Raw genomic sequence first — 131,081 nt, forward strand, 5'->3', positions numbered from 1 at the left:
AAGTTCTGCTGTAGCAAAATGTGTCTGACTCAGAATGATCACATTCCTTAACTATTTTGAGTACTTGGGAGTTTTTGAACAGGGTGACAAAAGAATAACCTTGACAATTACAGCTCAATTTCATTCCAAGTGAAAAGAAAGCCAGAAGTTTAGAAAACTGATACTTGGCAACACTGTGAAGAATGCATTAGAGAAAAGCAATACTCTTTCCTTAGCTAACTGCCAGTGAAATGGGAAAGTGCTAGCATTGAAATGCCCAGAAGTTATTTATGGTTATTCTGAGTTTGCTTCCCAAATATGCATTGAAAATCTTCAGATCTGCTTTCTAAACAAACTAAAAGCAGAAGCTGGGTCTCTTTCACCATGAATACTGCATTAAAATGTTTTCTCATAGTGACTGACACATACAGGACTACGATCCTTCCCTAGGAGTGACGACTAAAAGGCAAAGTTATTGCATGAAGAATATTTTAGAACAAATCAATAGAAACTGGAACACAGAAATCTTTTCAGTTACCTGGTCGTTTTTCCTTTGGGTCCTCCAATGGAACGGGTTTCTTGGACACAGCATCTTTTACAGCTTGCCTTAGTTTCCTCTGCTCTTTACGGTACTTCTTGAGAGTGCTTTGTTGTTTAAACTGTTTGTTTTTTAGCTTGTTTTCAAGTTTGACTTTACTAGTTTTCAACAACTTCCGAAAGCTTGGAACCTGTTTTTTATTTCTTCTCTAGAAAACAACAACAGAAGGGGCACTGAATACCCAGAAAAATAAATGACTCTTTTTTTAAAATCAGGTTAAAAAGAATTGATTATTTCATTAGGCCAATTCCACAGTTTTAATGTCTCACAGTCACGGGTCTTGCATATAAGAGCTAAAACCACACTATGGCATTAATCCTACAGAACACCACCAGATCAGTTGTTGTTCAACAGGAGGTTCTCACAGTGAGCAGAAATCACAGCAGTTCAAAAGGGTCTAAGACTCAAAAAAATGTGAAAAACCATTGAGTTACTGGTAAATGGTTATTCAAGGCTAGCTTAACACTTGTAGTTTGGCATACTAAGATTAAAATGTTGGCTGTCTTTAGCAATAACAAGTGACATTTACAGATCGCTTAACTGTTTACAAAGTGCTCTAACATATTACCGCCAACAGTCTAGAAGTAGTGAACGCTGTTATATTACTGATGAAGCTACAGCTTAAACAGATCAAGACAAAGACCCTTAAAAGTAAGGAAAACAAAACTGAACTCGCATGTGGATTACAATTTGCTTTTCTATATCCTTACCTTTAGGAAGAAAAAAAAAAAAAAAAAGACATATCTCAGGTCCCAAGACTCATAAACTTATTGAAAGCAGGACTGTTTCTCATCTGTAAAATAACGGGTTCAAAAGATGGTCTTGAAGAACTCTTCAAGTCTGACACCTTATGGACTCAAGGCTTCGTGCTAGTGTCCTTGTGGCCCGCTGAAGCCAAGCGTGCACAGTGGGTGAAAAAGGAGGAGCCAGGTCTAAGGGAGAGGAAGCTGACAGCGCGGAGAGCCAGGAGGGAGCCCTGCTGCTGCTGCTGCTGCTGCTGCTAAGTCGCTTCAGTCGTGTCCGACTCTGTGCGACCCCACAGACGGCAGCCCACCAGGCTCCCCCGTCCCTGGGATTTTCCAGGCAAGAGGACTGGAGTGGGATGCCACTGCCTTCTCCAAGGAGGAAGCCCAGGGAAGCCCTAATCTAGGCCACTGCCGCCGCCCCCCATACAACGGCAGCGACTCTGTGACCCAAAAGGGTCCTAAGCCGCGGGGACCAGGCTTCTGAGGACACTTACGGCCTTCATCCTTAAGTGTGCAGGGTACACCGGCCGGACGAATTCACCAGTGACAGCGGTAATCCAGGAATCCCGAACCCGCAGCACACGTGCGAAACCAGCAACCCTGAACCAGCCGGAAACTGCCACTAGTCCCTCCCCATCCTCCGCCGCCGGAAATAGGGGCGGGATTTCCGTAGACAGGGGCTATCGTGCGCCCTCTCGCGGCCCTAGGCCGACGGCGCCCGGGCTTGTATGCGCACGGCCGCGCACGGCACTGTGAATCACCAAAGGTGGGTAATCAGCGGCCTCTCCAGGGTCTCTGAATCTTTGACTCCTGCCCAATTTCCTTGCAGTTCTTCAGGAAATCGGGCTTTTCTTCTCAGAACGAGAGGATCTGAGTTTTTCAGTCATCCTGTAGTTTTCAATCATCCTGTATTTTGTACCTCTCTTCATGTTTAGCTTGTTATAGGATATAGCTCGTCTTTTTTTTTTTTTTATAAATACTGATTTTTGTGGGACAGAGAAGAGCTTATTTCATTTGTGAAATACCTGCCCCTTGACAGCTTCTCTGGGCGAGTTTGTGGAATGGCTAATGATTTCTCATGAGTTCCAACACTCAAAAGTCTATGATTCTTAATGTTTTATTTTGAAACCCTTTTTGCCTTAATTTAACCACTGCTTGATAAACAGTTATATCAGTGAGATTCATCTGCATTTCAGTTTTTTATAACTATAGCTTTTCTGTAAATTCTACTGTCTCCTTAGTAATTCCTCCGAAGTCATTAGTTTTAACAGGAAGATTTATGCATTGCAAGAATAACTATGTTTTTCAAAATGATTGTCTTTAAAGATTTTTTTTTTCATGAATAAATTTAAGAATTCTGCTTTAGTTTTTTTTCTTGTTTTTGTTTTTAAAGTCTGCGATTCTGAGAACATCCTGACAGTCTGGCCTAGCAGTCCTGAGCTAGAGAGGAAAGGCCAATAGAACCTCCAAAGAATCTGAGCTCCCTTGTAGGTGCTGGTCTTATAGAGACTGAGAAGAAACCTTTCAGTTTCTGGATCCCACTTTAGAGACCAAGAATCCCATTCTATCCAGAACTCTTCTTTCCCTCTCTTCCAACTTCCTCAATTTCCCGACTGCTCTCCTTTACACACATTCTCAGAGACGGCAGAACCTGTCCCACTGGAGTATTGCTTCATCAAACAAATTGAAAACATTGGCCTGTCCTCTTCCCAAGAGTCTGAATTCCTCAAACATAATAATTTATCTGTGGTCACTCCCGTCCTTTCAGCCTCTTGTTCAGTCTCTCCAAGGATGAGGCATCTCCATTGCCGTTTGAAACGAACTTCTCCCAGCTTCATCACATTCCATGTATCACTAACTATCCCTGCTCTCTATTTCCCTCCCTAGCACATTTTTCCCCTTGGCTGATTAATATATGCAAATATCTTCCATCCTTCATTTTTTTTCCCTAATGACTTCTCCTTTTAATTGCTGTTTTATTTTCCTCATTCTCTGGTTGTCTTTACTTCGAAAGAAAAAGAAAAAAACTATATTTCTCTTGGTATCTCCACTTCATTTTCTCTATTATCACAGCCCAAGCCTGTGCTAGCTTTTTTAAGAATTAGGTCATACTCTTGGCCCATTTTAAGTTTATAATCAACTAAAAATCTTTGGATCATTTTTAAGCACTTGTTGCCAAGCTAATCTTTCCCATCTTGATTTTGAGTAATCTTTCATTTAAACACAAACTTAACAAATGGAAGTTTACGTGATTCCTACTAATATAATCTGGTTTCTCAGTTACATCGTCGCCAGCTTCGTGTCATTTCCCATTCACTCAATCCACACTAAGATTGGGATCAGTTTGGGCTAGATCCTCTTGGATTTTCCATAGCTTTCCTGAATACCTGGACTAAGAGGGCTCACTGGGCTACCCCATACTAACTTCACAGGGATGGTACCCAGAGGTTCCTGTGAACCCTTTTGAGGTCCTGCCCATAATATTCCACTGTAACTGCTCTCAATAAGATCACCAAGAACCTTCAAGTAATGTGAATTTTTTTAAGTGTGCACTGAATTACAGTATTTCTTTTTTTTTTTTTAACCTCATTAGATCTCTCTGCTGCAATTTTCCTTTCTCACATTAGAATTTTGACTCTCTTGGCTCCCTTAACAGCCTCTTGACCAGCTTCTCCTCCTATCTTCATTCCTTCGTCCTCCTGCCTCTTCAGTGTAGGTTACTCTCAGGGTCCCACTCCTGACCCACCTTTCCACTTCTCTTTTTGTTCTGCTTGCTCTTCTGGTGTGATCTCATCCATCTACCTAATGCAAAGAGATTCCTAAACGTTATGTCTGTGACACCTATATGAAAAGATAATGATTGGACTCCTGTGTACAGCAGGTAAAGTGAAACGTCTGCCTCTCAAGAGATGTTTCTTTATGACTCCACTTAATAGATTCTATATGGGCTGAATGTACCTGCGTACATATGTGGTATATAAAACTTTACTGAAGATTATTTTTATCATTAAAAACATTGTTTACTCTTCTTAAAACTTTTTTTTCTAAGCAAGGTCACACAGAGCAAATAATTTATATTGTGGGTCATCAGGAAATTAGGCTAAAATAGCTAATAATAATAATAATTATAACTAATGATTAATTACTCAGTTTAAAATTGTTAACCCCAAAATCTAAATAACAAAAAATAATAGTGTAGCAGATACTGTCATCCCACTGACATGCTCTCAGCACTTTCCATCCAATACCTGCAACTTTTAACCTGAGGAGTTTTTCTCAACCCCTACAGGGCAGTCAAGAAGCACCAAAGACCCCGAGAGCAGTCTTCAACCAATGACAGTTGAAAGCTGAAGGATAAATACATATGCCAAGTGTGGTCGGCTGAAGAATATCCTCTGAAGATATCAGGTTCTGAAACTGGTGAATTTTATGTTTTGGAGCCAAAGGTATGATTAAGGATCTTGAGATAGGGAGATGATTCTGGACTGTCCAGCTAGGCCCTAGATGCAATCACATGTGTTCTTAGGGGAGCTAGGCAGAGGGAGGTTTCACGCAGATGGAAGAGGAGGAGACTTTGTGACCACAGAAATGGAGAGTGCAGCGATGTAACCGCAAGTCAAAGAGCGCCAGCAGCCACCAGAAGCAGGAAGAGGCAAGGAGCGGACGCTCCCGTGGAGCCTCCAGAGGCAGGATGGCCCTGCTGACTGCATGATTCCAAGGATACTGATTTCGGACTTCTGGCCTCTAGACCTGTGAGAGAATAGGTTTTCATTGTTTTCAGCTCCCAAATGTGTGGTGATTGTGACAGGACCACAGAAGACTAATAGACTGATATTTATACCCACACGTACACCAAGGTCCCCACTTCTCAGAAGCAGAACAACTCTGAGGCATCTTCTGTTGTCTCCAGGAGTCTGCAGAAGAGTTGAGCCCTACCTGCAGGGCTACCCACCCATCAGCCTACTCTATTACTCACTTTCTCTTCTCGGTCTTGCTTGCTTATTCTTCCATCAGAGGTTCCAGGTCTCTCCTTCAATATAAACCACATACTCTCAAATCCTATAATAGTTTCCTGGAGTTGCTATAACAAAGTACCATAAACTGTGTGGCTTAAAACAAAAAAATTTATTCTCTCACAGTTCTGGAGGCCATAAGTTGGAAATACAATAAAGGTGTTGATTCAGTTGGTTCCTCTTCAGGGCTCTGAGGGGAAGTCTGTTTCATGCTCCTCTCCTAGCTTCTGGTGATGGCTGGCAATTCGTGGCATTCTCTGGTTTGTAAATGCATCTCTCCTTTCTCTGCCTCCACCTTTACATAGCATTCTCCCCCGTCCCTGTGTCTTCATGTGGCCATCTTCCCCTCATATAAGAACACTAGTTATATTGGATCAAGGACCCAGTTTCATGACTTTGTCACAACTTGGTAACATCTGTAAAGATCCTATGCCCAAATAAAGTCACATTTCTACCTACTGGGGATAAGAATTATAACATCTTTTGTAAGGCACATACTTCAACTCACAACACCTTGACTCAGTGTCAAATTTGGGGACCCCTAACCTAAGATAATTATCACTTAATAAGCATTTTTATTTCCTAAGCATGAGCATTTTTATTTCCCTAAATATAATTATTTTTCCTCAGTAATCTTATGATTGTATCCATTTCAAAGTTAATAAATCTGAGGATTAGATATTATAGTGTAGTCAAGTCTTTGTTTTACCACGCAGGAAATGTAATAAGATGCCAGTTCTACCAGTGGGAATGGTTTTCAGCAAAAGAGATCAAATACCTTAAGCTTTTTCTTTTTTCCCCCCCCTCATCTGCAATATTATGGATCAGGAAACAAAGAGGGATTTTCCTAGGGTTGTGATAATCTTTTCTATTTGAGGTTTTGTTGATAAATTTAATTTCTAAGACCTGACATTTCCCCTTTCTTTTACTTGCATTGTCTGTTCAGAGCCACTCTTGTTTATTCATTGCTTTCCAGAATCTTTGGGGAAGGGGGAGTAGATTCCACACACAAAGTCAAGTCCAGTTTCTGATAATCCCTTTGGCAGCAATAGTTGCTCACTCTCTCTCTGTACCAGACTCTGCTAGGAGCTGTCTGTGAAAGAGTGTTCTATAAAACAAGGACACATTGTCTCTGCCTCTATTCTAAAGCTGCTGGTAAGTACCCTGCACAGGGAAGAGACCATAAAATGAAACATCTTAGGTACCTTGTATATCACAATGTGCTCGGGCTTATTCTAATATTCTCTACTTCATCTTTCACCAAAGGCCAAGTCCTTCCTCTGGTTACAAGTCTGGAAATACTTCCATTTATGAGCTTATCCGCATCTAGTCCTAAAAGCTGCTTAGGTGGCATTTATGCTTCTGATTGCTTCCCTTCATTTTATAAGCTGATACTGCTGATTATTATTTTTTTAATTGTTTATTTATTTGGCTGTACCCAGTCTTATGGGCTTCCCAGGTGGTACTACTGGTAAAGAATCTGCCTGCCAGTGCCTGAGATTCAAGAGACCTGCATTCTATTCCTGGGTCAGGAAGATCCCCTCGAGAAGGAAATGGCAACCCACTCTAGTATTCTTGCCTAGAAAATTCCGTGGACAGAAGATCCTGGTGGGCTATAGTCCATGGTGTTGTGAAGAGTCGGACACGGCTGAGTGCACACACACATTCTACATACCCAGTCTTAGTTGCCGCAGGTGGCAGCTTCTATCTTCATTGCAGCATGTGGGATCTTTAGTTGATTGGTTGTGACAATCAAACTCTTAGTTGTGACATATTGGGATCTAGTTCCCTGACCAGGGATCAAACTCAGGCCCCCTACATTGAAAGCATGGAGTCTTAGCTGCTGAACCACCAGGGAAGTCTGTGTTGCTAATAATTAAAATCCTCTCAGGTGAATAAATGGATGCATAAGTGAAATAAGATATTTGTGAATAAATTGATGAGAGATCTTGATGATCCAAAATGTCTCCTCCAACATCTGTCACACCTGAAAGAAGATAAAGTCTGTCCCTAAGGAATCCCTCTCTTGGGCTCATTAGGAGCAAAAGGACTTTTTAATATCCAGAAATTACGGGAATGAGTGGCTTCTGGAGGTGGCAAAGATGGGAAGTGGAGGAAGAGTAGAAGGTAAGTCAAAGAGGTGCCAGAACAGCTAGGTTTTAAACATCAGATGCATGTATGCCATAACATCATGATAATTTCAGTAAGCATATGAGTTATCCATTTCTGCTTAACAAATTACTCTTAAAAGCTGTCAAAGCAATAATAAACATTTATTATTTCACATAGTCTCTGTGCATCTCGAGATTAGGAGTGGTTTAGCAGGATGGTTCTGCTTCTAAAAGTTGCAGTCTTAACTGTTGGTCAAGGCTACAGTCATCCGAAGACTTTACGGAGGCTCAAGGATTAATTTTTTTTTTTCTTTTTTAAAATTTATTTTTTATCAGAGGATAAAGGCTTTACAATATTATGCTGGCTTCTGCCATACAACTGCGAATCAGCCATAAGTTTACATGTGTCCTCTCCCTCCCCCGAAAGGATTAACTTTTAAGATGGCTCACTCATATGGCTCTTGGCAGGACGTATCATTCCTTACTTACTGGCTTTTGGCAGGAAGCTTCAGTTTCTCACTACATGAACTTCTCCATAGGGCTGCTTGAGTGTCTTCATGATACAGCAGTTGGCTTTCCCCAGACCAAGTTATCCAAGAGAGAGCAAGGGGAAAACTCTAATGCCTCTTAAAGATCTTAGTCATGGAAGTCATCACTCCCACTATTCAGTTTGTTAAAAATGAGTCACTTTATTTCAGACCACTCCCAATGATAGGGGAATTAAAATATACTTTTTTGAAGAGAAAATATCGAGAATTTGTGGACATATTTTAAAAACATCAGTTTTGGATTCAGTGAACATTTATTGAGCATCTTTACTGGGACGTGAGTAGGCACTGGATTTCAAACACAGATTATTTTCCTATTACCCAAGGCTAAAGAAATCAGAATTTTATATAGATAGACGAGATGATTTTAGAATACGGGACGTTACATGACTATGATAGGTTTAAAGTTGAATGGATGTGTAGGTGAGATTTAAATCATGGACAGCATGAGAGACTGATTTTCTACTGAGAAGATAAGAAAGATTATTTTGTAACCGGTGTGACTGCCCATTCATTAAACCTTGTAGGTCCTGAACTGAGAACTAATACCAAAGTACAGGAGTCTTAACTAATTCCATCTTTTAACCTGAGACACCTGGGTCATTACTCTGTATTTATAAACAATAAATATTTACTGTTTTTTGGATTATATTTAACTGATGAATTGAAGTGAATCCTAGGTATAAGTTTATGTACCCCCCTTGCTTGTTGTAGACTTTGATTATTCTGGGTGTTTTGTTACTTATTTATTTGACATGGTCAGCTCTTTGGGATTTAGAACAGTCATAGGGGCACAGACTTGAGGCTTATGGCCAGATTCTGCCAGAGGAATAGTTTTGTTTGGTGAAAATTGTGTGTGTGTAATACTTGTCATTGATTTTTTAATTACCTCTGAGTGGACCATACACTCACTCAATATTTAGTCTCTAGTTCCCCCACCAACCCCAGTACTTCCTGTTGTCTGTTATCCATCAGCCTTATTGGTCCCTAAAGACGCTTGAGTATGAGACATGCCTCTTGTTTTTAAATCTCAGGATTGCATGGCATAATATTAGTTCAGCCTATTCTTATTCATCATCCCAAAGGTGAACTGTTTTCAATAGATCAATCACTTTAGGTCAAAAGTTCTGTTTAAAAAAAAAAAAAGTACTGTTTTGGTGGTTGTTGTTTAGTCACTAAGTTGTGTCCAACTCTTTGTGACCCCCTAAACTGTAGCCCACCAGACTCCCCTGTCCATGGGATTTCCCAGGCAAGAATACTGGAGTGGGTTGGTAGCTATCTCCTTTTTAGCTTAGTCAGTATCCACTTGCATTCTGCTAAACCCTTGTTTTCTCTCCAGGCCTTTTTTCCTTTCCCTTCTATTCATCATTCTTGGTGAATATTACCCCTCTTCCAGTTTCTCTCAATTGTCACATCCCAAATGGTATATGGAAAAAAGCTTGAGGATGACAGCGCCTATTAGTGAATGAGATGGTATACAGCACCTGGCTGCCAAAGGTGTGGTAAACTTAAGAAGAAGTCCCTCCTTTCTGGCAAATAATTTCAAGGCCTTCTGTGAGGCTCTTTTCATAGCTCTTCCACTTTGGTTCTCTTTTCCAATCTTTATTGTCAGTTCATTAGTTTATCCTTTTATTAATTCACCCACGTAACAAATATTAGCTAACCACTTAACTATCAGCCAGTGTCCGGGCATGAGAACGAGAATGGTTCCATCCCTGCGCTTGTAGGGTTTGGTCTACTGATTGGAAGCAGATGTTATTCAAACACACCACCCAGATAGATGTAAAGTTTTCTAATTCTAAAACGTTTGGTGTAATTAGTGGCGAAAAAGAGAGAATATGGTGTTAAGACCTATTATGATAAGGGACAATGGCCTTATCAGAGAGGTCATACGAGGCTTTAAAGAACTGATGACTGAGCTGAGATCTAAAGGAAAGAGGAGTTAACTGTGTATGTGTGTGTGGTGGCAGGGGCGGTGGTGATGGTCATCACTGTCTCAGAATTTTTAGCAAGTGGAACAACATGCAAAGCCCTGTGATCAAAGGGAACAGAGGCTGATTGCCCATCACTTTGCTGCTCTCTTGCTTTTTCTTTCTTAACTTCCATCCTTTCTTTTCCTTACTTCCTCCCCTTGTTTCTTTCTTCTTCCTTGAATGCAGAGTTAACAGCTTCCTCAGTTCTTGACACATTAGCATTATTTATCCATGCAGAGACTCTGTTACATTCTTCAGTTCAGTTCAGTCGCTCAGTTGTGTCCGACTCTTTGCGACCCCATGAATCGCAGCACGCCAGGCCTCCCTGTCCAACACCATCTCCCGGAGTTCACCCAGACTCACGTCCATCGAGTCCATGATGCCACCCAGCCATCTCATCCTCTGTCGTCCCCTTCTCCTCCTGCCCTCAATCCCTCCCAGCATCAGAGTCTTTTCCAATGAGTCAGCTCTTCTCATGAGGTGGCCAAAGTACTGGAGTTTCAGCTTTAGCATCATTCCTTCCAAAGAAATCCCAGGGCTGATCTCCTTCAGAATGGACTGGTTGGATCTCCTTGCAGTCCAAGGGACTCTCAAGAGTCTTCTCCAGCACCACAGTTCAAAAGCATCAATTCTTCGGTGCTCAGCCTTCTTCAGAGTCCAACTCTCACATCCATACATGACCACAGGAAAAACCATAGCCTTGACTAGATGGACCTTTGTTGGCAAAGTAATGTCTCTGCTTTTTAATATGCTGTCTAGGTTGGTCATAACTTTCCTTCCAAGGAGTAAGTGTCTTTTGATTTCATGGCTGCAATCACCATCTACAGTGATTTTGGAGCCCCCAAAAATAAAGTCTGACACTGTTTCCACTGTTCCCCCATCTATTTGCCATGAAGTGATGGGACCGGATGCCATGATCTTAGTTTTCTGAATGTTGAGCTTTAAGCCAACTTTTTCGCTCTCCTCTTTCACTTTCATCAAGAGGCTTTTTAGCTCCTCTTCACTTTCTGCCATAAGGGTGGTGTTATCTGCATATCTGAGGTTACATTCTTATTTACCAGTATACTCAGTTTTATCCCTTTTTAGCAATTCCTTTCTCTCTCTTCCATATTCAGCTGTTGTTTATATAGATTTTTAAAATTTATTGATGTTCTTGAGAAAAGGCATATTTATTTTGTATGTATGTATTATTCATCTATGTAAATGATTTTGTTTTATTTTATTATTCTCATTTCTTTTTTTCACTTGGCAGTGGTTTTAATATAGTTATTCTGTGTATATCTGTGTATCCTAACCTCGCTCTGTATATATCTGATCTGTTACTGCTAATTGTTCCATAGTTCTTCATCTTGTTTATTACATATTTATGTCAATTCAGGATTGTCTCAAATTCTTTTCCACTTCACACAAGAACAACAACAACACGCCTTAATGCACACTTTAATGAGCATCCTCTCGTATTCCTCTTAAGGACCTGTGAGAAATTTCCTTTGAAGGATATAATCAGGAGAGGAATTGCTGGGTCACAGATTATGCATGTACTTAATTTGACTAAGTCATGCCAGCTGGATCACCAGAATAACTCAGCTATCACAGTTTTTCTGTTATGTGGTTACTTCATCCCCACTGCCCTCCAACAGAGCACCCTAGAATCTTCTATTCAATTTTTTTTCCTCCTGTATTCTGTTTATCCTTCACATATCCATTGTGAGCAAGCCACAGGGATTCTCTTCTCTCCCCAGTGGCCTAAATCCAGAGTCAGTTTATCATAGCCCCTTCAGGAATTTACAATGCACAGTTGTATACTAAAGATAATCACCATCTCCTAAAGGAGGTTTCTGTTGTCCATTTTGTTAAACATTTGAAACCACATGAGATGGCCTATAATTTGTATACTTCTCCGTGGTGCCCTTTCAGCTCACAAATATTTATTAGGATTATCTCATCACTGAGGTGGACTAGAAGCAAGTTGGACCAAAGAAATTTTTTACTTAATCTCTAAAGAAGAAATGTAAATGACTTAAGTAATATGGTTGTGGGGTTGGCTGGGATGGAGAAGGAGGTAGGTCCACCTTCATTAGCAGTACTTTTCAAAGAAAAGTATAATAGTTTGAAATAATTAAAGGAAGTCCTCTTGTAAAGTTGGAAAATTTTTTTTTAAGAGATAGGATCTAGCTTGGTGAGGGTTTAGGATGATGGGCACTTTCACACACTGCTGGTAGGAAATGTAAAATTGTACAACCTTTTCACAAAGCAATTTGAAAATGTGTGTCAGAGGACAAAACAGTGGCTTGACAGTGCTGAAAACTGGAAGGCATCATCTTGACTAAGTTATTAAAGTTAGTGTTACAAGTATTGGGAATAAACTAGCATTCTGCACCTCCTGCTACTAGGCATGAGAACACAACATCACTTCAGTGGTATTCTTACCAAAAATTCACAACCTGGATTGAATTATGAAGAAACAATTAAGCCAAACCTAAACTGAGGGATCTTATAAAACAGCCAGCCAATCTTTTTCAAAACTGTCAAGGTCATTCAGAATCAACTACGTAATTTACAGAGCCCTGATCAAATTAAACTGTGAAAATTTCAAAATTTCCTTAAAAATGATGAAGAATTTCAAGACAACAATGACAGAGCATTAAATCAGATGGGCAGGGCAGGACGCTGGGCAACTGGACAGATAACCCAGAGGTCATGAAAGACAAAGACAGAAACTGTCCTGCATCGCAGGGGTAGAAGGAGACATGAAAACTAAAAGGAAGGCTTGATCCTGCACCAGATCAGTCACATTAGCAGGACAAGCTGAACAATTTAAATAAGGTCTGTTTCTTAGTTCAGTTGAGTCGCTCAGTTGTGTCCGCCTCTTGGCAACCCCACGGACTGCAGCACACCAGGCCTCCCTGTCCATCACCAAGCCCCGGAGCCTACTCAAACTCATGTCCATCGCGTCAGTGATGCCATCCAACCATCTCATCCTCTGTCGTCCCTTTCTCCTCCTGCCTTCAATCTTTCCCAGCATCAGGGTCTTTTCCAATGAGTCAGTTCTTTGCATCATGTGGCCAAAGTATTGGAGTTTCAGCTTCAGCATCAGTCCTTCCAATGAATATTCAGGACTGATTTCCTTTAGGATGGACTGGTTGGATCTCCTTGCAGTCCAAGGGACTCTCTTATTTGCTTCTTCACAGTTCATAGTTATGATATGCGTTTGGAAATGCATTTCAGACTATTCTTTTAAAGAATTGCTATTTAATCCATTTTAAAATATCATAAAGGGGCTTCCCTGGTGGCTCAGTGGTAAAGAGTCCGCCTGCCAGTGCAGGAAACACTATCCCTGGTCTAGGAAGGTCCCACATGCCGAGGAGCAACTAATCCTGTGCACCACAACTACTGAGCCCATACGCCGCAACTAGTGAAGTCTGTGTTCCCTAGAGTCTCTGTGCCACAACAAGAGAAGGCACCACAATGAGCAGCCAGGACACTGCTACTAGAGAGCAGCCCCTGCTCGCCACAACCGGAGGAAGGCCCGCACAACGCTGAAGACGCAGCACAGGCAATGAGTAAGTGCACAGATAAATAGAAATATTTTAAAAATAAAATATCATGAAAAGGAAAAGTATAAAAATCCAAAAAACTCTCCATCATTCTCTTTTCATGTCTATCCTTTTTGATCTTTATCAAACTGGAGATGCTGATTTTTATACATCATCATAATTATGATATACAATTATGTTTCTCTACCTTTTATCTAATATTGTTTTGCAAAATGTCCCCATATTTCTACATTTTATCATTTTAATCCACTTTGTAATATTTCATAGATAAACCTAGTTTTTGTACACTTCCTATATTAATTTAATACAGTTTAAATTTAAGTGATTTCTCACTTTTAACTATTAAACATTTTGTTACAGGCCTTTTCGTGTAGCTTTTATTTTATTATTTTGAATTATGTCCTTATGACACAGTCCCAGGAGTAGGATGGCGGTGCCTCTTGATATGTGGCATCAGTATGCCTTTCTAGAGCATCTTACCTCTCTCGGTTTGTGGCTGTCCTGCTGTGGTTTACCAAACAGCAGTTGCTTTGTGATCTGACCATCATTCATCTCCCACAAGGGTGTCTCACCCTTGTGGTTAATCTGCAATACACATCTTCTCAATGCTTGTATTCTAACTACAATCCGTAACCTTAGTCCTAGTCACCTTCTCTTCCTAGCTAAGGCTTTACCAGGCATGCACGGAATTTAAATCATTGGTGGAAATTGAGGATGATTCAAGGAAGAGGAACTTAGAAGAGTACTTTGAAGAAACAGCCAGAATGTAGGAGGAAGAAAATGGAGACAATAGAGAAATGAAACCTAAGGAAAAAGTGTTTCTTTTAAACAGCTGAAAGGTTGATATGAAAGTGACTAAAAGAGCAAGGCAGTGATCAGATATGGGTTTATTAGAAAGTGCTTTGGTCACAGCATGGGGAAATGTTTGAATGTGGCCCCAAGTGAATGTGGAGAAACTGGTTGGAGGTTACTGCTGTCACCCAGGGAAAAGATGGTGGTGACTTAGTCTAGATGGGTAGATATTGTGAAGTGAGTACATTTAGAGGATATTTACATTAGATCCTTAGACTTTATCCATCTTATAGCTGAAAGTTTGTAAGAATCTCAGCTATCTAGTTTCAGAGGATCTAATGTAAAACATGGTGAACTACAGTTAATAACATTGTATTATATAATCAAAAAAAAAAAACATATTCAGGCGGGTAAAACAAACAGACCTTAGTGACTACTTGGTATTGTTGTTGTAGTTGCTCAGTGTTGTCCACGACCCCATGGACTGTAGCCTGCCAGGGTCCTCTGTCCATGGTATTTTCCAGGCAAGAATACTGGAGTGGTTTGCCACTCCTTCCTTCAGGGGATCTTCCCAACCCAGGGACCGAACCCTTGGCTCCTGCATTGGCAGGTGGATTCTTTTACCACCTAGCTACCTGGGGAGCCCAGACTAGGTATATTAGCCTCCTAAGGCTGTGATAACTAATTACCACAGATTTAGTGCTTCAAAACAACAGGAATTTATTCTCACAATTCTGGAGACCAGAAGTCTGAAATCAAGATGCTGGCAAGGGGACTACTCTGGTGGCTGGGGTGAAGAATCCACCTGCCTGCCAGTGCAGGAAACACGGGTTTCGATCCCAGGTCCAGGGATGATCCCACATGCTGCAGAGCAACTAAGCCCATGTGCTGCAGCTATTGAGCTGATGCTCTAGAACCGGGAACTACAACTGCTGAGCCCACGCTCTACAGCTACTGTAGCCTGCATGCCCTAAAGCCTGTGTTCTGCAACAGAAGCCACTGCAGTGAGACACCTGTGCACTGCAACTAGAGACTAGCCCCTGCTAGCCGCAACTAGAGAAAGCCCACGGGCAGCAACAAAGACCCAGAACAGTAAAAAAATAATAAATAAATAAAATTAAAAAAAAATTATGTTGGCAGAGTTGGTTTCTTCTGAAGCCTCTGAGAGAGAATGCACTTCGTGCCTCTCTCCTAACTGACGGTGTTGCCGGCAGTCCTTTGTGTTCCTTTGGCCTATAGACGCATCATTCAAATCTCTGCCTCCATCTTCACAGGGTCTTCTTCCCAGAGTCTCCATGTGCCTTCTCCTCTTTTGTTGCCACTCATTACTATTTGAATTTTTTAATTTAACTTTTATATTGGCATATAGGTGATTAACAGTGTTTTATTAGTCTCAGGTATATAGCTAAGTGATTTAGATATACATACATACATATATATATGTGTGTGTGTTTATACATATATATATTCTTTCTTTTTCAGATTCTTTTCCCATATAGGTTATTACACCTACTGAGTAGAGTTTCCTGTGCTATACAGTAGGTCCTGTGATTATCTGTATTATATATAGTAGTGTGTATATGTTAATCCTAAACTGTTAACTTATTCCCCTCCAGATAGGAATACTTCGTGAATTTGTGGGTCATCCTTGCACCGGGACCATGCTAATCTTCTCTGTATCATTCCAGTTTTAGTATATGTGCTACAAAAGCAAGCCTTTCTCTTTTTTCTTTCATAAGGACACCCATCGCAGCTACTTACTAGCTCTGTGAGGAATGGAGTATGTCTAATCCAGGATTATCTCATTTTGGGAAGCTTATCTTAATTATATCTGCAAAGACTCTTTTCTAATAAAGTCACATTCATAAGTCCTTGGAGTTAGGACTTGGACATATCTTTTCCAGAGATAAATTCAACCCACTACACTTAGCTAATTGGATAAGAAAGAGGGTGGTATAGAAAGAAAATGACTCTTGGGTTTTAGGTGTGAGCAACTAAAATATTGTCATTTGGTGAGATATGGAATATTATAATAGGAGCAGATTTGGAGAAGGCAATTATGAGTTTAAACTTAGAGGTAGTGGGATGGAGGTGACTTTAAGACCACCAGGCAGAGATACTGGGTATACAGTTGGCATATAGGATCTGGAGAAACTGAGTGGATGGTGGTGGTATGTGTTAAGATGGAGAATGCTGGAAGAAAACTAGGAGAGGCTCATTTAATCATATTTATTATGTCTGTTACTATTGTTCAGACACTAATTCGTGTCTGACTCTTTGCAACCCCGTGGACTGCAGCATGCCAGTCTTCTCTGTCCTTCACTATCTCTCAAAGTTTGCTCAAATTCATGTCCATTGAGTTGGTGATGCTATCTAACCGTCTCTTCCTTTGCCATCTTCTCCTGCCTTCAATCTTTCCCAGCATCACAGTCTTTTCCAATGAGTTGTCTCTTTACATCAGGTGGCCAAAGTATTGGAGCTTCAGCATCAGTCCTTCCAGTGAATATTCAGGGTTGATTTCCTTTAGGATGGATGGTTTGATCTCCTTGCAGTCCATGGGACTCTCAGGAGTCTTCTCTATCAAAGCAGTTCAAAAGCATCAATTCTTCAGTGTTTAGCCACTGTTGTGGTCCAACTCACAATTCCATACGTTACTAAAAATATCTATATGTAAATATCAAGAAGGCATTCGGATGATAATGTTGGAGCTGTTGATACGAATTCTAGAGTCTTCAGTTGATGCTCATCTAAATACTCAGACTACCTGGGTTAAAGAGGGTTGAATAAGAAGAAAAGAGGGTTCACAACTATTCCTTTAGGAAATTTCAGTTAAGAGGGAAGAAGTTTTTCTTGCCTTGAGGAAATTAAGAAGTAGTAGCCATAGAGGTAGGGGGAAAACGGAGAGAGTATGGCAACAATGGAGTAATGAAAACAGAGGAGCAAAAGTGTTTCAAGCTTGAAAGTCAGATGAATGAGTGTTTCAAAATGGAGGAGTGCTCAACAGAATGAATGCTGTTGAGAGATTAAGCAAGATGGAGACTGGAATTTCTCTCTTAAATTAGGGACAGGGAAGTCATTAATGAGAGTGGACACAAGCTAGAATAGAGTAAATTGGAGGGCAGAGAGGAGTGAGAAAATAGAGACTAGAGACATTGTTAAAATGTTATTCTTTGGAAATAAACTTACAAAAAGTTACAAACATAAAAAATAGTACAAGACATACTCATATCATTCCCAGATTTGCCTAGTGTTACATTAAAAAAAATTTTTTTTGAAGTATGGTTTACAATATCTTGTTAATTTCTGCTATATAGCAAAGTGATTCATACACACACAGACACATATTCTTTTCTGGTTTAGTTTATTGCAGGGCCTTAAACATAGGTACCTGTGCTATGCAATAGGACCTTGTGTATCCCTATTTGCTTTGCTTTTTAAACATTTTATCCTATTTGCTTTATCCCTTGTTCTGTGTGCATGTGTATTTTTTTGTCATTTGAGGGTAAATTACATATATCATGGCCTTTTATCCTAAATACTCCAGAGTATGTTTCCTAAGAATAGAAATTTTTTCTTATAGAATATAGCAATTGTTAATTATAAATATCAAAATTTTTATAATGACACCTTTATTTAATCCACTACGCTTAAGACGGTTGTGTTGGCTGATTTAATACAGTCCTTCATAGAGTATTTTCTTTTCCTCTACCTAATACAAAGTCCAATTTAGGGGCAGGTATTACGTGTAACTGTCATATTGTTTTAACATGTTCATAGCTTTTCTTTGCCTTTTATGATTTTGCCTTTTTTAAAAAAAATTTTTGAAGACTAGAGTACCCCCACCACCACCACCATCACCATTACATTTTTTAAAAGAGAATTTTCCTCATTTGATGGTATTGTGTGATTAGACTGAGGTTGTACATCCTCGGACACATTGTATCCTTCTCAGGATATCACCTCTAGAGGTGCACAATGTGTGAATATCCTTTTAAAGAAGCTCTAGCTTAGGGAAGCAGAGTGATAAGTTTGTAGCTACTAAGGCAGTATTCCTCAGCCTTGGAGGTAGATTCACTCAAGTGGCTTTTGATACCAGTGTAAGGGCTCCACCTTCAGAGATATTGACTTAATTCTTCTTGGGTGTGGTCCAGTTATCAGGGTTTAAGAAAAAAGAAAATTCCCTAAATGTTGCTGCTAAAGCCTGGTGGGCTGCAGTCCATGGGGTCGCTAAGAGTCGGACACGACTGAGCGACTTCACTTTCACTTTTCACTTTAATGCATTGGAGAAGGAAATGGCAACCCACTCCAATGTTCTTACCTGGAGAATCCCAGGGACGGGGAAGCCTGGTGGGCTGCCGTCTATGGGGTGGCACAGAGTCAGACACGACTGAAGCGACTTAGCAGCAGCAGCAGCAATGTGCAGCTAAGTGAGAAACATCACTTAATTGATAGGTGTGGTGATGGTGGTGATTTAACATGAAAGAAGGTAAACCTGTTTGAATGCTGTTTGGAAATTCAGTATAACAAAAAAAATCGATGATTAAAGAAAGATACGAGGAGTTTTGAGGCCTTTTTTGGAGGCCTTTGTACTCTCCTTGAGTACAGTTGTAGCAAAATAATAATAAAAATGGTACCATACTTCACCCTTCAATAATTAAGACTGGGTCACACATAGAATATAACTAATTATATACTTTGAAAATTTCTGTGAAAGTCACATCTTCCTAGAAATGTAAGAATCCAAGTATATCAGTAGTTTTTCATATTTTGTTTTCATGATGTTTAGTCACCCAGTCACGTCCAGTTCTTTGCAACCCCATGGACTACAGCACACCAGGCCTCCCTGGCCCTCATCATCTCTTGGAGTTTGCCCAAGTTCACATCAACTGCATCAGTGATACCATCCAGCCTTCTCTTCCTCTGTCGCCCTCTTCTCCTTCTGCCTTCCATCCTTCCCATAATTAGGGTCTTTTCCAATGAGGTGGCTGTTCGCATCAGGTGACCAAAGTATTGGAGCTTCATATTTTAACTAGGTAATATTTTATGGCAGAGATTGAGAATATCCTTTCTCATCATAATGATTTCATCAGATTTATAGGAATGTTCCAGGATATATTATTTATGCCTAGAGTGGTAGTAATATAGTAAGTGGTGTCAAAAGTTCTATGTCAAACACTTAATGACCACAGAAAGGATATGCTGCACCTTGAAAGCAGACTTTGTTTTTCTTTGTAACATAGGCTATGGTATTACTTATCAGATAAGACAGAAAATTTTATTGTTGAAAGTGGGAAGTATAACCACTAATCACTAACAAGAATCACTAACATTATTAATTATGCAGTACTGTTATTGTAGACAAAGTTACAAAATATAAACGTGTGTCAATTTTGAAGTCTGCACTGAGAAAACAGAAGGGTTGTATGGGCCATTATGGTTCGTAAAACCTTCTTCTATTGACCATGGGGAAGGAAGGAAATGAGCTAAATTAACAACTTGGAGAAACTTGATTTTAAAAATAGTATGATATTCATAGAGGGAGAAGTAGAGTGGTTGCTAGAAAAAAATAACAAGTTACAGAGGTTTGACAGCAGGAAGAAAATTGCAGAGATAAATTCTCTAGGAAGAGAGGAAAAAAGATGAAAAGAGAAAAGATTGAAATGAAATTCTCTTACCTACCCTCATCTTTAACATTTTACTGTACAAATATACTTATGTATAGATATCTCCTACATTAACTTTTTTATTGCGGTGAAATTCACATAAAATAAAGCCGTTTTAAAATATGCAATTCAGTAGCATTTAGTACATTCACAATGTCGTGCAACCATCACCTGTATCTGGTTCCACAACATGTTCATCACCCCCAAAAGAAAACCCTTTATCTGTAAGACATTCCTGCCCTATTTTTCTCCTGCCCCAGCCATTGACAATCACCAATCTGCTTTCTTTATGAATTTACCTGTTCTGGACAGTTCATATAAATGGAATTACACAACATGTAATCTTTTGTGTCAGGCTTCTTTCACTTAGCTTAATATTTTTTTGATATTCATCTACTTTGTAGTATTATCAATACTTAATTCCTTTTTATGGCTGTGTGTATATGTCACATTCTGTTTACCAACTCCTCTACTCATGGACATTTGGGTTCCTTCAGTCTTTTGGTTTTCATGAATAGTGCAGCTCTAAACATTCACCTACAAGTTTTTGTTTGAACATCTGTTTTCAGTTCTTTTGGGTATATACCTAGGAGTAGAATTGCTTAGTGGTAAAGAATTGCTTAGTGGTAAAGAACCTGTCTGCCAACGCAGGAGACATAAGAGACTTGGGTTTGATCCTTGGGTCAGGAAGATCCCCTGGAAGAAGCATGGCAACCCACTCCAGTATTCTTGCCTGGAGAATCCCAATGGACAGAGGAGCCTGGCAGGCTAAAATCCATGGAGTCACAGAGTTGGACCTGACTGAGTGACCCAGCACAGCACAGCACAGCACAGTGGGTGTGATTGCTATCTTTGAGGTTTTGATTTGCATATCTCTAGAGATATGTTCGGAGAAGGCAATGGCACCCCACTCCAGTACTCTTGTCTGGAAAATCCCATGGACTGAGGGGCCTGGTAGGCTGCAGTCCATGGGGTCGCTAGGAGTCAGACACGACTGAGCGACTTCACGTTCACTTTTCACTTTCATGCATTGGAGAAGGAAATGGCAACCCACTCCAGTGTTCTTGCCTGGAGAATCCCAGGGACGGGGGAGCCTGGTGGGCTGCCGTCTCTGAGGTCGCACAGTCGGGCATGACTGAAGTGACTTAGCAGCAGCAGCAGCAGCAGAGCTTATGTTGAACATCATTTTATATGCTTATTAACAGCTATTAGCATATCTTCTTTCAGAGAAATACCTATTCAACTCCTTAACTCATTTGTAAATTAAGTTGTCTTCTTGTAGTTCAGTTCTTCAAGTATTCTGGATACTGGCCTTTATCAGATATATGAATTACAAATATTTTCTGTCTTCCTATATTAACTTTTCCACCTGTATCTTGGAGGTCATTTCTTCTTCTGAAAAATCTTGATAATAAGTGTATTGCCAGGGACTTCCCTTGTAGTCCAGTGGTTAAGACTCCCATGTTTCCACTGCAGGGGGTAAGGATTCAATCCCTGGTCAAGGAACTAAGATCCTGCACTAAGATTTGGACTCTCAGCCAACAAAGGAAAAAAAAATGTATTGCCAACTATGCCCTTGGCCCTTTAGTTAAGACCTTGAGAAATGCTCATTATGAAAGACATGATGTTTCTTAAACTGGATGCTAGGCACATGGATGTCCATTTATGCATTTTATTATTTATATATAGGTTTTATATATATATATTTTTTTAAAGGCTTGACAATGCTGCTTCCTCTAACTCTCCATTCTCCTACTGCTATCCTTTCATTGACATACTTCTAGAATGAGTGGTCTATATTTGCCACTTCATTTTATCCACAACTAGTGCCTCTCTTTTGGAGAAGGCAATGGCAACCCGCTCCAGTACTCTTGCCTGGAAAATCTTATGGACAGAGGAGCCTGGTAGGCTGCAGTCCATGGGATCTCGAGGAGTGGGACACGACTGAGCGACTTCACTTTTACTTTTCACTTTCATGCTTTGGAGAAGGAAATGGCAACCCACTTCAGTGTTCTTGCCTGGAGAATCCCAGGGACAGGGGAGCCTGGTGGGCTGCCGTCTATGGGGTCACACAGAGTCAGACACGACTGAAGCGACTTAGCAGCAGCAGCAGCAGTGCCTCTTTAGTTCCTTGCAATATGATTTCTTTGTCCATCTTTAAATAACGACACCTTTGAGTCTCTGCCCCACCCTCATCTTTAGTCTTTCTTCCCAGGTGTTACCGGTGACTCACCTAGTTGTATTATGCAATGCCTTTTCAATTTGCCTCTTTAAACTGAAGCCCTAACCAAAGTTTTAGAACTCTAAATGCTGGATACTTTACTTTCCCAGCTATATTTCCCCTATTAATCAAGTTATTTCCAATCGACATCTATTTTTTCAAACCACATCAGCTTCATTCTCAAGAGTTTTGTAGTGATTGGCTGGTTCCTCTTGTAACAGAGTACAGTGAGCTCAGCTTTTAGCACAGCAGCCTCAGATATGCAGATGACACCACCCTTATGGCAGAAAGTAAAGAAGAACTAAAGAGCCTCTTGATGATAGTGGAGAGTGAAAAAGTTGGCTTAAAGCTCAACATTCAGAAAACTAAGATCATGGCATCCAGTCCCATCACTTCATGGCAAATAGATGGGGAAACAGTGGGAACAGTGGCTGACTTTATTTTTCTGGGCTCCAAGATTGCTGCAGATGGTGATTGTAGCCATGAAATTAAAAGACGCTTACTCCTTGGAAGAAAAGTTATGACCAACCTAGACAGCATATTAAAAAGCAGAGATATTACTTTGTCAACAAAGGTCCATCTAGTCAAGGCTATGGTTATTCCAGTGATCATGTATGGATGTGAGAGTTGGACTATAAAAAAAGCTGAGCACCGAAGAATTGATGCTTTTGACCTGTGGTGTTGGAGAAGACTCTTGAGAGTCCCTTGAACTGCAAGGAGAGTCAACCAGTCCATCCTAAAGGAGATCAGTCCTGGATGTTCATTGGAAGGACTGATGTTGAAGCTGAAACTCCAATACTTTGGCTACCTGATGCGAAGAGCTGACTTATTGGAAAAGACCCTGATGCTGGGAAAGATTGAGGGCAAGAGGAGAAGGGGATGACAGAGGATGAGATGGTTGGATGGCATCACTGACTCAATGGACATGGGTTTGGGTGGACTCCGGGAGTTGGTGATGGACAGGGAGGCCTGGCATGCTGCAGTTCATGGGGTTGCCAAGAGTTGGACATGACTGAGCGACTGAACTGAATTGCTGTGTGCCCTTACTCTGCACCCTGTTACCAGGAAATGGGTCCTGCTCAGCCATTGGTCGGTGTGTCAGAGGTCCCCACCCACTGGCAACCAATTGTCAATGAGCAACCCCGATGACCCTGCTCAGACATTGGACAGCTCAGCAGTGGGCCCCACCCACAAGCAACCAACTATTAAGAAGGGACAGTTAGTGAAGGGATTCAGCCAACAGTGGCATGGTGGTCCTCAGGTGAAGTGAGGTAAAAGATGGATCATGGCCTTCTGTCTGGGGCCTTCCAGTTCATCTGGCCTTTGGTCAGTGAGAGAGCTTGGGCACTAAGAGAACAGGCTTGGGGCTATGTTTTGTAGGACTTCAGAGCCCTTATCAAGGCCCTCCACTAGCCTTGGCCCAGGCCTTGAGGCAGCGGTGAACCTCTCCCCCATCCTTGTTTCTGGGACCTAATAGTAGCAGTGGTCTGCCTGGGTCACAGTATGTGGGATGTGGTTTCCCGCTTTGTTTGGCCTGAGAAGCCTGAGGGCCAGATGAGTTGGGTGCCTGGCTCCCTCAGTGATGACAGTTGGGTCAGGGTCTGGGGAACCTGACCCTGAGGGAACTGCCAGCTGAGCTCTGCTTCCTGTTAGCCAGGACTTGGACCTTGGAGGTTAAAAGTTGTACCTTGGGACCTTGCCCTTTCTTTTCGGGACAAAGAATAACATTCGTTTGGTAGAGGTTTACAGGAACATTGTTACCTACCATGACCTGACTTTAAGAACAAAGGCTCTGACACCAAGAAGTTGCAACTAACCATAACCATCCCCCTCAACCTTTTACTTTTAAAAGCGCTTTGATGAAAGCTTTCAGTAACTTTGGGGTTAAGGTATGAGCCACTCATCTCCTTGCATGGTCCTGTAATAAACCTTTCTCTGTTCCAGACTCCAGTGTTTTAGCATTGTTTGGGCCTGTGTCGGGCACACAGACTTGGTGATGTTAGGTAACACTCCCGCTTCAGTCCTTCTATCTGAACAGTTACCACATCTTGGGATTTCTACCTTAAATACACTTCATTTCCATTCATTGATTATCACCCCATTTTAATCCATTTTCATGGGGTGCTGGAATTACTTCAACATCCCTCTCTGCCTGACTCTACATCTTCTATCTCCTCAAGTGATAATGGAAATCTTTAAGAGGGATGTGATGAAACGTTGTCCTAGATGGGAAACATAACTTTGGTAATACTGGGAAAGATGAAGTGGAGAAGGAAGCGTGTTCACTTGAGAACAGCCCTGAATACTGGCAATGGAGCAGTGGATATAAACTAGAGGTGGAGGGACTTACATCTAAATCCTGTATTCTATTCCCATAAATTGTGTTAGTCGCTCATTGGTGTCCAACTCTTTGCGACTCCATGGACTGTCCCCTGACCGTTTCCTCTGTCCATGGAATTCTCCAGGCAAGAATACTGGAGAGGATTGCCATTTCCTTCTCCAGAGAATCTTCCTGACTCAGGGATAGAACCCAGGTCTTCTGTATTGGCAGGTGGATTCTTTACCATCTGAGCCACCAGGGAAACCCGATATAAGTATATCAAGTGGATTTTTGCTAAGGGACCCATATCCGTGCTTCCCTAATGGCCGTCCTCTTCGGAGTGGGCCAACCAGCCTCCACTGTCCAGAGGGCTGATCCCAGATTGCCGGTCGCTGTGTCACGGAGCGGGTCTCTCTAGCTACCGTCTCTATGGTTCGCGGAATCTCCAGGTCGGAGCTTGACCGGTCTGGCTTTTGCGCGTGCGCGAGCCCAGGCGCGTGCCCGCCCTCCTGCAACTGCCCGAATTCTCGGGAGGGAGGGGAGGGTCTGGGAACGTTGCGGCGGTGGCCGCCGCGGCCCCAGCACTCAGGGCTCTTCCCCGGCCAAGCCTGCGCTGGGGAGCTTCCGTTGCCTCCTCCGGCGGCGCTCACCCGGCCCCAGATGGTGGGTCCGGAGGATGCCGGAGGCTGCTCGGCAAGAAACCCCAAGTTGCTCCCTTTGCCGGCGCCCGATTCCGCGGGCCTGGACGGGAAAATGATTCGGGCCACAGGCGGCTTTGGCGGAGGTGTCGGCGCTGTGGAGCCTCCCGAAGAAGAGGAGGAGGAGGAGGAGACGCCGCCGCCTCAGCAGCTCCTTCGGCGTTACCTCGCGGCGGCCGGGGGACAGCTGGAGCCCGGGCTGTGCTACTGTCCGCTCCCCGCCGGCCACTCCTGTGCTCCGCCGCCCTCGGCAGCCCCGCGCTCGGACGCCTGCCAGCCGGACGCCGGCTCCAAGCACCGCGACGCGGAGGCGGCGGATGCTGGCTCGGCGCGACACGGAGGCATGACCAACGGGGACTCGGGCTTTCTGCTGGGCCAGGACTGTCGCGACCTGGCCCGCGCCGGCAGCCGGGAGCCGCGCCACCGCCGCCTCCGTCCGGACGGGCCTGGCGACGAGGGCGCGGACGGCGCGGGCATCCTGTCTGACTGGGCCGCGCCGCTCGAGGACCCACTGCGGAGCTGCTGCCTGGAGGCGGCGGACGCCGAGGAGCCCGAGGGCGCGGGCAGCGGCGCGAGGGACAGTTCGGCCAGTGACGGCAGCGGCAGCGAGGACTTGGAGCGGCTGGGAGCCGGAGCCGGGGGTTCCGAGGAGGGCGCGTCGCCCATCACCTCGGCGGAGAGGACTAGTGGGGGCGCCGGCGCCGAGCCGCGCGTCGGCTTCTCCGACGTTCGCTTGAACTCTCGGAATACGTTCGAGGTGAGCCGCTGCCAGAGCGCCCGCGACCACCTGCCGCCGGCGAGAGCGCCGGTGTCCTTGCCGGCCGCGGAGCAGGGCCCTGCCGGGACTTCAGCTCGGGCTCGACGGAGCGGCGGCTTCGCCGACTTCTTCGCCAGGTACAGACAGCGCAGGCTACGCCGGGGATCGGAGCGGGCTTGGGGCCGGGAGCGGCCGGAGAGCGACGTGGGGGCAGCCTCAGCGTGGCTCTCGCTGGCGTTAGGATTGAGCTTTGATTTGTCACAGGAGGAGGCAGGAACTAGGTCTGCATTCTGTTGTACGTCTGGATCGGAGAAGTCGTGAGCGCGGGGAGCCAGTCCTGGCGTCTCGCTGAGCTGGACGCTGTACCTGCCATTCACATCTTGTTTCTGTGAATTTAGGCCAGCGTGCTAGTGCCGAATCTGCAGTTTTGCCTCTACCGGAGAAATCGCCTTCTTCGTCCGTGTGTACTATACTGTTAGGATTTAGGGGCGGGTGGCGGTGCGGGGGGTGTGTGTACAGGTGCGGTTGTGAAAGAGAAAGGGAAGTCATTTTCAGAGCTGTCTCTGCGTGAAGTCTAAACCCATTCAAGTAGTTTGGGAATTATTGAAATTAGAGGTGGTTGAGTTTCATAGCGTTTAACAGCCTGTTTCAGTGGCCTTTATTAAAATACCGTCAGTTTAGTGTTTAAAATTTGATCCAGCCTTTAAAACCAAATTACTATGGCGCTTTATCTAGAAAAATCCCTTTTCCTCACTTTTGCTAGATAGACCTATACTTTTTTCCGGCAACTTCTGTTAATTTTTTATGGTGTCGTATATGTGATTTGACCTGCTAGTCTTGAAGTTAAATTGTGGTGCTGGACATTGCAGGTTTCTCAGTGGGACGTTGATAGGGATAAATATATCGTTAGAAAATACTCGTCTTAATGCACCTTAGTAACAAAGCAGTTTCCTGTGAGTCAGATTTGACACGCTTTTTTTTTTTTAAGTCTCTAGACAAATAGGAAAATATTCCCTCTTGGAAAACCCTCCCTTTCAAAGTTCTTTCTCCTTTCTTCTGTGTTTTTGTTCCCTTTTCAGGGATCATGACAAAAAACAGAAATAAAGAAACAAGTAATAAGTCTCAGATTTGAGAGGATTATACAATTAGTGTGCATATAGACTCACAGAGTTTTCTGATTGAAATTAGTGTTTCTTATTCCCTTGTCTACAACATTAACTGTTGTTTAAATCAAGATTGGGGAAATCCTAATTATGTTTTAGTCATGTGTGTGCTTAGTTGCTCAGTCGTGTCCAACTCTTTGTGACCGCAGACTGTAGCCGGCCAGGCTCCTCTGTCCATGGGGATTCTCCAGGCAAGAATACTGGACTGGGTTACCAGTGCCCTCCTCCAGGGGATCTTCCCAACCCAGGCATCAAACCCAGGTCTCCTGCATTGCAGGCAGAGTCTTTACCCGCTGAGCTACCAGAGAAGCCCTGTTTTACTCATAGGACAACATATATAGTAGTGAAATGTGCATTTGTGCCTCAAATTATGCAAAGATCTGTGCAAAGAGACATACTTAAAGCTAGTAGTGGCAATATTTTTAAAGCTCTTAAGGTGTGTGAAGCCTGTAGGTATTTCCTTTTTTTGTGTGGAACTTGTGGGTATTTATTGGTCATGTTTTGATGTCAGGTATCAGGCAGTTTTAGATTTGAACAGGGCTTTGGAGAGCATAGCTAGTTGACATTCATATGGCTTAGTTGATGTTCATATGATATACTTTTCATGTGTATCAGAGCACTGAGTGTAAAGTCAGTAAACTTAGGTCCCCTGATGTTAATTTCTTTAAGCTTCATTTTTGAGATATGGATGTCACGATTCTAAGCATCATTGCTTCCTTCATATAACATTCTTGGAAAAGGACAGAATCAGACATTAGGACTATTTTTCTGTTAGCCTTTAGTCAAAACCTTAACTAGATGCTGAACACTTTCAAGGCAAAAACTATGACCTTCATTTCTGAATCTAAAATATCTAGCGTTATAAGAAGAATCCCATTCAGATTGTGTTGAAGTGACAACTTTCATGGACTCTCCCTCTTTTACTGTTCTCTAGGTAGTGTAATTTTGAACAAATCTTCTATTTCCAAAAAGGATAATCAGAAATTTCTCTTCTCCCTACAACCTAGGAGTGTTTTTCTTCCCATAAACAGTTGTCAGCTAATGGCAGAGCCAGGTTAGAAACCAGGGTTCCTGATTTTCATTCCAGGAATTCAGTCATAACTTCTGTTTACCTGTGACTCTTTTCTTTCCCACCTGATTATCTAAATCTTTCCCTTCTCCTTTCCATTTCCTCTCTTTCTCTTAACTGGGTCAAAAAATCTATAACAAGAAATACTTTAAAAGACTAGTTTCATATTTGTTTTAACCTTTTACAGGTAAAGAGAGTAGACCATTTTATGGCTCTGTTTATCTCTTACTACAAAAATTTGTTCAGTCAAGGCACATCATTTACAGAAGCCTCACTGAGTAGGGTAGAAATCATGGAGGAGAAAAAGGAATTTGGTTCAAGATGGGACAGTTCTCATTATCTCTTTCCTGCTTGCCCTCCCTTCTAGATGAAGTGAGTTCTATTTCAGACTGTTGGGAGCTTGCCTCAGCTGCACCTGGGCATCTGTGTTGATAGTAACTTGATTACGGGAGCCCTAGAAGTAACATTCAGGAGAAGGAAGTGGCAACCCACTCCAGTATTCTTGCCTGGAGAATCCTGTGGACAGGGAAGCCTGGTGGGCTGCTGTCCATGGGGTCTCACAGAGTCGGACACAACTGAAGTGACTTAGCAGTAGCAGCAGCAGCAGCATGCATTGGAGAAGGAAATGGCAACCCACTCCAGTATTCTTGCCTGGAGAATCCCAGGGACGGGGAGCCTGGTGGGCTGCCATCTGTGGGGTCGCACGGAATTGACCATGACTGAAGCAACTTAGCAGCAGCAGCAGCAGCAGAAGTACCATTCCCTCCGGTCCTCGGCCTTTTCCTGTCTCTCACAGTTTTGAAGTGCGAGGTGCATACCACTGCTGCCACTCTCACCAACTTAGCAGTGAGAAGGTGAAAGCTAAAAGACAAATCTCTTGTGTTTGTAGGCTAGCCTTTGTTTCTCAAGGGTATGTTTATTATTCTGTTCTGAAAGTGAAGTAACTTTAAACCATTTTTATGGGTCCTTTAAGCTAATCCAAGTCTTGTTTTTTAAACTAGAGTGGTTTGTTTTTTAAGTTATACACTCCTTTTTGTTTTTTATGTATGCTCTTAATAGGTGTATTTTAAAAGCCATTTAATACTTTTGAGTATTAATACCCAAATTGAATACTTTTGTTCTGATTGCACTGACAAAGTCACTGTTGTTTAGAAGCACACAAGTATGTATCTGTGTCTCCTGATAGTGTTAATATATATATATATTTTTTTAATCTGCATGATAAATCACAAGAATTTAGTAACTTAAAAGGGCATGACTAAGGTAGGGAAAAAATACTAAAGATTTTTTTTCCTTCTATTTGAAAGATAAACTTTATAGATTCTGGAATTTATATAAATCTTTATAGATTGATTTTATAGATTCTGGAACATAGAGATTCATGCAGCTTACCCTGTAGTTACCAACTCTGAAACTTCCTAAACGTTGCACAAAATAATTTTTGTGGATCTCTTTTTATTATGGGTAGCTGAATAGGGAAGACTAGCAATGGTAGGCTCATTTAGTGGTTTCTTTTCACGTATTGGGCGTCCCTTGTGGCTCAGCTGGTAAAGAACCCGCCTGCAATGTGGGAGACCTGGGTTCGATCCCTGGCCTGGGATGATCTGCTGGAGAAGGGAAAGGCTACCCACTCCAGTATTCTGGCCTGGAGAATTCCATGGACTGTATAGTCCATGGGGTTGCAGAGTCAGACACGACTGAGCGACTTTCACTTTCATATATAAGCAGTCTCCAGTCTCCCCACTATGAAAATTGTTGAGAATATATATTCTTTTTGTTATGACATTGAGAATTTTAAAAATTTCTGTTATAATTTTTCTTAAGATTCTCAGAAACGACAAAATCAACCATATTTTCACTACTACTCAAAATTTAGTTGATGTACACTGCTGCTGCTGCTGCTAAGTCGCATTAATTAAGACAGCAGCCCACCAAGCTCCGCCGTCCCTGGGATTCTCCAGGCAAGAACACTGAAGTGGGTTGCCATTTCCTTCTCCAATGAATGAAAGTGAAAAGTGAAAGTGAAGTCGCTCAGTCGTGTCTGACTCTTCGAGACCCTGTGGACTGCAGCCCACCAGGCTCCTCTGTCCATGGGATTTTCCAGGCAAGAGTACTGGACTGGGTTGCCATTGCCTTCTCCGTGATGTACACTAGTTGATGAAATAAATCATTATTCACCTGACTGAGCCATCATTGACCTTCGTCAGATAGGGCTCCCTTATTTGTCCTACAGTGTGTATTCTTCCCAGTCAACTAAAATAAAAGCCACAGTTTCAGGATCAGTTTCTCAAAACAAAAAAAATCCCTTCTTTAACATTTCAGTAAAGAAAAGGTAAAATATCAACCTCTGCTAAGTTTTAAAAGATTTTTATAGCTCCCCAAAGCAAACAGTTCTTTATAACAGGTGTGGTATGATTATTTAAAAGGATAATTAAGAAATATCTTGCTCTAAACATTAATTTTTTATAATTACAATACTATAAAAATATTCATCAATGTGCCACTAAGGAAATTTCATTGGACATTACTTTTATATTAATATAATTAAAATGTGTAAAATTTTAGAAAAACTGAAAAGAATGTGTAATTAGTTGCTCTAGAATAAAAATGAGTCTTTTAAGATTTTAGAGTGTTGTGAAGCTACCTGTTATAATATTAGATTGGGGAGCTAATGGCTGAAGAGTCTTTGTTTCCTTTTCTTATGCCTAGCCCTTTCCTCTGCTCAGATCCAATTATTTCTTAAAAAAAGCAACCAACTGCAAAACACTAGTTATCTATACCAAACCATTAGAAATCCAACAGTGATTCAAGGACTTCATAGTTAGAGATGTAATCATCTGAATATAAATTCAGTAGAAAGTATTGGGAAACTCTAATTTTTGTGGGACTTAGTTAATTTTAATCACTCAAACATTATTTCGAAGTGCTAAACTAAACTAACGTTTTAACACTAAGCCCCAGTTAACAAAGCAGACTCTAATACTAACTTGGAATTGAGACTTCCCTGGTGGTCCATTGGTTAAGAATCCAGGCTTCCATGGTAAGACACAGAGATTTACTTTTTATTTTATTTTATTTTTTGAGATTTACTTTTATTTTTTAAGATACTTTTTTAAGAATAGGTTTATGTTTATAGGAAAGTTGCAAAGGTACTATAGAAAGTTCTGGTATATCACTCATCTAGTTCTCCTGTTGATAGCATTACATAACTGTGGTACATTTGCCACAACTAAGAATCCATCGTTCGTACATTATTACAGTTAAACTTCACATTTTGTTTGGCATAGAGTTATTGACTAAAAGAGCCTTCCCAGGTGGTTCAGTGGTGAAGAATCTGCCTGCCGGTGCAGGAGACACAGGGGACTCGGGTTCAGTCCCTGGGTTGGGAAGATCCACTGGGGAAGGAAGTAGCAACCTGCTCCAGTATTCTTGCTTGGAAGATTCCATGGACAGAGGAGCCTGATGCCTACAGTCCATGGGGTCACAGAGAGTCGAACACAACTGAGCACGTGTGCACCACACCTTTATTGTTGGCTGTAAGACTTTTATTTGGGAAACTGTTGTGTTTTACTGTAAAATCAGAGCTGTTTAAAGTAGAAGGAATTTTAGGAATCACTTTATTCATTCTTTAATACACTATGGAAAATCAGGGTTAGCTTCTATTTGCTAGCCATCACTTAGTAAGATGGTATTAATTTAGTATTGGAAATGAACTAGACATGGTAATGAGTTTAAGTGATCTAAAGCAATGTTTTTTAAAGCTTTTCAGTTCAGATTATTTGGATTTTTTTTTAAATTTATTAATTAATTTATTATTTATTTTACTTTACAATTCTGTATTGGTTTTGCCATACAGATTATTTGAATTTAACAACCAGTACCCATTTGCCTCTGGAAAAAAATGTCAAGTATATGTCAAGTATATTTTAATTTTACATAATTTCATATTTTTACAAAATTATTTTAATATATCTTTCCTTTATAATTTTTTTGAATCCTGAATTATTCCTGTGACCTAAGAAAGGTAGGGTTTATTTTTATTTTATAGCTATTTGCCCAGAGACAGAGAGTTAATTAAAAAAAAAAAATCAGAATTAGGCATAGGTATGATTCCTGGGGTTTGAAGCTAATGCATTGGTTTCTGTGAATTATAAGAATTTTATGAATGAAAATATAGTTTTTAATGTAGTGAAAATACTATTGTCTTGAGAAATAAGAAACTTGACTTTTGTCCTGGGTAGTTTCTTTTCTTGTATCATTAAACAATTTATGTGATCTTGGGCAAATCACTAAATTTCTTCACTTCACTTGCCTCATCTATGAAATTTAGAGATTCAGAGTACCTTTCAGCTCCAATACACTATGATGTTGTGTGATTCACTTGCATTCACTGTTGTAAACCTCAAATATTTGTTGGCTAAATACTACAAATGTGAATTGAATTGAATTAAAGAGAATGCTTTTTAAAAAACAGCATGTTTTTTCATCTGTAAAATGAAAAAGTTGCCAGGGATAGAAATACCCCTTCAACTCTAAATTCTACCTTGAACATTTTTTTGATAAAGGCCTAACTCTGCCTGAGAGTAATCATGCTAAACATCAGTCTAAACATCAATGATCTTTATTTAGTGTCTCATAAGCAGTCTCATAAACAGACCAGCAGCTCTTTTTTTTTTTTCTTTAGCGATTCTAGATTTTTTTTTCTTTATGATTTCTTTGGGGTAGGAAAGAGAGTAAGATAATAAGTAAATTCTAGTTAATCAGTGAATTGGAGTTTGATACTTTAACTTCCAGATCATGATTTTTTTCTCAAAGTTTGCCAGTGTGCCACTTTGGGGAACTGATAGCTTAGTACAGTAGTCCCTAGCCTTATTATACTGCAAATTAACCTAAAAGCACATTAAAAAAATTAGATGTTTCATAATCCACAACCCTTAGGTGGATTCAGGGGACTTGCCTTTGGCAGGTGGAATCTTTTAAGCTATAGGATGGATGTAGAAGTGAAGTCAAGTGAAGTGAAAGTTGCTCAGTCGTGTCTGACTCTTTGCGATCCCATGGACTATACAGTCCATGGAATTCTCCAGGCTAGAATACTGGAGAGGGTAGCCTTTCCCTTCTCCAAGGTATCTTCCCAACCCAGAGATTGAACCCAGGTCTTCCGCATGGCAGATGGTTTCTTTACCAGCTGAGCCACAAGGGAAGCCCTGGATGGTTATAGTGTACTGCTTAAAGATGCTGATTGTGGAGTTAGACAGCGTGGGTTTGAATTAGCTTGTTGTTGTTTTATAGTCACTACATTGTGTCTGACTCTTTGTGACCCCATGCACTGCAGCACACCAGGCTCCTTTGTCCTCCACCATCTCCCAGAGTTTGTTCAAATTCATGTCCATTTATTCGATGATGCTATCTAACCATCTCATGACAACCTACTCCAGTGTTCTTGCCTGGAGAATCCCATGGACAGAGGAGCCTGGCAGGCTACAGTCCATGGGGTCGCAGAGTCTGACATGACTGAAGTGACCAAGCACAGGCACAGCACATGCCCGTTGAGTCAGTGGTGCTGTCTAACCATCTCATCCTCTGCCTCCCTCTTCTCCTTTTGCCTTCAATCTTTCGTAGCATCAGAGTCTTTTCCAACGAGTTGGCACTTCCCATCAGGTGGCCAAACTATTAGAGCTTCAGCTTCAGCATCAGTCCTTCCAATGAGTATTTATGGTTGATTTCCTTTAGGATTGACTGGTTTGATCTCCTTGCAGTTCAAGGAACTCTCCGGAGTCTTCTCTAGCACCGCAGTTCAAAAGTATCAATTCTTGGGCACTCAGCCTTCTTTGTGGTCCAACTCTCACATCCGTACATGACTACTGGAAACACCATTGCTTTGACTATACAGACCTTTGTCAGCAAAGTGATGTCTTTGCTTTTTAATATACTGTATAGGTTTGTCATAGTTTTCCTTATAAGAAACAAGTGTCTTTTAATTTCATGGCTGTAGTCACCATCTGCAGTGATTTTTGGAGCCCAAGAAAAGAAAATCTGTCACTGATTCAACTTTTTCCCCAAATGTTTGCCAGGAAGTGATGGGACCAGATGCCATGATCTGTTTTTTTAATATTGAGTTTCAAGCTAGCTTTTTCACTATCCTATTTTACCCTTATCAAGAGGCTCTTTATTTCCTCTTCACATTCTGCCATTAGAGTGGTATCATCTGCATATATGAAGTTGTTGATATTTCTCCTGGCAGTCGTGATTCTAGCTGGTGATTCATTCAGCCGGGCATTTTGTATGATGTACTCTGCATGTAAGTTAAATAAGCTGGGTGAAAATATACAGCCTTATCATACTCCTTTCTCAATTTTGAACCAGTGAGTTGTTCTGCATCTGGTTCTAACTGTTTCTTCTTGACCCACATACCAGTTTCTCAGGAGACAGGTAAGGTGATCTAGTATTCTCATCTCTTTAAGAATTTTCCACAGTTTGTTATGATCCACACAGGCAAAGGTTTTCTTGTGATCCACACAGGCAAAGGTTTTCTTGTAGTCAATGAAACAGAACTAAATGTTTTTCTGAATTCCCTTGCTTTCTCCATGTTGGCAGTTTGATCTCTGGTTCCTGCCTCTTCTATACAGAGTTTTTACATTTGAAAGTTGTTCACGTACTGTTGAAACCTAGCTTGAAGACCTTTGAGCATAACCCTGCTAGCATGTGAAATGAGCTCAATTGTATGATAGTTTGAACATCTTTGGCATTGGCCTTCTTTGGGATTGGAATGAAAATTAGCTTACTAGCTGTGTACTTACGGATAGGTAACTTGACCTCTCTGGACCTTAGACAACTCATCCGTAAAATGTGGGTCATAACGATAGCTATCTCATGGGATTGTCATGAGCGTTAAATGAGATAATACGGCAAATGCCTTGTATTTATTATGTGATGTATAGTGACGACCCACATCTTATTATTCAGACTACAGGAGACTGCCACAGTCCCTTTCCCACCGAAATCACTGGTTTAAAAAAAAGGAGAGCCCGGGATGAATTTTTTGTGTACTCACTAAAGAAGCATTGTACAATTTGTGTAGTAGATTTTATTTTTTTAATTTATTTATTTTAGTTGGAGGATAATTACTTTACAGTATTGTAGTGGTTTTTGCCATACATTGATATGAATCAGCCATGGGTTTACATGTGTTCCCCATCCTGAACCCCTCTCCCACCTCCCTCCCCATCCCATCCCTCTGGGTCATCCCCATGAGCACTCTGTTTCATGCATCGAACCTGGACTGGCGATCTGTTTCATATATGATAATATACATGTTTCAATGCTATTCTCTCAGATCTTCCCACCCTCGCCTTCTCCCACAGAGTCCAAAAGACTATTCTATACATCTGTGTCTCTTTTTTCTGTCTCACATATAGGGTTATCATTACCATCTTTCTAAATTCCATATATATGCATTAGTATACTATATTGGTGTTTTTCTTTCTGGCTTACTTCACTCTGTATAATAGGCTCCAGTTTCATCCACCTCATTAGAACTGTTTAAATGTATTCTTTTTAATGGCTGAATAATATTCCCATTGTGTATATGTACCACAGCTTTCTTATCCATTCATCTGCTGATGGACATCTAGGTTGCTTCCATGTCCTGGCTATTATAAACAGTGCTGTGATGAATATTGGGGTGCACGTGTCTCTTTCAATTCTGGTTTCCTCGGTATGTGTGCCCAGCAGTGGGATTGCTGGGTCATATGGCAGTTCTATTTACAGTTTTTTAAGGAATCTCCATGTGTAGTAGATTTTAAAACAGTTTGTATTGGATGGGTGTTAAAATGGGCTCTGGTGTAATGATACAGCATTTCTAGAAGTCTAGAAGCTTTGCCTAAAAAGCAAGTCTGAGAAGGAACTGAAAGGAGAGAATTTTGAGAAAGATTAAAATATTTGTATCTTTTGTTGTTTTAAGGACCTTATATAGACAGGGAAAGACACTTTTTAAGTTTAAATTCATGAGCCGTTTAACTTGGCTTACTCATATATTTTATACTTAGTATGTTGTGGTAGGAAAGTTATGGGGAAATGTGGAAACATTGGCAGATTTTGAAGTGATACATTTGTTACCCATCTCCAAATGTATTATTCAGAAAGGGAAAGCCAAACCTTTTTGAGGTGACTTATTCCTATTCCTAGGAACCCTATTGTCTACATTAAAAGTTGTCCCCAGGGAGTTCTGACTGCTCGTTGCTTAGACCCTACTACAGTAGTTATTAAACATTAGTGTTTAAAACTGGGCTTTCCAGGTGTCTCCAGTGGTAAAGAACCCGCCTGCCAGTGCAGGAGACATCAGATACCCAGGTTTGATCCCTCGGTCAGGAATATCCCCTAGAGGAGGCATGGCAGTCCACTCCAGTATTCTTGCCTGGAGAATCCCATGGACAGAGACGTCTGGTGGGCTGTTGTCTATAGGGTCACAGAGTTGGACACAACTGAAGTGACTTAACAGTAGCAGCAGCAGCAGTGTTTAAAATTACCTGTGGTGGGGGATGGGGTGGGATGTGAAGAATGCAAATTCCTTGAGCACTCTTTTTGATTCTGCAGATCTTGGGTGGGGTCCAGTAGGAATCCAAATGTTGAACAGAATTTCTCAAGTGATTGTGATGAAAGTGGTTACCACACTGTAATTCGTGAAATACAGTTGACTGTTTTCAAACAGGAGTTTGAACTGCCCAGGTCCACTTACATGTGGATTTTTTTCAATAATAAATACTACAGTCCTACACCATCCTCTGTTGATTGAATTCCTGGGTGCAGAGGAGAAGGGGATGACAGAGGATGAGATGGTTGGATGGCATCACCGACTTGATGGACGTGAGTTTAAGCAAGCTTCGGGAGTTGGTGATAGGGAAGCCTGGTGTGCTGCAGTCCATGGGGTTGCAAAGAGTCGGACATGACTGAGCGACTAAACTGAACTGAACTACAGATAAGAAGGGCGGACTGTGAGATTATACTGGGATTTTTGACTATGTTAGGTTCCCTTAGTCCTCGAGTTGTTCAGGTGTCAGCTGAAATTATTGATAGGCAGAGCTCTCTAGGTAGTAACTAAAAGAAGGTACAACATACATTTAAAGCTTAGATTGCTTTATTGACTTAAAATTGGGTCATATTGAGGTATTATGTAATTGATGAGTATAAATAGAGATATAGGAGAGAACAGATATAAGTACAAATATAGAAGTATTTTACTGACTTTCACTAGATTGAGAAGCTGTCTCTGTATAATTAAAATCCTGTTTTCCTTTTTATTAGTGGGAAAGTTCTTTTACTTTCACTTTATGTGGTTTTAGATAGCCATACTTACAAGTTCTGTGAAACACTTTAACTCAAAAAACTTTACTCAGGTCTCTTTAACATGGAGTCAGAACTTTACTTATTTATAGTTTATCGAAAAGGGCATTAATTTCCCTTCCTTCTGCTGAGTAGTTGTAATTCTTTTCCATGCCTTTAAGAAAAAATTCTGCATGTTGCACATGGCTTATTCCCCTCCAGAATTTGCTGCTTCAGCCTTTCTTGCACTTCTTATTTCTGTAGCCAAAACAAGAAGGAGAGGGAAACGCATGTGACTGTCTGGCTTTTCAGCAGGCTCTTTCCTGCGATTAAGAGAAGTTTACCTAGGAAATCAAGCTACAAGTTACATTCTTACTTAGGGCTAGTTTAAGAGTTAACTTGGTAATGTGTTTAATTTTTAATTTACCTTTGAATTTGCTTTTCCGTTTCTTTTTAATTTAAATTTGATTTTGGGTTTCATTTCTTGTTTTAAAAAAATACTTCCTTCTGTCTCTCTCTAACCTCACACAGATGAAAACATTTTAAGTTTGAAAATGAACATGATAGTTTTGAAATCAAATTCTGTGCTGTGTTCTCATATTTTCCCCAATACTGTAATATACAACTACATTATTTAGAATTTCCAAATGTGGTTTTCATCTAGACTGTTTGTAGTCATTTTCTAGTCAAGTAGGCAAAATGCTTTTTTTTTGCTGTCCTAGGAAAAAGTTCTTCAAAGACCACAACACTGTATTGGTTTTTGTTGTTGTTGTTAGAAAAACATAAAATACTCATTTACCTCCTTTCTAAAAACAGCACAGGGAGTACAGAATACACTAAAGATAAATCCTTTGTTTTTACACATTCCACTTCAGGTAGTAAGAAAGGAGACAAAATTGGGAAGGTGTGGGGGTTTCATTAGAGACAAGAGAAACTGTTAGAGAATGAATTTGAAGAGGTTTGTGCAGAAAAAGTTGCTGGAGAGAATAAGTGTTAGCTGGAAGTTAGCTCTGTACTTTGGTCTGTGGGCTTCAGAGTATTACCACAGGTTATTTACATATTTATTTTTCTGTTCTGCTTATATCAATGCCCCTGGATGCTTCTGACAACTTCTTAAAGATAGTTGCTGTGCCTCTTCCTCTTAACTTCCCTAATATCCCCATCCTGGGGCTTCCCAGGTGGCTCAGTGGTAAAGAATCCACCTGCCGATGCAGGAGCCACAGGAGATGCAGGTTCAGACCCTGCATTGCCCACCAGAGGAAACTGCAATTCACTCCAGTGTTCTTGCCTAAAATTCCATCAACAGAGGAGCCTGGTGGGTTACAGTCCATAGGGTCACAGTCAGACACAACTGAACAACTAAGAACCTTCATGGCTTCTTAACAGGTTATGTCTTGCAAAAGAAATATTTTTTAATGACAGATTTTATCAGTTCAGTTCAGTTCAGTTCAGTTGCTCAGTCGTGTCCAACTCTTTGCAACCCCATGGACTGCAGCACGCCAGATCTCCCAGTCCATCATCAACTCCTGGAGTTTACTCACACTCATATCCATTGTCAGTGATGCCATCCAACCTTCTCATCCTCTATCGTCCCCTTCTCTTCCCGTCTTCCATCTTTCCCAGCATCAGGGTCTTTTCAGACGAGTCAGCTCTTTGCGTGAGGTGGCCAAAGTATTGGAGTTTCAGCTTCAGCATCAGTCCTTCCAGTGAATATTCAGGAATGATTTCATTTAGGATGGACTGGTTGGATCTCCTTGTAGTCCAAGGGACTCTCAAGAGTCTTCTCCAACACCACACACAGTTCAAAAGCACTAATTCTTCGGCGTTCAGCTTTCTTTCTAGTCCAATTGTCACATCCATACATGACTACTGGAAAAAGCATAGCCTTGACGAGGCAGACCTTTGTTGGTAAAGTAATGTCTCTGCTTTTTAATATGCTATCTAGGTTGGTCATAACTTTTCTTCCAAGGAGTAAGCGTCTTTTATTTTATTTAATTAATTTATTTATTTATTTAGCGTCTTTTAATTTCATGGCTGCAATCACCATCTACAGTGATTTTGGAGCCCCCCAAAATAAAGTCTGCCACTGTTTCCACTGTTTCCCCTTCTATTTGCCATGAAGTGTTGGGACCAGATGCCATGATCTTGGTTTTCTGAATGTTGAGCTTTAAGCCAACTTTTTCACTCTTCTCTTTCAGTTTCATCAAGAGGCCCTTTCGTTCCTCTTCGCTTTCTGCCATAAGGATGGTGTCATTGCATATCTGAGGTTGTTGATATTTCTCCCAGCAATCTTGATTCCAGCTTGTGCTTCCTCCAGCCCAGTGTTTCTCATGATGTACTCTGCATAGAAGTTAAATAAGCAGGGTGACAATATACAGCCTTGGCGGACTCCTTTTCCTATTTGGAACCAGTCTGTTGTTCCATGTCCAGTTCTAACTGTTGCTTCCTGACCTGCATACAGGTTTCTCAGGAGGCAGGTCAGGTGGTCTGGTATTCCCATCTCTTGAAGAATTTTCCACAGTTTATTGTGATCCACACAGTCAAAGGCTTTGGCATAGTCAATAAAGCAGAAATAGATGTTTTTCTGAAACGTTCTTGCTTTTTCGATGATCCAACAGATGTTGGCAATTTAATCTCTGGTTCCTCTGCCTTTTTGAAAACCTATATATAAGGTTTAATTTAGACTTTAAAAGTTTAGGTTGTTAGTATGACAGATTCATATATTAAAAATTACATATATCAAAGTATAAGATAAATGCAATACACAGTTTTATACAATGTATTCTTACTTGAACTCCAGTGCTAAAAGGTAAGTTTCTCCTACAAGGACCATGGTAAAATTAGCAAACAATTGGAATCTGTCACCCATAAGAAAGTTATTCATTATCAGGAAGATATATTGTGTATAAATTTAAGTTTTGAAGTAAGTTATTGAAGTTTTGAATCGTTAAACGTCTTAATTGACTAAGTAGTTTCTGTGTTGTGAAGAGTGATAAAATTTGAGTTGCTTTTTTGGTTACATAGCCCTTTACACTCCTTACCTCACCCATGTTGAACTGACTTTTTAACTTTATCAGTTCACCAAGAGTTAAAGAGCTTGGGTGTTGTTTGGAAAACAAAAGATTTGTTGTAATTCATAATTGGGTGTTGAATACACAAAATTTGTTATCTAAAGACTAAAAAATATAGCTTTTGATAAAAATGATATGAGGTAACCAGCACAGTAATTGAACGTATAACCAGAGAGTGATGTCCATCTTTGTGAGAGACTTCCAGAAGCACAAGAATACCATACTGGGACAGTGATTACCTTTCAAAATAGGTTATACTATTAACATAAGTGAGAATTATATTGCGTGAAGAAAAAAAAATTAGTAGCTAACCACTATAAAATGTTCTTGATAATAGCTAGCTACATGTTGTAATGAAGAGATAAGATTGTTTTGCTATTGTGTGAGACCACCAAAATCTTTTGATTTTGATGGAAATGTCATAACATCAAGTGGAATAAAAGACAGTTGCCTTGGTCAGGAGAGATATTTCAATTATGCTGCTGGAAGACAGGTTCAATTCAGAAAGGTTCAATTCAGAAAGTGCTTCTAGGTCAGAGGAGCCAAGTGTCAACTAAACAACCCCAGAGCTAAGTGTCTGGCTCTCTATGGTGGGAGAGTTTAGGCACCTGATAGATGTGGTTTGGCCTCTGCTTGAATTCTTTCACTAACAAACAACTCTGTTTCCTCAATGCAGCCCATTGAGGGTATTAATTGTTAAAAGGTTCTTTATGTCAAAGCACAGTGTATCTCTTTGTAATGTTCCTGGTCCTCATTTACCCTTTAGAGCCACAAAGAACAAATGAGTTCTTTTACATAATTGCTGTTCAGAAATTTAAAGATTGCTACTGAATCTGTTTTTGACCCTCTTAGCTAAGCATATACAATTCTTGTGAATTAGCTTGAGATTTTCTTACCATGTATTCATTCAGCAAATGCTATTGAGCCCTATTATATATATGAGGCACTACGGAAATAAGAGAAAAAATATTCTATTAACAAACTTAAGATGAGAGAATCATATAAATCAGTACTTAGAATACAAACTTGATTAGTGTTATAAAAGAAAATACAAGGGTGCATCAGTGGCACTGAAGAAGGAGTGATTAACTTTGGTCATGAGACATTAGGGAACTTTTCATAGTAGGTGAAACATGGATGCATAATTTTTCTGTTTTGTTTTGTTTTTACTAATGAGGAGGGTTTGGATTGGAATGAGGCTGAAGCCAGTACAGGCACACAACAGCATATGCAGAATTATACATGAACTAGCATAGCACTTTCGAAACTGCAGACTTAGTAGTATGACCTCACCTTAGGACGCAGGGCTTCTTTGGGGGCTCAGTGTTAATAGAAACTCCGCCTGCCAGTGCAGGAGATGCAGCTTCAGTCCCTGGGTTGTGATGGTCCCTGGAGAAGGAAATGGCAACCCACTCCAGTATTCCTGCCTGGGAAATCTGATTTCCTGGACAGAGGAGCCTGGCAGGCTACACTCCACATGGTCACAAAAGAGTCAGATGTGACTTAGCAACTAAACAATAGCAACAATAGAACAACACCTTAGGGCAAGTGAGGTAAAGTGTCAACAATGGAGACAGAAAGGTTGGGGCTAAATTATCAATGAGTTTGTGTGACAGAACTACACAGTTTTAATTGATTCCTTGAGGGGTGGCAGCATACCAGACCTTTGATGGGTTTTCAAAACAAGGGCAACCTGCTTAAGATTGTGTTTTAGAGTAGTGACTCTGGTAGCAGTGTAGCAGATGATTTGGGACTTGAGGAACTGGGGCTTGGATACATTTGTGGTAGTTTATCTGTACTTGTCAGTCTCTTTATTAAAGTGTGATATCCAAGTCATTGATGTAAATTCAGCCTCTATCAGAAGAAGGTGAAGGTGAAATCGCTCAGTTGTGTCCGACTCTTTACGACCCTGTGGACTGTAGCTTACCAGGCTTCTCCGTCCATGGGATTCTCCAGGCAAGAATCCTGGAGTGGGTTACCATTTCCTTCTCCAGGGGATCTTCCCAACCCAGGGATCGAACCCAGGTCTCCCGTGTAGGAGGCAGATGCTTTAACCTCTGAGCCACCAGGGAAGCCCACATCTTCTATCAGAAGAGTTAACTAACAAATTCAGTGATTCATGCTTACCTTGGGCTTCCCCAGTGGCTCAGATGGTAAAGAATCTGCGTGGAATGCGAGAGACCCAAGTTTGATCCCTGGGTCCAGAACACGCCCTGGAGGAAGAAATGGCAATCCACTCTAGTATTGTTGCCTGGAGAATCCCATAGACAGAGGAGCCTGGCAGCCTGGGGTTGCAAAGAGTTGGGACACAACTGAGCAACTAACACACACATATACCTACACAGTAGCCATTTTGTGAAGCTTTAATGAAGGTAAACTTCGATTTTTGTTTTGAGGGAAGTGGGATGATATGAAATTGGAGAGTCATGTGAAAAATTATGTCTACCATGTTTTATAAGGAATTTGATGAGCAGGGGCAAAGAGCCAGGATAGTTACTAGGCCAGTTTTTTCCCCTCTAAATTCGACTACAGTTGATTTACAATATTATACTAATTACAGGTATATAATCTAGTGGTCTGATATTTTATAGGTTATACTCCATTTAAAGTTATTACAGGGATGTCCCTGGTGGTCCAGTGGCTGACACTCCATGCTCCCAATGCAGTGGGCCCAGATTTGATCCCTGGTCAGGGAGCTGGATTCTGCATGCCACAACTAAGGCCTGGTATGGCCAAACAAAAAGTAATTAAAAATAAATTAAAAAATAAAATTATTGTAAAGTTTTAGCTATATTCCCTGTACTATACATGACATCCTTGTCTCTTATTTATTTTATACCTAGTAGTTTGTAATTATTGTGGAACAGAAGGGAAATAATTCCAGAGGAAATCCTGTGAGAATAAAGTGGTAAAATCATGTCTTTATATCCAATGCACAAGGTTTGTATATTGCTTCATAAAAGTGGATGGTGGACATGTCCCCATCACCTGTTTTTGAGGATTGAATGAGGTAAAGACAAAGTATTAAGACTTTCATCATTACTTGTAGGTGTATGTTTCTCTTCCACTAAAATGAAAACTCCCTGCAGATATGAAACATGTCTTTTTTGTCTTTGTAAAGAGACATAGAGCCATGTATATATGAACACAAAGATTTATTGGATTAATAACTTTTTTAAAAGTACCAGAGCTCAATAGTTACATGATTGGAACTTTTGGAATAGTTACTCTGGGAGTAATAGTATCATTTCTCAAAGTATGTTTGATTCCTTTCTCTGGGAGATGTTTCTATAGGAGAGAAATCAGTTGGGCCCATGTAAGATAAGACTGAAGAATTGAACGTGGAGGAGAGTTATAGTTGAAATACATTAGGAAGCCAACTAAGCAAGTTCAGTTATATATTAACTATAGTAATTATTCTAATATTCTAGATACAATAAGTTCATCCCCAGGCAAATAGTAAGACACATAATAATATGTAAATGGTTGAGATTTATATAAGCAAGCATAAATGATTTTACCTCTGGTGGTGTTGGAGAAGACTCTGACTCTTGAGGGTCCCTTGGACTGCAAGGAGATCTAACCAGTCCATTCTGAAGGAGATCAGCCCTGGGATTTCTTTGGAAGGAATGATGCTAAAGCTGAAGCTCCAGTACTTTGGCCACCGCATGCGAAGAGTTGACTCATTGGAAAAGACTCTGATGCTGGGAGAGATTGGGGGCAGGAGGAGAAGGGGACGACAGAGGATGAGATGGCTGGATGGCATCACGGACTTGATGGACATGAGTCTGAGTGAACTCCGGGAGATGGTGATGGACAGGGAGGCCTGGCGTGCTGCAATTCATGGGGTCGCAGAGAGTCGGACACGACTGAGCGACTGAACTGAACTGAACTCTTCTTCCACTCCCCTCCGGTACTCTTCTGAAAGATTAAATAAATTCAGTGACTTGGGGGTCTGCCACCCTTGAATTTGGTCATCTTTGGATGGTTGGAGCTATATCAGTTTAATTTTGGTGAAGCCTACAACTTCTGTTAACAGGGTGTTTGATAAAATCCATAATACAGTATCTGTAACTGACACTGTTATAATGTAAAAGAAATACTGAACTTTATAAGTATTGCCTTTATGCTGTTGCCAGTTTTGAAGTATCCTTTATACTTTTCTACTTGTTAGGTAAATATTTTCTTTCACTTTTCTAATTAGCAAAACAAATTACATATTTTCTCCTGTTATATGGTTTGCCTTTATACTTTCTTGATAGTTTCATTTGATGTGCAAAAGTAGAAATGTTTTAAATTTGATATATTACAGTTCTAAGTAGGTGTAACGAACTTATTTTGTACTGTAAAAGGTAAGCTATTTATGTAGCTATCTAGAGTACAGAGGCAAGAAATTGGAGCATGTGTGAAAAAAAGTACAGTTAGAGTTATTTAGTTTTAAGGAATATAAGCCAACTTAAGCTACTTAAATGCAGGAGAGTTTATTGTAGGCTTGTAATAGGAATCTTGTGCATATTCTGAAGATAGAAAATAAAATATACCTGGGCTATAGGGTACCTGGAATAGTGGTTTTCGTTCTCCACGGGATGGTTGGCTTTTCTCTTCTCTTTTCTGCCTCTTGGTTGTTGAGTGCATGATTTTTACCTGCAGAAGCTGTTTCAACTGTACCTGATTTATCAGTTCAAGCATTTATTGTCATTTGACTCAGTCCCTAAGTCTTTTATTTAAAAATCCTGGATATCTCAGCCTGCATATGAATTTATCCCTGTTTTATCAGCAGTCCAACTTAATCAGTACTGACTGAGGGGCAAGACCATGAAACACAAATAGAGCCATTTTGGGCTACTGCTTCAGTCAGAGTTGGGACAAAGATACTGTCAAAGAAGTGGGAGTAGGTTGCAGGTATTCTAAAGTCACATATATTTCTCCTAGTTGTAAAAAGGGTAGTAGGAAATAATATTGGAAAAATAATTTGAGTCCAAATTGTAAAAAGTCTTTAATGCTCGGTTAAAAAAAATTAAAACTTCTTCATAGATAATAGAGAGGGTTGAGGATTTGGGGCAATAAATGAAATTCTCTATTCTTTTCTGCTTGTACTTTGAAGTTTATTCTAGCCACAATGAATTAATATGTTATTCTCTCCCTTTAATGTCTGTTTGTCTGAATCCTCCCTTGTTAATTTAGCAAACATATTGAGTACAGACTGTATCGCAGGAAAAGAAGTAGAATAAAACCTTTCTGGTAAAGCCAGTGATGATCACATTGCCAACAGAAATTGAAATGCTTATGACGTTGATAGTACCAGGGAGCGTGAGATGAGGGAAGCAGTATTAGTCCCCTAGCACTGAATCTGTCTTTTAAGTCCATCTTTGTGCTCATGTCAGTGCTTTACAGGGACTGGGAGGGGTAACTACAAAGAGGTGACATGATTGGATTTTTGGGGGATGATGCAAATGTTTGTCACCTCTACTGAGGTAGTAGTGACACAAATCTACGTGTGTGTGCTCAGTCGCTACTAAGCAGTTTTGACTGACTCTCTGTGACCGCATGAACTGTAGCCCATCAAACTATTCTGTCCATGAGATTTCCCAGACAACCCACTCATTGCTGTTTTCTTCAGGGGATCTTCCTCAGCCAGGAATCAAACCTGGATCTCCTGCACTGGCAGGTGGATTCTTTACCACTAAGCCACCTGGTGAACGAATCTTTACATGTGGTAAAACTTGTAGAACTGTATGCCAAAAGAAAGACAGTCAATTTTTATTCTGTGTTAGTTTTAAAAATGAAAATTTCCTGAGTGTTTAAATACCTTATGTGCAGGTTATTGTGGAAATAGCACAAGTCTACTTCTCAGTGCATTTAGAGTTTAAAAGTAGCATTCAGATTATTATATAAGATAGAAAGTAAAATAAGGAGGGAGTAATTTATAGAAGAAATGGCTCATGGGGAAAAAGTTTCATAGAAGTAATAGCTCCCCAGACTGGACCCCTCCGTTCGACTAGTGTTATAGACTGAATGTGTGCCTTCTAAAATTCGTATGTTGAAACCTAATCCCCATTGTGATATTGTTTGCTGGTGGGGCCTGTGACACATGGTTATATCATGAGTGGGCTTCCCTGATGGCTCCCATGGTAAAGTGTCTGCCTGCAATGCGGGAGACTTGGATTCGATTCCTGGGTCGGAAGGTCCGCTGGAGAAGGAAATGGCAATCCACTCCAGCACTCTTGCTTGGAAAATCTCATGGACGGAGAAGCCTGACAGGCTGCAGTCTGTGGGGTCGCAAAGAGTCGGACACGAGTGAGCAACTTCACTTTCACTTTCTAGATCATGAGTGTGGAGCCCTCATGAATGGGATGAGTGCCCTTACGAAAGAGGCCCGGAGAGCTCTCTTGTGCCTCTGCCTTGTGAGGACCCAGTGAAAAGACTGCGGTCTGTGAACCAGGAAGCCGACTCTCATCAGACACTGAATCTGCCAGTGCCTTGATCTTAAATCGCCCCAGCCTCCATAACTGGAGGGAAGAAGCGTCTTTTGTTTATAACCCACCAAGTCTTTGTTTCTGTTGTTGTTGTAGCAACTGTTAATGGATAAGACAGCTAATTTGAGAATAGCAGTTATTTTTTTCTCTGCAGCCTTCAGTTAGCAGACTGATTTATGTGTGCGAGCACAGCATTAGGGTACAATGGTTGGCATGGAACTCACAGTCTAATGAGGTGGCAACATCCATAAAGCTCACATTCTAATGCAAAAAGTGACAACTAATTGAATGTTCAAAATCATTTTGCCTGTTCTTCTCCCTTTGCCTTTCCACATCAATTTTAGAATCAGTTTATCTGTATTTACAGATAATCTTTGTTAATTAACGTGGGGAGACTTAACATCTTTACTATGTTGAATTTTCCATTCCTAGAACACAGTATATATCTTTGTTTATAATTTTGGTTTTATGAACTTTTTTATCAGAGTTTTGTAGCTTTCAGCATACACATTCTGCTTATGTTTTCTTCAGTTCAGTCACTCAGTCGTGTCCGACCCTTTGTGACCCCATGGTACTGCAGCATGCCAGGCTTTCCTGTCCATCACTAACTCTCGGAGCTTACTCAAACTCATGTCCAACAAGTCGCTGATGCCATCCAACCATCTCTTCCTCTATTGTTTCCTTTTCCTCCTGCCTTCAATCTTTCCCAGCATCAGGGTCAGTTCTTCATATCAGGTGGCCACAGTATTGGAGCTTCAGCATCAGTCCTTCCAATGAATATTCAGGACTGATTTCCTTTAAGATTGACTGGTTTGATCTCCTTGCAGTCCACGGGACTCTCAAGAGTCTTTTCTAACACACAGTTCAAAAGCATCATTTCTTCAGTGCTCAGCTTTCTTTAAGGTTCAACTCTCACCTCCACACATGACTACTGGAAAAGCCATAGCTTTGACTAGACGGACCTTTGTTGGTAAAGTAATGTCTCTGCTTTTTAATATGCTATCTATGTTGGTCATAACTTTTCTTCCAAGGAGCAAGCGTCTTTTAATTTCTTGGCTGGAGTCACCATCTGCAGTGATTTTGGAGCCCCCTAAAATAAAGTCAGCCACTGTTTCCATTTTTCCCCATCTATTTGCCATGAAGTGATGGGACCAGATGCCATGATCTTAGTTTTTTCAGTGTTGAGTTTTAAACCAGCTTTTTCACTCTCCTCTTTCACTTTCATCAAGAGGCTCTTCAGTTCCTCTTCACTTTCTGCCATAAGAGTGGAGTCATCTGCAAATCTGAGGTTATTGATATGTTTCCCGGCAGTCTTAATTCCAGCTTGTGCTTCATCCAACCTGGCATTTTGCATGATGTACTCTGCATATCAGTTAACTAAGCGGAGTGACAATATACAGCCTTGACATACTCCTTTCCTAATTTGGAACCAGTCCGTTCTTCCATGTCCAGTTCTAACTGCTGCTTCTTGACCTGCATACAGACTGCTCAGGAGGCAGGTCAGGTGGTCTGGTGTTCCCATCTCTTTATGAATTTTCAACAGTTTTTTGTGATCACACAGTCTAAGGCTTTGGTATAGTCAATAAAGCAGAAGTAGATGTTTTCCTGGAACTGTCTTGCTTTTTTGATGATCTAACAGATGTTGACAATTTGATCTCTGGTTCCTCTGCCTTTTCTAAATCCAGCTTGAACATCTGGAAGTCCTTGGTTCACGTACTGTTGAAGCCTGGCTTGGAGAATTTTGAGCATTACTTTGCTAGTATGTGAGATGAGTGCTATTGTGTAGTAGTTTGAATATGCTTTGGCATTGCCTTTCTTTGGGATTGTAATGAAAACTGACCTTTTCCAGCCCTGTGGCCACTGCTAAGTTTCCCAAATTTGCTGGCATATTGAGTGAAGCACTTCAACAACATCATCTTTTAGGACTTGAAATAGCTCAGCTAGAATTCCATCACCTCCACTATCTTTTCTTAGATTTATGTCAAATATTTAATATTTTTGAGCTATTATCAGTTCAGTTCAGTTGCTCAGTCGTGTCTGATTCTTTACAACCTCATGGACTTGAACTATTATAGATTATATATTTTTAACATTTCAGTTCCTAAATATTCACTGCTATATTATATAGAAATATGATTAATTTTCATTTGCTTTCTAGCCTATAATCCTGGTAAACTTATTAGCTCTAGAAGCTTTTCTGGGACACTTATTTTTCTTGCCTTAGTGTCCTGGAGAGGATTTTACATTTTTTTTGAGGGGAGTCACGAGAGTAGATAACCTTACCTTGTTACCAATCTCCAAAACATTTGGTCTTTTACATTGAAGGATGATGCTGTTGTTCAGTTGCTATGTCATGTCTGACTCTGCAACCCCATGGACTGCAGCATGCTAGGGTTCCCTGTCCTTTACTTTCTCCCTGAGTTTGCTCAAATTCATTTGCCTGCAACACAGGACATGCTGGAGTTGTGGGTTCAGTCCCTGAGTTGGCAAGATTCCTTGGAGGAGGGCATGGCAACTCACTCTAGTATTCTTCCCTGGAGAATCTCATGGACAGAGGAGCCTGGCAGTGCGTAGAGTGCAAAGAGTTGGACATGACTGGAGAGACCAAGCACGGCACAGCACATGCCCCCTGAGTTGGTGATGCCAGCCATCTCGTCCTCTGCCATCCTTTTCTCCTTTTGCCTTCAGTCTTTCCTGGCATCAGGGTCTTTTCCAGTGAATTGGCTCTTGCCATCCCGTGCCCAAAGGACTGGATCTTCTGTCAGTGTCAATCCTTCCAGTGAGTATTTAGGGTTGATTTCCATTAGGATTGATGGTTTCATCTTCTTGCAGTCCAAGGAACTCTCCAAAGTCTTCTCTAGCACCACAGTTGGAAAGCATCAGTTCTTGGGCACTCAGCCTTCTTTATTGTCCAACTCTCACATCTGTACATGACTATGTAAAAATCATTGCTTTGACTATACAGACCTTTGTCACCAAAGTGATGTCTTTGCTTTTTATTTTTTTTTGCTTTTTAATATATTGTATAGGTTTGTGATAGTTTTCCTTATAAGAAGCAAGCTTCTTCTAATCTCATGGCTACAGTCACCATCTGCAGTGATTTTGGAGCCCAAGAACATAAAATCTGTCACTGATTCGAATTTTTCCCCATCTATTTGCCATGAAGTGATTGGACCAGATGCCATGATGTTAGTTTTTTAATGTTGAGTTTCAGGCCAGCTCTCCACTCTCCTGCTTCACCCTTAAGAGGCTCTTTAGTTCCTCTTCACTTTCTGTCATTAGAGTGGTATCATCTGCATATATGAGGTTGTTGATATTTCTCCTGGCAATCTTGATTCCAGTTTGTGATTCATCCAGCCTGTCATTTTGCATGATGTACTCTGCATATCAGTTAAATAAGCAGGGTGACAATATATAGCCTTTTCATACACCTTTCCCAGTTTCAAACCTGTCAGTTGTTCTGTGTCTGGTTCTAACTGTTGCTTCTTGACCTGCATACAGGTTTCTCAGGAGACACGTAGGGTGATTTGTTACTCCCATCTCTTCAAAAATTTTCCAGTTTGTTGTGATCCACAGTCAAGGTTTTCTTGTAGTCAGTGAAGCAGAAATAGATGTTTTTCTGGAATTCTCTTGCTTTCTGTGATCCAGTGAATGTTGGCAATTTGATCTCTGGTTCCTCTGCCTTTTCTGAATCCAGTTTGTACATCTGAAAGTTCTCAGTTCAGATACCGCTAAAGCCTAGCCTGAAGGATTTTGAGGATAACTTTACTAGCATGTGAAATGAGTACAGTTCTGTGGTGGTTTGAACATTCTTTGGCATTGCCTTTCTTTGGAACTGGAATGAAAACTGACTTTCCAATCTGTGGCCACTGCTGAGTTTTCCAAATTTGCTGACATTGAGTGAAGCACTTTTAACAGCATCATCTTTTAGGATTCTAAATAGTTCAACTGGAATTGCATCAGCTCCACTAGCTTTGTTCGTAGCAATGCTTCCAAAGTACTTGACTTCACACTCCAGGATGTCTGGCTCCAGGTGAGTGACCACACCATTCTGGTTACCCCGATCTCTAAGACCTTTTTTGTGTAGTTCTTCTGTGTATTTTTGCCACCTCTCCTTAATCTCTTCTGCCTCTGTTAGGTCCTTAATGTATCTGTCCTTTATTGTGTCTGTTCTTGCATGAAATGTTCCCGTGCTATCTCCAGTTTTCTTCAATAGATCCCTAGTCTTTCCCATTCTGTTGTTTTCCTCTACATCTTTGCATTGTTCGTTGAAGAAGGCCTTCTTATCTCTCCTGGCTATTCTCTGGAACTCTGCGTTCAGTTGGGTATATCTTTCCCTTTCTCCCTTGTCTTTCACTTCTCTTCTTTCCTCAGCTATTTGTAAAGCCTCCTCAGACCAGGAGGAGGTAAACCAGGAGGTTTACCATCTTGTATTTCTTTTTTTTTTTCTGAGATGGTTTTGGTCACTGCCTCCAGTACAGTGTTGGGAACCTCCACCCACAGTTCTTCAGACACTGTCTATCAGATATCATCCCTTAAATCTATTTATTACCTCCACTGTATAATCATAAGGAATTTGATTTAGGTCATACCTGAATCGCCTAGTGGTTTTCCCTACTTTTTTCAATTTAAGCCTAAATTTTGCTATAAGGAGCTGACGATCTGAGCCACAGTCAGCTCCAGGTCTTGTTTTTGCTGACTATATAGGGCTTTTCCATCTTCAGCTGCAAAGAATATAATCAATCTGATTTTGGTATTGACAATTTGGTGATGCCCACCCATCTGTAGAGTCATCTCTTGTGTTGTTGGGAAAGGATGTTTCCTTGGACCAATGTGTTTTCTTGACAAAACTCTGTTAGCCTGTGCCCTGCTTTATTTTGTACTCCAAGGCCAAACTTGTCTGTTACTCTAGGTATCTCTTGACTTCCTACTTTTGCATTTCAGTCCCTTGTGATGAAAAGTATGTCTTGTTTTGGTGTTAGTTCTAGAAAGTCTTGTAGGTCTTCATAGAACTGGTCGACTTCAGTTTCTTTGGCATCAGAAATTAGGACATAGACTTGGATTATTGTGATGTTGAATGGTTTACTTTGGAAATGAACCGAGATCATTTTGTCATTTTTGAGATTATGCCCAAGTACTGCATTTTGGACTGTTTTGTTAACTGTGAGGCTACACCATTTCTTCTAAGGGATTCTTGCCCACAGCAATAGATATAATGGTCATCTGAATTAAATTTGCCCATTCCTGTTCATTATAATTCACTGATTCCCAAGATGTAGATGTTTACTCTTGCTATCTCCGGATTGACCATGTCTTATTTATCTTGATTCATGGGCCTAACATTCCAGGTTCCTATACAATATAGTTCTTTATATCATCGGTCTTTACTTTCACCACCAAACACATCCACAGCTGAGCGTCGTTTCTACTTTGGCTCAGCAGATTGATTCTTTCTGGAGCTGTTAGTAATTGCCCTCTGCTCTTCCCCAGTATCATATTGGACACCTTCCAACCTGGGGGCTCATCTTCTGGTGTCATATCTTTTTGCCTTTTCATACTGCTCATAGGGTTCTTAGAGCAAGAATACTGGAGTGGTTTGCCGTATCCTTCTCCAATGGACCACGTTTGTCAGAACTCTCCTCTGTGACCTGTCCATTTTGGGTAGCCCTGCATGATATGGCTTATAGCTTTATTGAGTTATAAAGCCCCTTCTCCAAGACAAGCCTGTGATCCATGATGAGGAGTGTGATGTTAGCTGTAGGTTATTTTTATAGATGCTCTTAACCATGCTAGGTAACTTCCGTTTTATTCATAGTTTTATGTTTATTTTTTTAAATCAAGACTAGATTCAGGATATTTTCAAATGCATAAATTGATATGGATCATCTTTTTTCTTCTTAGATTGTTAAGGTGGTAAATTACATTGATTGACTATTGACTACTGAATGAGTGTTGCATTCTTGGAATACATCCTACTTGGTCTTATTTTCTTTTTACCTGTTGTCACTTTTGATTTTTTTTTTAATGTAATAGTTTTATTGAGATATAATTCACATGCCATACAACTCATCCATTCAAAGTGTACTCAGCTCAGTGATATTTACTCAGTTCACAGTTGTGCTGTAATCACCATAGCTGTGTACTGATCATGAAGATTAAATATTAGTACATGAAAAGATGTTTTACTTTTATGGTAAACAACACTAGCCTAGTTTTATTTATGTAAGAGACATTAATGGATAAGTATTCACATGTGGTTAGTTTTATTCATCATTATCAGTCTTTATCTTGCCTTTCTCTCCCAACTTTCTCTTTTTTCCCTTTGGCTAAGCTGCGTGACTTGTGGGATTTTATTCTTCCAGCAGAGATTGAATCCAGGGCCCTGACAGTGAGAGTGCTGAATCCTAACCACTGGACCACCAGGGAAGTCCCCCCAAATTTCTCTTAGAGGTTAAAAGATATCTTACCTCCTGATGACTGAAATGTTTTTGCTCATATTTTACTAATGTTGTTCCTTGTTACTGCTCATGTTCTTCTCCTAAAAGTTCTTTCCTGTATCCTTCCTCTTTTCTCCTAGTGGTTTCTGTCTTTTCTCTGAATGTCTTAGGTACCACAGTAGGCTTAACGCAACAATTTCTCTTCATGAAACTTTGATACATGATGCAATTAGTATGTATCACAAAAGCAAGGATATTTTTATAATTATTTTTCCCTCCCTTAGTTGTATTCAATTGTGTTTTCTCCCTGCAAAGTGAAAGCTGCTCAGCCGTGTTCGACTCTCTGAGACCCCATGGGCTATACAGTCCATGGAATTCTCCAGGCCAGAATACTGGAGTGGGTAGCCTATCCCTTTTCCAGGGGATCTTCCCAACCAAGGAATCTAAGTGGGGTCTCCTGCATTGCAGGAGGATTATTTACCAACTGAGCTCTCAGGGAAGTAAAAGAATAAAATTATTTCCGTCAGTAAGATATTGCCAGAAACTTATATACTAAAAGAAATAACACATACCATAAGATGACTTGCTGACATGAAAACAAGAGAAAGAAGAAAATAATTTATGTGTTTGTATTGTTTAAATGAGTATCAGGAAGCATTTTGGCAATGTGTAGGATGAAAGCGAATAGGCATAGTTGGAAGCTCTTATGTTGTGATTGTTCTGTGGAGGATGTGAACAAGATGAGTGTGATTAGAAAAAAGAGGAATTGTGTGAGAGACCTGGCTCTGACATTTACTATTTATGCGACCTTGGGAAGTGGCTTGTGAACCTTTCTTGGGGGTGGTAGGGTGACACATTGAATACTTGGAGCATTTGATGAAAGCTATAGATAGCTGCCCAAGAAAAATGTTTATGAATACATCATTTACTTTAAATTGTATGTACAGTTTGAGGAGGCTCATAGACCTCCTCTAGTCTGTTCATGTAGGTGCACTGATTCTTGATCAAGAACTTTTGACCTGGTTTCTGGCTGAGGTCCCTAACAGCTCTGAAATACTTTAAAAAAAGAATTACAACCTTTACTTTCAGCATTGAAATTCTGTTTTTGTTTTTTTACGAAGAATAAATGATACTTAATTCTTTACTTTTCTGATAGTCCTGATCTGTGACAATATTTAGATTAGTTAAGCAGTGTGTAGTAAGTAAAATTCTCTATTATTTTTTGATTTTTAGGATTTGTAATAATGACAAAGACAAGATCCAGAAACGGGCTGAAAAAGAAAATTCTTGGAATTCAAAAAAGCCTAAGTTGTTTTGCAAAAAAAAAAAAAAACACAAAACACAAAAAACCTTTTTTTTTGCATCTAGTCAGCTGAAAGTCTTTTTCAAGTGAAAAATGATTGAGGTTTGGAAAGAATGTAAGTAATCTTCATGCCAGATCTTTAAGCCAAAATACTCAAGGGTAGCCAAAGAACTGTGTTTTAAAGAGACAGTACTTATACCTCTTCGAATTAATTATGTAGTCAACTGTAGCATTCCATGTTCACTAGATAATGTTTTCTTTTTGGCCTTCTATTATACTTTAGGGAAACTTAAGTACAAAGTCCAGGAAGTTGCTGTGTGTTCAGAAGTCCAACTTCTGCTGAGACAGAATTTGAAGATCAGGTCATGATTTCCAGTTTTTTAAGCTGATTTTTCTCTCTTGATTAAAGTTGAATTTTTTCCTGTTTTGAAAAGTATTCTAGCCCCTTTTTAATGTACAACTACATTTAAATGATGATTAGAATTTATTTAATGAATCTAAAAAGTTTTAAAAAGTCATAGTAGGCAAAAACAGTGTTGTTTTACTAGAGCTGATGATATTTCTGGTGGTAAGAAGGTTCAGGATTATGTAGTCACAGTTTTCCTGTAACTGTCGGATTCCATAGTCTGAGAAAATATGGAATTTATATGGTTTTTGCTCAGATATATAAGTGGGTTTGCCAATTCTTAAAGACCCAAGTACTGGAGATTCTACTTTAGAAATCATGAGCAGAGAACTGCATGGTATGAACAAGTTGTGGCCCTTTTTGGTTAGCTATATCCTTTAATAAGGAGTAGTAGGCAAATGATCTCTTTCATATCATCTTTAACTCTTTTAGTGTGGTAAAAGAAGTGGAGAAATCTTAGAAACATGAAACAGATATGTGAAGCAAGTATTAACAAATAAGAGCCATTCATCAACCTTTATTATAAAAACCACTTAAAAGAAAAAACTTGGCCTTTTAAAATTTTCTTCCTCTTCTTATCCCCACATCTGTTATTTTGTTGTTGGTGGTGGTGTGTCTCTTTTCTTTTTCTTTACATTTTCAGCGATATAGAAACATTGATCTGGTATTTCTTCAGTTGGTGCTGTTTTTTAACTGTTGCTACAGATTTTCTCAGTTTCTTTTTGTTACGAAGAGTGGACGTAAGTAGTGCAGAGAATAGAAGATGGTGTGTTTGTATCTCTGGTGTGTAGGTTGTTGTGTATGTGAACATAGTGGTGATGGGAGTGGAGAGTGATTTTAACGGAAAGATGAATTACTTCTGCCACTTCTTGTTCGCTATATACACTGACAAAATGTGTCATAGAATGAAAAGCAAACGTAAAAAAGCCCAAACTAGGAAACATCGTTTTAATGTTTCCAGTGTATCTGAAGCAATAAGATAGCCAACCTGTAAAGACAGCTGTTTATCAGCCCACCTGGGTTTGTTACTAGAATAGAGAAAGACATGGACACAGACAAATAGGACCTCACAACATCAGCTTTAATACTCATAAAATCTGGGTTGAAAGATATGCCTTTGTACCTCCTAACTCTAAATGTATTCAGCTAGCTAAAGATGGAGAAGCTCTATATGTTCAGCAAAAACAAGACCAGGAGCTGACTGTGTGTGGCTCCGATCATGAACTCCTTATTGCCAAATTCAGACTTAAATTGAAGAAAGTAGGGAAAACCACTAGACCATTCAGGTATGACCTAAATCAAATCCCTTATGATGATACAGTGGAAGTGACAAATAGATTTAAGGGACTAGATCTGATAGACAGAGTGCCTGATGAACTATGGACGGAGGTTCGTGACATTGTACAGGAGACAGGGATCAAGACCATCCTCATAAAAAGAAATGCAAAAAGCAAAATGGCTGTCTGAGGAGGCCTTACAAATAGCTGTGAAAAGAAGGGAAGCAAAAAGGAAAGGAGAAAAGGAAAGGTATAAGCATCTGAATGCAGAGTTCCAAAGAATAGCAAGGAAAGATAAGAAAGCCTTCCTCAGCAATCAATGCAAAGAAATATAGGAAAACAACAGAATGGGAAAGACTAGAGATCTCTTCAAGAAAATTAGAGATACCAAGGGAACATTTCATGCAAAGATGGGCTCGATAAAGGACAGAAATGGTATGGACCTACCAGAAGCAGAAGATATTAAGAAGAGGTGGCAAGAATACACAGAAGAACTGTAGAAAAAGGATCTTCATGACCCAGATAATCACGATGGTGTGATCACTCACCTAGAGCCAGACATCCTGGAATGTGAAGTTAGGTGGGCCTTAGAAAGCATCACTATGAACAAAGCTAGTGGAGGTGTTGGAATTCCAGTTGAGCTATTTCAAATCCTGAAAGATGGTGCTGTAAAAGTGCTGCACTCAATATGCCAGCAAATTTGGAAAACTCAGCAGTGGCCACAGGACTGGAAAAGGACAGTTTTCATTCCAATCCCAAAGAAAGGCAATGCCAAAGAATGCTCAAACTACTGCACAATTGCACTCATCTCACATGCTAGTAAAGTAATGCTTCAAATTCTCCAAGCCAGGCTTCAGCAGTACGTAAACCGTGGACTTCCAGATGTTCAAGCTGGTTTAGGAAAGGCAGAGGAACCAGAGATCAAATCGCCAACATCCGCTGGATCATGGAAAAAGCAAGAGAGTTCCAGAAAAAGATCTATTTCTGCTTTATTGACTATGCCAAAGCCTTTGACTGTGTGGATCACAATCAACTGTGGAAAATTCTGAAAAAGATGGGAATACCAGGCCACCTGACCTGCCTTTTGAGAAACCTATATGCAGGTCAGGAAGCAACAGGTAGAACTGAACATGGAACAACAGACTGGTTCCAAATAGGAAAAGGAGTAAGTCAAGGCTATATATTGTCACCCTGCTTATTTAACTTCTATGCAGAGTAAATCATGAGAAACGCCAGGCTGGAAGAAGCACAAGCTGGAATCAAGATTGCTGGGAGAAATATCAATAACCTCAAATATGCAGATGACACCACCCTTATGGCAGAAAGTGAAGAGGAACTAAAAAGCCTCTTGATGAAAGTGAAAGAGAAGAGTGAAGAAGTTGGCTTAAAGCTCAACATTCAGAAAACTAAGATCATGGCATCTGGTCCCATCACTTCATGCCAAATAGAAGGGAAAACAGTGGAAACAGTGTCAGACTTTATTTTTTTGGGCTCCAAAATCACTGCAGATGGTGACTGCAGCCATGAAATTAAAAGACGCTTACTCCTTGCAAGAAAAGTTATGACCAACCTAGATAGCATATTCAAAAGCAGAGACATTATTTTGCCAACAAAGGTCCATCTAGTCAAGGCTATTGTTTTTCCAGTGGTCATGTATGGATGTGAGAGTTGAACTGTGAAGAAGGCTGAGTGCCGAAGAATTGATGCTTTTGAACTGTGGTGTTGGAGAAGACTCTTGAGAGGACTGCAAGGAGATCCAATCAGTCCATTCTAAAGGAGATCAGTCCTGGGTGTTCATTGGAGGGACTGATGCTAAAGCTGAAACTCCAATACTTTGGCCACCTCATACGAAGAGTTGACTCATTGGAAAAGATCTTGATGCTGGGAGGGATTGGAGGCAGGAGGAGAAGGGGCAACAGAGGATGAGATGGCTGGATGGCATCACCAACTCTATGGACATGAGTTTGGGTGAACTGTGGGAGTTGGTGATGGACAGGGAGGCCTGGTGTCCAGCGATTCATGGGGTCGCAGAGTCGAATATGACTGAACGACTGAACTGAACTGAGTCAGTTCAGTGACTGTGAAAGGCTAGCACAGCAGGCCTTTCCTGTAGAGATGGGGGTAGAGGGGTGCAGAGAAAATAGCCTGCATATTAGAAAAGTAGAGCAAACAGTATCTTCTCTGCTGTTTGGTAACAATGTCTGTCAGCAAAATTTTATCTCCTCAGTTGGAGATGTATAAGGGAGAAAAGAGATGCTAGGAATGTCCCTCTGCCCTGCCACTCTCCTGAAACATGAAGCAGTCAAAATGAATGACTTCTGTCCCCCAACACTGATGTGTAAATCGCATTCATACAGTCAGGCTTTACCTCCAATTCAGAATGAACGAATTGTCCCTTTTTAAGTATGGGTGCTTGAACACATTTAGCAGTTTTGTTCTGCTAAGAAACCTTTAGTATTGCTTTAAAGTTAAGAACTTTGTCTTGGGAGGTGGGAAAAAGGCGAGGGGAAGAGACAGACAAAGACAGTTTGTCTTTGGTTTGAAAAGCTAATGAGGAGGAACTTATGCCCACATGTTTATTTGCATTGGGACCTCCACTTTCTCGGTCTCCTGATGGTGGATTGGGGCAGGTAGGGGGCAAAGGAATGGGCATGAGAAGAACAACAGAGTATGGGACATTTTTTAGTCTATTTTTGTAACTTTTCATTGTGTTTTCCCCTTCAGATTTGATAAACTGGTATTTTTCTTACTAGGCTAGCAAGTAGAAGCCCATTTAGTCTGTAATGTCATTTTAATATCATTCTATATATTTGTAACAATATTTTAAAATTATTTTTCATTGCAGATGTATGCCATTTAGCTACATTAATAGTTTTTTCATGGCAAGGAATAACCTGAAAACCCAATCCAAAACTTGTTAGTGGCATAAGAAATTATTGTGAAATATTATCTGATGTCTTTTCTTTGCAGTTGGATACCTGTGGGCTCATATTTATTTTATGACAATCTCAGAGTAACCAAATTTTAGTGGATATGTAAATATAAGATATTTGGCTTTGGTTTGTTTTTATGATTTAATGAGAATTTAAACTTCATTCTGGTCTTATTATAATATTGTACTATAATATATATTATAAGCAGACTTTTTATTGTCAGAGTTATCTATTTGTTGTTTGCTTTTTTTACCCTTTGTATACCTGCGAGTCATAGGAAGATTCTTCTGAAATTGTATCCATTGAAAGACCAACTGTTGTTTGGTTTAAAAAATTAGTATTCCTTGACTTTAATTTTGGAAGTTCAAAATATTCTTGTAAATTAATTTTTCACATAAACACACACACACACACATATATATATATATATATACATGCATAACATTTTTTAATGATTCAGAATAATTTCTAACAATATTTATTCAAAACTTTGTGTATATTTGGCATTTTGTCTGTGATTTGTAAAGGGTTCTGTTCGGTAATTTACAGAGATCTAATGTACAGTGTTGATATATATAGCCTCTAGTTTTTCACATGAGAATGTGTTTGGTTGTAATTACAGTATCTAATTGTAGGTAAAGGTTATAGAGACAACCACTCCCAAAAACTCCTTGTAAAACTCTGCACATGAGTTTTCTGATCTGTCATTATCACTGTTCTTTGGTATAATTGCATCTTACATTTGTGGTCTTCTCATTCTTTTGCTCTGTCTGTATTCTCAGCCAGGTGACATTCTTTGACGCTGTGCTTTACTGAGTTTGAAAAAATAATGGTTATGTTCTTTTACTTTATGATGCTTTAATTAATTATATATGTAACCCTGCAATTCTAGAGAATGAAAAGCTATTTTTTTCACTTTACAGGCACTGCCTTGTTCATGCATTGTTGTGAGGAGAAAAGCAATTTATAGATTTTTAGATCTGAAACTGTTAAAGTTGTAGTTAAAGATTTCATTCTTGTCAGTGATTGGAGTCAATAGTATCAATAGCTGTGAAAAACAAAACTGCTTGTTCATTGTAGATTCCACCCTCCCCGCACCTGCCCCCGCCACCGCCCTCCCCCCGGCCCCATACCTGCAAGAGCTAATTGTTAGTGTAAAGACTTCTGACTAAATAACTACCTCAGTGTGATGAAGACAAATTTGTATATGGATGTAAATTGACTCTAAGAGGAATGCTTACAGTCTGAAATGTTTATCAACTTTGGCCCTAAGAAGTGTGTCTAAGCTCGTGACAAAAGTGGACGCCTCAAGCTACAGGCAAAGGCCGACTTTATAGCTCCTTAGTGATAGATGAAGAATTTGAAATCTTTTAATTGGTTTAGTTAGTGCTCTCTAGTTACAAGGGAGTTCCAGTTGGTACATTAGGTTTATATAGCTTAATAAAAACTAGGGTTTTTTTTTTGACACATACAAAAAAATACATATGTAACAGATATGTGAATTATGATGCCTGGTATACATTGGTAAACCCTTTGTCCAATCTCAGAAACAGAACATTACCAACACTACTATTGAAAATATACTACCTTGTGAGTTTCTTTTTATCCTGCTCACCCCTAAGAGGTAGCAACTATCCTGAATTTCCTTGATGTTTTAAGGAATTATTTTTGCCCCATTTTTTAAATTATTTTTATCATTTTTGAGCTTTATAAAAATGATACACTGTGTGAACTCTGCATCTTGCCCTACCCCTTGCCTTTCTTTTTAAACTCAACATTGTTTTTAAGATTCATCCATGTTGATGAATGTATCTTTGGCTCATTCTCATGGTGGAATAATATTCCGTTTACTAATTAGCATAACTTAAGTTTTCTATTCTTCTGTCAGTGGATCTTTAAATTGTTAAAAGATTTCTGCTCTCTTGAACATGTTGCCTTGAATGTTCTTTGTATGTCTTCTAGTGCATATGTCCATAACATTCTCTGGAGTATGTAGCTAGAAGTATAATGCTCGACGGTAGTATAGTGTATGTAACTGGAACAAATGTGATTACACCAACATAAATTCCTCACAGTGTTCCTTTCCCTCTACATTTGATATTATCATATTTCTTAGTTTTTGCCAGTCCAATATAAAATATTATTCTAGTTTTAGATTCCAGAAAATCAAGCAAAAATTTAATAATATGTATACATGGGAAGGGCTTCCCTGGTGGCTCAGAGGGTAAAGCGTCTGAAAGACCTAGGAAAACTGAGTAACTCCGGACCTCTTCACTTTTTTAGAAGAATTTGAGAAAGATTGGTATTCTTCTTTAAATATTTGTTAGATTTTTCACCAGTGAAGTCATCTCTTCTTCAGCTCTTTGTTAGATTTTTGACTATTGAGTCAATCGCCTCAACAGATTTTCTGTTTCTTGAGTCCGTTTTGGTAGTGTGCATATTTCTAGGAATTTTTCTATTTCATTTAAGTTAGTTGATTTATTTGTGAACAGTTGTTCATAGTATTCATCTATACTCCTTATTGGTAGTAATAGCCCCCTTTCATTTCTGCTTTTCGTAATTTTAATCTTCTCCTTTTTCTTAGTCTAGCTAGGAAATTGTCAACTTTGTTGATCTTTCCACAGAACTTGCTTAAAATTTTTTTCTATTGTTTTTCAATTCTCTTTTTCATTTTATCCACTCTAATCTTTATTATTTCCTTCCTTCTGCTAGCTTTGGGTTTCGTTTGCTCTTTTTTTTCCTAGTTTTTTTTCAGGTGTGCAGTTATATTATTGATATTAGGTATGGTTCTTTTTAAATATAGGTGTTTACAACTATAAACTCTCCTCATAGCATTGCCTTTGCTGTATACCATGAGTTTTGATATGCTGTATTTCTGTTTCAGTTCAATTTATGTGTTTTCTAATTTATAATTTCTTGACTAATTTATTCACTTATTGGTTATTTAAAACTGTGTTGTTTAGTTTCCCTGTATTTGTGAATTATCCACTTTTCTTCCTGTTATTTTATATATATATATATATTTCCTTGACACATTTGTTTGTTTATTTGGTGGGCGCTGGGTCTCACTGCGGCACACAGGATCTCCGTCACGCCGTGTGGGATCTCTCACTGGGGTGCACAGGTTCTAGCTGTGGCACAGTGGCTCCAGAGCACGAGGGCTCAGTTGTGTGGTGCTCAGGCTCAGTTGCTCCATGGCATGTGGGATCTTACTTTCCCAACCAGGGACTGAACCTGTGTCCCCTGCGTTGCAAGATGGATTCTTAACCACTGTAACGGTAGAGAAGTTCCTCTTCCTGTTACTGATTTATAATTTCATTTTATTCTGGTTGGAAAAGATACTTTGTATGTTTCTAATTTTTTAAAACTTATTAAAGCATTTATGCATTAACATATTGTTCATTCTGGAAAATATTCCATGTACCCTTAAGAATGTGTAGCTTACTGTTGGTGAGTGGGATGCTCCGCATATGCCTATTAGGTCTAATTTCAGTTCAGTTCAGTTCAGTCGTTCAGTTGTGTCTGACTCTTTGCGACCCCATGAATTGCAGCACGCCAGGCCTCCCTGTCCATCACCAATTCCCGGAGTTCACTCAGACTCACGTCCATCGAGTCAGTGATGCCATCCAGCCATCTCATCCTCTGTCATCCTCTTCTCCTGCCCCCAATCCCCTCCAGCATCAGAGTCTTTTCCAATGAGTCAACTCTTTGCAAGAGGTGGCCAAAGTACTGGTGTTTCAGCTTCAGCATCATTCCCTCCAAAGAAATCCCAGGGCTGATCTTCAGAATGGACTGGTTTGATCTCCTTGCAGTCCAAGGGACTCTCAAGAGTCTTCTCCAGCACCACAGTTCAAAAGCATCAATTCTTCGGCACTCAGCCTTCTTCACAGTTCAACTCTCACATCCATACATGACCACTGGAAAAACCATAGCCTTGACTAGACGGACATTTGTTGGCAAAGTAATGTCTCTGCTTTTGAATATGCTATCTAGGTTGGTCATAACTTTTCATGCAAGGAGTAAGTGTCTTTTAATGTCATGGCTGCAGTCACCATCTGCAGTGATTTTGGAGCCCCCCAAAATAAAGTCTGACACTGTTTCCACTGTTTTCCCTTCTATTTGGCATGAGGTGATGGGACCAGATGCCATGATCTTAGTTTTCTGAATGTTGAGCTTTAAGCCAACTTCTTCACTCTCCTCTTTCACTTTCATCAAGAGGCTTTTTAGTTCCTCTTCACTTTCTGCCATAAGGGTGGTGTCATCTGCATATCTGAGGTTATTGATATTTCTCCCAGCAATCTTGATTCCAGCTGTACTTCTTCCAGCCCAGCATTTCTCATGATGTACTCTGCATAGAAGTTAAATAAGCAGGGTGACAATATACAGCCTTGACGTACACCTTTTCCTATTTGGAACCAGTCTGTTGTTCCATGTCCAGTTCTGATTGTTGCTTCCTGACCTGCATATTGGTTTCTCAAGAGGCAGATCTAACTTACTTAATGTTTAAGTCTTTGATTTCCTTTTGACCTGTCTGATTGTTTTTTTATTAAAACTATGGTACTGAAGTCTCCAGTTATTGTTCAGTTCAGTTCAGTTCAGTCGCTCAGTCGTGTCCGACTCTTTGCGACCCCATGAATTGCAGCACACCAGGCCTCCTTGTCCATCACCAACTCCCACAGGTCACTCAGACTCACGTCCATCAAGTCAGTGATGCCATCCAGCCATCTCATCCTCTGTCGTCCCCTTCTCTTCCTGCCCCCAATCCCTCCCAGCATCAGGGTCTTTTCCAATGAGTCAGTTCTTCACATGAGGTGTCCAAAGTACTAGAGTTTCAGCTTTAGCATCATTCCTTCCAAAGAAATCCCAGGGCTGATCTCCGTCAGAATGGAATGATTGGATCTCCTTGCAGTCCAAGGGACTCTCAAGAGTCTTCTCCAACACCACAGTTCAAAGCATCAATTTTTCGGCGCTCAGCCTTCTTCACAGTCCAACTCTCACATCCATACATGACCACTGGAAAAACCATAGCCTTGACTAGATGTACCTTTGTTGGCAAAATAATGTCTCTGCTTTTGAATATGCTATCTAGGTTGGTCATGACTTTTCTTGCAAGGAGTAAGTGTCTTTTAATGTCATGGCTGCAGTCACCATCTGCAGTGATTTTGGATCCAGTTATTGTAGAACTGCCTATTCCTTCAGTATTGTCAATTTTTCTTCATGTATTTTTCTTCTGTTGTTAGGTGTGTGTATGTTTATAATTGGGCTTCCCTGGTGACTCGTTAAAAGAATCCACCTGCTAATGCAAGAGATGTGGGTTTGATCCCTGTGAAGATCCCCTAGAGAAGGAAATGGCAACCCACTCAATTCTTGCCTGGGAAATCTCATGGACAGAGGAGCCTGGTGGGTTACAGTCTGTGGGGTTGCCAAAGGGTTGGGCACAACTTAGCTACTTAACAACAACAGAAATGTTTATAGTAGTTATATCTTCTTGCTGGATTAAACGTTTTTCCCCAACACATGATGTTCTCTTCTGCTTCTTGTAACCTTTTTGACTTAACATCTATTTTATGTGACGATAATATAATCACTGCCATTCTCTTTGATTACTATTTGCTTTCAATATAATTTTCCATCTTTTTACTTTTAACCTCTTTGTATCTTTTTATCTAAAGTGAATATTTTATAGACAACATGTGCCTGCTGTTAAGTCACTTCAGTTGTGTCTGACTCTTTGTGACTGAATGAACTGTAACCTACCAGGCTTCTCTGTCCATGGAATACTCAAATAAAATTAAAAAGAAAAAAAGAATACTGGAGTGGGTTACCATGCCCTCCTCCTGCGGATCTTCCCAACCCAGGGATCAAACCCTTGTCTCTTCTATCTACTGCATTGGCAGGCGGGTTCTTCACTACTGTGCCACCCAGGTAGACAACATACATAGTGTTTTTAATCCAGTCTGCCAGTCACTCTCCTTTTAATAAAAGAGTTTAATCAACTTCCCTGGAGAAGGAAATGGCAACGCACTCCAGTATTCTTGCCTGGAGAATCCCATGGATGGAGGAGCTTGGTGGGCTACAGTCCACTGATTGCAAAGAGTCGGATACGACTGAGCGACTTCACTTTCACTTTCACTTAATCAACTTATATTTAAATCCACTGTTGATGAGTAAGGATTTCTGTCATTTAGCTGTTTATTTTCTGTATGTCTTATATATTTTTTTGTTCCTCAGTTCCTCCTTACCACTTTTTGTATTTAGTTGAATTTTTAGTGTACCATTTTGATTCTCTTATATATATTTTAAAGTTATTTTCTAGTGGTAACTTTGGGGATTACAATTGACATCATAAACTTAAAGCAACCTGGTTTGAATTATACCAAATTAATTTCATTAGCATATAAACCAGTTTCATTAGTGCACTAATAATGTGCTAACTGTATACATCCCTGTACCTCCTCATTCATATTGCTACTGCCAGAGATTACATGTTTGTATGTTGTATGCCCAGTAACATAAATTTGTAAATATTATTTTATGCATTTACCTTTTAAATCACATAGGAAAAATGTGGAGTTATAAACAGAAAAGTACAGTAATACTGACTTTGACATTTACCTGTGTAAATAATTTTACCAGTGTTTTCTCATGGTTTTGAGCTACTTTTCACTTCATTCTGAAAAGTTCTTGACACTTCTTGTAGGGCAGGTCTGTTAGGAATGAGCACACTTAACTTGTTTATCTAGAAATATCTTCATTTATCCATTATTATTGAAGGATAGATTTTTGCTGCATATAGAATTCTCAGCTGATAGGTTTTTTTTTTTTCCCCCAGAACTTTAAATTATGTCAGCCTGACACTTTTGGCCCACAAGATGTCATATGAGAAATCAGGTGTTGATCTTATTGAAGATAGATTGTTTGTGATGGTTGCTTCTCTGTTGATGCTTGCAAAATTCTCTTTGTCTTTTGACAGTTTGACTATAATGTATCTTCGTGTATATCTCCTTGAATTTACTCTGCTTGGAGTTTGTTGAGCTTCTTGGATGTGTAGGTTTGTGTCTTCCATCATATTTGAAAAATTTTTAGCCATTCTTCAAAAATTGTTTCTGCCGCCCCCCCCCCTTTTTTCCTCTTCTGCTTCTGGAACTCTTACAGCACATATGCTATTATATACCATAGTGTCGTACAAATTTATCAGGCTTTGCTCATTTTTATTCATTCTTTTTTCTTTGTGCTCTTGAGACTGAATAAGTTCAATTGTCTTATCATCATGTTACATGCTGATATTTTCTTCTGTTTGCTGTAATCTGATGTTGAAATATTTTAATGAATTTTTAATTTTATTCTACTTTTCAGTTCCAGAATTTGTTTGGTTCCTATATATAATTGTCTCTAATGATATTCTCACTTTGTTCTCTGCTTGATTTCCTTTAATTCTTTGTTCATAGTTTTGGTTAGCTCATTTGGTATATTTATGACAGTTAATGTAACATGTTTGACTAGTAATCTCATTGTCTCAACTTCCTTAGGAATGGTTTTTGCCAAATTCTTTCTCCTGTGACTGGTCTATACTTTGCTGTGTCTTTAGATGTATTATAATTCTTTTCTTGTTGAGACCTGGACACTCTGAGTATTATTATGTTGAAACTGTGTAAATCTGTTTTCTCAGTTCTCAGTGACTGCAGATTTTTGTTCATCGAAGACTAGAGCCATCTGTGTTATTTCCAAACTGTTTTTGCAAAGTGTGTAATCCTTTTTGTGTGTGGTCACAAGTTTCTGTTCTGTTATTTCCTGCAGTTAGCTGGTGGCCTGACTAAGATTTCCTTAAATATCTGGGTCAAAAAAAGTACCCTTTTTTAATGTTCTGATAGATACCACCAATGGAAGCTGCTGCTGCTGCCTTTTCTAGAAACTATTCCTCCTGGAGCCAGCAGGCTGCTATCTCCATGGCTACAGGAGGGAGGGGCTCAGGAACAGTTGATGGTAGTTGGTTCACCCATGCTCTTCACTTAGGGAAGATCAGCAGCCTCTCCTTTCATGCACTCCCTTGCTGGTTATAAATTTCTGATAAGGTTCTGTAGTTCTGAAATGATTGATTCCAATTGCTCTTTCTGGCTCAAGTTTTACTTTGGTGGAGGGACTGACTTTTAGATCCTTCTACTTCTTCATTTTGCATCAGTGATATCTTTTGAAGTGCAAGTGTTTCAATTTAAGCTTGGTTCATCAGTTTTTCTTTTATAGATCATGCTTTAGATGTCTCATGCAAGAATTCTTTGTATAAACCTTGGTGTCAAAGGTCCTTCCCCTGCGTTTAACATGTTGGATGGGAAACCTTGGTTGGAAGGTGTATAGGCAGGCCACATGGAGGCTTGTGGGGGAAGCATAGCTTGGTGAGAACTTTCTGGGGAGTACAAGTGAGCTGTGTGGGGCTTACAGAGAGAATTAGTGCATCAATGCTGGCAGGAAGCCTTTGGGGTGCCAGTTTACATGTTAAGAGGACTACAGGAAAGCCATCTGCCAGTTGAGTTGCTGAGGCTGCAAGTTTGCTGACGGACTTGGGCACATGACTGAGCAGAATTCTACTGGATATCCTCGCACCAAACCACTGACCCACTCTGCTTCAGCTGGAAACCACAGGAGACCAAAGCCCCTTTCTCCTGCAGTGTCCCTTCAGTGCTCTCTACTGAGAAAGTTTATTTTAAAAGGAGAAATGCTCAAAGGAATTCCATGTTGTCACAGAGCATATACTGCAGGGTTCATAATGGAGCTACGAGGCAATAAATTGATGAGCAGCACACAAGGTATAAAATAGTATTTAAATTAATAGGCCATCCTTTGAGGCATGAAACTTTATTGTAAATATACCAGTCCTTCATGTAACCATTATTGAAAACTTAGATATTTTATGAAATAGAAAACTGAGTAACTATATATGGTCTCAGATGAAACTTCTAGAGTATCCTAAGTAGAAATTAGTGTAAATTGTCATCAAAAGTTCAATTCACTTCCACTGCACACCCAGGAAAATGAGAGTATTTCTTTAGTACTGATTAACCCATATTTTGTAGGAGTCCATTGATATCTTTCTAAACTTGAAGAACAGCCTTAACATTATGCATTAAAAATTTATCCCATTCTTATCACAATAATGTACTTTTAAGTATTTTAATAATGTACTTTTAATGTATTTTGAGTATAGATAGACCAAGTTATTTGAAATTTCAAATACTTTGTGACTGTATGTAAAAATTTTAAATTTTCTTAGTGAATATTTATATCACAGCTTATATGAAGTGTTTATATTCAGTTGGATTCATTATACCTTTCTGATTAGTCTGTGGTACCCTGGCATGCCATATTGATGTATACATATTTTGAATATCATTCCTGCTTACATGTACAATATATACTTAATTTGGTTGGTAAGGGCATGGTGATTACAGGTAAAATCCTTGTTCCTTATGCAGATTTTTGTTTAGACTGTCAATGAGAAATAACTTTCTTACTAGGTTATATGTTGGCCCTTTTACAGTGAGCTTTTCTTGTGCCTAGGAAAAACAGTTTGAATATACATATATTATGGGAATAGGCTCAACAGATACTCATTTATTTCAAACACTAACAAGTTGTTACAGAGAATAATTAAGTAGTATTTTCCCACAAAAATTGTATGGCTTAATCCTTTACCTATTTTATACAAGTTCTCTGTAACTTTTTTGTTCTCAGATTTTTGGCTTTTCTTGTCAACTATAATACGTATATAGTCAATTCTAGTACACTTTGTAGCTAGTTCAAAGGAAATATTTACATTTTGTTTACATCTGCCATTTTTCAAGTAGTTCCCTGGTTACCAGAAGCACAATTCATGTAACTTTTCTGTATTTCAGAAACCTTTTCCCAAAAAGGACAAAAGAACTCAAATCAGTTGTACATAGTGCTCCTGGCTGGAAATTATTTGGTAAAGTCCCTCCCAGAGAGAATCTTCAGAAAACTTCCAAAATCATTCAGCAGGTAAGTACTAGTATAGCCATGTGGTTTGTCTTGCTTTCCAAATATTCTCTTCTAGATTATCAACCATATTCTACTTTCATTCATTTTTTTTAACATACAAAATTTTGTGACTATAGATATTTGTAGTAACTTTAAGTTTTTTTTAAAGCATGACATATATTTTTAATTATATTTTATGGTTATGGAAATTATTTATGGTAGTAGAACATTGATTTTCTTTCCTAGTTATTCCTTGGATAGTGTCTTCTTTTTTCTCTCTTTTTAAAAATTTTCTCAGTAAACTATTCTCACCACATACTGTGACTTCTAATTGAACATGGTAGCATTTGCAATGGCACAGATTTTATATATGATGGGTAGTTGTGAACGATGAAGCAGTATAAAGTGAAAACTGAATAGATTTTGAGGTTGAAAATTTCCTTGGTCATTTTCTGGTTTTCTACCAAGGACTTTGTGAGATGGGTGGGTATATGTTTCTAGTAATTTAGGAGCCAGTTCTTCTGTTACCTCTCTTAATACCCATATTCTTGAGTTCTTAAGAATTTCATGTCTTACTTGACTTCTTAGCTTGTGCTTCTCAGTAATAGGAGATCAGTGAGACTGGACAACAGTGAGACTCTTTTATCAGTTTGTGGCATTTTTAAGTTCAGAGAAGTTACTCCTCAGAAGGAGATAAAATGATAAATTTCTTATTTATCTCCTTCCAATTGCAGTTTATCAAATTTAGCACATCCAGCATTTATAAAAATAATCACCATGAAAACAATAATCGTCATCTAAATTGGAAAAATATTTTCCTTTAAGGATTTAATAGTGTTCTTTTTATTGCTGAAAAGGAAAACTGGTTTCCCAAGTAAATAACGTAATTTTTATATCTTTAATAGCATTTGTTATAGTTATTATAGTCATTTTCAAGTAATTAAAGTATTGACTAGTTTATATGCTGCTCAGACTTAACACTAAAGTGCTATGATTCCAAAGCTGTGTGCCGAGGGCACCCCATGTACTGCAGCAGCTAATGCTGATGGGAACCATGGCAAACTCAGTAATACTCTTCCACCATTTGCTGGATACGGTGCTGCCTGATAGCTTGAGGTAGTACACAGTTTTAACATAAAATGGAAATATATTACTTTCTGTGACATTGTGTCTTTGTGAATCTGGTTTTTCTGAGTTTGCTGTGGTAAAAATCAGATACTGTGCAAAAATCAGTGTGGAACAGGAAGTGAAGGTGATGGTGTCCAGTCTTATTTCAAGATTTGTGAAATTGTACGCTGCACAAAAGGCACACATGCCCCAATTAGTGATTAATTGTGGTTATTTAAGAATGCAATAAAGCTTTCTTTTAATTTATGTGTATTTTTTTCAAATGGCTACTAAGTACTGGGACATAACTACTCATTAAACAGAATAATTGGGTATTTCTGTTGGTTTAAGGGGTGCGAATAATAATTACTGAGGCACTAAGTTTGCTGTTAATCCAATAAAGTTTGGGAATCTTTGCTTTCTGGACATCTTAAATTTTAAGTCGGTTTTTTTTTTTTTTGTAAAGTCTAAAAGTAACCTCTCTTGTCTAGAGTTTTTCAGAAGACCAAGTTCGCCCTCTAGAGGCAAAAACAGTGGTCTTGCTATTGAAGGTTTGTATTCTTGACTTTATGGTAGTTTACCTGAAATATGCATGTGCATATAGTATTTTAATATCTTTATGTAAACTAACATTCTGTGATATTTTATTACTGTAGGTCTCTAATTACTACTGGGTAATTATCTGTTTACTGATATGCCATTGCCTTTAATCTGCTGTTTTCATTTTGGAGTGCCAAGGCCTCATGTTTTCTTTCCTTTTTATATATATGTTGTTTGAAAATTTGATGAGTGGTCAGGAAAAGAACAAGTCTTATTTTTATATGGGAAGAAAGAGTGGAATTGAAATGCATCTTCTACAGTCCCTTTCTGGCCGTTTATTGATTACACAGTTACATGTTGATGATTGGTTACATGTTGATTTCTCCCAGCTGCTGGTTTTAATTTTTGAGTGTTCTGGTGTGTGTAGGGACTAGTGTGTATTTTGGTGCCGTGTTCATGCTTCTGTTTGTTTTCTGGGAGCCGTGATGGACAGCAAAGTCATTGTTCCTCTGACTGTTTTCCACCCTCAAAAATGTGTCTGTTTCAGCATGTGATGGAATATGTTTCTGCTTTCTCTTTTACTACAGTTTGTGTCCTATACCCCATCCCCCATTTGTCTCATTTTGTTATTCTCTTTCCTGCAATTGTCATTTTAAAATTGGGCATGATTTTCTTTTATTAGTAATGGTAAAGCTACAACTTTCTGTTCCCACTTGAAAACAGTTTGTTTTACAGTCCTAATTTCTAAACTCTGTAAAACATTATCAGCATAAAACTACATTTGAGATCTTTGACTATGTTCACATGTAAAATGTGTTTTGTGTTTAGAATCAGAATTTAAAATAATGTAAGAGTAAAACCATGAAGAGTGTTCAGACACATCTGTCATGTTTTAGGATAAGGTTTTAAGCTGTTACGGCTATAGAAAATGAAGGTAGCTAGTATTCCACTGTAAAACTGCCTGAAAAAGTGAGGCAGTGGTAGAAGTACTAAGGAAAAAATAGATTCCTTTGATCTTTCTTAAGATGCATCACTTGCTTTAAGAATGGCAAAACTGTAAAATTTGTTAGAATATTAGAGTGGTAGTAGTATTTTATAGGATAATTATTTCATTAAGCAGATATCCAGAAAGTAGTTGCCGTATTCTTAAGGATGAGTATATGTTTGGGGACTAGAATTTTTTTCTAATGGAAAGACACTTATAAGATTATAAACTTAACTAAACTACTTTGAATTACAACCTTTTTATCTATTGTTAATTGCACAAATAGCACATGATTATATTCTCTATAAAATATAAAACATTATAGGAAGGTATATCTTATTTTACTTTTCCCTTCACAGTTTTAGGCCTTTTAAAATTCAGTTTTTGTGTAGAAAACACAGTTATTTTCATGTGTATATATTTTTACATTATATGTTTTTTTTTTCCTAAGAACAAAATGTTACTGTATATAAAACTTTTTGCCTTCTTTTAAGTGTTTTGTATCTTTTCAGAGATCCATGAAGTTCAAAAGTGAAAGATACTTGTAGGTTAAATATTTTTTAAAATTATTAAAGGTTTGATCAATTTTAGTACTTTCCACGTTAATAGTAAAGAAGTATAAAAATCATTTTAGGATTATAGCAAAGTCAGACTGACTCAAGTTTGGCATTTAACTTGACAATCAGTCCCCAAATCATACGAATATTCATAATATTATTTTATGAGGATTATCACATGTGTTCTCTTGCAGGTGTGAAATTCCTGCTTGTGGCCATCTGAACCAGTTGGTGAGCCATGTTAAAAATCGCATCTATTAATTATAAATAGTATTTCAGTTATATTGTAGTTCAATTGACCTGAGTTTTTGGTTTTTCTAAATTAATAGGCTGAAGTTGGAATACAGCTACAGAGTTTGTCTTATGACCCCCAAACTGCAAGTGAGAATTATTTCAAATGCGCCATGTTATGTGTAATTGTAACATGATTACATACTAGATCGAATATAGTCTATGTCAAACTCAGTCTTTCAGTAGAAACTATCTTTTTGCTTGGCACTATTTTTGTACTGGCGTCTTTTTTGTTATGAATAGGTACGATTATAATACTTAGATGATGCTTCATGTTTTTCATCACTCATGTCTTTTTCTGAGTGGTGTTTTAATTGAGTGTTTGAATCAATTTCAAACACTATCTTTTGACAGGCAAGGAAAAAAGTTTTAAGACTCTGTTTCTTAATCTGAGCATTTCAAATTGTCTAAAATAGAATAGGTCATGGACTTACTTGGCAGTCCAGTGGTTCAGACGCCTCACTTCCATTGCAAGGAGCGCATGTTTGTCCCCTCGTCGGGGAACTAAGATCCCACATGCCGTGCAGCGGGACCAAAAAATAGAAGAAAAAATAAAGGAGAATAGGTCACTCTCCTCAGTTAAGCCTTTGACTTTAGGAACAGCAAGTAGCATTGTGGAAAGGACTAGAATACACATACTTTGTGAGCACTAATTACGTTACACTTTGTAAGGGTAGAGCATAGTTTTCTGGTTACTAACATTATTGGTTTATGTAGTTAGGATACTTGAAAAGTTTGTTGATTTCAGTTATGCTTAAATATAGATCCCTTCAGTATAAAATTTGAGTGAGCACTGCAATAAATGAACCGCTTCATTGTTAAATTGTGAAGGGTCTGAACTATGTTCAGAATTTGTTTTGATAAGTCCTTAAAACTGTTACACACTTGCATGTTCCTTCATCTTTATTTACCTAATGTATTGTCACCTTGAAAAGGAAGTGAATAATTACCTTTCTAGCCACACACATGTTCCTTATTTATAGTTAATGGTAAATTGCTGTGTCTTTCCTATGTATCAATAAGTTCTGATTTCATAAGTGTTGATTTCTGTGGCCTGAAGATTGAGAGAGGACTTTGTGCCAGCTCCAGGCCTGTGCTCCTGGGAGAGGGGAGAAGTATGGACCTTAAGAAAGAGGGTTAAATTAGTTAAAGAAATGAAAAGAATAATAATAATAAGTTCTCATAAATTGAACAGGACAGAATTTGGGGGATTTTTTTCTTTTTATTATTAAAGACAGAGACTTGGAAAAGAGTTGCAATTTGAAAATACTCTTACTTGTTATTTGATTCCAAACATATAATTCAAGCATCAAAGTAGAAATTATATTCCTTCTGTCATGATGTCAGACTTATAATTATGTTAGGCTTCAGATTACACTAAACAAACAAAATTGTGTTAATAGCTTTACCAAAATGAAGTTTGTTAAGACACTGCTGTATGCCAGAGGATGATGAAATGCTTTGCCCTAGGTTTCAGTTAAACTTGAATTATGGGATGCATTTTATTTCTTCTAATTCACAGATCCTAGAATCAACCACTAAAGGTATCCTAATTGGCTATCCCCTCTACTACAAGCATGATGATTTCCCTGGCTTTTGGATCAAATTGTGTAAAATTGTCTTTATCTTGGGTAGACATGTTCTTAAGGTGATAGAGATGTCCACGTGGGGAGTTTCTTGCATTTCTGAAATATTATTCTGGCTGTCTATAAATGGCTGCCATAATATAGAAACATGAGGGTTTACTTACTGACACAGATTTAACATTAACCCCTTTAAGAGTAGTATTCTCACTGTATGCTGAAACTCAAAAGTCAAGTCAGTGTATATGCATCAAGCTTATTTTGGCTTTCACATTGTCTAAAAGGAGAAGCTCCTATTTTATTCTTCCTTTTCCCCAGACCTCGTATTTTACTTCAAGAAGTTGGTCAAAGACTCCTGCCACCCTCCCTTTGAACCCATAGACTTATCTTTTCTCATATCCCTCTCCTAGTACATTCTTTTTCTGGTGAGTCCTTTAGATATAGAGCCTAAGACATCAAAATGTTGTAGGATACCATTCTGTGACCAGCTTATTGTGTGACTTCATATTAGCAAGCTCTAAACCTTTTCTCTGGTAGAATTTGAAGGACAAAATTCTTTAATTGATCCTAGAGTCTTCTCTAAGTTTGTCCGGGTTTCATTTTAAAGAATGTGTAATTTATTCAACAGACATCGACTGTACGATGAAATAGGCATGGTTTAGGTTCTTGAGAAATAGGTTATTAATATGAGTCCTAGCTTTTCTGTTATTCTAGTATAACTGTGGGAAGGAGGGGAAAGATTCATATATGGTTCTCATATAGTATAGTGAGTGCTATAGTTGTGAACAAAGTACGAGAGTAAAGATGAGAGGGTGATTAATTCTACTCAGGATTACATGCAGTTTGTGTTCTGAAATATACTCGTAGGAGTTCACTAGGTAGACAAGATGGGGAAAGCCATTCCAGATAGAGAAAATTGAATGAGCAAGCAGGAATGCACTCAGTATTAGGTCAGAAAGAATCTGCCTTCAGTGCAGGAGACCCAGGTTCAATCCCTGGGTGGGGAAGATCCCCTGGAGAAGGAAATGGCAACCCACTCCAGTATTCTTGCCTGGAAAATCCTATGAAAAGAGAAGCCTGGTGGGCTACAGTCCATGTGGTTGCAAAGAGTTGGATACCACTGAGCATCTGAGCAGGGAAGAGGTGAAGGTCATTAGCCACAGGTTAGAAAGTTGGTCTTAACCAAAATACTTTCAGCACTGAGAGATCAAATTCATATGTTAGAAAAATTCTGGAGGCTTTATAGAAACTAGAAAAGAGTGAGATTGCAAAGGACTTTGAGATTTGTTGTTGTAGTCTATGATTCTTGTTCTCAAACACAGTGGATTACCTAGGGAATGAGTTAAAAATACAGTTTCCTCAACCCCATACTTTGAGTTCTTAATGTCAATTTTGTGTTTTTCAATTCTTATGTTTCTAGTTGTTTCTTTTTCAAATCTGCTATATCACTTTTTGCAGTTTACAGTTCCCTGCTGAAATTTCAAGCTTGGCCTTTATCTCCTTAAACATAGTAAGTATAGTTTTTCATAGCCTGTGTCTGATAATTTCAATGTCTGGAAATTCTATAGGTCTGTTTATATTGAATATTGATTCTGCTAGTTTTTGTTAGTGGATGCTATTTTATTTCTGTGTGTGCTTTGTTACCTTTGCTTGGGTGCTGGATGTAATATTTGAAATATTATATGTAGAAAGCAATTTGAAGTACATCTTGTTTGCTTCCAAGTTTTAGCAATAGTGAATAAAGTTGCTATAAACATCTATGTGTTAAGTATTTTTGTGGGTGTAAGTTTTCATTTCTTTTGGGTAAATACCAAGGAGCCTGGTTGCTGAATCATATGGTATTTTAGTTTTATAAGAAACAGCCAAACTGTCTTCCAAAGTAACTGTACCATTTTGCATTCCTACCAAGCAGTGAATGAGCATTTCTTTTGTTCCACATCCTCACCAGTATTTGGTGGTTATCATTTTTCTGAATTTTGACCATTCTAATAGGTATGTAGTGGTATCTGATTGTTATTTTAATTCACAATTGACATATGAATAGGACATATTACTTGTCATCTGCATATCTTATTTAGTGAGGTGTCTTTTCTGATCTTTTTTGATTGGATTGTTCATTTTCTTATAATAATAAAAACAGAACTCAGTAGAACTTTAAGAGTTCTTTATGTATTTTGTATAGCAGTCCTTCATCAGATGTATCTTTTACAAGTATTTCCTCCTAGTCTATGTCTTCTCATTCTCTTGACAGTATCTTTCACAGAGCAGAGGTTTTTTAATTTTTATCAAGTCCTGCTTCTCAATTTTTTTTCATGGATTATGCCTTTGGTGTTATATCTAAATAAAGTCATCACCATACCAAAAGTAATCTAGGTTTTCTCCTGTCTTATCTTCTGGTAGTTTTATAGTTTTGTTTTATATTTAGGTCTGTAATTCATTTTGAGTTAGTATCTGTGAAGAGTGTAATTTCTATGTCTAAATCCTTTTTTCTTGCATGTGGATGTCCACTTGTTCCACACCATTTGTTGAAAAGACTACCTTTGCTTCATTTTAGTGCTCCTTTGTCAAAGATTAGTTGATTGTGTTTATGTGGAATTGTTTTCTACTGTCTGTTCTGTTCCACTGTCTAGTCCTTTGTCAATGCTGCATTGTATTGATTACTGTCATTTTATATTAAGTCCTGAAGTCAGGTAATGTTTGTCCTCCAACTTTCTTCTTCTTCGATATTGAGTTTGGTATTCTGGGTCTTTTGCCTCTACATATAAACATTTTTTTTTTTTAACTGTTCTTTCAGATTTTGTATATAGACTAGATCATGGCATCTGCAAGCAAAAGCAGTTTTATTGTTTTCTTTTCCAGTCGGTATACCTTGTATTTCCTTGTCTTGTTGCATTAGCTAAGACTTTTCACAATGTTGACAAGAAGTAGTGGGAGGGGACATCCCTTGCTTTGTTCTTAGTGGGAAAACTTCAAGTTTCTCACCATTAGATACAGTATTAGCTTTGGGTTGTTTTGTAAATGTTCTTTATCAACAGAGGAATGACCCTTTTATTCCTACTTTAATGAGAATTTTTGTTATAAATGAGTTGACTTTTCCTACTTGATCTTGGCATATAATTCTTTTTATACATTATTTGATTTGATTTGCTAATATTTCATTGAGGATGTTTGCATCTGTGTTTCTGAGATGTATTGATCAGGGTTTTCTTTTAATGTCTTTGCCTGTTTTAATATTAGGATAATCTGGCCTCATTGATTAAATTAGGAAGTATTCTCTTTGCTTCTATATTTTGGAAGAGATCATAGGGAATTGGTATAATTTGTTCCTTAAATGTTTCTTAAAATCTGCCCATGAACTCATCTGAGCCAGGAGCTGTCTCTTTTGGAAAGTGATTGTCAATGCAGTTCTCTTTGTCCTTCTTTCCCTCCTTCATTCCCTCCCTTTCTCCCTTACTTTTCTTTTCATTTTTCACAGCTTTTTTGAGGGTATAATTGTTGATTGAATTTTTAAAATAGATAGCAGGTCTGTTCAGATCATCTCTTTCTCCTGTGAGTTTTAACAGATTATGTCTTTAAGGAATTTATCCATTTCATCTAAGTTATCAAATTTTTGGGCATATAATCGTTCATAATATTTCTTTCAGTTCAGTTCAGTCGCTCAGTCGTGTCCGACTATTTGCAACCCCATGAATCGCAGCACGCCGGGCCTCCCTGTCCATCACCAACTCCTGGAGTTCACTCAAACTCACGTCCATTGAGTCGGTGATGCTATCCAGCAATCTCATCCTCTGTCGTCCCCTTCTTCTCCTGCTCACAATCCCTCCCAGCATCAGAGTCTTTTCCAGTGAGTCAGCTCTTGGCATGAGGTAGCCAAAGTACTGGAGTTTCAGCTTTAGCATCATTCCTTCCAAAGAACACCCAGGACTGATCTCCTTTAGAGTGGACTGGTTGGATCTCCTTGCAAGTCCAAGGGACTCGTACTTCATAACATCAAAATATTCCTAACTGCTTCCTTCCATCCTTTGTATGTTTGCTGTCATTCATTTCATTTACACATGAGCATGCTCACATACACACAACCATATGTAACTGAATATATCATTATTATTTTGAACAAGCTGTTATCTGTTGGACCAGTTAAGGCTAGTAAAAATAGAATTTTTATTTTACTTTCATGTATTTCTTTCTGATACTGTTTCTTTTATGTAGATAAAAATTTCTGAGGTGTCCCTTTCCCTCTCTCTGAAGAGCTTCTCTCAACATTTCTTGCAAGGCAGATATCTATTGGCAACAAATTCTCTCAACTTTTGTTTGCTTGAAAAGTCTTTTTCTTCTTTTTTTTTGAAGGCTAATTTCAGAGGGTACAGAACTTCTCTGTAAATTGTTATCTTTGCTTTTGTGTAGAGAGGTTTTTTCACCTCTGGCTTCTTTCAAGATTTTTTAAAATCTTTGATTTTCCGCAATTGGCCACCTACTCCAGTATTCTTGCCTGGGAAATTCAATGGACAGAGGAGTCCCTGGGCTCACACAGAATCAGACGCAACTGAGCGATTGTCACACTAACACACTTTCTGCAAGGTAAATGTGATTTGCCTAGGGGTAGTTATTTGGGCATCTATACCACTTTGGGTTCTGAGCTTTCTGATCTGTAATTTGCTGTTGACATTAATTTATAGAAATTCCTGGTTATCTTTCCTTCAAATGTCGCTTCTGTTCCATTTTCTCTCTCTTCTTTTGGTAGTCCCATTACATGTATATTACATCTTTTGTAGTTGTCCTACAGTACTTGTATATTCCGTTCTCTGTTTCTCAGTCTTTGTTCTCTTTTTCAGTTTTGGAGGTTTCCAGTGAGGGATCCTCTAGTTCAAGGTTTCTTTCCTCAGCTGTTTACCTCTACTCCATCAGAGGCGTTCTCTGTTTCTCTTTTAGTTTTGTTTTTTTTTTTAATCTCTAGCATTTCTTTTTCATTCTTTCTTAGAATTTCCATTTCTCTGCTTCCATTATTCATCAATTCTTACATGTTGTCTACTTTTCCCATTAAAGCTCTTAGCACACTAATAGTGTTCAAAAATTCCTTGTTTATAAGTCCAACATTGTTACCATATTGACTGTGGTTCTGATGTGTTCAATCTCCTTGAACTGTGTTTTTTGCTTTTTAGTATGTCATATAATTTTTTGTTGAAGAGTGGATGTGGTGGGCTGAGTAAAAGGAACTTTAGTAAATAGACCCGAGTGATGTAGTGGTTAGGTGTGGGAGGAGGGAAAGTGTTGCATCCTCCTGTGGTTAGTTCTCAGTCTTTTGGTGGTCCTGTGCCTTCAGACTGTGTACTTCACCAGTGCACAGGCGCTTCTCAGTCCCTCTACCCTCTTAGGTGGGAGAGGTAGGCTGGAGTTGGACATGTTCCTTTCCCCAGATAGGTTAGGCTCTGATAAGACCGCAATAAGTTAGGCTCTGGTGAAATAGCTCTCCTGAGAGCAAGCTTTGTTAAGAACAGATTGCTCTAATGTATTTCAAAATAGTTCCTTTTCCCCTCCTACTGCTGCAAGCACAAGGGTGTTCTTCTCTGATGTTCACTGTGAGGACCTGATAGAGTTCCTGGAGGTAAAACTTGCTGAAGTGTGTGGGGCTGGGATCTCTCGGAGTCTTAGCTTTCAGACATGTCCGCATTGAGCCTCTAGCAATTTGTCAGTTACAGTTCAGGTTTTCCTACCCTGGCATTGGTTCCCACAGAGGTTTCTTCCGGAGTTTATACCCTGGTAAATTGTGATCCTCGACATCTATCTACCTATTTCTCTAATTCTGTGGCAGCAGTTTGCCCTGTGACCTCATTTCTCTGAGGAATTTAAGAAGAGTTGTTGATTTTTTTTATTTGTTCAGCTTTTTACTTACTAGAATAGGTAGGCAACTTTTAAGCTTCTACATGCTGGAACAGAAAAAGTTGAAATACTAATATTTCGTTAAGAATTTTTGCTTCTATTTTAATTTGAGATATTGGTCTATAATTTTCTTTTACTATTTTTGTCTGATTTTGGTATTGGGGTAATGCTAGAATCATTGAATGAATGGAGAGCTGTTTCTTCCCTCTCTCTATTCTAAAAGAATTTGTGTAGAATTAATATTTTTTCTTCCTTAAATGTTTGGTGGAACTTGGCAGTGAGATTATCTAAGGCAAGGTTTCTCAACTTTAACACTATTTTTAGGCCTTGTCATTTTTGTTCTTGGGGACCCTTCCTGTGCAGAAAAGAATTAGCAGCATCTTTGGCTTCTGCCCAGGAGATGCCAGTAGCATTCCCTCACAGTTGTGGCAACCAAAAATGTCTCTTAATGTTGTCAGACATACCCTAAGGCCAGAGTCAACCCCAATTGAGAATTACTGACATAAATGAAGTATACTGGGATTTTTGTTGTTGTTACAGTAAGTACCAGTTGCACACTTTCAAAAATGTGAAAGTGTGTTCTGTCTGCATCAGGCACGAGTGAAACTGCAGTTTGTCCTCAGTCTTCTTGCCTGTTCACTCAGTGCCAGCCCCTGTATGCCAACTACTGTATTGTAATACTGTGCTTTTCAAGGTACTGTACTGTAAGGTTAAAAATGTTGTGTTTTTTTGTATTTGTTTGTTTTTTATGTATTATTTGTGTGAAAAGTATTATAAACCTATTATAGTACAGTAAGATATAGCCGTTTGTGTTACTTGGGTACCTAGGCTAACTTTGTTGGATATATAAGTTGGACTTATGAACACACTCAGAATAGAAGTTGTTCATGTGTAGGGGACTTACTGTATTATTGAATAGCTTTTTAATTATAAATTTAAATTTTAATTGATATGATGTATGTTGTTTCCTGTTTTTTCTTGAGTCAGTTTTGGTTAACTTGTATCTTTCAAGAGATTTTTATGTTTCATCTCTGTTTTAGGATTTATTGGAATAAAATTGTTAATAATATTCTCTTATCCTTTTAATATCTACCTGTTATGTCATAAACATAGAGATGATCTCTCACACATTCCTGAAATTAGTAATTTATGTCTTTTTTTTATTGATCAATATTACCAGAAGTTTATCAGTTTTATTGACCTTTTAAAAATATACCCCTTTTGTTTCATTGATTTTTACCTCTCTCTCTATTTCTATCTCATTTATTTTTACTCTTGATTATTGCTTTTCTCTTGCTTTGGATTTTTCTAGTTTTTTAAAGTGGATCATTGATTTTAGACCTTTTATCTTTTTAATATATGTATTAAGCTGTACATTTCCCCCTAACTGTGCTTTAACTGTGTTTAACAACTATCAGAATTTTCATTTTCACTCAGTTGAAAATGTTTTGTTCATGATTATTTAGAAGAGTGTTGTTTTAACTTTCAGATATTTTAGAATTTTCCCAGATAGGTTTTTGTAAATAACTTCAATTTTATTCCATTATGCTCATGCAATATACATTATGCAATTTTAGTCTTTTTCAATATTTGAAAGTTGTTTTATGTCCCAGATATAGCATGTTTTAGAGAATATTCCTTGTGCACTAGAAAAGAATGTATGTATTCTGCTGATGTTAGGTCAGATGTTTTATAAATGTCAGTTGGGTCATAGATGATAGTATTGTTTAAGTGTTGTATAATTTTCCTGATTTTTTGTTCTGTGGATTAGTGAGAGGAATAATGAAATATCCACCATAATCTACTTGACTATTTCTCCTTTTCCTCTTTTTTCTTCTGTTTGTGTTTTGAAGCTTTGTTTTTATGTCTCTTTGGTGAATTGACCTCTTTACCATTAATATAATGTCTTTTTTGCCATGGTAATGGTTCTTATTATGAAGTTTTTGTCTAATTTATCCACTACAGCTTGCTTTCAATTAGTGTTTACATGTTAATTGTTCTGTTCATTTGCTTTTTTCCATCTTCATATTTAAAGTGGGTTTTTTCTTTTTTTCTTTTGTATATAGCATATATTTGGGTCTTTGTAGGCAGTCTGAATACCCTCTTCTTTTTAAATGGAGTGTCATTTACTGTCATTTATTGGTATGACTGAATTTAAATTTACCATCTTGTGACTTCTTTTCAGATTGTCCCATCTGGTCTTTGTTAATTTTTATCTCATTTCCTGCCCTCTTTTGGATTAAATCAGTATTTTTAGTACTCCATTTTATCTCCACTGTTAACTTATTAGATATACGTTTGTTTTAGTTTTTCAGTTGTTGCTCTTGGCCAGCAGTTTTCAAATGTTTTATATTTACAACTGCTTTGGATTCTGGCTATTAAGGATCTCAAAGAGTTTTTTGTTTTTTCCAAAGAGTTTTTGTTCAATGGGAATTGTCTATGAGTTACTGCTATACCCAGAATTAACACTGACAGGTTGAAATATTTATTAATTCACTTAAAAATAGCAATAATAAAGTCATTACATGTTAACACAAAAAATATATATTTTAAAAAGTTTTAAAAAACCAACTGATGGGAAGACTAGCATTGTTTTACATTTATGCACATCTCTTAATGTCTGGCTTAATATTATAAAAAGATTGGATTATCATTTCTACTCCTGCATTCAGTTTCTGCTTGTCTATTGTTTTAGTTTAAGTATGTGAAGAAAATATGGCCTTATACTATATCTAGATAGTAAAGGAAAGAGCATTTTCATATAGCTGTGTGTATTCTTTTTGATGGAGAAGGAAATGGCAACCTGTTTCAGTACTCTTGCCTGGAGAATTCTGTGGACACAGGAGCCTGGTGGGCTGCTGTCCATGGGGTAGCAAAGAGTTGGACATGACTGAAGCTACTTAGCATGCTTGCATGCATTGGAGAAGGAAATGGCAACCCACTCCAGTATTCTTGCCTGGAGAATCCCAGGGACGGAGGAACCTGGTGGGCTGCCATCTATGGGGTCGCACAGAGTTGGACATGACTGAAGCGACTTAGTATGCATGCATGCATTCTTTTTGATACGCACAAGGAATCAAAGGAGGAATATTGATCAGATATTTTCCAAAATGGTCCTTAAAAGAAAAACTACTAATTTTTTCCTGCCCTTTTTTCCTGCCCTCAATACTTCTGACACCGAGTGTAGGCTGTGTAGGGTTTTCTTTTCACATTGACCAATTCTTCAACCCCAGTTGCTGCTACTGCTAAGTCACTTTGTTGGGTGTCCTACAATTCGATTCAATTCTTACACTGTTTATCTGGAGTTACTCTCAGATCCCCCAGGTTAAGATCTCAGTCTTACAAGCCTGCCTCTGATTTCAGATGCTTAATACAAGTGAGGCTTCTAGTACTTTGTTAATTATTATCTCATTTCCTGCCCTCTTTTGGATTAAATCAGTATTTAGTACTCCATTTTATCTCCACTGTTAACTTATTAGATATACGTTTGTTTTAGTTTTTCATGCTGTGCAGCATGTGGGATCGTAGTTCCCTGACCAGGGATCAGACCTGCACCCCCTGTGTTGGAAGCCAGGGAAATCCCAGGCTTCTTGTGCTTCTGATCAACAGCCATAAATTGGAGATGCCTGTGACACCCTTCTTGGGATTGATAATTTTGCTGGAACCACTCACAGAACTCAGGAAACTGTTGATTTATTAGATTACCAGTTTATTACATAAACAGCCAGATGGAAGAGATACATAGGGCAAGGTATGAGGGAAGGAACATAGAGCTTCCAAGCACACTGTGGGTTCATTACCCTTTTAGCACCTTAGAGTGCTCACCAACCCAAAAGTACTCTGAACTACTTCAAGTAGAATTATTTATGAAGGCCTTACTATAATAAATAGGCACAATTGATTAAATCATTGCTTCAGTTCAGTTCAGTGACTCAGTCGGGTCCGACTCTTTGCGACCCCATGAATCGCAGCATGCCAGGCCTCCCTGTCCATCACCGTCTCCTGGAGTTCACTCAGACTCAAATCCATCGAGTCCGTGATGCCATCCAGCCATCTCATCCTCGGTCGTCCCCTTCTCCTCCTGCCCCCTATCCCTCCCAGCATCAGAGTCTTTTCCAATGAGTCAACTCTTCGCATGAGGTGGCCAAAGTACTGGAGCTTCAGCTTTAGCATCATTTCTTCCAAAGAAATCCCAGGGCTGATCTCCTTCAGAATGGACTGGTTGGATCTCCTTGCAGTCCAAGGGACTCTCAAGAGTCTTCTCCAACAACACAGTTCAAAAGCATCAATTCTTCGGTGCTCAGCCTTCTTCACAGGCCAACTCTCACATCCATACATGACCACAGGAGAAACCATAGCCTTGACTAGCTGGACCTTAGTCGGCAAAGTAATGTCTCTGCTTTTGAATATACTATCTAGGTTGGTCATAACTTTTCTTCCAAGGAGTAAGCGTCTTTTAATGTCATGGCTGCAGTCACCATCTGCAGTGACTTTGGAGCCCCCCAAAATGAAGTCTGACACTGTTTCTACTGTTTCCTCATCTATTTCCCATGAAGTGATAGGACCAGATGCCTTGATTTTCGTTTCCTGAATGTTGAGCTTTAAGCCAACTTCTTCACTCTCCTCTTTCACTTTCATCAAGAGGCTTTTTAGTTCCTCTTCACTTTCTGCCATAAGGGTGGTGTCATCTGCATATCTGAGGTTATTGATATTTCTCCCGGCAATCTTGATTCCAGCTTGTGTTTCTTCCAGTCCAGCGTTTCTGATGATGTACTCTGCATATAAGTTAAATAAGCAGGGTGACAATATATAGCCTTGACGTACTCCTTTTCCTATTTGACACCAGTCTGTTGTTCCATGTGCAGTTCTAACTGTTGCTTCCTGACCTGCATACAGATTTCTCCAGAGGCAGGTTAGGTGGTCTGGTATTCCCATCTCTTTCAGAATTTTCCACAGTTGATTGTGATCCACACAGTAAAAGGCTTTGGCATAGTCAAGAAAGCAGAAATAAATGTTTTTCTGGAACTCTCTTGCTTTTTCCATGATCCAGCAGATGTTGGCAATTTGATCTCTGGTTCCTCTGCCTTTTCTAAAACCAGCTTGAACATCAGGGAGTTCATGGTTCACGTAATGCTGAAGCCTGGCTTGGAGAATTTTGAGCATGACTTTACTAGCATGTGAGATGAGTGCAATTGTGCAGTAGTTTGAGCATTCTTTGGCATTGCTTTTCTTTAGAATTGGAATGAAAACTGACCTTTTCCAGTCCTGTGGCCCCTGCTGAGTTTTCCAAATTTGCTGGCATATCGAGTGCAGCACTTTCACAGCATCATCTTTCAGGATTTGAAATAGCTCCACTGGAATTCCATCACCTCCACTAGCTTTGTTCGTAGTGATGCTTTCTAAGGCCCACTTGACTTCACATTCCAAGATGTCTGGCTCTAGATTAGTGATCACATCATCATGATTATCTGGGTCATGAAGATCTTTTTTGTACAGTTCTTCTGTGTATTCTTGCCACCTCTTCTTAATATCTTCTGCTTCTGTTAGGTCCAGACCATTTCTGTCCTTTATTGAGCCCATCTTTGCATGAAATGTTCCCTTGGTATCTGTAATTTTCTTAAAGAGATCTCTAGTCTTTCCCATTCTGTTCTTTTCCTCTATTTCTTTGATCGCTGAAGGCTTTCTTATCTCTTCTTGCTATTCCTTACCAGTGGTTAATTCAGCCTCCAGCACTTCTTCCCTCTCCAGAGGTCAAGGCGTAGAGCTGAAAGTTCCGATCCTGAAAGTATATACTTGGTACCCCTGGTGACAAGCCTCCATTCTGAGAATATCTAAGAACCTTCAACTACCAGTGATCTCATTAGCATACAAAAAGAGACATCATGTCAGAGATTTCAAAGGTTTCAAGAGCTGCGTTGCAGGAAATGTGGCAGAGACAAATAAATATTTATTATATCACATCCTCAATTTGGGTTTGTCTGATGATTTCCTCATGACTGGACTGGGGTTATGTTTTCTGGCTAGATAGTAAAGAATCTGCCTTCAATGCAGGAGACCCAGGTTTGATTCCTGGGTTGGGAAGATCCACTGGGGAAGGGATTGGCTACCCACTCCAGTATTCTTGGGCTTCCCTGGTGGCTCAGCTGGTAAAGAATCTGTCTGCAATGTGGGAGACCTGGGTTTGATCCCTGGATTGGGAAGATACTCTGGAGAAGGGAAAGGTTGTCTACTCCAGTATTCTGGCCTGTTGAATTTCATGGACTGTGTAGTCTTTGGGTTTGCAAAGAGTCAGACACGACTGAGTGACTTTCACTTTCATTTTTCATGTTATTGCTTTGATTGTGCTAGGGGATTAACAGTTTTATTCCTTGTTTTGCTTTAGCAAAATTGTCAACATACTGACAAAGACAAACTATTAGCATTATTAGGACTATAGTTTTGACTTTGCAGACCTCATGAAACTATCTCTGGGACACTGTTATGATATATATCTGTATCACAATCTATCTCCAAATAACATACCACTTGGAGTACAATGTAATAATTTTACAACAGTATACTGCCATTCTGTCTCTTCTGATTTTGTGCTATAAACCCCCTCAACACACTGATATTATTTTTGCATTTAGTCAGATATCCTTTTAAAAAATATATACTTTTATATTTTTGTCTCTTAGTTGTATCTTTTCTGAAATGTCTTTCCATATTTACTATTTTGGGTGCTTTTATTTCTTTGTGTTTTCTTGTGATATATTCCTTCTCTCTGCCTGAAAGATCTCCTTTAAAATACAGAGCAGGTCTACTGACAACAGATTCTTTCAGGTTTTGTTTGTCTGAAAACATTCTTATTGTGCTTTTATTTTTCAAATGTGTGTGTGTATGTGTAGAATCCTAAATCAACAAGTTTGTTCCCTGTTTTTTAATTATTTTTTTTCTTTCAGCAATTTAAAGATTTTTCCATTGTCTTCTGACTTGCATAGTTTCAGATGAGTCTGAATAGTCAGGTCTCTTCTGAATATTCTGTGTATTCAGTGATGACTTTTCTATCTGGTTGGTAGGAATGTGATTACTTCTCAGCCATGGGTGAGCTGTGGGAACTGTTTTACTTACCACTCCATAGTAATTGTTCTTTCCCCAGAAGTTTTTTTTTTTTTTTTTTCCTGCTTAGTCTTATAATGGTTTGCCCTCCACACATTCATTTGGTATTCAGCTAAATAATACCTCCAGAGGACTTCTCTGCAGATTCCTAGAGCTCTTCCTCATCAGAATGCCTCCTCTTCTGATGCTCTGGCCCACAAATTCTGCCCCCTACCACCCCTGACCGTTCCAGCTAACAGTTGGGACATTCTTCCAGTTCTCCCTTGTGCACTGCATGTCCAGAACTGCCCCCATGCATAATTTTTTTTATAGATATTAACATTTTATTTTTAAATTATTTTAATTGGAGGCTAATTACAGTATTGTAGTGGTTTTTGCCATACATTGACATGAATCAGCCATGGGTATACATGTATTCCACATCCTGAACCCCCCTCCCACCTCGCTCCCCATCCCATTCCTCAGGGTCATCCCAGTGCACCATCCCTTGAGCACCCTGTCTCATGCATCGAACCTGGACTGTTTCACATATGATCTGTTTCACATATGATAATATACATATTTCAATGCTGTTCTCCCAAATCATCCCACCCTTGCCTTCTCCCACAGAGTCCAAAAGTCTGTTCTTTACATCTGTGTCTCTTTTGCTGTCTTGCATATAGGGTCATCGTTACCATCTTTCTAAATTCCATATATATGTGTTAATATACTGTATTGGTGTTTTTCCTTCTGACTTAACTCTGTATAATAGGCTCCAGTTTCATCCACCTCATTAGAACTGATTCAAATGCATTCTTTTTAATAGCTGAGTAATATTCCATTGAGTATATGTACTACAGCTTTCTTATCAATTCGTCTGTTGATGGACATCTAGGTTGCTTCCATGTCCTGGCTATTATAAACAGTGCTGTGATGAACATTGGGGTACATGTGTCTCTTTCAATTCTGGTTTCCTCGGTGTGTATGCCCAGCAGTGGGATTGCTGGGTTGTATCAGAACTGTCCGCATGCATAATAATAGGATGATCAATAGGCTTACCTTGTTTGTTTCCCCTTTGGGAACACAGAGGTTGTTTACAGAGAGACAGTATGAATTACCCCTTCGTTGCCCATCAAGTGGGAATCTACATATCTTTCTGAGGAATTTTTTTTTTGTCCAACATGTGTATATAACTTTTAGAAATGTATGATAGATGAAAATAAAATACTTACTTGTTTCTAATTACATATTCAATTTGCATATATGATAGTATATTAAGAAATAGTACCTCTTTATTCAGATCTGTTTGCATACATCTTCGATGTCAGTATATTTAGCATCATTGAGCATTTTTGTGGTCTTTAGCCCCAGAACAGAGCATCTTCACTTTTTTCCAAGTTTGTAGCAGGTACAGTGCCTTTTAAGTGTACTATCTTGTTACTAGAAATTTTGTCTCAAGCCACAAACTTCCAGATACATTATATTTTTTCTTTTATTTGTTCTATAAGTATAAAATTATGATCTCTATGACCTAGTCTCTTTACAGTAATGTTTTAAAGACTCTTCATGAGTGTTTGCAATTGAATGGTTATACCTCCAGGAATTGGGAATCCTTCATTACTTCATGTCCATTTTCTTCCTTTACTATTGCAATTAAACAAAGCCACAACAAAAAAATTGAACAAAAAATCACCTTCTAAGATTTTCCTGTGGTCGTTAAGACCCCACACTTCTCCTGTAGTAGGCATGCATTTGATGCCTGGTCAGAGAAGGTCCACATGCCACAGCAAAAAATAAATAAAATAAATCACCTTCCAAACTAGATTCAGTATTGACTGAGATAATTTCAGGATGACGCACCTCCTCCAAATAGTGCCTTGCCATTCAAACTAATAGAGAAAGCACCCATAATATGAGAGATGTTAAGCAAATATGCTTTCTCTTTTCTAAGAGATTATTTTGAGGAAAAACATCTTTTTCATTTATGTGAATCTAGTATTTCTTTGCCTTGGAATAATAAATAATTTTTTCTACTCTGTGCTTATGGAGATGATATCAGTTGCTTACCATCTTTTGACCAGACTTAGAATTAATTGCCTATTTGCCTCAAATTTTCTTACAATAGAAGTGAGTGAAGTTGCTCAGTCATTGTCGACTCTTTGTGACCCCATAGACTGTAACCTACCAGGTTCCTCTGTCCATGGATTTTCCAGGCAAGGGTACTGGAGTCAGCTGCCCTTTCCTTCTCCAGGGGATTCCCAACCCAGGGATCAAACCCAGGTCTCCCACACTGCAGACAGATGCTTTACCATCTGAGCCACCAATAGATAGAATAAATTATCCTACAGATATTGCCAGCCTGCCTCTAGCATTGTTTTCATCTTCTATTCTAGTTATCCAGTTAAGTAGCTTTCATAGAATAATAGTTGAGTGAAAGATGAAAAATAAGTTAAATTGACAAAATAAACAAGGTTCCTTGCAATACTTCATAGAAATGTATTCCCTAAGTTAAGAGAAAAACTAGATGCTTCTTATCTTAACATTTGGTAGGTAGCTCCAACAACTCAGAATAAGTCAGTTAAAACTGACCTTGGGAATTCTCTGGCAGTCTGGTGGTTAGGACTCTGTTTTCACTGCTCGGGTCACTGGTTCAATCCTTGGTCCCTGGGGAACTAAGATCCTGCGAATTGCATAGTGTGGCAGAAAAAAAAAAATTAACCTTTGTTGTTAAGAAACAAGGCAGATTGATGCGGTATTTTCAGTGAGTGTGCTATAGCTAGCATTATATACTGATATCCTTGAACTATGTTATTTCCAGTCTTTTTTTAATATTGTAAGATTTCTTTATGACTTATAAAATTATCAATTTTTTGTTCATTATTAAACTTCTATGGAAGGAATATACAGGGGATTTTCATGACATGACACACATGGATTTAAAGTGAAAATGGCTTCAGGAATCTCCCCATGAGGTACTATTCAGTTGTATTTTTAAATGATGTCTTGTGGATATCAACTACATATCAATAACTTGAACACTATTATCTCTCTCTCTTGTCCTCGAATTGAGTGATTTAAGAATTATGTGATATTCCTCAGCTACAGAGATAGGCCCTGATTAACTTTAACTCATTGATAAAGCTTATTTCTCAGGTCATTGTGATTGCATGTTGAATGAAGTGTTTACTGGGACCTTCCAGGAAGGGTACTTTGTTTTTCTTTTGTGAAAGTTATTATTAGAAGAACAGTTAAGAGGATCTTTGAAAGTTGTGCTCTGAGGATGTGACAATTGGCATTGCTACAGTTGTTTCTCTGATCAACAAGCCATCCTGAAGATGAAGCCCACACGTGGAGGAAGGCATAGCTAAGAGAGTGGTGGAGAAGGGAAGTCTCTGACTGGTGCTATGAGTCTCTTGGTCAAACAGAAACCAAAGTTATAGAGAGTTGTTGTTACAGAGACCTAAACATATGGAATATTAGTCCTGTGGTCTGATACATTTGCCTAAATGTATTTGATATCACTTTGTGATTAACTTTGAAAGTACTGATATTTGATATTTTACTATTTCTGATACAATTTGTACTTTTAATCATGTTAGACGAACATCTTTATTTGGCAAATATTTGAGTCATTAAAGATGTGTAAATCTATCCTATTTTCAGATGAGGATGGATTGATACCATGTTTTAAGCTTTTAAAAAAAATCACCCTCTAGAAATTTAAAGCATTTTTATGCTAAACATCTGTGATAGGAAATACTTGAATATGAATTCCTTCTTCTTCTCATGTGAAAAATATTTGAGTGACAATTCTGTATAAAGCTTATTTGTAAGGTGAATACATAAATGATATTGGTGAACTTGCTTTTGTGTTGCCTTTTATGTTAAACATGTACTTAGTTAATTTTTAATGAAAGATTTCACTTTTTGTTCATTCTTTAGTGGCTCTCCATTTTGCTCAGCATGAATTCCAAGTATTTTTGCCAGTGAAAGGCCCTATAATTTAGTCTATACTTTATTTCCCATCCTTTTTCATATTCATTGAGATTATTTCCCTAAACCACACTTTTGCTTATTCCCCCTCACCTGTTCTTTCCAAGTCTTTCTATTTTATTAATGCCTATCATTTTGCCTTGGTTCTGATCCCAGCTCTTAAGTAAAATCTTTGTCAGTGATCCACAATAACTTTATATAAAATGGCTTCTCTTATAAATGGGCTTCCCTGGTGGCTCAGAGGGTAAAGTGTCTGCCTATAATGTGGGAGACCCGGGTTTGATCCCTGGGTTGGGAAGATCCCTTGGAGAAGGAAATGGCAACCCACTCCAGTACTCTTGCCTGGAAAATCCCATGGACTGAGAAGCCTGGTAGGCTACAGTCCATGGGATCGCAAAAAGTCGGACACGACTGAGCTACAAAAGTCGGACACGACTGAGCTACTTCACTTTCACTTTTCTCTTATAAATAAGCTACTTTGTTTCTTGTAAGAAAAGTCAGACAACACTGAGTAAAGTAAGACGTGCCCTTCTAGTCCAGCCCTCCAGAGGGAAACCTAATTGTTCAAATTCCTTGATGTTTTTCTTATCTGGTTATCATGTCTTTTGACTACCATATTGGAGAGTACAGTTCTAGGGACTTAATCATATTTGTTTGATTTTTCTTTTGGCAAGAATACTTCAAGGATGATGATATGTACTTCACATTGCATCAGGAAATGCATACTACCTGATGGTCTTTTAAAATAATGTGTGGATGGATTGGTAATTGAGGTATTGCTAGCTTGAGCCTCCCATTTTAAAGTTCCCTATTAGCCTCTAACTGAATGATATCATCTATTTCATCATTTTAAATTATTATAGATAGCTAATTGACTGTCTGCTAATATCAACTTGTGCCTCAGTTTCCTCTACTATGAGTTAGGCGTCTCACAAGATTGTTTCAAGAATTAAATGTGTTAAGTGTTTAAAACACTGTGTGGTATGTTGTCAGTGTCAGTAAATGCTAGTTGTTGTTTTTAATGTGTTGACTTAGGAGTTTTATTTTGCTCTCTGTGTACTGACATTTGTTTGCATGGAACATGCTTTATTGGGTAGTATTCATTGCATTCTGTCTGGCAGTGAGTCCAGGTCACATTGTAGGAAAACAAAGTGCCATGTAAGTGATAACAAACCTCATATGTATTTAGCATCTATGTTTTCTAATAAGAAAAATATTAGCAGAAAAAGGGATTACACTTGAGTTTGTACTGAAGAAATTTTGATCATAATAACATGTATATACTAGATATTAGAAAGTTTTGAAAACAAAAAAAATGAGTGACTCTACTGTTTTTGACACTGAAAGGCTGTACAGTTCTTTGAGATGGGAGTTAGTAAAAATGAACATACAAAGTTCTAAATAATTTGAGAAATAAGTCTCTAAAAATCCAATGCAGTCATGCAAAGGAACTGCCAGACTAAAAGCTTAGATTTAGCAGAAGGAAGAGGAGATGTAGAACTAAAGACAATTATAAAAGAATAGTATAGGGACTTCGCTGGCAGTCCAGTGGCTAAGACTTTACCTTACAAGGCAGGGGGTGCAGGTTCAATCCCTGGTCTGGGAGTTAAGATACCACATGCCTGGTGGCCAAAAAACCCAAACGTAAAACAGAAACAATATTGTAATGAATTCAATAAAATGGTGCACATTAAAAAAAATGTTAAAAAGAATAGTACAAACCATTGTAAACAGTGGCAGAAACCAAAAGTAAAGCTTGAAGCTTATAGAAAATGATTGACATCATAAATTGTTTTTTAAAGTAATAGCAAATAAGATGAAGCTTCAACAAGATTATCAGATTTTTAAGAGGGATGGAACTATCGTTTGTATTTTGCAACCATCAGATTCAGTAGTGAGAATCAGTCTTTGAGTTAGAAAAAATAGTAATTTAAAAGAATTATATGCCATGGTAGGAAAACAGCTAGTTAATAAGAGAAACGCTTGATCACTTTAAGTGCATTTAATTTTCTTCATTTGAGTTAATGTCTTTATCTGCCAGTGAACTTGAAGATGTACTCATGAGTAATCATTGAGAATAATGTGAAAAATATATTTGTTATCTGGAGATGATCAAATACTAGCTTGATTTCTTTTTGTTTTAGAAAGGGAATGATGTGGATTCTGGAAATTATAAGTCACAATCTTGGTATTGATCTGCAACCTTCTAGAAATTTCAGCAGAAGTTTGTGAACATTTATGGAAGGATGCTCAAATGTAGAAATTTAAATATGTCCAACAAAAACATATCATGTTAAACCAACTTCATTTAAGATATTTATCAATTCAGTTGAATGAGAAAATACCATAGTAACAATTTTTTAAATTTTAGTGAAATATTTGAGTCTTTGGCCTTTTTTTGGATAAGATATGTTGGTGAATTATTTCAGTTTAAAATAAGTAGGTAGATTTATAGTAGTTAGATTCAGAGTAGGTTGAAATCCAAAACCAGTATGATGAGGTTCAGTGTCACAGTTGAGATCTTCAGAGCATTAAAACAGTATTATCTGTTTCTTGTGTCAATATTTTTATCATTGATCTGGCTGAAAGTTTAGAAAGTAGGCTTCTCTGATGTAGATTATTCAAAGAGGGACTTTGAATAATGAACGTGATATCATAGACTTCGAAATTGAAAACTGGTATCATAGAATGCAAACAAGAACATCTTCCTAAACCTTGCCTAATTAATCTAGTACATTTGTACCTTCCCCTCTTTTAACATACTTTCATACTTTATATATTACATAAATTAATAGTTTAAATTGCTTCAGGGCAAAAAAGTGACTTTTTTGCCTATCTGATATTTTTACCAAATTAATGTATAAATTGTATGTATTCCTTATTATAGCATAATATCTTAAATGATACAGATTTAATTGGAAAAGTCTCTGCATAAGTATATTTTTATCTACTCTAGGAATATGAAGCACGGACAGGGAGAGCCTGTAAACCACCACCTCAGTCTTCAAGACGAAAGAATTTTGAATTTGAGCCACTTTCTACCACTGCCCTGATTCTTGAGGATCGACCATCGTAAGTATTTCTCATCAGGCACACTGTATTTTAAACCTAAATTTAATTTTTCTTATTAGTATTTCACTTAAAAGATATCAAGAAATTAAAGAAATTGGTTTTAGAAAGTTCTTTTTAATCCCAGGGATGAATCCTAACATAAATAAGGAAGAATTGTTGATCTCCAAGATTTATGCATATTTTCTTTAAGTCTCTATGAGCCAGTGTATGAAACATAAAATATATATAACAGAATATATCTGTTACTGTGTCAGCCTTCCTCTGCCTTATCTTTTTTTAATTGAAATATAGTTGATGTACAGTGTTATATTTCAGGTGTATTGCATAATGATTTGATGCTTTTATATACATTATGAAATGATCTGGATAACAATAATCATCCATCCATCCTGATACAAAGTTATTGTAGTATTATTGACATGTTTCTTATATCTTATATCCCTGTGAATTATTTATTATTTAATTAGAGATTTGTACTTCTGTTTTTTTTTTTTTTTTAAAGGTCTACCAGTTTATTGCTACCAACCCATCTCCCTCCACTCTTATGCATGTGTGCTGAGTCATGTAACCCCATGGACTACAGCCCTCCAGGCTTCTCTGTCCATGGACTTTTTCAGGCAAGAATACTGGAGTGGGTTGCCATTTCCTTCTCCAAAGATTTGTGCTTCTTAATCCCCATCACTTATTTTGCCCACCCCCTCCCACCCTCCTCTGTCTTACCTTCACATGATAGAAGAGTTTTCATTTCTTTACATTTAATATGCACTTAAGATATATTTGTCTTTTTGCTGTGCAATTACTATTAACCAATTGGTTTACTGTTATTAAGAGTATATTTTTGAGACTTCTTTAGTGGTCTAGTAGTTAAGACTGCCCTTCCACTGCAGAGGGTGTGGGTTTGATCCTTGGTCGAGAAGCTAAGATCCCACATGCTCTATGGTGCAACCAAAAAAAAGAAAAAAAAAAACAACAAATATATATATATATCTCCTTAATACCCAGGAAAAAATCTTGAACTCTTCCATTTCCATTTTTGCCCTTCCCATCTTAGCCTTCCACAAAGCTGCTGTTCTTCAAAATAAAGTCTCTGATTTGTTATCAGACAAAGGACACCTTCCCTAAACCAAGACTACCTGGTCCTTAACTCCTTTTTTTCCTTCTTGGGCTCTCTGGACCTAAACTTTTTCTTCTTCTTCTAGATTTCTCTTTCCTTCCAGTATAAAAACTCCTAATTTTATTTAAAGTCACATTCCTAGTCTGCAGCTTTTTCCACCCATTATCCTGATGAGTGTAATAAAAGGATCTGGAGCCAAACAGGTAGAGGTTGAATATGTTTTTAGATATTATGAGAGAAGAAAAGCTGAACATAAGTATATTATTATTTTTATTCTTGTTACATTTCTTCATACTAAAGAATTGTGATCCCAGTACTCTTTTTTTTTTTTTTTAGGATTTGGTAAATATGTCTATATTCATTGTTCATTAGTATTAAAAAAAAAGTTTTTAGTTATGAGAACATGTCAAAGTTTTATTAAAATTTCAGTCTTGCTGCCAGGTGAATGAACAAGGCCAATTCAGAGAGTGCTTAGATAAGCAAGGAAAGAATACCTGGCTAGGTAAAGAATACTGACTAAAGATCTTTAGACTCTTGACTGACTGACATCTGGGTAAAGTGAAAGTGAAGTTGCTCAGTCGTGTCCAACTCTTTGTGACCCCATGGACTGTAGCCTACCAGGCTCCTCCCTCCATGGGATTCTCCAGCCAAGAGTACCGGAGTAGGTTGCCATTTCCTTCTCCAGGGGATCTTCCCGACCCAGGGATTGAACCCAGGTCTCCTATATTCCAAGCAGACGGTTTAACCTCTGAGCCACCATCTGGGTAGGTAATAGCCAAATTCCCAGATCTTTCTTAAACTTTTAAAAATTCATCCAAAATAGATTAAGCTTTTAACCAAGAATGGTAACTTCCTTCCAGGAGAAGTTCATAAAAATACAATGCAAAAAGTTTTGTTCTAAACAGTGTTTGGGATAAATATTTCTTAACACCTTACTCTTTTATAGGTAAACTTTTCTTCTAGGCCATGGCTTCCCATTATTACCCACTTCTACTTCTCCCCTGCCTCATCCTTTAAGGATCAGGCTTTTTCCTTTCTTCCAAGTATGTTGACTTTTTCAGCCTTCAGTGAATTCTTTTACTTCTGAATGCTTTTAAAAGACTGTTCTGTGTGATTTTCATGAATTGGATTATGGTATGCTTTGGTGTGGTTTTCTTCATGTTCTATCTGTTTGGGGTTCATTGAGTTTAATGTATCTCTACATCTATAGTTTTCTGTTGATTTTGGTAAAATTTTAGTCTTTATTTCTTCAACAGCTTTTTGTTCTGTCCTCCCTCCTTTCTTCTGAGATGTACATTACACATGTTACTTGATATTTTTCCATGTTCTATAGCTCATTTATGTTTGCTTTTTTTTTTGAGGGGGTGGGGTTTCTTCTCTCTGTACAGCTTTTTATTGTTATATCTTAAAGTTCACTTACTTCTTCTTCTGTAGTATATAATTTGCTGTCAGGCCTATCTTTTGAATTTATCATTCTAGAAATTTTCATCTGTAGACATTGGATTTGGATCTTGGGTTTCTCTTATGATGTTCCTTTCTTCTTCTTGAGTATATTTATAACAGGTTTATAGTCCTTGAGTTCTAATCTTGTTATCTGACATTTTTGCACTATTTCTGCTGGTTGATTTTTCTTCTCTTTATGGCTTTTATTTTCCTGATTCTTTACATCCCTGATAATTTTTATTGGATACGAGATACTGTGTTTTTACATGGTTGGGTATTGGACTGCTTTGTATTCCTTTAAATAAATATGTTTTGGTGGTATGGAATTACTTTGATCCTTTTGATCTAATCATCATTAGAGTCCTTCCAGAACAGCCATCACTGTAGGGCTAATTTATAATTTATCCTTACTAGTGAGGCAGTGCCCTAAGGATTCTATTGAATACCCTATTAAGAGATCTCTCTACTTTGATGGCCCAGTCCAGTGTGATTTTGAGAATGTTCTACCTATTTCTTGCTGGTGTTTCTTTCTCTGGCCACTACAGTTTAATCACACACATACATAGTTCATTGTTCAGCCAAAGCCTCTGCAGCTGCCTTCTCTCTGATACACAGTTACTCAAATTCTATCTCAAACTCTTGTTTTCTCACTCAGCAAGACTGGTGGGCCCTGTTTTGGCACTTCCTCCCAGCACTGAGACCTGGAAATCCAGGGAGTAAGGTTAGGCATCTGCAGGGTTACCTTGTTTCCTTCTTCATAAGGAGTATGGTCTTGTGCTGCCTATGGTCCAGCATCTTAAACTGTAGTTCAATGTATTTTATTTGTTTTTCCAATTAATTAAGGCAAGAAGATAAACCTGATCCCTCTTATTCCATTATGGCCTGAAGCAGAAATCTTAACCTTTACTCCTTCCTGCTACAACATACCTAAGGAATCTTAACCTGAGATGGCAAGAAGTAGAATATATAAATTGAAAGTTTGTCACATACCTTTCACACCTAGCCTGTTGAAAATCATTTAAAAACTGGTTCTAAAAACTGGACATTATTATGACATATTTGGATTTGTGGTAATTTTCAAATGTATTTCATTTTGCATAGTCATATATCTAAATCATGCCACTGTGAAGCCATTGATTTTATAAATGAACATATAATATATGCAAGTGAGTAACTGATTATCAGAATTTTATTTAGAATGTTACGTTAAATCTCTAATAAAGTAGAAAGCATATAAGTACTTCTACTTATTTACCAAGAGAAATGAAGGCAGATAGCCACACTTGAATATTTATAGTGGCTTTTATTCATAGTAGCCCCTAACTGCAAACAGTCAAAATGTCCATCCACATGGGTAAATGGAACATTACTTACCAATTAAAAGAAATCATTACTAATACACAGGACAGAGTGGATGAATATCAAAAATATGCTGAGCAAAAGAAGCCAGGCACAAATGAATCTATACAAAATTCCTTATTAGAGACTAATTAATCTATAGTGATAGAATCAGATATGTGATTGCTTAAGGTAGGAGTTTGGTAAGTATTAAGTGTAAAGGGGTCAAAAACTAACTGTGGATTGATGGGAACATTCTGTATCTTGGTTGATGCGTTTTTTGCACAGATATATACCTTTGTCAAAACTCATCAAACAGTACTCTTAAAATATGTATGTCCATTTTGTTGTGTGAAATTACACCTCAAAAAAGTTGACTAAAAAATAAACTATACAGTGAGTTTAACAAATAAGTTAGAATTATTGGCTAAAATCAAACATGTTTATATGACATATAAACAAATATATATGATATTTGATATATATAACAAATACTAGCAACCTGGATTTTGAAAATGCAGAGTTCTTTTCAACCTTATACTTTCTTATTGTATGAAATATGAAAATTAAGTTAGAAATTCTTTTGTATCTGGCTATAAAAAGAAAGGAGGTCAGTAAACTTAAGTTAGTCTTTAAAAAATTGACTTAAATTTTTGTTTTTCCTCAGAAATCTTCCTGCCAAATCTGTGGAAGAGGCTTTACGTCACCGACAAGAATATGATGAGATGGTGGCTGAGGCTAAAAAACGAGGTATAAAATTTAACTCCAGGTGATATATTTTATTTATTGATGTTAGTAGGAAACTCATTTCCTACTAAATTCATTTCAACAGGATGGCAAATGGTGAAACTGACCAAGTCTGTCTTTAAGATGATGCTGACTAAATTTGTTCTTAAAGAGAAATAATATGTCATATAAGAATCTTAGTTTTTTAAATACTTTTACAAAACTAGTATGAGGAGAAAGGCCGCAGACTATCTATGAGAGACCTTGTAACTGCATCATAAACCTAGGACTACTAGTACTTTAATTTATAAATGAAGATGTTATTCATGAATCCATTCATGAGATTCATTTGTTTTTTCACTAGGCTTTTGATATTTTATACTTTAAGAATTTTGACATTTTGCAGTAACTTTCTATAGGTTGTGGGAATATGATTTGGAAGTAAAAATTGATTTCATGACTTATGAAGTTTCTCTCAATTCCCAGTTATGTCATTTTGACAGGCACAGAAGTGTATATTCTTATGTGTATAAATTCACAGATTTATTCAGTCTCTCTTCCAACCAAAATTAAATATCAGGATGACTTAGCAATACTTAAGTATTGTTAGTTCAGGGTACATTTTTAGAAAATATTACACAGTTATCTATATTTTTTGGCATAAGCTTTATTAACAACTGATATTTTTTTCCTTTGACTTAAGTGAATCAAATATTATAATAATATACACTTCTGCTTTGTGGCACAATCTTTTTAGAAGGCCTAATTATGTAAATGTTGGTTAAGTTTATTTTACTATACAATTTGAAATATTTCTAGCATACCCAACAAATTTTAATTGACTCTTAACATTGACATTACTATTTGATTAATATTTAAGATGATTATTGATAAATTAGATGAACCTAACAATATATGATAAAACTAATATTGAATTGTGAAGTCAGAAGGTCAAAGCTTTAATCTTGTTTTATGCTTCCTGGATGTGATACTCTAAGTAAATCTTAATTTCCTCATCTGTGAAATGTTTGTGTGTATTAGGGAGGAAGCGTGGAGGAGGGGTCAGTTGACTGCATCTGGGCTTTTCATGCCCTTCAGTCAGCACTTAAAATCTGAATATAAATAAAAGAATGTGGAGCTATTTACTTGCCCTCTTAAGATGGTTTGTGAGTCATATGTGAAACAATTAGAAAATAGTTTAGCCAGCTAATCTCTGAAGTCCCACTGGTTCTAAAATTCATTCATTCTCTGTGTATGTACTTCTCTTTTTGGGGGGCATCTCTTATTCCAAAATTGTGACTCCTGATCGTCAGAGTGGTGTTAGGTGTATGTGTGTGTGTTAGGATTTTAAAATTTCCTGGTAATTAGTAAACTGAAACATCATAGTAAAAGAAAGGGTCACTGTAGTGCCATGACATTATCATGCCATAGTGCCATGACAGTATCATTTTTCAATATCATGTGGGTTTTTGTTTTTGTTTTCTGTGCCACATGGCATCTGAGATCTCAGTTCCCCGACTGGGGATCAAACCCACACCTTGTGCATAGTGAACCTCAGAGTCTTAACCACTGGACCACCAGGGAAGTTCCTGTCATGTGGTTTTATGTCAAGAAATTCATAAACCTGTTGTATGAAAAAAATGGTATTGGTTAATTGCTCACAGTTGTTTATTTTTACACAGTTAATTCATGAGAAATTTTACTTCATTGATTGATTAAGTACAAGTAGACTATGTGATATAGTAATCTATTTATTTTTTCTGAGCTTTGTTCCATCCATTTTTGTAGAATAGAAGAAGTTACTTTTAAATTATGTTAACCAAGTTCATTTTTTTCTCTTTTTCCCTCTTTCTCTCCTTTCCTCTTTCTCCTTTTTCCTTTCTTCCCCTTCTTCCCTTCTTCATTTCCATTCTTCCTTCCTTTTACCAGAATATTCTTTATGAGAAAGTCTCTTTTGTAGACTTGGATAGAAAGCGAAGGGCATTTTGATCTGGCTGTTTTATATTGAAATAATTTTTACTTGTTTAAAACAGAAATTAAAGAAGCACATAAAAGGAAAAAAATAATGAAAGAACGGTTTAAACAGGAAGAAAGCATTGCAAGTGCAATGGTAATTTGGATCAATGAAATACTACCCAATTGGGAAGTAATGTAAGTAAGCAGACTTTTCCTGAATTTCAGTCTGTCTCCAAAGATCTCATGTTTCCAATTTTATATTTATATAACTTCTAGCATGTATCTTACGTTCTGGCTAAATTATACTGTTAACCAGTGTTTGAAAATTTTCCTGCTTATCTCTGTTCTTTACTTTTGTAAATCTCTCAATCTCTAATGCCTGCTTCCCTTACTGACCACCCTCTATGCATATCAGAATTTTATCTATCGTTTGAATTGCATCTGAATACTTGTTGATGCATGAAATTTCTAATTTCCTGTTACCATATTTTCTTAATTCTAATGTACTATCTATATTGCTAGATGTACTATTGATGTAATAGCAGGATTTTTGGCAAAGAAAATATTAAACATATACATTCATTGTAATATGCATTTATTAAATGGTAAATATTAAAGTGATTTTAATATGCTTTTCATAAGATAATGTGTTATATATGATCTTTCCCTTCAGTAATGTCCCATTATACTTTGAGACTAATACACTTCTTGCATTACTTTTCCTTTTATTTTTTGATATTTTTATACATTCATTATTTTTCCTCTAGACTGGTGGGAGATGACTTCTGCAATGCCAAGTATAGGATGTGCTTTGGGAATGTGTTGAATATTGGCATAATACGACAGATATTATATTAGCCTCTTTACACAAGTAATCACATTTGATTCTCACAACCTTTATTCCCTTTTATCTTATAGGGTTTCTCAAAGTCAGAGAGGTTAAGTGATTTGCCCAAGGTTGTACAATTAATGAATGGTTAACCAGATTTGAACTCAAGTCTATCTGATTTTAAAGCCCACATTTCTTTCAGTAGACTATGCTGCCTCCCAAAGACTAAGGCTTTACCCATAGTAAATACTTTGTGATTTTGTTTTTGGTACTGAATTGACAATGCATTTTCATATTCTTTTTATTATGTTTTTTCATAATTTCCCTATATTTCTTATTCTCTCATTGTACCCTTAGTGTAAGTGGCAATTATGGAAGACAATTCCCTTTAAATTGCTGTATATTTTTTAGGCATTTTTTGCCTACATGCATGAACCCAAGGAAAGAATGCATCACATACTTAAGTCTCTATGTTCTAAAAAATCATTCAGCCATTTGGCCATAGACTAGGTAAACCATCGTATTTTTGGTATAAAAACTAACTTTCTCCTTTTTTCTCCCCTTCAATTCTAGGCGTAGTACGAGAAGAGTTCGAGAATTGTGGTGGCAAGGATTGCCCCCTAGTGTTCGTGGGAAAGTTTGGAGTCTAGCTGTAGGAAATGAACTAAATATCACTCCTGGTTTGTATTCTATATTGAGTTACTCCCACTCCCATCTTCAGAGTTACAAAACAGATTAATAGATTGGTCATTTAAAAAGGTACTACATTTTAAGAGCATACTTCATTCCCCACACCCTCTAAAACTTGATAAAATTTAATGTTACTGTATTTCATATTATGTATATAAAATTTATGTGTTTTCCTTTAGTTTACAACCATCAGTAATAATCTTGGCATTCAGATATCTTAAACTGTGGATAATAACTTCAAAAACTTCTGGGTCTAGGTAGCAGTAGATGAATAAGCATCAGTTCAGTTCAGTTCAGTTGCTCAGTCGTGTCTTGACTCTTTGCGACCCCATGAACTGCAGCACGCCAGGCCTCCCTGTCCATCACCAACTCCTGGAGTTCACTCAGACTCATGTCCATCAAGTCAGGGATGCTATCCAGCCATCTCATCCTCTGTCGTCCCCTTCTCCTGCCCCCAATCCCTCCCAGCATCAGAGTCTTTTCCAATGAGTCAACTCTTCGCAAGAGGTGGCCAAAGTACTGGAGCTTCACCATCATTCCTTCCAAAGAACACCCAGGAGCGATCTCCTTTAGAATGGACTGGTTTGATCTCCTTGCAGTCCAAGGGACTCTCAAAAGTCTTCTCCAGCACCACAGTTCAAAAGCATCAATTCTTCAGCGCTCAGCTCTCTTTACAGTCCAACTCTCATGTCCAGGAAAAATAAAATAGTCTAGTTGTGGACAAGTTTCCTCTTTATTCAAAAAAACATAAATATTATGGGAAGGATAAAAATTTCTTTTCCTGTCTCTCTACCCAAACCAGTCATTTTGAATGTTTTTATTTAAAAACTTAAAACAGAGGATTCTCATTGTTTTTATTTTTATAAGTTTCTTAAAACCTTGAAGCATAGGAGTAAAATGTAAATAGGAATAAAATGAATTTAAAAAATTAGATAAAATAAGGATAGTATCACAGAGTAAAATAATTGAAAATATTAAAAATGGTTTGAATGATAATGATAATGCCAGACAGAGGCACCACAAAAAGACTTTTAGGGATTCTAGTATAATAATATAAATAATACATTGTTACTTAAAATTTTTTATTTACATATTGAAAAAAATTCAATAGTAAAGTACAAACTGCATGTCTGTCCCCCTCTTTCACCCAAACATCTTCTCTTAATCCTACTATGTATTAGTTAACAATTTGGTATATGTTCTTCCAGATCTTCTTTCTATGCACATAAAAAGGAGTACATCTACTTATGATACTTTTAAAGCTTTCTTGTTTTCTTCCTTTTATTTTTTTTCCACAAACCATCTGAACATCCCTCCATGTCAGTGCATACAGGTGTATTTATACTTACTATAGCTGCACTGTATTCCATATTTTGGCTGTACTATAATTTATTTAACTATTTTCCTAGTGATTGCTAAATCAGAGACATTTGTGTCAAAACAATATCAAGGTGCTGTTTTTTTTACTCCTTAAAAGTGAGTAAAATGAATGAATATTACCCACAGAGAGTATGACTGAAAATAATTTAGAAATATTTACCAAAAGCTTCAAAAAATGTAACCTCTAACCCATTTATTCTAGTTCTAACACTTGAAGTAAATAAACAATTACAAAAGTTTTTCTACAAGGATATTCATTACAGCAGTCAGTATTATGTATAGTTGTTGTTTAGTCTCGAAGTCATGTCTGATTCTTTGCGACCTCATGGACTGTAGCACACCAGGCTCCTCTGTCCTCCACTATCCTGCAGTTGCTCAAATTCATGTCCATTGAGTCAGTATACTATCTAACCATCTCATCCTCTGCCACTCCCTTCTTTTGCCTTCAATCTTTCCCAGCATCAGGGTCTTTTCCAATGAGTTGGCTCTTCGAAAAGTGGCCAAAGTATTGGAGCTTTAACTTCAGCATCAGTCCTTCCAATGAATATTCAGGGTCGGTTTTCTGTAGAATTGATTGGTTTAATCTCCTTACAGTCCAAGACCTTCAAGAGTCTTCTCCAGGAGTTTTGCAGAATTTATAACAGACCTAAATGTCTATCTTCACTCTTAAAAGTGATGCCCCCCCAATTTTTTTTTTTTTTTTTTCAAAAACACTGAAGAACATCTTTATGATAGCATGGGATAAAATCCTTCTATAATAGCGTAGATTGGTAAATAGGATTACAAAAAAATACATATATTTTGTACAATAAAAGCACTATGATTAGTTGTGAAAATATGCAAACTCTGGAATTAAACAGTTAAGCTTTTCATAATTTCTCATGGTGAGTAATTGATAACTTCATGAGATAATGTTGTATTGTAAAATATGCTTTTCAAAGACTGTCTTTAATGAATTAATCTATATACTTCTCCCTTCTGCCTTTATGGAAGTATTGAAAAACCCATACATAACTGAATTGTGTTTATTTGATTTCTTAAAATATGGCAAGTAGTGAATCATAACTGTAGAAATGTAATCCATTGTGTTAAAATAAATCTGGCTAAGGAAACATAGCAAAAAAAAAAAAAAAGTGATGCCAACTGAGTAACATGATCATATATGGTTTATAAAATTGATTTTCACAAATAATGAACATGTCATTTTAATGAATTTTTTTTCAATTAAAAAATAGAATTTAAGGGAAGTATCGAGAATTAAATTAAGCTTAGAAAAGGATTGTATTGGTTTAAGGTCTTAAGAATTAGTTTGCGTACAGGTAAGGTGATGAAGTATTGGTAGCTATGTTTTATTTGCAGTTTTGTTGAGAACTTTACAGTATTAGGTATATATAACTTAGACATTAAAATATTGATTAAGTTGGTATTAATCTTTTGCAGTACTCTAATCAAAAAGTCTTTTTTTAAGCTCAAAATTTATAAGGCTTATAAAGTAACTGGGTCATTCATTTTCAAAGTAATTTTAGCTTCTTTCAATTGAACAGTTATGTATTCAGGAGTGAATGAGGTTCAGTTCAGTTCAGTCGATCAGTCGTGTCCGACCCTTTGCGACCCCATGGACTGCAGCACATCAGGCTTCCCTGTCCATCACCAACTCCTGGAACTTACTCAAACTCATGTCCATTTGAGTTGATGATGCCATCCAACCATCTCATCCTCTGTTGTCCCCTTCTCCTCCCACCTTCAATCTTTCCCAGGATCAGGGTCTTTACAAATGAATCATTTCTTCCCATCAGGTGACCAAAGTATTAGAGTTTCAACTTCAGCATCAGTCCTTCCAATGAATATTTAGGACTGATTTCCTTTAGGATGGACTGGTTGGATCTCCTTGCACTCCAAGGGACTCTCAAGAGTCTTCTCCAACACCACAGTTTAAAAGCATCAATTCTTCAGCACTCAGTTTTCTTTCTAGTCTAACTCTCACATCCATACATGACTACTGAGAAAACGATAAATAAAAAGATAAAATTGACAAACCATTAGCCAGACTCATCAAGAAACAAAGGGAGAAAAATCAATAAAATTAGAAATGAAAACGGAGAGATCACAACAGACAACACAGAAATGCAAAGGATCATAAGAGACTACTATCAGCAATTATATGCCAATAAAATGGACAACTTGGAAGAAACGGACACATTCTTAGAAAAGTACAACTTTCCAAAACTGAACCAGGAAGAAATAGAAAATCTTAACAGACCCATCACAAGCACGGAAATTGAAACTGTAATCAGAAATCTTCCAGCAAACAAAAGCCCAGGTCCAGACGGCTTCACAGCTTAATTCTACCAAAAATTTAGAGAAGAACTAACACCTATCCTACTCAACCTCTTCCAGAAAATTGCAGAGGAAGGTAAACTTCCAAACTCATTTTATAAGGCCACCATCACCCTAATACCAAAACCTGAAAAAGATGCCACAAAAAAAGAAAACTACAGGCCAATATCACTGATCAATGTAGATGCAAAAATCCTTAACAAAATTCTAGCAAACAGAATCCAACAACACATTTAAAAGATCATACATCATGACCAAGTGGGCTTTATCCCAGGTATGCAAGGATTCTTCAATGTCTGCAAATCAATCAATGTAATACACCACATTAACAAATTGAAAAATGAAAACCATATGATTATCTCAATAGATGCAGAGAAAGCCTTTGACAAAATTCAACATCCATTTATGATAAAAAACACTCCAGAAAGCAGGAATAGAAGGAACATACCTCAACATAATAAAAGCTATATATGACAAACCCACAGCAAACATTATCCTCAATGATGAAAAATTGAAAGCATTTCCCCTAAAGTCAGGAACCAGACAAGGGTGCCCACTCTCACCACTACTATTCAACATAGTTTTGGAAGTTTGGTCACAGCAATCAGAGCAGAAAAAGAAATAAAAGGAATCCAGATTGGAAAAGAAGAAGTAAAACTCTCACTGTTTGCAGATGCCATGATCCTCTACATAGAAAACCCTAAAGACTCCACCAGAAAATTACTAGAGCTAATCAGTGAATATATAAAGTTGCAGGATATAAAATCAACACACAGAAATCCCTTGCATTCCTATACACTAATAATGAGAAAATACAGAAATTAAGGAAACAATTCCATTTACTATTGCAACAAAAAGAATACAATACTTAGGAATATATCTACCTAAAGAAACCAAAGACCTATATATAGAAAACTATAAAACACTGGTGAAAGAAAGCGGACACTAATAGATGGAGAAATATACCGTATTCATGGATCAGAAGAATCAATATAGTGAAAATGAGTATACTACCCAAAGCAATCTGTAGATTCAATGCAATCCCTATCAAGCTACCAATGGTATTTTTCAGAGAGCTAGAACAAATAATTTCACAATTTGTATGGAAATACAAAAAACCTCGAATAGCCAAAGCAATCTTGAGAAAGAAGAATGGAACTGGAGGAATCAACCTGCCTGACTTCAGGCTCTACTACAAAGCCACAGTCATCAAGACAGTATGGTATTGGCACAAAGACAGAAATATAGATGAATGGAACAAAATAGAAAGTCCAGAGATAAATCCACACACATATGGACACCTTATCTTTGACAAAGGCAAGAATATACAATGGAGTAAAGACAATCTCTTTAACAAGTGGTGCTGCAAAAACTGGTCAACCACTTGTAAAAGAATGAAACTAGATCACTTTCTAACACCATACACAAAACTAAACTCAAAATGGATTAAAGATCTAAACGTAAGACCAGAAACTATAAAACTCCTAGAGAAGAACATAGGCAAAACACTCTCCAACATAAATCACAGCAGGGTCCTCTATGACCCACCTCCCAGAATATTGGAAATAAAAGCAAAAATAAACAAATGGGACCTAATTAAATTTAAAAGCTTCCACACAACAAAGGAAACTATAAGCATGGTGAAAAGATAGCCTTCAGAATGGGAAAAAATAATAGCAAATGAAGCAACTGACAAAGAATTAATCTCAAAAATATACAAGCAACTCCTGCAGCTCAATTCCAGAAAAATAAACGACCGAATCAAAAAATAGGCCAAAGAACTAAACAGACATTTCTCCAAAGAAGACATACAGATGGCTAACAAACACATGAGAAGATGCTCAACATCACTCCTTATCAGAGAAATGCAAATCGAAACCACAATGAGGTACCATTTCATGCCAGTCAGAATGGCTGAGATCCAAAAGTCTACAAGCAATAAATGGTGGAGAGGGTGTGGAGAAAACGGAACCCTCTTACACTGTTGGTGGGAATGCAAACTAGTACAGCCACTATGGAGAACAGTGTGGAGATTCCTTAAAAAACTGGAAATAGAACTGCCTTATGACCCAGAAATCCCACTGCTGGGCATATACACCGAGGAAACCAGAATTGAAAGAGGCACGTGTACCCCAGTGTTCATCGCAGCACTGTTTATAATAGCCAGGTTCCATCAGCAGACAAATGGATAAGAAAGCTGTGGTACATATACACAATGGAGTATTACTCAGCCATTAAAAAGAATACATTTGAATCAGTTCTAATGAGGTGGATGAAACTGGAGCCTATTATACAGTCAAGTAAGCCAGAAAGAAAAACACCAGTACAGTATACTAACGCATATATATGGAATTTAGAAAGATGGTATCGATAACCCTGTATGCGAGACAGCAAAAGAGACACAGATGTATAGAACAGTCTTTTGGACTCTGTGAGAGAGGGCGAGGGTGGGATGATTTGGGAGAATGGCATTGAAACATGTGTATTATCATATGTGAAACGAATTCCCAGTCCAGGTTCGATGCATGATACAGGAAGCTCAGGGCTGGTGCACTAGGATGACCCAGAGGGATGGGATGGGGAGGGAGGTGGGAGGGGGATTCAGGATAGGGAATTCATGTACACCCATGGCAGATTCATGCTGATGTATGGCAAGACCAATACAATATTGTAAAGTAATTAGCCTCCAATTAAAATAAATATATTTTAAAAAAAGAAAAAAAAATTTCTTCTTTCCAAACCATGAGTAGTAAATACATTAAAAAAAAAAAATTAATTGAAGCAAAATATGTTCTTGGTATTTGAGGCAGTATTATATAAATTTTGATATTTGGGCAAGAAATACTTTCTGCTGTTTTGTCATTGAAATTTACTATTTTTATGTAAAATTTAACATTTGCAGTGGTTAGAAAGTAGAAATAATTAAAATTTGAGAGATGAAAAAGTTTTCAATTTCTTTTGTTCTTGAAATTTTAATGAGTTCTTGTATATGAAAGCACAGAGTAATGGTCTCAAAAAGTGATTGGGCAGTTGAAGTAAAAACGTAGGGATTGAGATTTTTGTATGTAGGCCTTCTGGCGAAATCTGGGAAGTTTGGTAGCTTTGAATAGCTTGTTAGCCTTATCATCATATCATAATAGAGATATCATATCATAGCAATATCATAATAGAAAAAACAATTTTAAGAAAAGGAAAGCAAGAACCAGCATTTGTATTAATTAAGGATGTATATGGTGTCAGGAGCTTAATGTAAATTACCTTATTTAATCATGGGCTTTGTGGATGGCTCAGCAGGTAAAGAATCCACCTGCAATGCAGGAGACTCAGGAGATTCAGATTTGATCCCTGGGTGGGGAAGATTCCCTGGAGGAGAGCATGGCAACCCACTGTAGTAGTCTTGCCAGGAAAATCCCATGGACAGAGGAGCCTGGGTGGCTGTGGTCCATGGGGTCATAAAGAGTCAGACACAACTGAATCGTCAGAGCACACACACGTAACCCCATGAGTAGGTGTTACTTTTCTCCAGTTTACCAGCAAAGACAGCCTAGTTCCAGAGTAATCAAGTACCTTTCTTGAAGTCTCACAGGTAGTAAGTGGCAGAGCTGGAATTTGAATCTAGGTGTGACTGACTCTAAGAAAATCATGTTTCTGCTATTGCACAGTGATACTCCTTTAGCAGAAGCATCTTTTCCAGCCTCTTAACATTCATTCTATATTGTAGCTATTTGGATGACCACTCTGCAGTATTTTATCTTTCTGGTTGTGTAATAATGAATTGTTTTGATAGAATCAAGTACTTCAGTTTACATTTTTGATACCTGCCACATAAGAGAAATCTGACGATATAGTAAGATTTTTATCTTTATTTTTGAGTAAAAATGGAAGTATGTGGATAAATTTTTCTTATTATTTATGAATTTTTATTCTTGTTTTTCCCCAGAACTTTATGAAATCTTCCTCTCAAGAGCAAAGGAACGGTGGAAAAGTTTCAGTGAAACAAGTTCAGAGAATGATGTCGAAGGTGGGCTATTTTTGTTGTTGTTAATAGAAATTTCTCAAAATCCAGGTGCTGAGATATGTGTGTGATTTTTTACAATATGCCAGGAACTGCAATAATTCTTTACATATATTATCTCCTTTAATGTTAATAACCCTTTAAATAGATGTTATTATACTGAATGATATAAGAGGAAACTGAGGCTCAGAATGGTAAACTTGGAACAGCAAAGCTGTGATGTAAACCCAGATTGTTGGACTCCAGAGTCCAGTTTTTAATCACAACAGTAAAAGTAATGGGGTGGAGTAGTTTTAGGCCACCTCTTACTTAAAAGATAGATGATCTTCACAGCTTGCTTGTGACCTCCCCTAAAGAGGAAGCATGCTCTTCTCTCTTACGCTGTTGGATTATCACTTCAATTCAGTCAGTAACTGAGCAAGGTTGGGCAGGATTGCAGCTTTAGATAGACTTAGTTCATCTTGGGTTTCAAATTTGTTGATGGAAGGAACCACAGGCTCCGTGCTTTAATCAGACATTCTCCCAAGGGCCATGTGCCTATGGGTGATTTCATTGTCTTTCCAGCCTGGCCTTCTGCACTATACTGGAACCCAGCAAAAGTCCCACAGAGGAAAACCAGATATACTTTCAGGCTCCTCTAAATCAGTCTTATTGGGCCATGAAAAGCTCTTCTGCATTCTTTCCTCAAGCAGAGTATCTTCGTCTCTGGCAGGCTCAGTCCTGAGCCCATTCCCACACTTGGCAGATGCCCCTAGGAATTAAAGTGGCCACTGGTATCCACTTACCTGGGAAAGGAAAGGCAAGGCTCTTTTCTTTTTGAGATTTAAACCCTTTAGAATCTCTCGGTGCTCACAATTCTCTTATGCCTTTTTTTTTTTTTTTTCCCTTTTCTGGCCACACCACATGGCTTGTGGGATTTTAGTTCCTTGACCAGGGACAGAACCCAGGTCCTCAGCAATGAGAGAGCAGAATCCTAACCACTGGATCACCAGGGAATTTCCTCTTATGCCTTTTTTAAAACATAAGGTATTTGAAATCTGTTTTTTCCTAGTTGTTATTGCAGGAGTAGTAGTCTTTCCTCTACATTTTATAAAACCTAGAAACAGAAATCTTTTACCATAAAACTTTGTGATAAATGTATAGATTCTTTCTTCATATTCAGTTCCGTTCAGTCGCTCAGTCATGTCCGACTCTTTGCGACCCCATGAACCGCAACATGCCAGGCCTCCCTGTCCATCACCTTTCCCAGAGTCCACCCAAACCCATGTCCATTGAGTCAGTGATGCCATCCAACCATCTCATCCTCTGTCGTCCCCTTCTCCTCCTGCCTTCAATCTCTCCCAGCATCAGGGTCTTTTCAAATGAGTCAGCTCTTCGCATCAGGTGGCCAAACTATTGGAGTTTCAGCTTGAACATCAATCCTTCCAATGAACACCCAGGACTGATCTTTAGGATGGACTAGTTGGATCTCCTTGCAGTACAAGGGACTCTCAAGAGTCTTCTCCAACACCACAGTTCAAAAGCATCAATTCTTTGGGGCTCAGCTTTCTTCACAGTCCAACTCTCACATCCATACATGACCACTGGAAAAAACCATAGCCTCGACTAGATGGACCTTTGTTGGCAAAGTAATGTCTGTGCTTTTTAATATGCTGTCTAGGTTGGTCATAACTTTCCTTCCAAGGAGTAAGCGTCTTTTAATTTCATGGCTGCAGTCACCATCTGCAGTGATTTTGGAGCCCCCCAAAATGAAGTCTGACACTGTTTCCACTGTTTCCCCATCTATTTGCCATGAAGTGATGGGACCAGATGCCATGATCTTCGTTTTCTGAATGTTGAGCTTTAAGCCAACTTTTTCACTCTCCTCTTTCACTTTCATCAAGAGGCTCTTTAGTTCTTCTTCACTTTCTGCCATAAGGGTGGTGTCATCTGCATATCTGAGGTTACTGATATTTCTCCCAGCAGTCTTGATTCCAGCTTGTGCTTCTTCCAGCCCAGCGTTTCTCATGATGTACTCTGCATATTAAATTACTAGGGTGACAATATACAGCCTTGATGTACTCCTTTACCTATTTGGAACAAGTCTGTTGGTCCATGTCCAGTTGTAACTGTTGCTTCCTGACCTGCATACAGGTTTAATGCTATAAGTTCCAGGAAAAGCTGTGATGTTTCTTTAAAGTTATTGATTATTCAGCTTTTAACTTTCCTTAAGTAACATACATGCTGTGTGTGATCATTCTGTGTTTACGAGACTGAACTTGGTATAACAAGTATCTACCTGGCAAATGCAGGTGTATCTGTTGCTGATCGAGAGGCCAGTCTAGAATTAATTAAGTTGGACATATCCCGTACATTTCCATCTCTCTACATCTTTCAGAAGGTAAGGGTATCTCAACTAGCTTGTAGCAACTTTTTTTTTTAATCCAAAGGAACAAATTCTCTAAATGCATAGCTATTATTTTTTAAAAGCATAAAAATTGGAGGCCTTTATATAAAAAAGGCAAAACTAGTAGGAAAATAGTAAAGGCATTTCTGTTATTTTATTCCACTGACTGAATGTGTTGCAGTTAGAATAGCACACAAAGGTACTTGATGAATCTTCCCTGAAGTGAATTTCTATTCTGTAAAATACCTGAATTTTAACATTTTTGCCTAGTAAATTGGTAAACTATAAGGAACTTTGCTCCAAAACTTAATTTTTTTTCAGAATTATTATTGAAATAGGAAGGTTTATTTTTTGTGCAGAAATTATTATGAAATTGCTTACATTTTATGAGGAGAGTAATGATTACATTTTATATGTATATAGGACAAGTCTTTATTCATGGAATTCTTCTCTATGTTGGCAAAGTGAGATTGAAAGTTTTACCATTAAGATTAAAATTTGTTATTATTAATAAACTTAATTTTGTGTCTTCATGGTTTTCTTTTGTTGAAATTGTATTATATCAAATGAAAGAATCTGTGTTCGTTATAAATTTATTGTGCCAACTTTAGATATCTTTAAAATTGCATACAACTCTATAGTTTGTATCCATCCATCAGGTAAGTTTATTTGACTATTTTGGTTTTCCACAATTAAATATTTTTTATCCATACTTTAGAACATATCTTTGCAGAGTGATTAAGTATACTGACCAAAACTAGTCATTTAGGAAATATAAAGTTAATTAATGTGTTTTTTGATAATTAACTTAGAAACAATTATTTGTATAGTTTGACATTTCATTTTTCTCTTCCCTAAGGGTGGCCCATATCACGATGTCTTACATAGTATATTAGGGGCATATACATGTTACCGACCAGATGTTGGTTATGTAAGTATTTGTTTCAATCTGTCTTTTGAATATCAACAGTCTCTCTGTCTTATCTCATAGTACCTTATGTTGTATTAGCTCTCAAATGTCTGTATCTCTGTGGTTTTTTTCTTGGTCCTGTCAGCTTACTCTGAGAGGAATTTTCCCTTTCCTGCCAGAGGCTTGTGAGACTGATTGCCAGCTTTCTTGGAGAGCAGCTAGGGATTTGACCATTCAATTTGTAAACTTTTATTTATTATCCAACCTGTGTTGCCTTCTCCCCTTTTCCCTAACTCTCCTTTTCCTGACTGTCTCTTTAGAGATAAACCTCTTATGTTCATCTGGGTTGAGGAAAAGGTAGGTACCTGTACATACAGAGTAGAGGAAGGGATTTGCTCCTTTTACAAATTTTTAACCAATCCAATTTTAGTCCTTCATCTCAATTTTAGAGGTGCCTGATAACTTCAGTTCTTGAGCCTTCCAGAATTTGTGGCTGAATTGGCTTGCTACTGACTGGCTTTCTCCTCAGCACATATTTTAGTCTTAATATTCCTTGCATAGTTAAAATTTCCAAAATGCTATTGACATCTTTTATCTACTGTCTCTATTATTTTCCATTTTCTTTTTTGTTCTTCTAGGTTAATACTTATCTTTTTATTTATTGTTATCTTAGTTGGATTTGGAAGGGAAGGAGACAAAGAAAAATGTGTGTTCAACTTGTCATGTTTTACTGGAAATCATAAAGCCTTCATTTTCTTGCCTTTGTCTTAAAATAGAAAAATTTTAGAGATTTCACAACACGGTGGCTGTCTGATACAACTTACCCTATTTTGTGCATGTTCATTTTTACATTTGTTTATTCATCCATTCACTCAACAAATATTTACTGTGTGCTTATGGCTATATGCCAGGCTTTGTTCTAGGCATTTTATTCAGCTCTGTGAACAAAAGAAGGATTCCTTTTTGTCTCTTATAATTTAGATGGAGACAGACAATAAACAACAACAAATAAGTAAATGACATGTTATATTAAAAGGTGATAAGTGTTACAGAAAAAGCATGACATGGGTTGGGGAGAAAGTAAAGTTTGGTCATGGGGTAGGTTGTAGTATTAAAGCTGTCCTTATGAAGAAAGTAAAATTTAAGCAGAGAATCTCTTTTGCTCATGTGTTCTACAATAGAATCATAAAAGCATTACATAACCCCTTCATATTTTAAGTTGACATTCATTTAAATTTTTTCATTGTAAGTTTCATCATAAAGGATTTAATTTTTAGCACTTATTAAATATTGACATTTTAAAATAAAACTTTTATTTTAAAACTGTATGTGCTCAGTTGCTCAGTCATGTCTGACTCTTTGTGACCCCATGGTCTGTAGCCCGCCAGGCTCCCCTGTCCCTGGAATTTTTCAGGCAGGCATTCTGGAGTGAGTTGCCATTTCCTACTCCAGGGTATCTTCCCGACTCAGAGATTGAACCTGTGTGTCTTGCATCTCCTGCATTAATTTCTCTTCCCTTTGAAGGTCCAAGGGATGTCCTTCATAGCAGCAGTTCTCATTCTCAACTTGGAAGAAGCAGATGCCTTCATTGCATTTGCAAATCTCCTGAATAAGCCATGCCAGTTAGCCTTTTTTCGTGTGGATCACAGCATGGTATGGACATTTAGAATGAATTGTGTTTTTCTTTGTCAATATAGGCTGATTGCCCTTACAGGGTAAAATACAGTAATTAGAAGACCAAGGTGATCTAAAATAAGCCTTTCATTGAATTACAGTTTTATGAATGCTTGATGAAAAGACTCAGAAAGAGGTGCTAAGCAAGATTTTGTATTAACTTATGAGTAAGGATTTAATTTCTCAATTTCTTGAGTATACTCTTAAATAATTTTGTTGAAATTTCTATCTTTAGATGTTGAAATATTTTGCAACGTTTGAAGTATTTTTTGAAGAAAATCTCTCCAAACTATTTCTTCATTTCAAATCTTATAGTCTTACACCAGACATATACTTGATAGACTGGTAAGTTATAGAATATAGTAATTAAAAGGAAAAAGAGTAAAACTTTTTGCCTAAAGAAAATCTGATGCACAGGATCATACATATAAGAAACTCTTCTCTCTTATGTATAAAGAAACCCTCACATTTTTGTTGAGAGGCATTTGATTAAGAGTGTGAACTCTGGGTTGAAATCAGAATCCCTGTTTGTATTTCAATTTCCAAACTATAAAATGGGAGTAATAATATCTCTATCTTGAGTTGTAGTGAGTGTTTTGCATGGATTATCTCACTCAATGCCAGGTACATACTAAGCTCTGAGAAGGAATTAGGTGCTATTCCTTTAATATTCTTAACATACAAGGGTTTATGATAGTTATGATAGGTTTTCTTTACTGAGAGCTTTGTTTTTTCCAAGGCCTCATCCAGTTTTCTGACCAAATATCGATGCCTTATTTAGGTGCTAATGCCTTTTTTTAACTTTACAATTCTAGCTCTTCTCTTCTAACTTGGAAGGTTTGCCTAGGACTCTGCTGAATAGTAGCAGTAGATTATTTAGAGGGGGGTGAATTTTGCCCAAGAGACAGAGCAGTTGATCTTAAGATAGACTGTTAAGAGTACATATGAAATATTTAAATCTTAAATCCTAATCATTAAAAATCAGTGGGTTTCATATAAGTGATAATAAGTTTTAATATAGATAATGGCATTGATCAACTATCTTTATGGTTGTTTGAGGTTTCTTCTACTTAGACTTTTAAAAAAAGACTAAGTTATTTTTCAGTGTATTCTCCTGTTCCCATTAGGAACATTAGAATTCCTTTGGGTAGGACCTAAGATCATGGGGAGAAGGGTTTTATATTATGGGACCTGAAGGACCAAGATCAAATACTAAATCTGTAAAGAAGGTGGGTAAAACTGCACAGTTGTCCATCTTAAGAACTGTGAACATGAGGCAAAACAGGATCACAACTGATAAAGGGAGCAGGATGAAATTAATACCAAATGAGTACTGTATACTAGAAACTGCCTCGGCACTACTAATACCCTTTCACATTTTGAACAGTGAGTTAGTATTCTCTGTACTACCAAGAGTATGCTGTAGGTGTTCTGGAGGGTTTTGTGGTTTTTTTGGCCGGGCCTTACAGCTTTTGGAATGTTAGTTCCCTAACTAGGGATAGAACCCAAACCTTCTGCAGTGGAAACCAGACTCCTAACCACTGGACTGCCAGGGAATTCCCTCTGCTTTCTGTTATGCAATTAAATATGTGTTTATAATTTAAGAAGTAGACATGGATTTTTGTTTCACTCCATTGAGCTTGTAACATACATAGCCCAGAACCAATGGTGCAAGAAAAAAGAGGAATAAGTAAGTGGCAGTACTAATGAGGATTTATTTCATTTTTTGGTGAGAGAGCCTTTAGTTGCCTTGCTTACGTTTCATCAGCAGTATCTCTGATAAAGTCTGTGTAAAAAATGTGTACCTTCTTTGCCAAGGTAACATCAAGAGAAGTTCTCTAGCATCTTCTCTCCCTACTTCCTCAACCACAGTCCTACTCCAAAGTACTACTGAATAAAGACATGATCAAACATTATCAGAAAGGATGGGAAAAACCTTTGGTGATTCTATTGGAGGGTACACATGTTCCAAAAGAAGTAGTAAGGTAAAGTTTGGTGAACAGAAAACAAAACAGTAGGTGTTTGTGAAGAGAAAAAAAAGAGAAGTCAGGCTTTATGGTTTTGTATTTAGGTTAATATAAGGTACTTGTCCTCATACAGTAATAAGAAGTAACTTTTACAGAGCATTTCTTATGTGCCATTCACTATTCTAAACACTTTACATTTAGGTAATTTTATTATCTTTGTTTACTAATGAGCAGACTGAGGCACAGCAAGGTTAAGTATCTTACTCAGGGTACATAATCAATAAATTGCAAATTAAGATTCAAACTCAAGTATCCTGGTTTCAGAGTCCATACCCTTAACCATGAGGTTATTCTGCCATTGTAGTTTATATTAGGCTGTATCACTGCATAAGATTGTAAATTCATATACTTCTGTTATTTATTACTTAATTTTCCACTACTCAAGTTGAGGGAAGGAGCCATATCTTATTTGCCTTTTCAGCCCTAATTTAAGCACTTCTTTTTATATAGAGATGCTTAATGAGTGAATGAATAAATGAATGAAAAATTTCAATGACTTTTCCCTCCCTAATTTTAGGATCTTCACACTATATAGCAAATCACTACCACTTGATCTGGCCTGTCGAGTATGGGATGTATTTTGCAGAGATGGGGAGGAATTTTTATTTAGGACTGGATTAGGAATCCTCCGATTATATGAAGATATTCTTCTACAGATGGACTTTATTCACATAGCACAGTTTCTAACTAAATTGCCGGAAGATATCACATCAGAAAAACTGTTCAGCTGTATTGCAGCCATTCAGATGCAGAATAGTACCAAAAAATGGACTCAGGTAGAGTGACATTTTCCTACTTCTAACAGATGTATTAAAAGTTTTTTTTTTTAATAAAAAAAAAAAAACTTAAGTATTCCTCAAATGTTAGTGCTTAAGTTTAAAAAAAACCTTTAAAAATAATTTTTGGCTTTGAAAAAAATATTGCTTCTCTTTCACCTCTCCAGACCTATGGCTTTATTTTTTATGTAAGTCCAGTAATATTTTGAGTTTAGTGAAGTGCAGCCTACAATAGTCATGTATTTGCCAGGGTAATTATATAAGCACTTTGGTAGTTCTTATAGACAACAATTGTATTAAACACCTGAATGTGTACTAAGGGTTTGCAATAAAAAGAATGTAATGTATGATTCTAAATTTTGATGCTTAATCTTGTTAGGGAAGCAAATATATTGATAGTCTAAAGTTATATGACATAAAAAATAGTGTTAACACTTGCTTCATGAATGATGGACAGTAGGCATAAGTTCACACTTTCATTGCTTATGAAAATGAAAATATAAGAATATTGGTCCAGTCAATGTATGGCAAAAACCACTACAATATTATAAATTAATTAGCCTCCAATTAAATAAATTAATTAAAAAAATAAATATTGGGAAAATGCAAAAAAAAAAAAAAAAAGAATATTGGTCCAGGAAATGTTTTGTTACCTAATAGTAATTTTATAATATTGGCAAGTGATGAAAACTGGAATCTAACTGTATATCATAAAATTGGGTTGAAACAAACAAGAGGATTTGATAATGACACTCTTTCAGAGAGCAAAGTTATGTATGCTAAAGCTTTTTCATGTTAATAAACTATAGATTTTAAAATCTCTTTAATCTGCATGGTTGTTGTTTTTAGCATTAATGTTTACTTTATATAATTTCCAGGTCTTTGCATCTGTGATGAAGGATATTAAAGAAGGAGACAAGAATAATAGTCCAGCTCTGAAAAGCTAACCTTCAAAATTAACAAAATAATTGCAATATAACAAATGTTTTTTGATAAAAGTTTTTGTTTCCTATGTAAAAAAGCATGGTAGAAAATGCTGAAAGCTAAAAGAATCAAGACATGGAAAACTACTGATTTTGAATTCCATGAGGCTGAAGTAAATGAGTAACCCATTGACAGTATTAATTTAAAAAGTATTTTATAGAGAGAGCCATTTTACAAAGGAGAAAATTGAAATGGCTAGTTCATACTCCATAATATGGAGTGAATAGTTTAATGCAATAAATTTTTTAATAGCTTTGGATATAGTTCAAAATTTTACATCTTTTCTTTTTTTAACTATTAGCATAAAGGCACTTTGGAGGTCAGAACAGGCTATTTAAATACTACTTTAACTTCTAAAATACTATTTGAAGTAAACGCCTTAGTACAGATATTATCTCCAGTTCCAAACATTTGAAGATATTATAGACCAATAATAAGCAATTTTGATTGTAAAGTGTTTATGTCACTGATGTTGTTTACCACTCCCAGGTTGGGGCAAATTTGGGTTATTTGGGAACTGGAAATATTGGTAGGAGATTGTTTAGCACTTATGTAAGTGTTTTCCACAGTATCATGTCTGTTTATGAAAGGAAATTGTTTCTTTTTCTCAAGGAATTTCTGTCACTCAGAGGAATTTAGCTTTTCTGTTTCTAGTCTAAGAAATTGTTCATCTAGTAATTTAAGAAAGCTAACTGGTAGAAGAAAATTTCTTTGCACTTTAATGGACTGAAGACTTTTTGGAGGGAGTAAGTCCATAAACATAAATGAGGTTTTTCACTGGTAAGAGTAAAAAGTAATGAATTCTGAGAGTTCTTAAATAGCATGCTACTTGGCAAGACTTTAAGTTTGTTAGTTAAAATTCTTTCAGTCTGTAGAAATAAAATTTGTGAATTCCAGTTTGAATTTTGAAACAACATGTAGCCAAGTCCATGACTTGTAAAACCCTGTGTATAATTTTCTAATCAATGGAAATGAGAGTAAAAGAAAGATAAAATTTAATTTTTTTCTAATGAGTTTAACTTTGATGATATAGTGGGTAAAGGAATGATTAATTATTGGTAACCTGACATTAAATTTATTATGATGTTTGATTCTTGAGCTTAAAATAAATCACTTTATTATTATTGGTATCTATATAACATGGTATTTGGTTAATAATTAGACTTATAGTGTGCTTTTATGTTGCACTTTGGTTTGAAACAACACTTAAGCACACTATTTCTGTTAGCGGTATATAGTCTTCAAACTAACAAGTCTGAGAACCTTGTTAGTGTAGTGACTGCCTCTTTAGGAATATGGGACCAGATGGTACCCATGTATTTTTACCCCATGGGTCATTCTAGCCTAGGGACCACTAATGGAGCCCTCAGAAGTTAACTCCTGTCATAGGAGCTTTCTTAGTGGAAACTAGTAGTGTAATAAAATATTGAGGGAGTACTCAGGGTCTTAATAGGTTTTAGAATGACATATTAACTCTGGTAACTACTTCCTTGGTATTGGTGGCCCTGATAGAGGGAATGAAACCCCTGGCAGCAATCTCATTGAGGTTGTACTACCTGCCAAAATTTAATCTTACTTTTGTGTATTTGTCTCCTAAGTTGGGCATACATTACTGTATTTCTTTTTCTCATTTTTATTATTGTACAGTTTCTTTACCTTTCAAGTATAAATGTGTATATAAAATGTAAATACAAGGAATTTACTAAAATCCACTATTAACAATTACTGTGTAAATAAAACTTATAAGCAGAGTAATTACTTGAAATGAGTCTTCATTATTTGGGGGATATTTAACTACATGTGGAGATAAAAAGGGAATAAACTCTTCTGCCAGATTTCTCTTCCTGAGGATGACTGGGCCTTTTGGCTTTTGAGATTGACAGTACTGGTAGTGAGAAAGTTGTATCTTCCTTAAACCTCTTATACAGGCATTATAGAGTTACTCGTTATTCACATGGTCAGTGTATGGCAGTTTTTTGGGTAAAGTATATTTTCAATTAAAAAATAACTTGCCTGGGAGAGAGGTGGAAGGGAGATTTAAAAGGGAGGGGACATATGTATACCTGTGGCTGATTTATGTTGATGATGGCAGAACCCATCACAATATTGTAAAGTAATCATCTTCCAATTAAAAATAAAACTAAAAAAATGACGTTCCTAAAAACCTCAAGATAATGTGAAATTGAATATGATGTTTTGTCTGTCTAATCAATATTTCTCACTCATTGTCCTTTTAGCCCTGGTCTGCACTGTATTGTTTAAATGCTACTGGAAGACTCCAGTAACTAGCATAGCTTTCTAAAGTCAGAACACAGTTTTTGCTGATTCCTTTTGCAGTGATGACCTTCATATAATGTTATTGATTTGAGAATACACACATATATATAAGCAGTATGTGTGTGCATATACATATACTTTAATTGAGGTATAGTTGATATACAGTGTTGTGTTAGTTTCTGGCGTACAACAAAGTGATTCAATTCAATTATATATATATTCTTGTTTTCTGTTGAAGAACTAAGGATTGAGGAAAATTTCTTCCCCTCTGACACTACCCAGGAAAACTAACTCACCAAAATGACTGAAACCCTCACCTTAAATACTGTCTTCAGCAGAAAACCAAAGATGTTAGGAGTATGGTTTGAGACTTCAAAGGGGAAGCAATTCACATAGAGATGAAAAGCAAATGTTTGGTAAACAGATGTTTGCTGGGCCTTGCAGAACAGTGAGTGGCCTCTGATCTCTCTTGGCCCTGCAGAGTTTTCCCCACCTCACCTAGTCTATATTCTTAGTTCTATTACAGAATAGACCCTCTATCAAAATTCTTTTTGGCAGATAAAGGGGCAGTAACAAGAAAAACTTACTGAGTCTTCTGTTTCTTAAAAATAAATTAGCCTCATTTAAACTTCACACCAAAAAGACACATTTTGGGGTGACATATTTTGCTTTCCTACAGTGCTGGTGGCTCAGCTGTTCACCCTGGTGCAGGGGCCGCAGGAGACATGGGTTTGATCCCTGGGTCAGGAAGATTCGCTCGAGGAGGGCATGGCAACCCACTTCAATATTCCTGCTTGGAGAAGCCTGGCAGGCTGCAGTGCATAGGGTAGCAAAGTCAGACACAACCTACTGAACATGTATGCAGGCACAGTGGTAAAACCATTTATTTGGACTTGACTGTTTCACAGCATGTGAAAGTCGCCCAGTCATATACGACTCTTTGTGACCCCATGGACTATAGCGTCCATGGAATTCTCCAGGCCAGAATACTGGAGTGGGTACCTTTCCCTTCTCCAGGGGATCTCCCCAACCCAGGGATCGAATCCAGGTCTCTCGCATTGCAGGCAGATTCTTTACCAGCTGAGCCACCAGGGATGCCCAAGAATACAGGAGTGGGTAGGCAATCCGTTCTCCTGTGGATCTTCCCAACCGAGGAATCGAACTGGGGTCTCCTGCATTGCAGGTGGATTCTTTACTAACTGAGCTATCAGGGAAGCTATCACAACATGCAAAGATGAAAATTATATCATGTTTTTAAACAAAAACTTTTTAATTTCAGGGAAATTAGCCCCTTCAGAGAGAGAAGAAAGCCTTGCCCTTTAAAAAAACTGTTTGCTAGAAATTAAAACTGCAATGAGGTATGAATGGCCATTATTAAAAAGTCTACAAATAATAAATCTGGAGAGGATATGGGTAAAGGGTACCCTCTTACACTGTTGGTGAGAATGTGAACTAGTATAGCCATTACAGAGAACAGTATCGAGATCCCTTAGAGTTACCATGTGATCCAGCAACCCCACTCCTGGGCATATATTCAGAAACGATGAAAACTGAAATCTGAAAAGATATATGTACCTCAGTGTTCATAGCAACTGTTTAGGCAAGACATAGAAGCAATCTAAGTGTCCGTCGACAGATGAATGGATAAAGAGAATGTGTTATGCATGCATGCACACCCACACACACATCAGCTATGAAAAAGAATGAATGCTATTAGCAGTGTTGACTTAAAAAAAAATGTACCACTTGAGAATTGTGAGTTAAGTTCTGTTTGGGGCAAAATGAGGACTGCAGCCTGTGAGACAGCACCTTAGCAGATAGCTCTGAAAAACTATGATTTTTGGTGAAGAGAATATATGCAGTCAAGCACATGTTTTTCTAGAAGTTTTCTACAATCTCATGAATGAAGCCTTTCCTATTCAAAAGGAACAGTCATCACCGTGAACGATTTTAATGTTTTTTCTAGATATGAAGAGAATTGGGCTCGTAAACTCAGATCTTAGAATATCTATCTGAAGACCTGTCCTGCCAGTTTTTCCCTGAGTACAGAGTGCATTTCTGTTCTCCATTCTGAGCTCCTTCAATGGGTGTTCAAAGTCAGCAGCTACAGCAGCACATGATTTCATCCTTTGTAGAGGTAGATGGCAAGCACCCATGCAAAGTGCCAATTTGTAGTTGACAGCATGAAGATGGATGGACCTAGACATTATCATACTAAGTGAAGTAGGTCAGAAGACAAATACATGATACCACTTATATGTGGAATCTAAAAAATGATGCAAATCAACTTACAAAAAAAATAGAATCAGACATAGAAAGCAAATTTAAGGTTACCAAAGCGGGAAGAGGAGTTTGAGATTAACAGATAAACACTACTATATATAAAATAGAAAACCCACACAATTTCATGGCTGCAGTCACCATCTGCAGTGATTTTGGAGCCCAAAAAAATCAGTCGCTGCTTCCACTTTTTCCCCATCTATTTCCCATGAAATGATGGGACTGAATGCCACGATCTTAGTTTTTTGAATGCTGAGTTTTAAGCCTGATTTTTCACTCTCCTCTTTCACCTTCATCAAGAGGCTCTTTAGTTCCTCTTCACTTTCTGCGATTAGAGTGGTACCACCTGAGGTTGTTGATATTTCTCCCAACAATCTTAATTCCAGCTTGTGATTCATCCAGCTGGGCATTTTGCATGATATACTCTGCATAGAAGTTAAATAAGCAGTGTGCCAATATACAGCCTTGTTGTACTCCTTTCCCAATTTTGAACCAGTCCATTGTTCCATGTAAGGTTCTAACTGTTGCTTCTCCACCTGCATACAAATTTCTTAGGAGACAGGTAAGAAAATGAAGATCATGGCATCTGGTCCCATCACTTCATGGGAAATAGATGGGGAAACAGTAGAAACAGTGTCAGACTTTATTTTGGGGGGCTCCAAAATCACTGCAGATGGTGACTGCAGCCATGAAATTAGAAGACGCTTATTTCTTGGAAGAAAAGTTATGACCAACCTAGACAGCATATTCAAAAGCAGAGACATTACTTTGCTGACTAAGGTCCGTCTAGTCAAGGCTATGGTTTTTCCAGTGGTCATGTATGGATGTGAGAGTTGGACTCTGAAGAAGGCTGAGCGCCGAAGAATTGATTCTTTTGAACTGTGGTGTTGGAGAAGACTCTTGAGAGTCCCTTGGACTGCAAGGAGATCCAACCAGTCCATTCTGAAGCAGATCAGCCCTGGGATTTCTTTGGAAGGAATGATGCTGAAGCTGAAACTCCAGTACTTCGGCCACCTCATGTGAAGAGTTGACTCATTGGAAAAGACTCTGATGCTGGGAGGGACTGGGGGCAGGAGGAGAAGGGGACGACAGAGGATGAGATGGCTGGATGGCATCACTGACTCGATGGACTCGAGTCTGAGTGAACTCCAGGAGTTGGTGATGGACAGGGAGGCCTGGCGTGCTGCGATTCATGGGGTCGTAAAGAGTTGGACACGACTGAGCGACTGAACTTAACTGAAGGTGGTCTGGTATTTCCATCTCTTAAAGAATCTTCCACAGTGTTTTGTGATCCACACAGTCAAAGGCTTTAGCATAGTCAATGAAGCAGAAGATGTTTTTCTGGAATTCCCTTGCTTTCTCTATGATCCACTGAATGCTGGCTATTTGATCTCTGTTTCCTCTACCTTTTCTAAACCCAGCTTTGTACATCTGGAAGTTCGCAGCACAGTGACAAATGTGTCAGGAGATATACTAGAGCAAACAGTGTCAGGTGTGGGACCAGATATTAGATGAGATTTCTGTCTTTTGAGAATCAGATGAAATTGTTTGAATTCCATCCTATTTGTGTTTGGATAAATCGTCCCCATTTGATCTCTGAGGAATTAGAAGGGAAGTTATTGGCCTTGAGCTGATCATTGAAGCTTGCAGAGCAGAGACTACAAGGAACAAAGTAGGGAAGAGCAACAGATGAAGGAAAGTTTTGGGTAGGCTGGCCACAACTGAGTTCAAAAGAGAGAACAAGAAAAGATTCTCAGCACATTAGGGGAAACCCCTGTAAAAAGTAGTGTTTCAAAAGTCAGGAAAAGAAATTTTGGAATTGATTTTAGGTTAAAAATCTTAGGAATGTGAGACTGACTGATAGCTATTGTCCTTGATTAGAAAGAGGTAGGATTTAAGAGTAATTATTAATGGAGGTTATAATTTATCTTAATGCAATCTGAATTGGCTTTCAAAAGACCTGGGTTTGGCTACTATTTTATCACAAAATGACTGTAGGCTTCTGGCTAAGTTAATTTATCCTCTGTCAGCATGTTTTCTCACCTATAATGTAGGAATAAAAACAATCTCTGCTAATCTCAGTGTTACAAAGGTTGCTGAAGATGGTTATAGTGCATTGTAGACCCTTAAGTTTTGTACAAGTACAATTAGTAAAGCAGTTGGGAGTCTGCCGTCTATGGGGTCGCAGAGAGTCGGACACGACTGAAGCGGCTCAGCAGCAGCAGCAGCAGCATAGCATGGGAGTCAGAAATGGAGGAAACAGAGGGTTACATGGCAGGTACACCGTAAATTCTGAGGCTGGGGCGGGGGTGGCACAAGAACTTGTTAAAAGGGACTGCAGGCAAGAAAGTGTGGGACTTAAGACTGAAGTGAAAACCAGGGGCCAGAAGAGCCCAGCTCCTCCCTTCAGGCACTTTCTCTAATTACTGAACCTCTACTGAATTCCTGAACGTTATGTCTTTTCCACTGGCCACGCCGCTAGGTTTATCACTACATTAATATCTCCCTTATCCTGAAAGAACGTTTTAAAAAGAACTCTACCATCATACAATCTCTCTTATTCCAGCCACAAAAGAGCCCTCTTTTGGGTCACTTCGGGAATTTTCATTCAAAATGTTAACTGCGGATGGTGGCCAAAGTTGGCAATATGTATTTCTCACATCTTCACCTGGATACTCGGTACCTCTTTCTACCGAAAGGATCATCCGCGGGCGGGGTTTAAATCACATCAGCCAGTGTGTGAAGGTGCCTTTCAAACTGTTCAGTGTTGCTTAAGCCTGCATAGTGAGGCATTATCGTTAGTTACGTAAGGAAACCGGGCCATTCGCTAGGCAAACTCGCCCAGCATCACAGAGCTAAAGGCTGACTTCTGCAGCAGAATCCATCTACCCCAAGCCCGAGGTCCCCATAAAACGCTTACCGTCGCCGAAGTGCATTCTGACGAAAACCAAACTCCGCCAAATCTCGCGCCTCTGGGACTCGGGGGCGGGGTGGGGAGCACGAAGCATCGCGAGATGACGGCGTTTTCCCGCGAAGGAGAAGCGCGCGTTTTTCTCTGGCTGGGCGCTTGGCCGGGAGACTGGGAACGGGGAGCGGCGAGTGAAGATTTAGCGTGCGGCATTGCAGGCACTGTGAGGAGGGCACCGGGTTCCGGAGTGTGTGTCCAGCCATGCCGGCGCAACGCCCCGCGAACAGCGGCGGTGAGTGAGGAGAACTTGCCTCCCAACGTGGGCTGCGGCGTCAGGGGCGGGGGTGGGGGAGCGGCATGGAGACTGCCGCCCAACTTTTGCGGGCAGAGCCGACCCCGGGCAGAGATTGAGGAAAAGAGGTTTCCCCTTTCTGTGGAGAGTGGGTAGGGGACCCCCGAAATTACGTGTATTTGCATAGTACAGGAGATTTTACACAGGAGACCTGCGTTTTCCTGAACATCCCCAGTTGTAAACTGGGGTCCGGGCTACTACTAGGTGACATAGTGAAAACCTAGGAGGTCTCTGAGAGGTGATGCTGGCGTCCCCCCGGGTCTTCAACTTTTGCCTCAAGTGCATCTGGGAAGGCGACAAGGGTTGTTTAATAAGGACGTCGAGTAATTGGTCATTTTTTAAAAACTGCAATTTAAAAGCCCTGTCCCCCTCCGTCTCCCCTTCCAGGGCCCCTAGCTCCAGATGTGGTTGAACAGCCGGAGACTGCCGTGATTACCCCAGCCATGCTAGAGGAGGAAGAACAGCTTGAGGCTGCTGGGCTAGAGAGAGAGCGGAAGATGCTAGAAAAGGTAATTTAGGCATCAAGTTCATCGTTGTTAAGTAGTAACCTGATGCGTCCTCGGGGGTGTGGTTTGTGTGCATAAGTTTACTAGTCTGTTTTTTTTTTTTTAATCAACTTTTAAACGGGCTGCCTTTACCGATGCTACTTTTGGGAAAGCTTTGCACGAGCTTGGAATGATGCTTCTATCAGTTATAGTCTTGTTCTGGAAGGTGTCCTCATCTCTCTTAAGTTAGCATTTCAAATTGCTTGTTCAGCCATAATAATTATTCTTCCAAAGTCGGTAATGAATTTTTTCAGTGTTCTTTTTCCACCTAAGTAATCAACTTGCTTTTGCTTTCTTTTCCATTGTACATTTTCAATGACATTGCCCTTGAGCTTTTCTTATTTTGAAGACTACTAAAAGCAGTTTTTAACCTCTTGAAAAGCTGCAGTTTTTAAATATATTTAACTCCAGTACTGTCCCACCCCGTTGCTTACCTGCCAACTCTTAATGTGCTCCCTACTAAGTGATTTCTTGTAAAAATTTATTTAGCCCTCCCAGTATTACGATTATATCGATACTTTTGATATCTCCAGTTAAATATGATGAAACTGAGGCAGCTGGGGGTCATGTCACACACTAATGAACTAAAATTTGACTGCTTCCAGAGTTTTTTTAACATACCTCTCTAAGGACATTAATACTGAATTAACTAATTAATTAATTAACCCTGTAATTATAAAACTATTTAAATTGGGGAGTAATGTACTCCAAAAGCAAGTAATACATCAGTTGGTTCCCTCCTATTTTATATCAGTGAATGGCTCAGACGGTAAAGCGTCTGCCCGCAATGCGGGAGACCTGGGTTCCATCCCTGGGTCGGGAAGATCCCTTGGAGAAGGAAATGGCAACCCACTCCAGTACTCTTGCCTGGAAAATTCCATGGACAGAGGAGCCTTGTAAACTACAGTCCACGGGGTCGCAAAGAGTCGGGCACGACTGAGCGACGTCAATTCTAATGATTATTTTGTTAGCCTTGTTAACACCTCGTGATCATTTACTGCCAGTTACTGTTCTAAACGCTGTACATGTATTTTACTCATTGAATTCTCAACTATTCTATCATGTAGATACTATTAACTCATTAGTACTATTATTAAACTTAATAGTTTAATTATTAGTATAAGTTATTTTATTAAAATATTCTATAAAGTAGGTTCTATTTTCATTCTGTGTTAGATGAGGAAACTGAGGCACCTAGAGGTTGCCTGGGGCCCCACAGCTAGTAAATGGCAGAGCAAAGATGGTTAATCTAGGCCCTGTGGTTTCAGAATTCACACTTTTTAACCATGTTGCTATACTTTCACTCCAGTAAATTCTAGTTCCGTTGTTACTGATCGTCTGTAGTTGACCATAATTGGTTAAGGTAATAAGTTTATAAATTTTAATAGAATTGGGAGGTCAACCATAAACCACTTTTACTCATTCTGTGAATTCCGATAGTACTCTGTTACACAGTATTATCATTACTTACTTTCTCACTTTGTTTCTTGAGGGCACATCACATTGTTTTTTTTTTTGTAGACTCTGCACTTGGCAGATAGTAGGCAGGTAACAGGATAATAAATGTCTGTTGAATTTCTAACTAATGTAAAAGAATATTTTATAATATATTACATAACATATATGACTATATAAATAAAATATACTTTGTGGCCATTGTAACAAGGTGAATTGTAAAGGATGAATCCTGGAGCACAGTCCAGAGTAGAATCAACTTAAGAGATGGTAAGAGCGATAAACCCTTAATTTTAAGTAGTGTAGTTCAGTTTTATAACCCATGAAGATTGTTGGATAAGAAAATGCTATTCGAAGAAAGATAGGTATAATAAGGATACATTTCAAAAATGCTTTAATAGGGACTTAACCTGGTGGTCCAGTGATTAAGACTCACACTTACAATGTAGGGGGCGTGGATTCAATCCCAAATTGGGAACTACATTTCCACAGGCGCTGCAGTGCGGCCAAAAATTTTTTAAAAATAAAAAAACAGTTTTAAAAAGATTTGTCAAAATTTATAGAACCATAAATATTTGCTGATTAAACTGGGAGTTAATTACTCCTTTTAGTGAAATTTTTAAGCTTTTGAACACTTTGTTGTTTTAAGATTTTTTTGGAATTGTTAACACTTGAAGGATAGGTATGGTACAGCTAGCTTTTCTTTAGCAGTTATGCATCATAGAACTTAAACTAGCAACTTTAAAATTCATTTTTCAGATTTTCCATGAATAAAGCTCTTTTCAATCCCGGTGGTACAAGGGTAAAAGACTGGTTCATTGTTATTACATGTCTTTTTATTAACATGTATTGAAAGAATTTTTTACTTTTTGTCCTTGACATAAATTATTCTTACCTCAGTGACTATCCAGAAAATTCCAATAAGTCTCTTATAGGTCTTTGGAGCTAAAAAAAATTTAGCGTACAAAAGTAATGATTCCTTTTAGGAGGATGCAGTATTTATGGGCATATATTTAGAAGTACTTAAGAGAGGAAGCACTAGCTTAAGTTTTTAATGAGAAGCATTTGCTTTGGTTTAGGAGATTGGAAGGTTTGTGAGGAGCCTGGAGAATGATTTTGACATTCATTTGCTACAGTTATTTTCTTTGACTTTACACCTGCATTTCCTTTTGAAAGAAGTCATTGTTAGTCTAGAAGTCTTTAGAGTAGCCTTAATGTCTGTGTAGTGGGGGGCAGGGAAAGGTAAGAGTTGTAAGGATTCTTGGAAAGGTAAAAGGAAAACAGCTCATATTGTGTAGACTGAAATAGAATCCCCTCTGCAAAAAGGAAAAAAAAAATTCTGGGCTTGGGGAGGCAATGGGATAGACAGGGAAGAATTTATGCTCATGGTATCCATTGGCATACTCTTTTACCCATCAAGAGAAACTTACCACCAGGCACTCAATACTTCCCACAGATGAAGTTATGATTTACTTTAGTATGACAAATAACAAAATTAAGAAAGAGGAATGATAGATGAGAAGATTTACTCCAAAGTTATTTTGAAATATGGAAGACTGGGTTTAAAGGTTAACCATTGGCATAGTCTAAGTATATTATAAATTATTGTTTCATGATGGCGTGTTAAAGGTTTAATTACTTTTAAAATGTATGCTAATTTATTCTGAACAAGACTTAAAGGAGCAGATAAATTAAGCACAAAGGATTTTAACTAAAATGTGAAAATAAAGTTAAATATAGTTATTTTTATTAAAGTCAAGTAATTTCATTTCATTTATAATATCCATTGCATTCAGTGACTGACTGTTGGAATCATAGTAGTATATTGGTAATAGTAAAAGAAAAGCCATCTTAAAATAACTGAAAATTTAGTTTTATGAGATACTTCAGATTATTTGCACGGAGAACTTTATGGATGATTTTTAAAGAATTTTAATTTTCTTATAATCCACATATATTACTTTCATTAGATTTATTCTTTGATGTCTTATTGTCACTGCTTTTGTAATAGAAAATAAATAATTTGTTTTGAGAGAAAAGTTAGATGATGTAACATCTGAGAAATACAGCCAGTGTCTGGTTTATAAGGTCAAGCTTAACCACTGAATTAAATTTATTTCACACGCAGGAGTGGGCTTGCTGGTTAGTGAGATTTGCACATATTCAACTGTTTCTTGA

General features: G+C 38.1%; 3 protein-coding genes and 1 non-coding gene across 7 annotated transcripts in view; 2 read left to right on the top strand and 2 right to left on the bottom strand.

Moving 5' to 3' along the window:
- The window catches only part of NOC3L (NOC3 like DNA replication regulator), a 27,976-nt gene extending 26,001 nt beyond the window's left edge, over window positions 1–1,975 (bottom strand). Inside the window, exons 1-2 of the mRNA XM_040254555.1 lie at window positions 1,818–1,975; window positions 518–725 (exon numbers count right to left, since the gene is read on the bottom strand). Coding sequence (XP_040110489.1) covers window positions 518–725; window positions 1,818–1,826 — 217 coding nt within the window. The 5' untranslated portion in view covers window positions 1,827–1,975. The remainder of the gene's footprint in view (window positions 1–517; window positions 726–1,817) is intronic.
- Window positions 1,976–15,928: 13,953 nt separating this feature from the next.
- Window positions 15,929–16,031, bottom strand: LOC120874004. Its single transcript, XR_005723578.1, has one exon. It is a non-coding gene; the product is annotated as a U6 spliceosomal RNA (small nuclear RNA).
- A 9,044-nt stretch (window positions 16,032–25,075) lies between these two features.
- On the top strand, window positions 25,076–120,841 carry TBC1D12 (TBC1 domain family member 12). Of its 4 annotated transcripts, XM_040254556.1 has the most exons (14): window positions 25,082–26,113; window positions 69,317–69,440; window positions 71,018–71,077; window positions 94,386–94,501; window positions 99,064–99,146; window positions 101,156–101,273; window positions 102,481–102,587; window positions 110,255–110,335; window positions 112,621–112,709; window positions 113,575–113,646; window positions 115,150–115,278; window positions 115,535–115,644; window positions 117,844–118,102; window positions 118,981–120,841. In XM_040254556.1, the coding sequence occupies exons 1-14, from the start codon at window positions 25,182–25,184 to the stop codon at window positions 119,047–119,049; spliced, it is 2,349 nt and encodes a 782-aa protein (XP_040110490.1). In that variant the 5' UTR covers window positions 25,082–25,181; the 3' UTR covers window positions 119,050–120,841. The 4 variants fall into 4 exon arrangements, with proteins under 4 accessions (XP_040110491.1, XP_040110490.1, XP_040110494.1 ...); XM_040254557.1 differs by lacking the exon at window positions 71,018–71,077 and having other exon boundaries at window positions 25,076–26,113; XM_040254560.1 differs by lacking the exons at window positions 25,082–26,113; window positions 71,018–71,077 and adding an exon at window positions 72,803–72,839 and having other exon boundaries at window positions 69,321–69,440.
- A 5,789-nt stretch (window positions 120,842–126,630) lies between these two features.
- The window catches only part of HELLS (helicase, lymphoid specific), a 36,949-nt gene continuing 32,498 nt past the window's right edge, over window positions 126,631–131,081 (top strand). The window contains exons 1-2 of the mRNA XM_040254561.1: window positions 126,631–126,843; window positions 127,291–127,412. Of these exons, the coding sequence (XP_040110495.1) occupies window positions 126,813–126,843; window positions 127,291–127,412 (153 nt within the window). The 5' untranslated portion in view covers window positions 126,631–126,812. The remainder of the gene's footprint in view (window positions 126,844–127,290; window positions 127,413–131,081) is intronic.

This window comes from Oryx dammah, unplaced genomic scaffold (genome assembly GCF_014754425.2).
Source record: "Oryx dammah isolate SB20612 unplaced genomic scaffold, SCBI_Odam_1.1 HiC_scaffold_14, whole genome shotgun sequence".
NCBI lineage: Eukaryota > Metazoa > Chordata > Mammalia > Artiodactyla > Bovidae > Oryx > Oryx dammah.

Bases quoted from the DNA above. Each gene is read 5' to 3' on its own strand.
- TBC1D12 (XM_040254556.1), top strand. From the start codon at position 25,182: ATGGTGGGTCCGGAGGATGCCGGAGGCTGCTCGGCAAGAAACCCCAAG. The intron at 113,647-115,149 runs GTAAGTATTTGT...TTCCCTTTGAAG, and splicing joins ACCGACCAGATGTTGGTTAT to GTCCAAGGGATGTCCTTCAT. The intron at 115,279-115,534 runs GTATGGACATTT...TTCTATCTTTAG, and splicing joins TTCGTGTGGATCACAGCATG to ATGTTGAAATATTTTGCAAC.